Below are 101,026 nucleotides of genomic sequence, written 5' to 3' on the forward strand. Positions count from 1 at the left end.
ATGATAGCTGGAGAGAGATTGATATTGGATTTAAGCTCCTTGATCCAGCCATATCTGAACCTAGTCCTACCTCTGAAATTTGTGTGTATGTGTCAACTTCTTTCTTTCTTTTTTAACAGTGAACACAATAATGGAAAATGAGAGTATAAATGAAGTTAAAGAGCTTTTGGATTATAACGTTATTGGGAAAGTGGGAAAATATGACATTATTGGGAAAGTGGGAAAAAATAATTTGTATTAGGCCCCAAGAAGTCAAAGATGCATGTGTAATCTCTAAGGTAAGCACTAAAAAGTCAAAAAAAAATGTACAACCAATCAAGCTAATAGAAGAGAAAACTTGAATAACAACAATAAAAGATTAATCTAAAGGAAAATGAAAAAGAAAAGTGAAGGAAACATAAAACAGTATGATCAAACAGGAAAATATGTGAGAGTTGGCTGGGCGCAGTTACTCACGCCTGTAATCCCAGCACTTTGGGAGGCTGAGGCAGGTGGATCATGAGGTCAGGGGATCGAGACCATCCTGGCTAACATGGTGAAACCCCATCTCTACTAAAAATACAAAAAAATTAGCCAGGCGTGGTGGCGGCTGCCTGTAGTCCCAGCTACTCAGGAGGCTGAGGCTGGAGAATGGTGTGAACTTGGGAGGCGGAGGTTGCAGTGAGCTGAGATCACGCCACTGCACTCCAGCCTGGGTGACAGAGCGAGACTCCGTCTCAAAAAAAAAAAAAAAAAAAGAAAAAGAAAAAAAGAAAAATATGTGGGAGTTAAAAACCCCAGATATATTGCTAATTAAAAGTAAATGGACTGGTGATGAAAACGTTCTAAAATTGATTGTGGTGATGCTTGCATAACTCGGTGACTATACTAAAAGCCATTGAATTATACACTTTAAATGGGTGAGTTGAGTGGCATATGAATTGTATCTCAATAAAGCTGTTTTAAAAGTTAATGAGGGCCAGGTGTGGTGGCTCACACCTATAAACCCAGGGCTTTGGGAGGTTGAGGTGGGAGGATCACTTGAAGTCAGGAGTTCAAGACCAGCCTGGGCAACATAGTGAGACCCTGTTTCTACACACACACACACACACACACACACACACACACAAAACAACAACAACAACAACAACAACAACTAAAAAATTAGCCAGGGGTGGTGGTGCACACCTGTAGTCCCAGCTACTTGGGAGACTGAGGCAAGAGTATCACTTGATCCTAGGAGTTCGAGGTTACAGTGACCAGTGATGGCACCATTGCACTCCAGCGTGGGCAGCAGAGTAAGACCGTTTCTAAAAAATGAAAAACAAAAGGCCAGATGTGGAGACTTATGCCTGTAATCTCAGCACTTTGGGAGGCCGAAGCGGGAGGATCACTTAATCCTAGCAGTTCAAGAACAGCCTGGGCAACACAGTGAGACCATGTCTCTGCAAAAAAAAAAAAAAAAAAAAAAAATGTAACCAGGCATAGTGACATGTGCCTGTGGTCTCAGCTACTCAGAAGGCTGAAGTGAGAGGATTGCTTGAGCATAGGAGGTCGAGGCTGCAGTGAGCTGTGTTCGCACCACTGTGTCACCCAACATGGATGACAGAAAGAGAATCTGTCTCAAAAAAACAATAAAAATAAAAAATAAAACTAATTTTAAGTGAATGGATTAAATATACCAAACAATCAAAATTATTAGACTGAATAAAGATAAAACCCAACTACATACAGCTTACAGAAGATACACCTTAAATATAAGGTTGAAAGTAAAAGAATGGAGAAAGATATATCCTGCAAGTACTAACCACAAGAAAGCTGACACTGCTGTACTATTTATAATATCAAACAAAACATGACTAGAGATAAAGAATAATATTTTATGATGATAAAAGAATCAATCCACCAGGGAAATACAACACATTTTAAAGCTACATGCACCCATAACAGACATAAAGCAAAAATTAATGGAACTAAAAGGAGAAATAGACAAATCCACAACCATCATAGAAAGTTTAAACAGATGCTTTCTAGTAGATGATAGAACAAGGAAACAAAAAATTATTAAGAAGATAAGGCCAGGCGCGGTGGCTCACGCCTGTAATCCCAGCACTTTGGGAGGCCGAGGTGGGCAGATCACAAGGTCAGGAGATCGAGACCATCCTGGCTAACACGGTGAAACCCCGTCTCTACCAAAAATACCAAAAATTAGCCAGGCGTGGTGGTGGGCGCCTGTAGTCCCAGCTACTCGGGAGGCTGAGGCAGGAGAATGGCGTGAACCCAGGAGGCGGAGCTTGCAGTGAGCCGAGATTGTGCCACTGCACTCCAGGCTGGGCGACAGAGCGAGACTCCATCTCAAAAAAAAAAAAAAAGATATTTAAATAACAAAATTAACCATCTTCTCTCTCTTTCTCCCTCATTTTATATATATTATAAGTATATATAGAGACAGCTATGTGCCACATGACAACATTTTGATCAACAATGAACCACATATATGACAGTGATCCCATGAGGTTATAACGGACCTAGCTGAAAAATTCCTGTTGTCTAGTGACAGCATAGCCATCATAACATCACAGCACAATTACTTTTTAAAAATAAATTTAGTGAGGCCAGGCATGGTGGCTCACGCCTGTAATCCCAACACTTTGGAAGGCTGAGGTGGGCGGATCACCTGAGGTCAGGAGTTCGAGACCAGCCTGACCAATATGATTAAACCCTGTCTCTACTAAAAATACAAGATTAGCCGGACGTGGTAGCACACGCCTATAATCCCAGCTACCTGGGAGGCTGAGGCTGGAGAAACACCTGAACCCAGGAGCCGGAGGTTGCAGTTAGCCGAGATCGCGCCATTGCACTCCAGCCTGGGCAAACTCCATCTCAATAAATAAATAAAATAAAATAAAATAAAATAAATTTAGTGTAGCCTCAATGTATAGTGTTTATAAAGCCTACAGTAGTGTACAGCAATGTCCTTGACCTTCACATTTACCCACCACTCACTCACTGAATCACCCAGAGCAACTTGCAATCCTGCAAACTCCATCCATGGTAAGTGCCATGGATGTTGTATCGTTTTTTATCTTTTAAACTTTTTTTTTTCTGAGATGGAGTTTTGCTCTTGTCACCCAGGCTGGAGTGCAATGGTGCAATCTCGGCTCACCGCGACCTCCGCCTCCTGGGTTTAAGCGATTCCCCTGCCTCAGCCTCCCGAGTAGCTGGGATTATAGGCATGCGCCACCATGCCCAGCTAATTTTGTATTTTTAGTAGAGACGGGGTTTCTCCATGTTGGTCAGGCTGGTCTCGAACTGCCGACCTCAGGTGAGCTGCCCACCTCGGCCTCCCGGAGTGCTGGGATTACAGGCGTGAGCCTCTGCGCCTGGCCTAAACTGTTTTTTTTTTCCTGTACCTTTTCTATGTTTAGATATACAGATACTCACCATTGTGTTACAATTGCCTACAGTATTCAGTACAGTAAAATGCTGTACAGATTTGTAGCCTAGGAGCAATAGTTTATATCCTATAGCCTAGGTATACAGTAGGCTATACCATCTAGGTTTGTGTAAGTATACTCTATAATTTTCACACAATGACAAAATCACCTAATAGCACATGACTGTATATGGAATGAAAGACAGAGAGGGAGGTTTGTTAATTTTGTTACACACACACACAACACACACACACACACACACACACACACACGCACACGTAAACACTCTACCCAACAACAGAATATGCATTATTTTCAAATGCAAATGTAACGTTTACCAAAATTGACTGTATACTAGGTCCTAAAGCGAGTATCAACACATTTCAAAGGATTCAAATTATTCAGAGTATGTTCTCTCACCACAATAAAAGTAAGCCAGAAATCCATAACACAAAGGTGACTAGGAAATTATTGACCGGGCACGTTGGCTCACGCCTGTAATCCCAGCACTTTGGGAGGGCAAGGCAGGCAGATCGCTTGAGCTCAGGAGTTCGAGACCAGCCTGGGCAACATGGCAAAACCCCACCTCTACCCAAAATACAAAAATCAGCTAGATGTGGTGGTGCACATCTGTAGTGCCAGCTACTCGGGAGGCTGAGGTGGGAGGGTCACTTGAGCCCAGGAGGGAGAGGTTGCAGTGAGCAGAAATCACGCCACTGCACTCCAGCCTGAGGGACAGTGTGAGATCCTGTCTCAAAAAAAAAAAAAAAGAAAAGAAAGGAAGGAAGGCAGGAAGGAAGGTAGGAGAGAAGGAAGGAAGGAAGATTCTCAACTATGTGGAAAGTAAGCAACATATTTCTAAATAATGAATGGGTCAGACAGTAAATCACAATGAAAATTTGAGACCATTTTAACTGAATGATTATGAGCATACAACATTTCAAAACTTCCAGAATCAAGCAATGCTTAAAAGGATATTTATAGCCTCAAATGCATACATTAGAAAAGAAGAAAAGCTGAAAACCAGTAATCTAGTCTTCCATCTCAAGAAGCTAGAAAAAGAATGGCAAATAGATACCAAAAAAGAAGAAAGAATGAAATGATAAAAATAAGAAAAATAATTAACTAAAAAATGAACATGCAATCGAAAAAAATCAATAAACACAAAATTGGTTTTCTGAAAACGATAATAAATTTTATATCCCTCTAGAAAGATTAATCAAAGGACCGGGTACGGTGGCTCACGCTTGTAATCCCAGCACTTTGGGAGGCCGAGGTGGGCAGATCACAAGGTCAGGAGATCGAGACCATCCTGGCTAACACGGTGAAACCCCATCTCTACTAAAAATACAAAAAATTAGCCAGGCGTGGTGGCGGGCACCTGTAGTCCCAGCTACTCGGGAGGCTGAGGTAGGAGAATGGCGTGAACCCGGGAGGCGGAGCTTGCAGTGAGCCGAGATTGAACCACTGCACTCCAGACTGGGCTACAGAGCAAGACTCTGCCTCAAAAAAAAAAGATTAATCAAAGAAAAAGAGAGAAAAAACACCAATCACCAATATGAGAATAAAAAAGCTTGCATCACTATAGGTCCTATAAATATGAAAAAATAATATCAGAATATAACGAACAAAATTTAAGGCCAATAAACTTGACAATTTGTATGAAATAATGAATTGCTCAAGAAACACAACTTAAAGCTGGGCACGGTAGTGCACACCTGTAGTCCCAGCTACTCAGGAGGTTGAGGAAGGAGGATTGCTGAGTACAAGAGTTTAAGTCCAACCTGGGCAAGATAGCAAGACCTCATATAAAAAATAAAAAGTGACACAACTTACCACAAGTGACTGCTATAATCTGAATGTGTCCCCCAAAATTCATATGTTGAAACAATTGCCAATGTGATAGTATTAAGAGATGGGGCCTTTAGGATATGATTAACACATGAGGGCAGAGCCCACATTAATGAGATTAATGATTATATAAAAGAGGCTTCAGAGAGCTGTCTAGCCCTTTCATCTCTTCCATCATGTGAGGACACAGCAACAAGATCTTGCCATCTAGGAAGCAGAGAGCAAGCCTTCACCAGACGTCAAATCTGCTCTAACGGGTGATGTCTGTGAAAATAAATACATAAAAATGAAAAATGAAAAAACAAAAAGGAATTAAAAAATCTGCTGGTGCCTTGATCTTGGACTTCCCATCTTCCAGAACTGTGAAAAATAAGTTTCTGTTGTTTATAAATTATCCAGTCTAAGGTATTTTGTTATAGCAGCAGGAATGAACTAAGATATTGACACAAGAAAAAATAGGAAATCTAGTTATCCATTACATAAATTGAACCACCTTATTAAGCACCTTTCCAAAGAAAACCCCAGAACCTGGATGGCTGTACAAATGAATGCTTCCAGAAATCTAAGGAAAAAAAAGAAAGTTAACCTTCACAAACACTTTCAGAAAATAGAAAAAATGAACACATCTAAATTATTTTTGTGAGGCCAAAATGACATTTTCCTCAAAACCTGACAAGGATTATAAGAAAAGGAAATTACAGAAAATTATGAGCATAGATTCAAAATTCCTAAATACAATATTATCAAAGAAACCAAGCGCTACATACAAAGAATAATACATCAGAAACAAGATGAATTCATTCTGGGAAGGTAAAAGTTAACATTTTAAAATGAACAAATATATTTACAATATAAACAGAAAAAGGAACAAATCTTATGACCATCTTGATAGATGCCAAACAAATTTTAAATACAACATTCATTCATGATTAGAAAAAATACTCATAGCAAATTAGTAATAGAAAGGAATGCTTTTAATCTTATAAAGTATATCTACAAAAAATCAACATTAAACATCACTTAAGGATGAATTTTTATTTATTTTTTAATTTTTTTAATTTATATTTTAGGTTTGGGGGTACATGTGAAGGTTTATTACACAGGTAAATGTGTGTCATGGAGGTTTATTGTACATATTATTTAATCACCCAGGTATTAAGCCCAGTACCCAATAGTTATCTTTACTGTTCATCTCCCTCCTCCCGGCCTCCCTCCTCAAGTAGACCCCAGTGTCTGTTGTTTCCTTCTTTGTGTTCATAAGTTCTTATCATTTAGCTCCCACTTTAAGTAAGAACATGCAGTATTTGATTTTTCTGTTTCTGTATTAGTTTGCTAAGGATAATGGCCTCCAGCTCCATCCATGTTCCTGCAAAATACATGATCTCATTCTTTTTTATGGCTGCATAGTATTCCATGGTTTGGATGTACTGCATTTTCTTTAATGATGAATTATTCAAACATTGTTTCCTGAGATCTGGAATGAGAAACTGTTATTACCACTTCTGCTCAACATTAAACTTGGTGTCCTAACCAGTGCAATAAGACAGGAAAAAGCAATAAATAAAGAGTACATGATAGGAAAGAAATAAAACTAGTATTTGTAGACAACATGATTGTACACAAAGAAAATCCAGAATAATCTACAGAAAATCTATTAAAATTAATGAGCAAATTTAGCAAGGCTGCTAGATAGGTTTATCTTTTTTAAAAAGATCAAGTATAGTTCTATATGTCAGCATTAAATAAATATAAAATGAAAAAAAATTTTTTTTGAGATGGAGTCTCACTCTGTCACCCACGCTGGAGTACAGTGGCACAATCTTGGCTCACTGCAACCTCTGCCTCCTGGGTTCAAGCAATTCTCCCTGCCTCAGCCTCCCAAGTAGCTGAGATTACAGGCACCTGCCACCATGCCCAGCTAATTTTTGTATTTTTAGTAGAGATGGGGTTTCGCCGTGTTGGCCAGGCTGGTCTTGAACTCCTGACCTCAGGTGATCCACCCACCTCAGCCTCCCAAAGTGCTGGGATTACAGGCGTGAGCCACCACACCCAGCCGAAATTTGTAAGATATCATTTACAATAGTATCAAAAAATCAAATAATTAGGGGAAAAAATCTAATAGGATATCCAAGGTCAGTAGTTGGAGACCAGCGTGGCCAACATGGTGAAACCATGTCTCTACTAAAAATACAAAAATTATCTGGGCGTAGTGGTGGACGCCTGTAATCCCGGCTACTTGCAAGGCTGAGGCAGGAGAATTGCTTGAACCCGGGAAGCGGAGGTTGCAGTGAGCCGAGATTGTACCACTGCACTCCAGCCTGGGTGACAGAGGGAGATTCCATCTCAAAAAAAAAAAAAAAAAAAAAAAAAACCAAACCAAAACAAGGCACTAACCATAAAAGAAGAGCTGATAAACTGGACTAAATTAAATTTAATACATTATTTTTATTACGGGATACTATTCAGATAATGAAAAGTAAGGCACAGAGTGAGAAACCATATTTGTAAATTAGCTGACAAAGGGCTTACTTCTGTTCAAAATATATATGGAATTTCTGTAAATTGGCTGGGCGCGGTGGCTCATGCCTGTAATTCCAGCACTTTGGCAGCCTGGGGCAGGAAGATTGTTTGAGGCCAGAAGTTCGAGACCAGCCTGGGCAACATACTGAGATCCTATCTCTACAAAAAAATTTGAAAAATTAACTTGGCATGGTGGCGTGCACCTATAGTCCCAGCTACTTGAAAGGCAGTAGGATCCCCTGAGCCCAGTTTGAGGCTGCAGTGAATTATGATCACACCACTGCACTCCAGCCTTGGTGACAGAGTAAGACCCTGTCTCTAAAATAAATAAATAAATATATATATATAAATAAATAAAATTTTAAAAAAAGAATTCCTGCAGATAATTAAGAATAGGGCAATCATGTAGAAAAATGGGCAAACAACCTAAACAGGCATTTCCCTTTTAGCACTGCTTTAGCTACATCCCACAGAGTTTGATATGTTGTCTTTTTATTTTAATTCATTCAAAATAATTTCAAATTTACTTTCAAATTTCCACTTTGATTCATCGATTGTATAGAAATCTGCTGCTGAATTTTTAAGAGCTTGGAGAGTCTTTTGGGTTTGTTCGTATCTTTCTGGAATTGATTTCTACTTTAGTTCTTTATTACAGTCAACGAAAATCTCAATTCTACCAAATGTGTTTTGTTTTTTGACCCAAGATATGGTCTAGCAGGCTTACTTTACAACAAATACTAAAGGAAGTTCTTCAGGCTGAATGTAAGTGACCCCAGATGGTAATTTGAATCTACTTGAAAAAACAAAGAGCGCCAATAAAGGTAATTTTATAAATATGTAATTATAAGAGACAGTATCAATGTATATTTCATCTCATTTCTTCTCTTAATTAATTTAAAAATCATTTTATTAAACAATATGTGTATAATTATATTGTTGTACCTATAACAAAAAAATGGCATATATTTGACAATAAGGGCACAACACAGATGGGTGGGAGCAAGTTGTATTGGAGTAAAAAAATGATGCTAAGTGGTAACTCAAATCCACAGAATCCAGTGGAGAGAACCAGAAATGGTAAATAAGAAAGTAAACTCCATAAATATATACCTGTTTTCTTTTCTCAGCTTCATTAGTAGACATAAAATTGTGTGTGTGTATATATATATATATATTGAGATGGAGTCTCACTCTGTCTCCCAGGGTGTAATGCAGTGGCACCATCTTGACTCACTACAACCTCCATCTCCTGGGTTCAAGCGATTCTCCTACCTCATCCTCCTGAGTAACTGGGATTACAGGCGCCCTGCCACCACACCCAGCTAATTTTTGTATTTTTAGTAAAAACAGGGTTTCGCCATGTTGGCCAGGCTGGTCTCAAACTCCTGACCTCAGGTGATCCACCCGCCTCGGCCTCCCAAAGTGCTGGGATTACAGGCGTGAGCCACCACTCTTGGCCAAAATTACATATTCTAACAACTATAACATTGTATGTTTGGGTTTGGAACACACATACATGTAATATGTATAACAGCAGCAAAAAGGGGGAAGAGAGAATAGAGCTACATAGGAGTAATGCTTATTATATATGTCACTGGAATTAAGCCAGTATAAATGTGAAGTAAATTCTGATTAAGTTGAGATGTACACAAGAAGCCCTAGAGCAACCACTAAAAAAAAAATAAATAAAAATAAAAAACTCAAAAAATACGGTGAAAAAGATCATCAAAGGAATGAAATTGTTAAGCTAGAAAATATTCATGTTGTGCAAAAGAAAGCAGTAAAGAAGGAATACAGGGATGTAAAGGACATGGGATATATAGAAAACAAAATGTGAAATTGCAATGTAAATTCAACTATATCAATAATAAAATTTAGAATAGATGGACTAAACAATCTAATCTAAAGGCAGAGAATGTCAGACTGGACAAAATAAAACAAGATCCAACTATCTGCTGTCTACTGGAGGAGACACACTTTAGATTCAAAGATACAAATAGGTTAAAAGTCAAAGGATGAACAGAGATATATCATGCAAACAGCAACCGTAAGAAAGCTGGAGGGGGTATACTAATGTCAGACGAAAATCATTACTATTGACAAAGAAGGATATTTATATAAATAAAAGAGTTGACCCACCAAAAACATACACCAAGTGTAAACTTATATGCACTTACAACAGAGCCCCAAAATAATACAAGAAGCAAAAACAAGAAGTAAAGGGAGAAATTAAATAAATCAACAATAATAACTGGAGACTTCGGTACCCCCACTTTCAATAATAGATAGTCGGCCTGGCGAGGTGGCTCACTGCTGGTAATCCCAGCATTTTGGGAGGCCGAAGTGGGCGGATCACTTGAGATCAGGATTTCGAGACCAGCCTCGCCAACGTGGTGAAAATCTGTCTCTATTAAAAATACAAAAAGTAGCCAGGTGTTGTGGCACACACCAGTAGTCCCAGATACTCAGGAGGTTGAGGCATGAGAATCGCCTGAACGCGGGAGGCGGAGGTTGCAGTGAGCTGAAATCGTGCCACTGCACTCCAGCCTGGGTGACAGAGCAAGACTCCATCTCAAAAAATAATAATGATAATAATGGATAGAAAAATTAGGCAAAAGATCAAAAGAAAATAAAAGTCTTGGAAAATGCTATAAACCAACTAGAACTAACAGATGTATATGGAGAGAACACACCAAACAACAAAAGCACACGCATTTTTTTCAAGCGCACATGGAACATTTTCCAGGATAGACTATATGTTAGGCAATAAAACAAGCCTTAATACATTTTAAAATATTAAAACCACAAAAAGTATGTTTTCTGATCAATATGCAGTAAAATTAGTAGACTTTAACAACATAAAGAAATTGGGAAGTTCACAAATTTGTGGGAATTAAACCACACATTCCTAAATAATGAACCAAATAAGAAATCACAAAGAAAATTACAAAATACTTTGAGGTAAATGAAAATGTAGATACAACATATTGAAATTTATGGAATGCAGCTAACATATTATTTGTAGCTATAACCACCTACATTAAAAAAGAAGATTCAGATCAATAGCCTAATCTTCCACTGTAAGAAACTAGAAAAGAAGAGTAAACTAAACTCAAAGCAAGTAGAAGAAAATAATAAAGATTAGGATGGAAATGAATGAAATGGAGAATAGAAAAAGAATAGAGAAAGTCAATGAAGCAAAAAATCAGTTATTTGAAAATAGTAAGAATATTGAAAACATTTAGCTAGACTGGCCAAGGGGAAAAAAAAAGAGAGAAAAGTCAATTCACTAAAAACAAGAATGAAAGAGAGGACATTACTACCAACTTTCCAATCTAAAAAGGATTATAAGGGAGTACTATGAACAACTGTATGCCAACAAATTAGATAACTTAGATGAAATGGACAAATTACTAAGAAGACACAAACTGTAACTGATGTAAGAGAAAATCTGAATAGACCTATAATTAGTAAACAGATTAAATTAGCAATTTTAAAAGTATTCACAAAAAAAAAAGGCTGCACTGGGCCAGGTGCAGTGACTCACGCCTGTAATCCCAGCACTTTGGGAGGCCGAGGCAGGCAGATCACCTGAGGTCGGGAGTTTGAGACCAGCCTGACCAACATGGAGAAATCCCATCTCTACTAAAAATACAAAATTAGCCAGGCATGGTGATGCACGCCTGTAATTCCAGCTACTCGGGAGGCTGAGGCAGGAGAATCGCCTGAACCTGGGAGGAGGAGTTGCAGTGAGCCGAGATTGTGCCATTGCACTCCAGCCTGGGCAACAAGAGCGAAACTTGTCTCAAAAAAAAAAAAAAAAAAAAAGGCTGCACTGGTAAATTCTACCAAATACTTAAAGAATGAACAGCAGTCCTTCACAAATTCTTCCAAAAAATAAAAGAGGAGGGAATACTTCCTAACTGATTTTATAAGGCAATATTACTCTGACACCAAAACCAGACAAAGTCATAGCAAGTAAAGGAAACTAAAGACCAAAAATTCCTTATGAAAATAGGAACAAAAATCCTCAACAAAATACTAGGGAAGTAATCCAGCAACATTTAAAAAGGATTATACACCATGACCAAGTGGGATTCATCCCAGGATTACAAGACTGTTTTAATACCCAAAATCAATTAATGTAATGCACCATATCAATAGAATAAAGGACAAAAACCACATGATCATCTCAATAGATGTAGACAAAGTATTTGACAAAATTCACCACCTCAATGATAAAAGAACTAAACAAACTAAGAATTAAAGAAACTTTCTCAACCTCATAAAGGACAACTGTGAAAAACCCATAGCTATTGTAATATGACTCTTAATGGTGAAAGATTGAAAACTTTCCACCTAAGATGAGGAACAAAACATGCTTGTCTCATCTCAACACTTTTATTCAACATTATATTAGAGGTTTTAATGAGAGCTTTGGCAAAGGAGAAAAAGGCATCCGGATTGGAAATGAAGAAGTAAACCTGTCTCTATTTGCAGATAACATAATCTAGTATATAGAAAATCTTGAGGAATACACTACAAATGCTAGAACTTTTAAGTGAGTTCAGTGAGGTTGGGGATACAAGACCAACATACAAAACTCAACAGGATTTCTATATACTAGTCATGAACAAATTGAAAATAAAAATTTTAAAATTATTCAATTTACAATAGCATCAAGAAGAATAAAATACATAGGAGTAAATTTAACAAAAGAAGAGCAGACTTGTACACTGAAAACTACAAAAAAGTACCGAAAGAAATTAAGGCCAGATGCAGTGGTTCACACCTGTAATCCTAGCACTTTGAAAGGTCCAAGTGGGAGGATCACTTGAGCTCAGAAGTTTGAGACCAGCCTGGGCAACATAGTGAGACCTCGTCTTTATAAAAAATTTTAATCCGGGCGTGGTGGCTCACGCCTGTAATCCTTTGGGAGGCCGAAATGGGTGGATCACTTGAGGTCAGGAGTTTGAGATCAGCCTGGCCAACATGGTGAAATCCTGTCTCTACTAAAAATACAAAAATTAGCTGGACATGGTGGCACATGCCTGTAATCCCAGCTACTCAGGAGGCTGAGGCATGAGAATCTCTTGGACCCCAGAGGTGGAGGTTGCTGTGAGCCAAGATCATACCACTGCACTCTAGCCTGGGTGACAGAGCAACACTGTCTCAAAAATAAAAAAAATAATAATTAGCTGAGTGTAGTGGCACATATCTCTTTTACTACATTCCAAAAAAAAAAACAAAAAAGAAATTAAAGACCTAAAAAATGAAAAAGCATACCATCATGGATCAGAAGACTTATTATTGTTAAGATGGCAATACTCCCCAAATTGATCTACAGATTCAATGCCATCTATTATAAAAATCCCAGCTTGCTTTGTTGCAGATTTTGATATGCTGATCCTAAAATTTATCTGTAAATTCAAAGAACCCAGAACAGCCAAAACAATCTTGAAAAAGAACAAAGTTGGAGGATTCACACTTGCTTATTTCAAAACTAACTACACAACTATAGTAATGAAGATAGTGTGGTACTGGCATGAGGCTAAAGATATCAATCAATAGAATAGTACTGAGAGTCCAGAAATAAACTCTCACATTTATGGTCAACTGATTTCAACAAGGGTGCCAAGACAATTCAGCAGGGGAAAGAATGGTGTTTTCAACAAATGGTGCAAGGACAACTAGATATCCACATGCAAAAGAATAAAATTGAATCCCTACCTCCCAGTATATAAAAAAATTAACACAAATTTATCAAAGGCTTAAATGTAAAAGCTAAAATATCCTCTCAAAAGTGTTTGAGCATGGAATATATATATTTTATTAAGCAAAAACATCAGGTTTTTAGACTTTTAGGAATTAGTTCCCAGCTCTTGAAAAATATTCATTCGCTTTATAGTGTCAGGCTGCTTTTGGTAGACCAGCTGTTTGTCAATCAGGTTCTCAGCATCTATAAATTAATCATATAGATTCATTTGTGTCTGGAATGTCCGTCATTTTTAAACACTGCAAACCACATTGGATGCCATCATAAGTTAATCCTCTCTTTCTTAGAGAAAACGGCTTTAAAGTACAGAAATAACTTGTAATTGTGAAATCAAAATTGAATTCCAAATAAGTTAGTGGTTTAGTAAGGAAACTGAGAAAGTTCTATTTAATTTGACTGTCCTTTTCTGGTGACATTTTATTTGGCGTTCTAAAGCTGTCTGATTTCCAAAATTTACATTTGTACTGTCTGCTGAATATGCAAATAGATGAGCAAAGTTTAGTTTGTTTTTAGACAAGATATCAACAATCTTTTTTGTTTTATATTTTCTGCAGTTTCATTTTGATCATCATAGAAATCAAGAAGGTGATTTGAAATTCTATTTTTCAAATCAAAGTACCTAAAAGGTAGGAGAAACAGTGATTTGACAAGTCGCTTGATATACTACTGTACAAAGCATGATATCTGGTAAAATCTGACAAAATCAGAGCTACACTGTATGAGGCAAACACATATCGTACCCAAATTTACCCTTTTGTTCACCCACAGGACATTTAAGTTGCAACCTCTTAAACAGGAAATGTAACTTTATTCAGTTTCATGTATGAATGATACAATGATACATGTTTCTGCATGTGGCATATTTAGGCTAAATCAGCGGCCATCAATTTCGAGTTAACATTAGTGTCTTTGGGGAAGATCAAAAGCTTTTCATTGGTTTATAGTACTTATCTGTCTCACCCTGGACTGTGAGATTCAGTTTCTGTATGTGCTTTCATATCTCTGTCTCTGTCATGCCTAGTCCCAACTTGTTTTCTGCTTATTGCCCAGTATGCTCTGTTTTGGTTGTTTACCTCCCTAATGCAAGTTGTATGTGTCCTTCTATCTATTATTAAAACAACATGGTCAATTAGCCTTATTTTTTGGTAATTTCTAGGTCAAGCTGGGGTTAGTATTGTAATAATTCTCTTTTTATCTGAACACTTAGAACACATGGTTAGCATATTTATAATGTTAAAAATCAAAGTAGCCCTATCTCCATACAAATCACACCAGGTAATCCACAGGCAAAGTCAAAGATACAATGTTAACTGTTCACGACTGCAATGTCCAGAAATTGCACACTTAAGTTGCATCCCTTGGAGCAATGCAACAATGGATAATCCATTATTGTGAACTGCAAATCATGGTTGCCATCATGAGTGGTCAGGGTTAAAAACAGTAACAGGGCCTGGCGCAGTGGCTTATGCCTGTAATCCCAGCACTTTGGGAGGCTGAGGCAGGCGGATCATCTGAGGTCAGGAGGTCGAGACCAGCCTGGTCAACATGGTGAAACCCCATCTCTAGTAAAAATACAAAAATTAGCCAGGCATGGTGGTGCACACCTGTCATCTCAGCTACTCAGGAGGCTGAGGCAGGAGAATCGCTTGAAGCGGGGCGCCAGAGGTTGCAGTGAGCCGAGATCGCACCACTGCACTCCAGCCTGGGCAACAGAGTGAGACTCCATCTGAAAACAACAAAAAACAAAAACAGTGACAGTGACTACGGGTATCTATGCCATATCCACTTGACACTAAAAACAGTGTTGCTTTCAACCCTTATTTTGGGAGACAGGGTATGGGTTTGGTACCTTTGCCCTAAAACTTGAGCAACCATTGCTGAAAAATGAGACTTTTTTGCATCCTGGGGAGGGCTTTCCTGGAATACAGGGTTTTTAGCACTAAAACTGGGATAGTAACAAGGAAATTAGGATGATTGGTCACCCTACTATGCCTTTGGCAGCTTTCCAGAGCACCGAAAGAATTGTTTTTAACATTTTTGTCCAGCTTTATAGTAGTTGCTTTTGGAGCTCTGTTAACTTCCTTAATTCATCATGCTGGAAGTGAATCTCTGACACTATTACGTATTTTACATATTATTTTTAGTGTGTCTCTGACTCATTAAAATGTAAACCTGATGAAAATAGAGATTTTTGTCTGTTCTGTTCACTGCTGTATTCCATGTACTTGATACATAGTAGGCACTAAATAAATATTTTTTGATGACTAAATCAATTAATGACATTTGAAGGAATGTAGAGAATAGACTGAAGGAGAGAATAATCAAACTAGGATAAACTAGTTAGTAAGCTAGTAGAATGGTCCAGATTAGAGATGGTAGAGATGCTGGAGATAATGAAAAATACACTGACTCAAGATTTAGTTAAGAAGCAAAATTGCAAGCTGGGCGCGGTGGCTCAGCCTGTAATCCCAGCACTTTGGGAGGCCAAAGAGGGCAGATTACCTGAGGCCGGGAGTTCAAGACCAACCTGGCCAGCATGACGAAACCCCTCTACTAAAAATACACACACACAAAAATTAGCTAGGCGTGGTGGCAGGCGCCTGTAACTCCAACTACTCGGGAGGCTGAGGCGGGAGAATCACTTGAACTCGGGAGGCAGAGGCTGCAGTAAGCCAAGATAGCACCATTGCACTCCAGCCTGGGTGACAAGAGCGAAACTCCGTCTCAAAAAAAAAAAAAAGAAAAAAGAAAAAGAAAAATTGCCATGATTAATGATGAAGTGGAGATGAATGTGGGGAGTGAAGTAGAGGGCAGTGTCAAAAATAACTCCCTGGTCTTTGGCCTGCAGAACTGGGTGGATAGAGGTGTAGTCACTGAGTTAGGAAACAGTGGGCCAGTACCAGGGAGAAGATCATGAGTTCTCTTTTAGACATATTGAGCTTGAGATGCCTTTGAGATAACTAAGCAATTTCAAATAAGCAGTTGGATATATGATCCTAGCATTTAGGGGAGAAATGTTGGCTAGAGAGATATTGGCTGGAGAGATAAACAAGTGTGTCATCAGTCCCAGTGATAATGAACATGGTAAATAATGTGATGGGTGTGAATGATTACCAAGAAGAGAGAAGAGAGGGCCTAAGATTAAGCTGCAATTGTTACTCTGTATGCACTCAATTTTTACTTGGATTAATGAAATAATTTGATTGTAAACTGGAACCTAAGTTAGGATTTTAAATCACAAATATCTTAAAGATTTTGAAATGCAACAATTAGAAGAGATTTTCAGGTTTTCTCCTATTTTTCTCTTAGGGCTCATTTTTAGAGATAAGGTATGTTTCACAGTAGAGTTTAGTGTCCATTGGTTATTTTGTTTCATTTTTATGTTGGTTATAGGTGGCTATTGAGCGTGATGGTTCTAACTTTTTAGGTATTTATCAAATCCTCTTGTGTGCGCAGCACCGTGCTAGGTGCTATGAAGATGTACATAAGACATATATTTGTGCTTACTCGAGGAATTTTCAAACTATTTGGAGGAAGAATTGTATATTAAACTTGAAAGAGGGCCGGGCACGGTTGCTCACGCCTGGAATCCCAGCACTTTGGGAGGCCAAGGCTGGGGGATCACCTAAGGTCAGGAGTTCAAGACCAGCCTGGCCAACATGGTGAAACCCCATCTCTACTAAAAATACAAAAAATTAGCCGGGCGTGGTGGCAGGTGCCTGTAATCCCAGCTACTTGGGAGGCTGAGGCAGGAGAATGGCTTGAACCTGGGAGGCGGAGGTTGCAGTGAGATGAGATCGCACCATTGCACTCTAGCCTGGGCAACAAGAGCGAAACTCTGTCTCAAAAAATAAAATAAAATAAAAATAAAAATAGAAAATAAACTTGAAAGAGACTTTAAAGATCTTCTGGTCTTCCTTCATACTTTACAGAATATAAAAGCATGTCCCAGAAACAAGAAGTGACTTTCCAAGTTCAAAATGAAGTGATAGAAATCTGATTAGAAGCCAGGGCTCCCGATCTCTAGCCTAACCAAGTGCACTGCTCTTTTTATGAAATCATTTATTCATTCAACAAATATTTCTTGAGTGCCTACTGTGTGAACATACTGCTGCAGGCAGTAGTTTTAAATCATGCTACTTTTTCATCTGCATTCACCTCTGGTGACTAATAGTTGTATTCATAGTGCTGGGGCATTCAGTAAGCAGAGTTGAGTGACAGCTGGGTGTGGCTTACAGCTGGATCATCCACTTTCAATTTATAATCACTTCTTAGTGCCTGAAGGAAGAGGAAATAAGTGGTGGATTAACATATGAAGCAATTAGAGAATAATATATGTTATACGATATATAATTAAGTGCTAAATTGCATGGCATGACTGTAAGTGCAACAGGGAGGAACAGGAGCCAAGGCCCAGAGTATGGACAGCTATCTTAGGACAAAATCTTCCAACAGTAGTAACCATCGGATCTCTCACATGTTCATCTGAGAAAGCTCAGCAAATATTTATTGGGCAGGCACTGTGCTAGGTGCCTAGGGATATACAAAGAATAAGACATGGTCCCTTCTCCCAAAGATCTAGTGGGAGAGACAGACGAAATACTTTTAATTTAAATATAATACAGTAAATGATGAAATAGAAGTCTGGCCAGAGTGCTATGGAAGCAAAGAGGAGGGCAGCTTCACCTAATCGAAGGATAAGGTCAAGGCTTTTTGGACACTGACATGTGAACTGAATCTTCAAGGCCACTATGTCTCAGCTAATCCAAGAAAGTTGCCAAGAGGAGTTCTAGGAAGCAAGAACAGCATGAATAAAAAACAAAGACCTAGGCCGGGCGCAGTGGCTCAAGCCTGTAATCCCAGAACTTTGGGAGGCTGAGGTGGGTGGATTACAAGGTCAGGAGTTCGAGACCAGCCTGATCAACATGGTGAAACCCTGTCTTTACTAAAAAATACAAAAATTATCTGGGCATGGTGGCAGGCACCTGTAATCCCAGCTACTCGGGAGGCTGAGGCAGGAGAATCACTTGAACCTGGGAGGCGGAGGTTGCAGTGAGCCGAGATTGAGTCATTGCACTCCAGCCTGGACATCAGGGCGAGACTCCATCTCAAAACAAACAAACAACAACAACAACAACAACAACAAAAACCCCCGAAAAGAAACAAAGACCTTTTGTCTCCTATTCCCCTTATCAGGAAAACTGGAGACAATTAACTTAGCTATTCCTAAGTGAAATAAGATAAAAACCACTCAGTATCACTGATTATAAACTAGCTCTTGTAGCTAACTTTTATTAAACTCTATGAGCCAGAAATTGTGCTAAGTTTTTCACACAATCCTCATAGAAATCCTTGAGAAAGGTACTCCTAGCATCCTTAGTTTACAGATGAGACAATGAAGACACTGAGAAATTAACCCGAAACCAGGATTTGTGTCCAGGCCATTTGGTTCTTTGCCTCCCTGTCAGGATTATGTCCTATTGTGAATATTAGGTTCCCACAAATCTTATCCATATGGAATTACTCTACCTTTTAGACTTATTATTATAATATTTGAGAGTAGTGTAGATCTGTCTGATCATGTTATTTAACCAACAACCAAAATAGGGCTGTTGGTTAAAGGAACAAAAGTTCTCAAGGTCACTGGAGACCCAGTGGCAAAGCTAGTTATTCCTGTGTGTCCTCACTAAAATATATGCCTAAAAACGATATTAATCAGAATGAAGTCTCTTGGACATTCCAATGTAACTGATGAGACAGCCATGTTATTTTTTTTTCTGTTTTCACTTTGATGGCTGCAGGTCAGCGGTTCTCATATATTTGTGTATATCATGATCTCACCTGGGGAGCTTGTTTTAAATATATAGTTTCTGGGCCCCATTTCACACATATGCCAGAGTTGCTGGGGTAGGAATTGGGCTGCTAAATTACAAACAAATTCGTGAAATGATTTCATTCCATTTCAGTTCCACTTCTCCCCATTCTTCATTAGATTCTCCTTCTCTCTCCAGGGCCTCACTTCAGTAGATATTTACTAAGAGCCTACTATGAACCAGGCACAGAGTTCTATGGGCTGAGGATAGAGCAGTGGACACGACAAAACAAAGCTCCTGCTCCGATAGAGCTTCATTCTAGTCGAGAGACAGATAATAAACACACGAACGAGTAAATAAAAGGCAGTACAGCACAGTGATTAAGAGCTTGTGCTCTGGAGCTAAAACAAATGTAGCCCTGAAACATGGTCCTTCCTCTTCCTGGTTGACTTTGAGCAAGTTACTTAATTGCTCAACACTTTCTTCCTCTGTGAAATGGGACTAATAATATTCCCTGCTTCTCAGTGCTATTGTAAGGATCTAATAAGATCATATACATAAAGTACTGAGTGCAGTGCCTGATACATTGTCTGCAGTCAGGGTTAACTCCTTTTGAAATGACTCATGATTGCACGAGTACTGTGAAGTTTAGTTACTTCTGCAATATTGCCATCAAAGTATTAAATTAAGTTCAGCTTCTGTGTTTATTCGGCACTCAATAAACAATGTTCTAGAGATGTTGCTGTGTCTCTAAAGCATTTCCCCTGCCACAGTTGCTAGTTTCCTGAGCTGTGTCTATACCATACCCAGCCTCAAATTGCTAAACAAGGAAGAGATATCAACAACAAAGTACATCAGAGTCCCCAGCTCCTCAATTAGGTAGCTGAGTAGTTCCATAGGCTGGATAGAATTAAGAATGTTGACAGGGCACAGTGGCTCATGCCTGTAATACCAGCACTTTGGGAGCCCGAGGTGGGTGGATCATCTGAGGTCAGGAGTTCGAGACCACCCTGGCCAACGTGGTAAAACCCCGTCTCTACTAAAAATAAAAAAATTAGCTAGGCATGGTGGTGGGCACCTGTAATCTCAGCTACTCAGGAGGCTGAGACAGGAGAATGGCTTGAACCTGGGAAGCAGAAGTTGCAGTGAGCCGAGATCGTGCCATTGCACTCCAGTCTGGGCAACAAGAGTGAAACTCCGTCTCAAAAAAGAAAAAAAAAAAAAAAAGAATGTTATAAAGCCTCACCAATACAGTAAGTGAAAATTAAAAAATAAACAACAAAAACTAAATAGACGCTGGGAACCAACACACTAGTAGGTAGATCAATCAGATGATATGAGAGTTAAGGGATATATTTCAAAAAACCATCCTTCGTATTTGTTGGGACAAGAACATTCACAATCATCATTATCTCTCTTGTGTCTCATAACAACCTTGCAATTCTCATTTAATTGATGTGTAAATTAAAGCTAAGTGCAGCAAATGAATCACCCAAGTAACCTCTGCTAGTTAGTGGCAGGCCAGTGATTAATACTCAGGACATCTGAATCTTATACAGCATTTCATACAAATAAATAGCTTTTTTTCCCCCACAGAAACATTTAAAATGCTTAGTCCATCCACTTGAAAAATAAAGAATAAAAAATACAAAATGTATTCCATATACAAAATGCAAATACATAATACTTCATTTTCTTTTTGTATTTGTCATGTTTGCAAGTTTACATTTGCATATGTGATTACATGATTTAGGCCCATCTCCTCTACTACACCAAAATGAATCATATCAATTTTTATCTAACACATAGTAGGTGATCAACATGTATTTAATGAATACATGAGTGATCTATTGGTGTTGATTATAGCCAGGAGGCCACATGTCGGTGAATTTAGTTGTTGGTTTAAGCAGGAGCAGAAATGCTAGCGGTATCTTATACGGAAATACTGAAAATGGGCAAAGGAGTCACTTCCTAGTTGCTGAAGAGAATGATTTGCATGTACTGGAGTTGGTGATTTGAAGTCAAGAGCAGGGCTGATCTAAGCAGAGCAGATGCAGTTGCTAAGCATTGGTTTACAGGGTAGTGAAAGTCAAGAGGCTGTCTGAATCTAAAAAAAAAAAAAAAAAAAAAAAAAGGCGGGGGCAGTGACAAAAATTCTGCACGTATAACAAGCTCTCTAGGTAATTCTCACTTCCAAAGTTTAAGAACTACTGGGCCTGGAAGGTCTAAGACTGTATCTGGGGAAGAGTCAGACTTATATTAATATTATAAAGTAAGAAGAAGAGAAACCTATGAAAGAAAAAAAGAGCAGCCAGAGAGCCAGAGTCAGGGCATTGTTGTTATGAGTCAAGGGGGGTGAAAGTTTAAGAACAAGTAGATGGCCAAAAATGTCAAATGTAACAGAGATGTCAAGAATGAAGACAGACCAGCCTAGGCAACATGGCGAAACCCAGTCTCTACAAAAAAAAAAAAGTACAAAACTTAGCTGGGCGTGGTGTTGTGCCCCTTAGTCCCAGCTATTCAGGAGGCTGAGGTGGGAGGATCACCCGAGCCCAGGAGGTCGAAGCTTCAGTGAGCTGTGATTATGCCACTGCATTCCAACCTACAGAGCAAGACTTTGTCTCAATTTAAAAAAAAATGAAGATAGAGAAAAGCTGTTGAATTTGGCAAAAAGATCAACTGTGGCCTTGGAGTATATTTTTTGTAAAGTTGTGATGATAAAATACAGATTTTTCTGGGCCCTGACCTGTCCTTCAAGACTCAACTAAAAACATTGCCTCCCAGTGATGTATTTCTTGGACTGAGTCCACCAATCCCTGTGGTAGATAATTCTATTATAGCAGTTCACCTATTATACTAAAATTCTGCTCACCTGTTTTTCTTCTTGATTAGACTGAGAATTTATTGAAGGCAGAAGCTGTGCCTTTTTTTTTCATCTCTTTCTCCATCCCCAACCAGCTTTATTGAGATCTAATGGACAAATAAGAATTGTACATATTTAATGTATACAATTTGGTGTTTTGATAAGAAGCCATATCTTGTTCCTTTTCAAATCTCCAGGGTCTGGCATAATACCTGGCATACAGAAGATGTCTGTAAATGCCTGCTGAATGAATGATTGGAGAGCAATTGGAGGCAAAGGAGCAACTGCAGTCTGGCAGTGAAAGAAGATGAATCCCATAGTTTGAAGGCAAATGAGAGCAGGGCAGTAGATGCTGCTGGAGCAGGTAATAAGCAGGGAATCAGATCCTCCAGAGCATGGAAAAGATGTAACTAAAAGCACAGCTTTGAAAAGCTTTAGAAAGCAAGAGGGACAGCTCTTTCTCTGAGTCTTGAAGGCAGCATGAGAGGGTAGGTGTATAAGATAGAGTAGCTTAGCTCAGATGGCCCTTTGCTAAATTAAGTCATAAAGTTAATGCCTTTGCTGAGAATGAGGTGGAAAAAGTGAGATCTGGAGCTTGAAGAAAAAAACTGGAAGAGTGTTGGTGAGAGTGTATTGGTGAATCAGTAAGAGATGACTAGATCTCATGCTATATCCCCAGGCATTAAGGGCATGTTATCACAATCCAATTCCTTTCTGTAGGCCTTGAAATAACAGGCTACATCTATCAGCCATGCTAATTGGGGCTGGCTACCAGACTTGGGGCCTGGAAGTAACTGGAGCCGCTGATATCTCCCTCTCCTGAACTCTCTCTGCACTTCCTTTCCACCTTTTAAGGCACTCAGTGCACTTTATCTCCTATTGTAACTATCTTTTTCTTGGTAGACTGTAAACAATTGAAGGCAAGGGCTGTGTCTTAGTTACTGTTGTGTCGTACCTCAGCATAGTGCTTTGTACATAATAGGCAGAAGATGTCTGTACCAGCCATAGTCTGTAATACAGCATTTATCACATCATACTGTGTATGTTTGCTTGCCGTCTCTTCTTTTTGACCATGAGCTCAAGGGCAGGGATTGAGTTGTATTGATCTAGGTCTCCATTGTGTTTGGAACTTAATAGTTTTGCAAGTGTTTATTGAATCAAAGTTTGTTGAAATGAATGCATGGATGAAATAATGAATAAAAGATAGCAAAATGTGGGGATTTGGGGGGAAACTTAAAAAGATGGCATACTGCATAGGCATTGCATTTTGTCAGTTACACAATCATCTGTCTCATCCTGGCATCAGTAAGTGTGTAAAGCTGGTAGAAAATGATGCTGGGGAACCTGTCTTCATATACACCATAAATGTTTGGAATACACATTCTGGATCTTCTTATGCAAATCTTTAGCCACTCCCTTTCACAGCATAGGGCCTTGGGTTAAAGGGCTAAGGGTTCCTTGCAGCTAAATGGCTGATTTGTCCACCCTTATTAGGTATCTATTTGAAGAGTTCAACGTCACACCACCATGGTCACTGTTTGCTTGGGAACATACACTTTAAAGTTGACATTGCAGAGAAAAGTAAAAAGATTGACGAAACAGTATAGAAACAGCATTGGATCAAGACCGTGGAAATCCACCGCCACTACAGGAAAAATGGCTCTTGAAGAGCATCTTTAAATTTTCACTGGTTTAAGGCTTTTTTTTTTGTTAAAGTCTGTGAAGCCCATAGAAAATAACAAAAGCTAACCCTTACATAGGGCATACTATGTGCCTAGGCATTATTCTGTGTGATTTACATATACTATCTCATTTCTCACAACTACCTTTTGAGACGAATACTATTATGATCTCCATTTTGGACAGGATGAAACTGAGGGACTGAGAGGTAATAGAAAGCGATCAAGGTCATAGAGCTAGAAGTGGCGGAGCTGGAGTTCAAACCCAAGCATGGCTCCAATACACCAAAGAGGAAAGCACTCGTCTAGGTGTCTGGTTTACATGTATAGATTATAAAGAAAATCACCCTATCTTTTCTGATTGTGATAATCCCAGCATTTATGGAGAGTCTGTTATATGCCAGGGATGCTAATAACACGCTTTAGTTGCATTATTTCATTTCTTCCTTACCACAAACCCGTGAGGCACTATTTTTATCCCCATTTTAAAGACCAAAAAAAAAAAAAAGGTATAGAGGTTAAAACGATTCGCCCAAGGATTGAAATGCAGGCAGGGTGACTCCACTACAAGCTTCTCAGTCATTCCTGGCAATAAAACGAACGGAGGACCTCAAAGAGATGCCATGAGAGTACAATGAAATAATGGATGTGAAAAGGCCTCGGCGAACAAGTGCAAGGGATAAGGCCTGTCTACGTGAATCACTGTTGTGAACTGGTTACCCAGGGCCCCTGTCCAACGGTTTCCGTCCCAATCCTGCCCCTTCTCCGCCCAGCCCACAGCGATATCTTTGAATCTCTTTCTCTATCTCCTCTGATCCTGCCCCCAAACACTCGGCGGAGCGGCGGAGCGGAGAATAGAAGGTCCGCGCGCGAACAGGAGGCGGGGCCTGCCGCCTTCAGTCGTACAGGGGGTGGTTTCTGCACATGCGCTGTGGCTCTGCGGCTTCAGCTGCCCCCTCTCTGCGGCCAATCAGGGCCCGCGGCGCGCTCGGGACGTATCAACGCTCTGTGGGTCGTGTGCGTGCGAGGGGGGCGACGTAAGGGCGCTCCGCGAGCCCGTCTCTCCTCGAATGAAAGGAAACAACCTCCGGCGACAGAGCCCCGCTCTCAGGCACTGCTGGAGAACCGAGACCGACTTCTTTCTCTTTACCCTCATTGGCGCTTCTCTCCTGCAGTCCGCCTCTGGGCCCTGCCGGTGAGTCCCCACGGAACCCTGGGGCCCCCCATTCTCTCCCCGGCGGGAGAAGACAAGGAGGATGGCGGTGGCCAGGCCGCCGCCCCTGCCCGTTGTTAAAGGGGACTCTTGGTGGGTCTCGCTTTATTGTCAGGGACCCCAGAAGCGCCGCTCATTGTAGGCGCTTGGCGGAGAGGCTGCTGAGAAAGTGCTTTGGAGGTGCAGAAGGAGAGGTTAGGCTTACGCCTAGACTTCGGGGGAGGGGGCGCAACATTTGAGGAGGGAAAAAACTGGGAATTTTTAGTTTTTGCCATTGCTTAGAACATATTTGGGAAGGAGGGAGACTCCCAGTTTGGGAAGAGTAAGAGGAAGAATTGTTAGGATGGCAAGAGAGAGAGCCTTACGGAATGAGGAAAAACTCCGGGGTGGGGGGAATTAGGGGTGAAACTGAGGTATAAGGGGAAGCTTACAACGAAGACTGTGAGAGGGCTAACTCTTGGGGGAGGGGGCATAAAGAAAGTGGTAGGATGATATTTTCCTAGATTCGGGAGGATTGGAAAAGGACGATTAGGGGACCCTGACTTTACGACGGAAAGGAACCTGCTGAAGTGTTTTAGAGGAAGATAGTTTTGTGACTTTAGCGCTTGATTAGAGGGAGATCTTGGGAGTCTAGTGTGTATTGGGGGAATAAATAACGGAGAGGATCCGGTACTTTATGTGTACCGTCTTTCATTATATGGATGAACACCACGGTATTCTTTTCCAATTTCCATTCGTTTTGATATTCTGCGTGGAAGTTAAAAAATCTTTTGTTTTTAGAAAATCTTTTATTTTCATCGCCTTACTACCTTATGTCAGGTCTTATTTATACTGTTCAAATTCTTCCTCTACCCTTGGGTTTGAAACAACTGGAAAATTCCTTTAGTTTCCTTTTGAATAACCGCAAAAAGCAGTGCGAAGCATGTAATAATATCGTGCAACCAAATTCAGGTGCCCTTCCGGTACATCTTATTCGTTTATTTCTGTCCACTGTAACTTTCCTGTTAGAAATACTGCTTCTTTGGGGAATCACGTTTGTTATCTATTTTGATTTGTATATTTCAGCTTGCTTTCGCGTGGAATGTTTTCATCTTCCGGAACTGCAGTTTTTGTTGTTTTGTTTGTTTTTCTGTGAAAATGCCTTTTCAGATACCAGGCATTGATGAGCTCTGGAGTTGGTTCTTGAATGCTCTCTCTGATGTTTCAGGTTATTTCTACCTTGGTGCTTCGCAGCATCTTGGAAAATCAGAAATGCATTGATTGCTTCAGCTTAACTAATCTAGCTTTTATTTTTTTTCCAGGCATTTAAATTATGTATTTCACGCTGTTATTGTTGCCTCTTTATTTCTGCTTTGTAGTATTTTCCATAATGCGATGTTTCTTTTAAAGAAAAGGCTTCATTGTTGCGTGAAAGCATCAAACTTTGATCTCCGCATGGCCTGAAAAACCTTTTAGACTAAAATTAAAATGCCATATAGCTGTGGATCATTATGAACCCCTTAGTATTGGTCCTTGGAATGCCCTTATTCTGCTTAAGTAGAGACCACAAATGTGACAACATTAGATAAAAATCTGTACTTTTATGATAAAGACATTTTTGCTAGGAGTCATTGTTTCCATGATGTTCTCCACTTCATGTTTTACAAGGAGACTAAAAAAATTACCAAGATATGCGCAGATGTATTATTTGAATTTTAGTGGAAAAATCCATTTAGTCATTGCACATTGGGGAAAGTTTTTAATTGGTTTGGTGCACTTTTTTGGTGGCTCTTCTTACTTTACAAATTAAATTTAAGCTGATTACAGAAAAAATACACTAGAATATTTTTTAATGCAAAATAAAGTGTACCTTTTTTCTCTTTTAGATTTTTGGGGTCTTTGATATCTAGAAAAGCAGGTTCTCAAAATTAGGATGAGAAATTAGCCTGTTTATAAATTGGAAGAGGCAGAATTAAATATAGACAGAATTTTGGGGATGCCATTTCGGAATTAATTTTAAGAATACGAAGTGATTTTTTCCATTCTAGAAATTTTCTTTATCTTAAGCCAGCTTTATAGCCAGTGCTAGGATTGTATGGAAATTACACATTAAAGATGTCTGTACGGGATTTGATTTATACTGTGCCATCCTTTCAACTGGCCAGGATGACCGGGAGTAATGCTGAATACATTATTATGGTGATTTCAGAGTGCGTACTATTCATTGCATAGTAGTAAAGAAACTAATTTAGAACTCAAAATATAATAGCAAATTCTGATGCTATTTATGAATTTTGGTATTTTGCATAGTTAATTCTAAAAATTTGGGCAGGTATACTCTTGATAAAGCAACCGAACACAGATACTTGCCTGAGCAAATGCAAACACACTTCCCTTTTGTTTCTTTTGTTTCTCTGTTATGTCCTTTTTTTTCCTTTAATCCTAAAAGTATTTGCTGCCTGTTTTCAATCAGTTTCACGGTTTATAGCCAGTGCTATGAATACAGTACTATGGTAAAGTATCCGTTGTCATTTGGACGACTGAGATATTCAAAATTATAGATAGCATTAAGAGTTTGTTAAACCTATCAAAGCAGAGACTGTCAGGGCCTTTGAAGTTGTGTTAAAAAGAAAATTCTAGACATAAATGGATGAGAAGACATGTTTTCTTTGTGGCTTCAGGTGAAATTTTGATTAAGTATCTGAATTTTGTATTGAAAAGCACTGAATAGTTTGTAGATATTACCTTCCTAGCATACAGCTGCTACTGTTCTTGTTGGTGAACGAATGCTTCTCAGCTGCAATGTAGTGTTAGACAATTTTTTTTCAACATAGTATTATGAAACTGTTCAAATGTATAGACAAATTGAAAGAATTTAGTAAATTAATTTTAAGACAAAAGTTTGAGATTTTTCTTGATTGTGACGTGTGTTGTGGCAACCTGGATCTTGAACTGCTTAGTCCTGTTGATTTGGGAAAACTGTACAAATCAAGTAACTGGTTTTAAATTTCTTCTGAAGAATCCATATTAAGATTGATGATCTAAATCTGAAACCTTTCATGTTAGAGCTTTCCTTCCCTTTTTTTGACTACACTGTACTACCTATAATTAAAATGTGACCAAATTTAAGGCTCATTCAGAAAAAAATTTCTTCCTTTACACAATATTACTAATTTAAGTACGGAAGTTACTACATTTAGAAGACCACTATCAGTTTGTGACTTTAATTGATAAGCAGGCTTGGAGTAAATCTTAGTCATATAATATGGTTGTTTTATAAATAATTGGGTCTTAAAGTCTGCATTTTTAAATAGACTGTCAGAAGCCTAACTTTTTATTTACTTGAAAATGGAATAGAATAGCAAAAATTAATTTATTAAAGACATATTCCTGATTTTTTTAAACTCAGAAATAATTTTTAAAGTGCACCAAAGTCATAGTTAGGTAAATTCGTTTTACTTTTATTGTTTTATCAATATGTGAACTTTAAGAAATTGTTCAATTACAGAATTCTGTTCCCACGGAGTATTCTGAAGTTTCCTTAGTAGCTTTTACCGTGTTCTTAAGAGGTATAATTCTTTATCGCCTTGAAAGGGCACCTAGTTACACATGAAAATATTTTACATTAATTATGCCAGCAGGGGATAATTTAATATTATACATTGTACATTTTTCTCCACACAGAACTAGTGTCAATTATTTCACATATCCTCCAATTTGGAAGCAGTTTGATTTTTCTCAATTACTCTAAACTTCATTTAGCTGTCTGTTATCTATCTATCTGTATTTATTACGGAGGCATCTTAGGTTTTAATGTTAATTTATGTATACTAAATAACCATTTAAAAATGTATATATTAAAACCTATGTCAAACAAACAACTTACATGAGTATGTATAAACTGATTTTAAAACAAAATGAACTTTGTTACCCTTCTTATTCTCTGTAGCATTTCTTGGGGCTTAGAGTGGTTTAATTTGTCTATACTAAATAAACATTTAAAAATGTGTATATTAAAACCTAGGTCAAATTTTTAACAACTTTCATGAATATGTATAAACTGATTTTAAAATAAAATTAACATTGTCGCCCTTCTTATTCTCTGTAGCATTTCTTGAGGCTTAAAGTGGCATTCTAAAGGCAATTTAAAAATCATGTCAAGCTCAGTTGAACAGAAAAAAGGGCCTACAAGACAGCGCAAATGTGGCTTTTGTAAGTCAAATAGAGACAAGGAATGTGGACAGTTACTAATATCTGAAAACCAGAAGGTGGCAGCGCACCATAAGTGCATGGTAAGTATACCGGCAGCAACAGAGACCTTGAAACGATTCATGAGACTCTTAATAACACATGAATGTTCCTGAATACTAAAAAAAAAACAAAAACCAAAAAAAACTCAGTTAAATTTTAAGAAATGGTTTATCACTAATGCTATGCCATTTTTACTAGAAAATTACCATTTAAATTTGACATCTTATTTACTGTTTTACTGTAATTAATTTATATATGAACCTTAATTTTTTTTAAATGTAATTTATAGCTCTTTTCATCTGCTTTGGTATCATCACACTCTGATAATGAAAGTCTTGGTGGATTTTCTATTGAAGATGTCCAAAAGGAAATTAAAAGAGGCACGAAGCTGGTAAGTTGGTATTTCTGCCTCTTGAGAATAAAAATTATTTAAACTCATTAAAGAGGAAATTGCTTATTTTAGAGTGTATTGCATTATTAACTGAGTATAATTTTAAATTGCAGGCTTTTTTTTTTTTTTTCTTTTTTTTTTTCTGAGCCAGCAAAATCCAAGGCCGGGTTTATCTTATTTACCACTCAACAAAAAGGAATGAGTCAATATTTATACTATTCAATTTTTTTTGCTTTTCAAAGAGAATTAAAATCTTTTTGGAGGCTGTTTACTTAGAAAACAAACAGTTTGGTTAATTTGAGTATATATTGTGTTAAAGTCTTCATTCAAGTTTATTTTTCATAATTCTGATATGTTTTTATCTCCATCATAAAGTTATGGTCATTACAAATGAACATGACAGTAGCCTCTCAAAAGGAAAATGTTAGCACTTACTGAACAAAGTATTTTACTGTAGTTCAGCTGTATAACACAACATTTATGACTTTGGATAACTTTCAGTGAATTTCACAGGAGCTTTTCTGAAGCTGCGTTAGAGTAATGTTCCTGTAGTTGTCTTCACTACCAATAACCATATTAGTAAGATATTACATTGCTCTGTTGGAATAGTAATGTCATCTCAGTTGGTACTTATGACACATTATGGTTTACTTTGAAACGATTATTTTTTGTCTTTTTTGTTTCCTTCCTTTTTGTGGAGAATGGGATCTTGCTATATTGCCCAGGCAGGTCTCGAACTCCTGGGCTCAAGCTGTCTTCCCGCCTCTGCCTCCCTGAGAGCTGGGATTACAGGCGTGAGCCACTGTGCCCGGCTACTTTGAAACAATTAATGGGAAGATTTATTTTTATTTTTCTCATTTGAACACTTTATTAAAATTACATCCATAAATGCACCTTTAATAGCTTTGCTATCCAGTTTCATTTTTTAAAAGATGCGTTTTGCCAAACATATAACTGTGTTTGTAGTTACTAAATAACCTCTTATTTCACAAAGACTCTGAGATGGTAGTTTTTGGATGAAATGGTAATGGGAAGAGGGGGGCTATCATTTTGATGATCAGGAATAATATGTTTTGAAAAGTAGTCTTCTATTAATCGTTTTACATAAAAAGCAATATGAAGAAATATGGGCTCAAAAATGACATTTGGGATTTGCTTTAGGATAGTCTCAAATCCTAGTATCAGTGTTAGTACAAATGAGAATTCAGAGGTCAAACCATTTCTGTTGTAGTGAGACCTTAACTGTGAAAATGTTTATCTTCCCCATCCCCAAAACTGTAGATATTAATAGAAAGCTCTGGGGGTTTTTTTTCCTTTTTCTTTTCTTTTCTTTTCTTTTCTTTTTTTTTTTTTTTTTTTTTGAGACAGAGTTTCACTCTCGTTGCCCAGGCTGGAGTGCAGTGGCGCAGTCTCAGCTCACGGTAACCTCTCTCTACTGGGTTCAAGTGATTCTTCTGCCTCAGCCTCCCAAGTAGCTGGGATTACAGGCATGCGCCACCATGTCTGGCGAATTTTGTATTTTTAGTAGAGACGGTGTTTCACCATGTTGGTCAGGCTGGTCTTGAACTCCAGGCCTCAGGTGATTTGCCCAGTTTGGCCTCCCAAAGTGCTGGGATTACAGGTGTGAGCCACCACGCCCAGCCTAGAAAGCCCTGTTTTTCAAATGTGAATTTTATTTGGTGGTTTTAGGTTTCTTCACGTTACTGTGCTGATTTCTGAGAACCATAGCACTATGTTTTCCTAGTCCTTAAAATAAATGCAGATATAAAAAAGAATGATACTTACTTGAAAGTGATTGTGCTGTAAACCTTATTACCCCTTTATTTATTGCTTGACATTATGACTATCCCTGGAAAATATTTCTGTATCCTGACTTGTTAGCATTTTGTCACTTGACACAGCTTGTATAGTCAGAACAAAAGCAGTTTTGGTCCCTAATGTTGAAACATTATTAACAAATGCAATGCCTAGTGTTACACTACGTGAAGCAACAGCATACATCTGTCAATATTGCCAAGTTCAGTGGAGATTTAATTTATTTGGACCTTTTTTTTTTTTTTTTGACAGAGTCTCGCTCTGTCGCCCAGGCTGGAGTGCAGTGGCATGATCTCGGCTCACTGCAAGCTCCACCTCCCAGGTTCACACCATTCTCCTGCCTCAGCCTCCCAAGTAGCTGGGACTACAGGCGCCCACCACTGTGCCCGGCTAATTTTTTTTATTTTTAGTAGAGACGGGGTTTCACCTTGGTCTCAATCTCCTGACCTCGTGATCTACCTGCCTCGGCCTCCCAAAGTTCTGGGATTACAGGTGTGAGCCACCGCGCCCGGCCTTGGACCTATTTGTTAAAGCATCAGAGCTTTGTATGAGTTTTACTATTATAAATTGTTTTGATTAATTTTTAGTGTTATAGTGTAGGGAGATAATTTTTTCCCCAAATGTAGTGTGTTACAAATAACGAAATTTGTTCTCCCTTGATCTAGGGAATGGAACAATACTGGGAATTGAGAACACAAGCTTTAGTAACAGACTTGAGTTTGAATCCCAGCTCTGTCATTTACTAGCTAGGTGATCTTGATTAAGTTATTTACTTCTCCAGGCCATGTTTTCCTCACCTGCAAAAGGGGATAGATAATGACAGTACTTGCCTCCCAGAATTATTGCCAGAATTAAAAGAGGAAGTATATAGGATTTAAGGTGGTGCTGGGCACATGGTTAGGACTTGATAAATAGTAGCCACCACTTATTGTTTTTGTTTGTTTTTGTTTTTGAGATGGAGTCTTGCTCTGTTGCCCAGGCTGGAGTGCAGTGGTGCGATCTCGGCTCACTGCAGCCTCCACTGGGTTCAAGCAATTCTCCTGCCTCAGCCTCCCGAGTAGCTGGGACTACAGGTGTGTGCCACCATGCCTGGCTAATTTTTAATTTTTTTTTTTATTTTTAGTAGAGACAGGGTTTTGCCACATTGGCCAGGCTGGTCTTGAATTCCTCACTTGAGACCATCTGTCCGCCTCGGCCTCCCAAAGTGCGGGGATTCCAGGTGTGAGCACTGAGGAATAGTGGCAGAAGGGAAGAACTTTTGCTCCGTTTCCTTCCCTTAGAATGTCAGTTTAAACAACTTATATAGGGGATAGGAATGTAACGTACGTTTAGGTTTGAAATAATTTTTGAAACTCCTTTTAGCCTTCAGTTTTGCTTCTTTCATTATATCATTTTTACATGATGTGCTATCAGGTAACCAAAATTCTAGATTTAAGTTTGATTCTCTACTATTCCCTGTGTCAATTTGTCTAAGCAATAAAAGGGCTATGAATCAAATAGGAGGGGGGAAAAAAGAGTGAAGAGCTTAATGTAACTAGATAAACTGCATATAAACTAGGTAATCAGCTTCCCTAATTGACATTTTTTTTTTTTTGAGATGGAGTTTCGCTCTTGTTGCCCAGGCTGGAGTGCAATGGCGCGATCTCGGCTCACTGCAACCTCCGCCTCCTAGGTACAAGCGATTTTCCTGTCTCAGCCTCCGAAGTAGCTCAGATTACAGGCATGCGCCACCATGCCCAGCTAATTTTTTTGTATTTAGTAGAGACGGGGTTTCACCATGTTAGGCTGGTCGCGAACTCCTGACCTCAGGTGATCTACCAGCCTCGGCCTCCCAAAGTGCTGGGATTACAGGCGTGCGCCACCATGCCTGGCCCCTAATTGACTTTTTAAGGCATTTTATCCCGTGAGCCTGTTTGCTTTGGCTCCTGTTCATCTGGATTTCTAGGTGAAAAGTAGGTCATGAACACTCATTCAAAATCATCGAAAACTGGAGTACTGAACCCTGAGTGCTTTCAAGACAAATTTCAATCTGTACCTGGTGTTGACTCCAAGGTTGCTCGCTTGCCCCAAAGAAAAGAACAGAGAGATAAGGAGGCTAGGGCTTGAGGTTAAAGTGTACGTATCAACAGCCAGGTGGGTCAGAGTTGAGGATGAGAGGGCTCAGTAGAGCAGGAGGTGTGAGTGTTTGGTTTTTATGTTCTTGCTGCCACAGGCAATTTTCCAAGGTTCATGTCAGCCACAAGGATCAAAGGAGGAAAGCCATTCTGCATGAACATTTTCATCTCCTTTACACGGTCTTTAATTATATAGCACCAAGATGGACCAGGAAAAATTTGCCAGAGTACTAAGGCTTTTATGATTTGCTGCCCTGTTTTTGCAGTTTAGACAGATATATATTTTTCCAGTATGATTTCCAGTTTCTACTGAAGCCATATGGAGATACCACATCTGTACCATCTATTCTTACTTAACTCCAGTCATCTAGCCAAGAAATGCAAATTTCCAAGTAAAATTATGAGTTAGCACTGCTTTTTTGAATTTAAGGAGATACTTGAAAGAAGGATATTTGAAGAATTTACCGTTTCTGGATGAAGCTAGCTGGTGAGATTACTAAGGGTATCTACTACCTACATTGGATAACTATTCTTCTTCTTTTTTTTTTTTTTTTAAGATGGAGTTTCCCTCTTGTTGCCCAGGCTGGAGTGCAGTGACGTGATCTCGGCTCACTGCAACTCCGCCTCCCAGGTTCAAGCAATTCCCCTGCCTCAGCCTCCCCATTGGCTGCGATTATAGGCGCCCACCACCACGCCCAGCTAATTTTTTGTATTTTTAGTAGAGACAGGGTTTCACCACGTTGGCCAGGCTGGTCTCAAACTCCTGACCTCAGGTGATCCGCCTGCCTCTGCAGATAGCTATTATTCTAATTGGTACCGGTGTCAGATTATATCACAGATTACAAGAAGAGAAAGAGTTCAGAAGGCCATTTAGTTCACCTGTCTTACCCCTATGCAAGATTTCCTACAAGCCACTCAAGATAAGATTTTTGGCCTAAGGATTGGCTGACACGTGTAATCCTAGTGCTTTGGGAGGCCGACTGGGAGGATTGCTTGAGGCCAGGAGTTGAAGACCAGCCTGGACAACAAAGTGAGACCCCTATCTCTACAAAAAAATTTAAAAATTTTGAAATGTGTCGTGTTCCTGTAGACCTAGCTACTCAAGAGGCTGAGGTGGGAGGATTGTGTAAGCTTAGGAGTTCGAGGCTGTGGTGAGCTATGATTGTGCCACTGTATCCATCTAGCCTGGGTGATAAAGTGAGGTCCTGTCTCAAAAAAAAAAATTTTTTTTTGCCCTGTTCTTAAATATATCAAGAAATTGTAATTCTACCCAAGTAACCTGAAACAAGACCAGTAATATATAACACTCTTCAGAGTTGAGAAATTCATCCTTCTGTATAAATTAAGTATTTCTCTTAATTTAAAGCCATTTTAGATCTGTCTCCTTCCATTAAATAAATATTTAAGTTTTTTTTTATTATTAAAAAACCCTTCATATACTTGATGACTGTCCTCAGGTCACTCCTAAACGTTCCCTTTTTTCACACTAAATTTTACTCGTGTCTTATGAAATGCTCTGAACAGTTTTCCTGCTTTTTCTAGTAGTAGAAATAGAAATAGCTAACATTTGTTAGACACTTAACATGTGCTAGGGACTATGCTAAGTTTTTTAATTATATGATCCTTTTTAATGCTGATAATCATGTTGTGAGATAGAGAAGTATTCTCATCTTACATGTGAGGAAATTGAGGCTCAGATGAGTTAAGTAACCTGACTGTAGCTAGTAAGTGGCAGAGCTGGGATTTGAATCCAGGGTCAGTTGACTCCCAAGCCAGAACTCCTAATCACCAGGTTACGCTAGACTATCTTTTAAGCTACCCACTCCAAAATCACATTTAAAGAAACATAAGGATTACAGCTTAGCAGTTTTCTAATAAAGATGGAAATAGTACTGAATTTAGGACATAATCAGACTCCTATTAATATGTTCTGTTAAATAGTAATATCTTGTTAATTTTTAGGACAAAAACCCTATACACATCCTATGTAAGAATATTGTGATTATTACCCTCCAGATACTTTTTAGCCTCTGAAAATAAAAAGACCATTTCCACATAGTCTTCACTTTGTTATTTACTCAGTACCACTGGAGTACTTAGCATTTTAAAGAAACAGGGTGTCTTCTGTCTGGGAGGAGTCTTACCTATTGAGATAGTTCAGACTGCTTCCTAGAGCTGGTAAGGTTAAAAAAATGGAATGAGTCTAGGAAATATTAATAGGTTAGCCATACCAGAATAGGTCTTTGAGACCCATTCCAGTTGAGTAAGGTGGGATGATTGCAGGGTCTTCCAACATTAGAGAAGAATTTCAACTCAGATAGGAAGGGATGGGGAAGGGTAAAAGCAGGATTTTTCAGGAGACAGGTGATATACAATAGTCACTGTGGAGAATGAAGTATAATAATGGCAGCATATTTGTCTACTCTACATAGATGTCCTGCAGGCATCTTAAACTCAACCTGTCTTAAACCAGTATTCATCACCACCCCGCCCACCACGCCCACTCCCTGAAACCTGATTCTTCTTCTGAATCCTTTACCATCAACTCTTCCTTCTTCCATATCAGTCACGTCAATTCTATTTGTGGGATATCTCTGCCTTTTCTTTCTTTCTTTCTTTCTTTTTCTTTTTCTTTTTTTTTTTTCTTTTTTTTTTTTTTGAGACGGAGTCTTGCTCTGTCGCCCAGGCTGGAGTACAGTGGCACGATCTCGGCTCACTTCAAGCTCGCCTCCTGGGTTCACACCATTCTCCTGCCTCAGCCTCCCGAGTAGCTGGGACTACAGGCGCCCACCACCACTCCTGGCTAATTTTTTGTATTTTTAGTAGAGACGCGGTTTCACCGTGTTAGCCAGGATGGTCTTGATCTCCTGACCTCATGATCCGCCCGCCTCGGCCTCCCAAAGTGCTGGGATTACAGGCGTGAGCCACTGCGCCCAGCCTGCCTTTTCTTTCTTAATGCTACCCTATGTCCAGTCTTGCTCCTCCCACCCTTCCAACATACTACTGGTAGTTACTTGATCTCTGCTTTTAAAAGCTAATGCCACTCCCTAACTGGAAACCTTTCATGATTTCTTACTGCATACAATATAATGTCCAGAGGCCTCAGCCTGCCATTCAGAAGTCTTGTCTTAACCCACTTTTTCCATCCTTATCTCATTCTCTCTCCTCTAGGTTTTCCAAGCATCCTGTCTCTGTCCCCACTGCGGTGCCTGTACTGATGTTCACCTCTGCTTGCGGCTCTTTTTTCCTCCTAGCTGCCTCTCAAAAGTTCTGTCTGTTTTTGAGATCCAGCTCAAACTTCACACTTCATTTCTGTCATATAGCATAACACAATATGCGTTGTATTTGATACACATGTGCAAGCCTTTTTTCTCCACTGTATTGTTGACTCTGGGAGAGTAAGACTGTATTCTCTTTGCCCAGCCTAGCATGATGTGGGGATAATGCATAGAAAACTCTTAATATGGTGCTTGATGTCTTCTTTGTGCTCAATAGTGTTCTAATAAATAAGTGGGTGCTCATTGTTGGTGGACTTTGAAGATGGAAAGGGCTTCAGCTGGATAATAGTGTGAAGCCTTAATAACAGGCTAGGTATAAATTGAACAGGGAAGTCATGGCGTAGCACAAAATTCCTCTCTTTTGGTTAATTAGTATTTTAGTGTTGTTTACAACTTGAGCAGTTTGAAAAGGGAGGAGAGTAATTTAGAGGGAAAAATGAGGTTGGTTATTTTTTTCCAGAGAGTAGAGAGCTGTGTATGCCTCAAACATGAGAGTTTTCATGTTTCTTCAGCCTTCACTCCCTCAGTATGGTTTTGTGTTTGTTGTTTCCTTAGGTATTATATTTGTCAAGGCCCCATATAGTATAGAGTTTAGAATTCAACTGTTTATCAAATACTTTAGTGCCCACTTTCTACCAGCACAATGCTAGGTACTTTGAATGTAAACATGAATAAATATGGTTTAACCTTAGAAGTATTTAAAGAATGGCACAGGAGAGCTGGGAAAGAGGATCACAATTAATTATGAGAAGTCAGAAGGCTCCATAGAAAACGAGAGTTGAAATGTGTTCCACCAGGAGAGTGATGCTATGGAAGTCAAAGACAAACAATTTCAAGGAGGAAGAAGCGGTCAAAAAATATTAAATAAGTATTAAATGCCAGTGCTATTTATAGTAGATTGTGTGACTTACTTAGCGTTCAGTAGGGGCAAAATGGAATACCCACATTGTATAGAATGCTGCCACTTTGCTTTCTGCAATCACAGAAGCTGAAGATTCTGGATGACTATTGGTGCTACTAAATCGTTAGAGCAGAGGTACCTAACCAACTCTACTAAATCAGAAAAGGGGCAGGGGTGAGGGTTGGGTTGCAGACACAATCTTTTGAAAAAGGTTCCCAGATGATTTTTTTTTTTCTTTTTAGACGGAGTCTCACTCTGTCGCCAGGCTGGAGTGCAGTTGTGTGATCTTGGCTCACTGCAACCTCCGTCTCCCTGGTTCAAGCGATTCTCCTGCCTCAGCCTCCCGAGTAGCTGGGATTACAGGCACATGCCACCACGCCCAGCTAATTTTTGTATTTTTAGTACAGACGGGGTTGGGAGTTTCACCATGTTGGCCAGGATGGTCTCGATCTCCTGACCTTGTGATCCACCCGCCTCGGCCTCCCAAAGTGCTGGGATTACAGGCGTGAGCCACCGTGCCTGGCCTCCCAGGTGATTTTTGATGAACAACCCTGGTTATGGACCATTGCCTTGTGTCAGGGGTTGGCAAACTTTCTGTAAAGGACCAGACAATATTTAAGGTTTTGTAAGCTATGTGGTCTCAGTTGAAATCACAGACAATACACAAAGAAATGAGCATGGCTGTGTTTTAATTAAACTTTTTATTTACAAAAAGTTTTTTTGTAAATAAAACAAAGTTTGTAAATCCCGTGGATTAGGCCCACAGGATGCCTTCTGTAGGGAGGAAAAGAGGTAAATTTTCTTCCTGAAGATTTATTCAGTGGCCTCATTGTCATCTGTGTAGCTAAGCGTACATGCATTGTGAATGTATTCATATAAATGTGATTTTTTTTAAAAGCTCCAGTTATGGCATGCAGATTAATTTTAATGTATGCAGATATTTTACCAGTCATTTATATTAAAATGAACTTTACTTTTGAGGTGATAAAGGAGAATGAATGTAAGGTCAAAGAGAAACTTGGAAGTGTAATAATGATGGAGGAAATTGGGTCTTTGGCTATTACTGAATACATTTTTTTAATGCATAATTTTTTTATTTGCCTCCATTTAATACTTTTTGGTAACTGGGAATACTGTCAATTAATTTCATTATAAAATCCTCATTTATTTTTGCTAATGGAGGAGATCCAAAACCAATAATATAAACAAAATGTATTCTTGGTGTTGGGGGCTGTCTTGGTACTTATTTGAGCATAGGTGTGGACGAGGTGTTCTTCACAGACTAAATATAGCAAGCGGCATAGCAGTTTAGAGTACCCTCAGCTGGAAAAACCCATACACGAGAAAAGCTTGGACACAAAAATCTGAGCTCAGAAAATGTCTGTCTGAATCTTTCAGATACACAAAAAGAAACTTCAGAAACTCCAATAAGATAATTTATATTCCTCATCAATCATGATGCAGAAAGTCAGATAGAGTTGGAGTATGTGATATTCTGAGCAAGGTCAGGAGATGAGGTTAAGGCTTAGTTCATTTCCCTCCAATTTCCAAGACATCTGAAATAATCTATTCAGTAACTACTTAGATTTAGTCTGTTAAATCTAGTAAAAATTTAATGAGTACTTTTCAGTGGCCCTATTTTTTAGAAGCACCTGGAATTTAAGGTCCTAATCTGTTTTTCAAGCAACTTGTCACTTTTCAGTGACTGACAGCTTTCAGATTTCACTGTTTTCTGGCTTTCCATTTAAACCTTAAAAGTAGTGTTTAGTTTGTGTTCTTATGAGACCTCCTTCAAAATGCTGTATTTTTAAAAAATAGTAACTAAAGGATCAAGCAGAAACAGTTATGAGTTCGTATTCCACCCTCCCATGAAGTGGCACTTTTTAAGGAATTTTTAACACATAAATTTAACAAATAAAAACTAAAACAGCAGTTAACCAGATAATTCAGAGCCACTCTGTTGTCTAGTTATTTGGATATGTGAGGTATTACTATAAATAAAGCAATGAAGCTGGAGTTAAGGAGCATTTTTGGGGCATCTCTGAAAACTTGCCCCTAACTGTACTGTCACTTTCTAGTTTTTATTGGAGGTAGTATTACCTGTTATTAAAACAAAAAGCCAAGCACCTGCGTAAAGTAAGCTGCTTTCACTTTGTTTTTGGCTCGTATCTCCTGTGCAAATATCCTCAGTACAGCGTTCCCTACTCCAAGAGCTTTTGGCATTTTTTTTTTCTTTGCCTACAGGCTCAAGAACGTGACCTCTTTTTGTACCCTCCTTTGCCTTGTCTGTGCATTTGTAGCAGTTTTCTGGGAGCAGGTTTCTTCAGAACAGTTAACTGCTTGGCTGTGAGAATGTGTATCTATACACTGATAGTCAGTTACTGACAGACATATTAGATATAGGACGATGAAGCTGGACAAAGCTAAGTTGCAGACAGCCTTTCCATCATCAGTTCCTTATGGCTCTATCTGACCATTAGGTTCCAGCTTTTCCCCCAAGAGCCTTGTAGAAGTTGGCAATCTCATTTTCATTTTACTTCCCTATAGTTACTGAGAAAGTAATATTTTTCCTTTTGCTCTTTAAGACTTCTTTTTGCAAACTGAATTTCTGTCCTGTCCTAGTTAAGTTGACTGAGGAGCAGGTATGCCCCAGCCTCTGGCTCCTACCCGACATTAGCTAAGTCTCAGTCCGTTTAGTTCCTTGTGTCTCCTCTCATGCATGACTTAGTTCCTCTTTCATCAGTGGGTCAGCTCCTTGAGACTCTGCTTATGTTGCACAATTTAACCTTAAGTTAGTGTAGCTTCTAACAATACGATAGAGACGCCATGCAAATATCTGTAATAAGACAGGACCTCTTTTTCCAGTATCCCTAATTTGAAGCTGGTAATTAATTATTAAGGTTTACTAGGTCGACTAGGTAGCAAACTGAATAGGGGAGTAAGAGAAAAATTATTATTAATGAAGAAGTTTTCACCTCTATCTAAATCAAGAACTTGAAATCAGGATACAAGCAGGATAAGCTGAGAATTAACATGTATGCCTATGTTGGAGGCAGGAAATTAGCCCTCAACAGAATATCTGATACATGGGGCAGGCCTTTTTTGCGGGGAGTTGGGGAGAGGTCTTCCATTGTTTTTGAAAAACATGTTTCTGTCAGGTTAACTTTCATTTTCCCACGTTTGAGGGAGCCATGGATACTGTGCAAGCATGATGGTACATGGCAGCTGACAGTCATTCTGCTGAAGGCCCAGTAGGGACTGTGGTAAATTGGAGAGCAAATGTTTTGTGTAAAGGGAGATACTGGAGCCATTATTAGGGTATAACCAACCAGGTGCCTTGTGGTAGAGGGGTCCCCATTTTCCAGTTACTTCACCTTTTTCTAGGGAAGGCCTTTTTGTTTTATTTTTATTTCCTATAACATTTTTTAAGCTGGACTAGCCACCTATCTGGTTTCTCAGCTTCTTTAATTTTTCTTTTTATCTCATCTTAGTTTTCAACCTTGTTTCTAGCGGGGCTAATCTTTTCCCTGAAACATTCTTGCCACGTTCATTCTGTGCTCCTCCAACTGGATTGATCTCCCCAATTTCACCATTCCCAGTCATAGATCAGAATGTTTAAATATTTTTAGAAGTAGCTGAAGATAATTATGTTAAATCTGCAGATATTAGAAACATGAATGAGAAAAAATATGCCATAAGATTAAGATCTTCAATAATAGAGTATGTTTGCGATGACATACTTACTGAACACTACTTTTTAAGTCACAGTGTTACTCTTCAAAAAAAAATTCTGTCTAGAATGAATTGATTGATAAAATTTATGTATTTATAAAGATAATCAGCCATATAATGGAGTAAAATGATAAGAGCCAAAATGAACAGTATATATCTTGAGTCCCATAGGAGTTTAGAGAAAAAGGATTATTTTAGAGGTTGGAATATAGCATCGTAGACTAAGATAATTTTCCCTTTTTGTATTCATAGGTAAGCAAGCAAATGTAAACATTGTATTTTGGCTTTATTATGGATAATTTTTGCTATTTTGTTAGTACCTTGCCAGAAATTTGACTGCTTGTATGTGAATGCTGCATAAAATAGGTCCTGGGAATTCTAATTTAGCAAAATTCCAACTCCTAACCTTGTAAAGAAGTTTCCACTCCGAAAATATTTTTTATTGGTATGTCTTCCTCTTTCTTGTCTTTCTTGAGTGAAACTGACTATAAAAATAAAGTAAGCTTTAAAAAAATTATCTGTCCTGAGTTGCTGTAGTTAACTGGTTATTTGCAAAATGCATGTATTTCACCATAGCAGCTTAAAACCAGTTACTTTGGGCAGATTTAAATTTATAACCAGCCAAAAACTATTTTGGTATATTTTGGGTTTTTGGTTCCCACCTTATTCTCACCAGACTGAGAGACGGGTATTGAAAGCATTTACTAGAGTTTTCCTAATTTGTTTTTTAAATAATATTTTTGCATATAAAAGTACTTTTGCCCATTGTAGAAAAATCAAAATACAGGGCATTATGAAGAAAACCAGCCACCCCGAGATAGCCACTTAGCATTTTGCTGTTTTTACTTGTACCTGTTTTAAAGAATCTATGTTATAAACATAGTTGGATTCATAATTCACATAGTTTTGTATCCTGCCTCATTTTTTTTAACTTAACATTACACATAGATCTTCCTGAGCCATTCCAATTTCTTTGAAAAGAGTGGCTGTAGAACATTCTCTCATGTGTATACTATAATTTATTTAAACATTTTTCTTTTTCTTTTTTTCTTTTTTTTTTCTTTTTTTTTTTTTTTTTTGTGATGGAGTTTCACTCTTTTTGCCCAGGCTGGAGTGCAATGGTACAATCTCAGCTCACCGCAACCTTTACCTCCCAGGTTCAAGTGATTCTCCTGCCTCAGCCTCCCGAGTAGCTGGGATTACAGGCATGTGCCGCCACACCTGGCTAGTTTTGTATTTTTAGTTGAGATGGTGTTTCTCCATGTTGGTCAGGCTGGTCTTGAACTCCTGACCTCAGGTGATGCGCCCGTCTCAGCCTCCCAAAGTGCTGGGATTACAGGCGTGAGCTGCTGTACCCGGACCTAAATATTTTTCAATTGTTGATAGGTGGTTTTACATTTTAGACTGTTCTAAATAATTCTACAATGAATGTGCTTGTGCATTAATTGCTTGAGTGTGATTATTTTTTAGACTAGGTTTATAGAGTAAAATTACTGGCTTAGAGAATACAAATTTTTTAAAAACCTTGTTGAATAAGGCAAATTGCATTCTAGAGAGTATGTACCAATTTCCAACTGTATACAACAGTGCCCATCTTAACTGTATCTTGTCAATGTTGAGCTCAATATAGTATTTTAAATGGCACCTCTCTTTTCAGTTTTGCTCGCTAATTGAATTTAATATATTTTTTTCAAAATGTACCCATCTAAACCTGTTTTGGATGTAAGTTTCAAGATAAACTACTTTCCCTAAAGTTCTTAGTGAAGTGGGATAATGTTTGATGCGTTAAAAAAATAGATTGCAAAATAGTATGTGTAGAATTACGTTTCACTAAGCATTGTAACACTGTGAGGCATCTCTGATTGGTGAGTATGAGTGATTTAAAATTTTTCTTTGTGCTTTTTTTGTTTTCCAGAATTTCTTTAATATAATAGAACTTTGTAATTAAGCTACAGTTCAAATGCTGTACCTTCTTAAGAATTTATAAGCCATCCAAAAGCTTTGCCTTCTTGATAATTTGGCATAGTATTTCTTTTTACAGTAATACTTTGAAGTTTCTGTATTTATTTAAGGAAGAAAGGGGTATTTCTTGTATCAATAATGGGCACTGGCCCTCATGTTTTCTGGGAAACAGCTGTAGTGAGACTGTTTCTGTTTCTGACATATGAATATTTTTTAAATGATAGCCTGAATGAGAGTTTTACTGTTTGACTTGCTTAGAGAAATGTAAGAAATTTTATTGGAATTTATATTAGCCTCTTGGTACACCAATATTGCTTAGAGGCCGAGTAATCCAAAAGTTAGGAATGCTAAGTGTTCTTTATGTTCAAATTAATAAAAAGAGGGATGAGAACACTTTAGAACAAGGTGTCCAGCAACCAAGAAGCAAATGAACAGTTTTTTAGATTTAGCTTGTTGTGAATCTATTTTGGCATGTCATGTACAGTTAAATGGCCTCATTATAAAAGTTCACTTGGTACAGTACATTATGATATGTTAATCAAAACCACTGAAAGTCATTGTTATGTAACTTTTTAAAGATAACTTTTTTCCTAAATGTAGAGCATGAGCTAGTTAATCAATATGAATTATCCGTTAAATTCAAAAGGTAAGGTATAATAAAATACATTGAAAGAATCTGTTCTTTTATTTGTTTGCCTGAATTCGTAGTGCAAGAGGTAAGTGACATAGATTAAATTGAAATACTGTGCATATTTTCACAATATAATCAACTTGACATCACAAAATAGTCTCAGAGCTCAAGGTATTAAAAAAACTACCTAATTCTTTCACCTTGTCTCCTTCCCTCACTTTAAATGGATTTTACCAGGTTCTCAAATAGTAAGTTATGTGAGATATTTTTCCCACAGAGTCTCATTAATTAAGTGGATTTTTTTTTTTTTTTTTAAGACGGAGTCTCGATCTGTTGCCCAGGCTGGAGTGCAGTGGCACGATCTTGGCTCACTGCAGCCTCCACCTCCTGGGTTCAAGCAGTTATGCTTCAGCCTCCCAAGTAGCTGGGATTAGAGGCATGCGCCACCACACCCAGCTAATTTTTTTGTATTTTTAGTAGAGATGGGGTTTCACCATATTGGCCAGGCTGGTCTCAAACTCCTGACCTTGTGATCTGCCTGCCTCTGCCTCCCAAAGTGCTGGGATTACAGGCATGAGCCACCGCACCTAGCAATTAAGTGGAAATTTTAAGGAAAACTTTTTTTTTCTGGTATGAGACATTTTCTCCAGTTACTTGTACCTAGGAAGATCTGGATTACATAAAAAGTCTCTTTTATAATGTTATATACAGCTCACATTCCTGAATTACAGTATTTCAAATTTTCTCTTGACCATAATGAAACAATAGACATTAATAACATTCTGTTAATTTTGTCAGTGTTTAACATGGGAAAAAAATACCCCAGAAGAATTTTATTCGGTTATTCTAAGGAGAGAAAACAAGAAAAGTAGCATTAATTACAAAACTTTTCAATAACCAATTTGTTTTCCTTGACAGAAATTGATATGCCTCTAATCTGATATACAGCCTTAGAAAGTCACATACTAATAATATTATTTTGTCGTTTTGCTGTAGATGTGTTCTTTGTGCCATTGTCCTGGAGCAACAATTGGTTGTGATGTGAAAACATGTCACAGGACATACCACTACCACTGTGCATTGCATGATAAAGCTCAAATACGAGAGAAACCTTCACAAGGAATTTACATGTAATTATTTAACTTCTCTTTAAGTTTTTTTTTTTAACAATAATACTTTCTTTGGGCTTTTGTAAAAATTTTTCCCATTTCAAAGCATTTCATCATCATCATAAAGGGTGTTTTTGATAAGAAATTTAATACTTAGAGAAATAGTACAGGAAGTTTAATAATATATTTTGAATCCAGCTAGTGAATTGGGTGAAGTGTACTGCTCGTTTTCTTAATTTGAAAAGTGAGTTTAATTTAGTTTGCTTACTAATTTTTGATTTCTTCATTTTTTATAGGGTCTATTGCCGAAAACACAAGAAAACTGCACATAACTCCGAAGGTACATCATTTAGCCACGTTTCAGCCACTTTTCAGTTTCAAGAAGAAATTTGAGTACAGATTAGTGAATTATACTATATTAATTTTAACCATAAGACATATCTCAACATTCAGTACATTTAGAAGAATTGAGAAAAGTGTTAGGATAAACTAATGTGCATAGTGAAAAAGATCTGAACTTCTTTTTTTTTTTTTCCTGAAACGAAGTCTTGCTCTGTCGCCCAGGCTGGAGTGCAGTGGTGTGATCACAGCTTACTGCAACCTCTGCCTTTCAGGTTCGAGCAATTCTCCTGCCTCAGCCTCCTGAGTAGCTGGGATTACAGACGTGCACTGCAATGCCCAGCTAATTTTTGTATTTTTAATAGAGACGGGGTTTCACTGTGTTGGCCAGGCTGGTCTTGAACTCTTGACCTCGTGATCCACCTGCCTCAGCCTCCCAAAGTGCTGGGATTACAGGCGTGAGCCATCGTGCCCGACCAAGATCTGAACTTTTAAGAAAACTTTTATCCCAAAGTCCTTGTAAAGTATATGCTGAAAATCTATCTTTAGTAAGAAATTATGCTGGTGGCTGCGTGTTTCATTTCTTTGTGTTTTTTTTTTTTTTTGTGAGACAGAGTCTCGCTGTGTTGCCCAGGCTGGAGTGCAGTGGCGCGATCTTGGCTCACTGCAAGCTCTGCCTCCCGGGTTCACATCATTCTCTGCCTCAGCCTCCCGAGTAGCTGGGACTACAGGTGCCCGCCACCACGCCTGGCTAATTTTTTGTATTTTTAGTAGAGATGGGGTTTCACCGTGTTAGCCAGGATGGTCTTGATCTCTTGACCTCGTGATCCGCCTGCCTTGGCCTCCCAAAGTGCTGGGATTACAGGCGTGAGCCACTGCGCCCGGCCTCGTTTCTTTTCTGTTTTCTTTTTCTTTTTCTTTTTCTTTTTTTGAGACGGAATCTCGCTCTGTTGCCCAGAGTGCAGTGGTGCAATCTCGGCTCACTGCAACCTCTGCCTCCTGGGTTCAAGCGATTCTCCTGCCTCGGCCTCCTGAGTAGCTGGGATTACAAGCACCCGCCACTACGCTTGGTTAATTTTTGTATTTTTAGTAGAGATGGGATTTCACCATGTTGGCCAGGCTGGTCTGGAACTCCTGACCTCAGGTGATCCACTCACCTCGGCCTCCCAAAGTGCTGGGATTATAGGCATGAGCCACTGTGCTCGGCTAGCTGCGTGTTTCTTTAAGGATGATAAATGGGATCCTTGATACTGTTATATTATAAATGATGTGAGCTTGGTAATAGTAATACATTTTGTGATCACCAGGCTTTCTGTTATATTTTTATTCACATCTGTAGTACTTTAAAAAATGCCAATGTGTTAATAAGTAACCAAATTTAAAATACAAACTTTAAAAATTACTTAATAGTTTGTTTCTACTTAAATTTATATAAAACCAGGTTAGTCATGTTTATATATAGTTAGCCAAGTTGAACTTGGTCTGTAAAAAGTATGGGAAAACTCTGATACTGAGTTCTGACTTGTTTCAAACCTTTTCAAAGAGATGGTTTTGATACTTTTACTAGCAATATAAAATGGCTTAGATGTAATCTGCGATTTTTCTATCCCTTCATTTAGATTAGAGATCTTTAAAATTTTTGTTCGCTTTTGAGAATATGTTGCTTAGAATTATAATGGTTTGAGCACTGTTGTTTTAGGAAGCTGTTTCTTTTATGAAGATTTACCTAATTATTGGTATTCGCATGTTAAAATTGGTGGCCCTTTTTGATCTCTAGATCTTGGCTTTTATAATACAAAACAATATTGTTTCCACTTCTGGACTCGAGATTAGTCCAGATACTTTAAAGTGTTGGTTAAAAATACAGTTGTTAGCAAAATCTAGTCTTTAAGGTAAACATGCTGGATAAATAATAATTTTTTTTGAGGTGATAAAATATGACGGAAAAAACCTTAGTAGTGCTTTTCTTCTGTTTTCTCCTCACTGAATTCTAGAATTGAATTGGAAAATCCTTTGTGAAAGATTGAGTACGCTTTTCCACCTTTCATTATTTCAGATTTTAACAGTGCATTTATTTCATTCTCTTTAAGACTGTAGTGGCCCTATATGGTTTTTTTCTTAATCTATTTTTAATTTTTGTGAGTACAGAGTAGGTGTGTATTTATGGGGTACATGAGATATTTTGATACAGGCACACAATGTGAAATAAGCACATCATGGAGAATGGGGTATCCATCCCTATTTCAAACAATCCAAGTTAAGCTGAGGATTGAGACTATGTTATGCTGTATGTTAAGCTGAGGATTGAGACTCATGATCTGATGAATACAAGTATGAGCACACTGAGACAGGATATTTGAGATAATTAAGAAGGATGATTAATATATACTGATTATGTAGATAGCTCCCATTTTATTCCCTGGATTTCTGAAGCTGACAGTACCATCTAGTGGTAGGGAGAAGTCACTGCAAACTATATAAAGTAGAATAATTTTGGCCATGTTTTAGCACTGTGACACTTAATAGAGATCTAAATTCATACTTTTCAACACAACTTTTCTTTTAATGTAACTGGCAGCATTATTATAACTTCAGATTTGTGCTACAATTAATTTGAATTTGGGATTCGATGTGTACGTCTATAGAACAATGGGCGGGGGGACTTGTATCGTTTTTATATATGGTGTGTTTATACTCATTGTGGACCTTGAAAGAATAATTTTATAATTTAAAGTATTAAAGCTTTATATTTATTGATTTCTGGCTTTTATCACATTGATCTAGCTCAAATTTAGTTGATTTTGAGTGCTTTGTCAGAAACAGAACTTCCAATTATTCCATTGTTCTAATGGGAAACATATGTTCTCCTTTACGATCATGGTTTATGATGGGAGGTTATAGGATTGTATTTCAGGGACTGTCTTTTAAGAATTGTACTGCACTAAAAAAAAAAAAAAAGAATTGTACTGCACTAGTCTCCAGAACAAAGATGAATTAATATCTATGGTAATGTCTTGGTCATTTGCCATCTGTGGCTCAATACTTACTTTGCTAATACTTAATATGATAAATGCTATTAATATATAATTCATTCTGCCATGTTAGCTTTATATAAAATGAGCTGTTTTGAAATATTAAATTTGAGAATAATTGCATAATATAGCAATTCAATTTTCCCATCACAAATAAAATATTATTGAATATTAAATACCTAAAACCTATGTCATCAGTTTTGCTTCAGGAAAAAATGGACTGTGAATTTGAAAAGCAATTTTAAAAATCTATATGGAGTTTATAACTATCATTATGTCACTAGGTTATTAGAATGCCCATCCCAGGAACTGTATGTATTTACCTGTTAGTGGTGATGGGCTTAGATAAGTTGCCTATAAAATGATTCGAAACATATAAGAAAGCATTTCTGGGCTGGCGTGGTGGCTCACTCCTGTAATCCCAGCACTTTGGGAGGCCAAGGCTGGTGGATCACCTGAGGTCAGGAGTTGGAGACCAGCCTGGCCAACATGGTGAAACCCCGTCTCTACTAAAAATACAAAAATTAGCTGGGTATGGTGGCACACATCTGTAATCCCAGCTACTCAGGAGGCTGAAGCGGGAGAATTGCTTGAACCCAGGAGGCGGAGGTTGCAGTGAACTGAGATTACGCCATTTGCACTCCAGCCTGGGTGACAGAGCAAGACTTGGTCTCCAAAATAAAAAGAAAGCATTTCTGATAAAAAAAAAATCTCCCCTATCAATGGTGACAGTTAACTGAGGACAGAGTCCTTCCAGAATTATATACAAGCTGGTAAATATATTTCAGCTACTATTTGCCAGGCCTGTTAGGTAATTGGGGATATAGGGATAAATTAGATGGGTCTCTGCCCCAAAGAGCTTGAAGTCTAATATGAGAGATGTACATTAAATAAATAGTTGCACAATTAATAGGTTACAATTGTAATAAATGCCATGAATGAGAAATTAGAGTGCCATGAGCAAATGTTTGGGGGGACCTATGAGGAAATTTCATTTAAATTAAGTCTTAAAAGACTAAAGAGGATTGGAGGCACATTCTATGCAGAAGGAACAGGACCTTTGAAGACTTAGACAGGAAGGAACTTGATGCTTCCAAGGAATTGATAGAAAGCTATGTAAGTAAAAGATAGATAGAGGCAGGCATGGTGGTTCATGCCTGTAATCCCAGCATTTTGGGAGGCTCCAGTGAGGAGATGGCTTGAGGCCAGGAGTTTAAGACCAGCCTGGACAACATAGCAAGACCCTCTCTCTATAAAAAATTTAAAAATTAGCTGAGTATGGTGTGCACCTGTAGTCCCAGCTACTCGGGAGGCTGAGGCAGGAGGATTACTTGAGCCCAGAATTTCAAGGCTGCAGGGAGCTACAATCATGCCACTGCACTCCAGCCTAGGCAACAGAGTGAGACCCTGTCTCTTATTCAAACAAACAAAAATGATAGGTACAGTGGCATATGAGGTTGGGAGAAGAATACATGGGCCACAATGGTAGGGATTTTGAATATTATCCTAAGAACAGCAAGAGGTAATTGAGGGTTTTAAGCAAAGAGAATGGCTTGTTGCAGGAATCCTGGTTAGTAGTGATAGAAGGCTTGGACTAGAGTTGTAACTACGGAGATGAGCAGAAGTAGACAAATTTGAGAGGGTGTTTGAAGATAGAATTGATGGGACTTAGTAGGTGCATCCAATATAGGGATAAGGGGAAAGAGATATTGGAGATGACTCCAAGGTTTCTGGCGTATGCAAATGGGTGACGGAGGGTGCCACTTGCTTAGATAACAGGAGAGGTAAAGTAAGCTTATGGGGAAAGTTGATGAGTTAAGTTTGAAAGATCAAGTTTGAGGTACCTATGAGCTAGCTAAGTGGGGATATCAGAGAAGCAGATGGATTGATTATATGGTTCTTGTTCTCAGAATAGAGATCTTGGCTAGAGATAGAAATTTGCCAAGTGTGAGTATAGATAATTGCATCCTTGTGAGTGGAGGAAAAATCCCCTAAGGAGAGCGTTCAGAAGAGGAAAGGGCCTAGGACTGAGCCTTGAGGAACTTTAACAATTAAAGGCTTGGTATAGAAGGATGGGCCTGCAAAGGGAGAGAAAAAGAATGGCTAGAGAGGTAAGAGGAAAGTCAGATTAGTGTTACATCCTGGAAACCAAAGGAAGGAAGAGAGTAGTTCCTGAAGGAACCAAATGGTCAACTTCATGGGCTGTTGAAAAAGTATCCATTGGATTCAGTGACAACGGAGCCATGGATGACCTTAGAAAATAGATTGGGTAGAGTAATAGGGGCAAAAGCCGTATTGATATGCACCTCGATAAATGGGAAGTGAGAAATTGGAGATTTGTGACATGGCATGTTACATACATGTCAAAATCCATAGAATGTACCACACTAAGAGTACCCTAATGTAAACTGTGGACTTCGGGTGATAATGATATGCCTATATTTGTTCATCCATTGTAACAAATGTACCACTCTGGTGTAGGATGTTAATAGTAACACGGGTAAGCCTCCTAATACGTTTGCTTGTAAAGGGGCAGGGAATAGTTAGAAGGAAGTTAAAGGGTGGCTTTTTTCCCTTAATTAATAGACTTTATTTTTAGAACAGTTTTAGGTTTATAGCAAAATTGAGCACAAAGTACAGAGTTCCTGTGTATCTCCTGTTCCCCAACCCCTAACATACACACACACACACACACACAGCCTATCCACTATTAACATCCCACACCAGAGTGGTACGCTTATTACAATGGATGAAGCAATATTGGCACATCATTATCACCCAAAGTCCATAGTTTAAATTAGTGCACTCTTGGTGTGGTACATGCTATGGGTTTTGACATGTGTATAATGACACATACCTACCATTACAGTATCATACAGAATCATTTCACTGCCCTGAAAATCCCCTGTGCTCCACCTTTTCCCTCCCAAACCTCTGGCAACCACTGATACTGATACCACTGATACTTTTACTGTCTCCATAGCTTTGCCTTTTCCAGAATGTCATAGTTGGAATCATACAGTGTATAGCTTTTTTCAGATTGGCCTCTTTCACTTAATTGCCTTTTATTTTTATTTATTATTTTGAGACAGGGTCTCACTCTATCACGCAGGCTGAAATCCAGTGGCTCAATCACGGCTTACTGCAGCCTCAACCTCCCAGGCTCAAGTGATCCTCCCACCTCAGCCTCCTGAGTAGCTAGAACCACAGGCATGTGCCACCACACCCGGCTAATTTTTTTTACATTTTTTATTTGTAGAAACGGGGTCTTGCCACATTGCCCAGGCTGGTCTCGAACTCCTGGGTTCAAGTAGTCCTCCACCTCAGCCTCTCAAAGTACTGGGATTACAAGCGTTGAGCCACCCTCCCAGCCTTTGCTTTTTTTTTTTTTAGGAGGAGAATTAATTGATACATAGACCCTTAAGAGAAGGGATGCTATGGGCAGGAAGAGATTGAAGGTAAAGGAAAAAGGATTCAGCACCCAAGCAAAACAATTGGCCTGTGATAGAAGGGCATTTCCACTGTAATAAGAGGGAACGAAGAGGATAAGTGGCTCCTTTCTGGTCTGCCTTCTCTGTGAAGGAGAATGTAGCAAAAGGTGTGAGGGTTGGAAGCTGAAGGAAAGAGAACCGTTTGAAAGAATAGCTCTGAAGACTGGGAGAGGAAGTTTGCCTGGAGAAATGTAAGGTTTCCAGAATAGGTTGAGGGCCCTGTTGAGGTTAGTACCCATGAGTTTATGTAGTGGTTCCCAACAGTCAAGTGATGTGACTTTTCCACCAGTAATTCAGGATCCTGTATGTGCATAGAGAAAGTGGCTAGTTGGGTAAATAAAAATTGGGATCTTGCCAAGTGAGTTTAACGAAGTAAAGGGATATGGGAGTTTAGGATATTTGCAAGAGAGCAGTTTGAGCAAGATAGGGAGGGAAGTGACAGCAGGAGAACAAGAAACAAGAAGGTATCAGTGGACTGGAGGTCCTAATAGGGTTGAAGAACAATGAGAATGAAAGTACTTAGGAAAACAAGCATTTGTGGTCCCAGAGTGTGACATAGGGATGTCAGAAATAGAACCATTTAATGTGATTATAAGGTTTTTGAGTGTGGTAAATTGGAGAGAGTAATGCCCAACTTACCAGTACACCAACGCTCCTCCTAGTATTCTAAAGCCCTGTCTGTCCCTTTTCTGATTGTCTTCTCTTCTTAACCACTGTTTTCCTCATCTTACATCTTCCTAGTTTATGCTCCATCTTCCTCCTCCTAAGTTCTCACATCATTTAACAGTGTGAAGTAGAAAGGGTATCTGGACAGAAAGTCTGAAACTGCCACCCACTAGGTCTTAACTTGGTTAACTTATTCACAAGGCAAAGTGTCCTCATGTATCAAATGAGACTAATATATATATAATTTTTGTTTAGGGGGAGTGGGGGAGGACATAATTAAGTGACAGATATGTGACAAACATTAAAATACAGTGGTGACATCATGGCTGCATCTTACTCTTAAACCTTTCAGGAAAAAATGTGTATGGATATTGAGAGAGAATGAATGATAAAGCAAGTGTGGTAAAATATTATTTTTAGAATCTGGGTGAAGGGTATACAGGAATTTTTATGACAACTTTTTCTATAAGTCTGAAATTACTTAAAAAGATAAAGTGGTGATAAGTGTTAGAATTACAGTGACCACAAAATCCCATGCTTTCTGAGATGGTGTAAAGGAATCTTTTGTGCCTAACCTTGGAGGCTATAGTCTGTATTTTATTCAAGGACCTGGTGGATTCCCTAATGAACAGTTCTGAAACTTTATATTAGAAATTGCTTGTCAAATGATATAACTCAGTTTATGTTTCAGGAAATAGGGTCACCATAATTATATTAAAAGTATCTTAAAAATGTTATAATTTATGTAGATTTGAAGCCTTTACCTGCTTTAATATTCATTTATTGGTTGTTTTTGTTTGTTTGTTTGTTTGTTTGTTTTTTTGGTTGAGACAGAGTCTCATTCTGTTGCCCGGGCTGGAGTGCAGTGGCACGATCTCAGCTCACTGCAACCTCTGCCTCCCTGGTTCAAGTGATTTTCCTGCCTCAGCCTCCCGAGTAGCTGGGATTACAGGCAAGCGCCACCACGCCCAGCTAATTTTTGTGTTTTTAGTAGAGACAGCATTTCACCATGTTGGCCAAGATGGTCTCCATCTCCTGACCTCGTGATCCGCCCACCTTGGCCTCCCAAAGTGCTGGGATTACAGGCGTGAGCCACCGCACCTGGCCACAGTTTGCATTACTTTTATTAAATGGAAATATAGGGAGATTCTGATGTTGGTATTAAGCTCTTTAAAAACCTTTAAGTTGAGTAGCATTGAATAGACTTATGAAGTACTGGGAAGGCAGTATTATACACTGGTTAAGAGTATGGGCTTTGAAATAAGGTCTGTATTTGAATCTTAGCTCTGCCACATCCTAGGCACATGATCTGGGGCAAATTATTTGATCGCTCTCAGAGGAGAGCCTTAGATATTGCATCTGTAAAATTTGGGGGATTTTTTTAAAAACCTACCTCATAGGATTATTCTAAGGATTAAATGAAAAATAATGCGTGTACAACTCTAAACAATGGCTCAGTACAGGCATACCTTATTTTATTGCACTTCAGTTTATTGTGCTTCACAGATAACTGCATTTTTTACAAATTGAAGGTTTGTGGCAACCTTGCATTGAGCAAGTCTTTCAGCATCATTTTTTCCGACAGGATATGCTCACTTTGTTTCTGTCACATTTTGGTAATTCTCACAATATTTCAAACCTTTTCATTTTTTTATCCGTTATGGTGATCTGTGATCAATGATCTTTGATATTACTATTGCAGATTGTTTAGGGACATCATGAACCGTGCCCATGTAAGACAGTGAACTTAATTGATAAATGTGGTGTGTGTTCTGGCTGCTTCCCCAACCAGCCATTCTCCATCTCTCTCCCTCTTTTTGGGCTTCCCTATTCTCTAAGACATAACAGTATTGAAATTAGACCAATTAATAACCCTCTAATGGCCTCTTAAGTGTTTAAGTAAAAGGAAGAGTTGTACCTTTCTCACTTTAAATCCAAAGCTGAAATTATTAAGCTTAGTGAGGAAGGCATGTCGAAAGCTGAGACAGGCCAAAAGCTAGGCCTCTTGTACCAAACAGCCAAGTTGTGAATGCAAAAGAAAAGTTCTTGGAGGAAGTTAAAAGTGCTATTCCAGGGAACACACAAATGATAAGAAAGTGAAACAGCCCTATTGCTGATATGGGGAAAGTTTTAGTAGTCTGGATAGAAGATCAAACCAGCCACAACATTCCCTTAAGCCAAAGCCTAATCCAGAGCAAGCCTCTAATTCTTCAATTCTATGAAGGCTGAGAGAGGTGAGGAATCTACAGAAGAAAAGTTTGAAGCTAGCAGAGGTTGGTTCATTAGATTTAAGGAAAGAAGTCTCCATAACAATAAAGGTGCAAGGTGAAAGCAGCAAGTGCTGATGTAGAAACTATACTGAGTTATACAGAGGATCTAGCTAAGATCATTGATGAAGTTGCCTACACAAAACAACAGATTTTTAATATCAATGAAACAGCCTTGTATTGGAAGAAGATGCCATTTAGGACATTCATAGCTAGAGAGATGTCAATGCCTGGCCTCAAAGCTTCAAAAGACAGTCTGAGTCTTGTTAGGGGCTAGTGCAGCTGGTGACTTTAAAACCAATCCTCATTTACCATTTTAAAAATCCTAGGGCCCTTAAGAATTACAATAAATCTACTCTGTTTATGCTCTATAAATGAATGATAGCACATCTGTTTATAGCATGGTTTACTGAATATTTTAAGCCCACTCTTGACACCTACTGCTCAGAGAAAAAGATTCCTTTCAAAATATTACTGCTTATTGACAATGCATCTGGTCACCCAAGAGCTCTGATGGAGATCTAGAAGGAGATGAATGTTGTCTTCATGCATGCTAGTACAGCATTCATTCCGCAGTTCGTAGAGCCCATGGATCAAGGAGTACTTTGGACTTTCAAGTCTTATTATTTAAGAAATACATTTCATGAGGCTGTAGCTGCCATACATAGTGATTTCTGTGATGAATCTGGGCAAGGTAATTAAAAACCTTCTGGAACGGATTCATAATTCTGGATGCCATTGAGAACATCTGTGATTCAAGGGCAGAGGTCAACATATCGATGTTAACGGGAATTTGGAAGAAGTTTATTCCAACCCTCACGGATTACTTTGAGAGGTTCAAGACTTCGGTGGAGGAAGTCACTGCAGATGTGGTAGAAATAGCAAGAGAACTAGAATTAGAAGTGGAGCCTGAAGATGGGACTGGATTGCTGCAATCTCATGATCAAACTTTAACAGATGAGGAGTTGCTTCTTATGGATGAACAAAGAAAGTAGTTTCTTGAGATAGAGTGTACTTCTGGTGAAGATGCTGTGAACATTGTTGAAACGACAACAAAGGATTTAGAATATTCCGTAAACATGGTTGATAAAGCAGTGGCAGGGTTTGAGAGGATTCATTCTAATTTTGAAAGAAGTTTTCCTGTGGGTAAAATGCTATCAAACAGCATCTCATTCTATAGAGAAATCTTTCACAAAAGAAAGAGTCCATCAATGCGGCAAACTTCAGTGTTGTCTTAATTTAAGAAATTGTCATGCCACCCCATCCTTCAGCCATCCACCACCTTGATCAGTTAGCAGCCAACAGCATCAAGGCAAGACCCTTCACCAGTGAAAAGATTACAGCTTACTGGAAAGCCCAGATGATTGTTAGCATTTTTTAGCAATAAAGTATTTTTAATGAAGGTACATACCCTTTTTTTATACATAATGCTATTATACACTTAGTAGACTACAATATAGTGTAAACATAACTTTTAAATGCACTGGGAAATGAAAAGATTCATGTGATTTGCTTTATTGCGATAACTTGCTTTACTGTGGTAGTCCGGAACCAAACCCACGATATCTTGAAGATGTCTGTAAATACTGTGTTCTATATCATTATTATTCCTTTAAACTTCCACCTGCTTTTATCACCATTTTTTCATGTGCACTTCCTTAGATGACAATGGAATTTAAATTCTTTGTACTTTAACTTGGAAAATTTTAGTAGTGTATTCATATTGTGGTCTTCGCACCATGTAAAACTGACTCCATATTCTTTTTTTGTTTGTTTGTCTCGTTCTGTCGCCCAGACTGGAGTGCAGTGGTGCGATCTCGGCTCACTGCAGCCTCCACCTCCCGGGTTCAAGCGATCCTCCCACCTCAGCCAAGTAGCTGGGATTACAGGTGCCTGCCACCACGCCCAGATAATTTTTGTGTTTTTAGTAGAGACAGGGATTTGCCACGTTGGCCAGGCTGGTCTCGAACTCCTGACCTCAGGTGATCTACCCACCTCAGCCTCTGAAAGTACTGGGATTACAGGCGTGAGCCACCGCGCCCGGCCGACTCCATATTCTTTCTGATTCACCCATGTGCAGAGTACTGTGTTAGGCATTGTGTATGCTCATCTGTGATTTAGCACACTGTACAAGCTTTCATTATAGGAAATTTCAAACTTAGGCAAAAGTAGAAATAACAGCATAATGTTTCATCTTTACTCCCCACTCACTTTCTTCATTTGGATTATTTCGAAGTAATCCCAGACATCAGATTTCATTTTAGCACACTTTGGTAATAATATATTTTGGGTGTATGTTACAAATTTGTATATTCATGTGTATGTATATATGCATGTTTGTATGTGCATGTGTATGTATATATATATATATCAAGTATATCAAGTAAATGATTTATATATATAAATGATTTATATATATATATAAATCATTTACTTGATACCTTTCCTGAAAAAGCAGGAAGCTGAGTTCACAAATGACTCCGCACATACAGAGTAAATGCACATCACATTTACACTGGAAAAGGCAGGGCGAATATCCTCCAGTTTTCCTTTTGCAGCAACCATGAAGATTCAAAGCAGAGGTGGTGATGCTTGCCTCAATCTTAATGCCTGTCCTCTTTCTTTCTTTCTTTTTTTTTTTTAACTCTGACAAACATTTATTGAGTACCTACAAGGTGTGAGCACCTTGGAGAATTAAAGTCCCCATGTGGACAAAGAGCTTACAGTCTACACAAGATATGCCAAGAGTATTAACTAACAATTAAATAGAATTTTATAGTTTACAAAGCATTTTTCACAAGTAATTTCTTAAAGCAGCCTTGTAAGAAAGGTATTAACATTAGTCCCATTTGACACATGAAGACACTTGTGAATGGTAAGTAACTTAACCAAGTTAAGACCTAGTAAGTGGCAATTTCAGATGTTCTGTCCAGATATCCTTTCTACTTCACACTGTTAACTGATGTGAGAACTTAGGAGGAGGAAGGTGGAGCATAAACCAGGAAGTTGTAAGATGAGGAAAACATTGGTTACTAAGAGAAGAGAATCAGGAAAGGGACAGACAGGGCTTTACAATACTAGGAAGAGAGTTGGTGTCCTGGTACGTTGGGCATTCCCCTCCCCATAGAGGCCATACCAGCGGAGAACAGAAGGGTAATAGAAAGGGGCCTGGCCATTCTAACATGACACAGACATCTGCAAGCTGTGCTGATAAGAGGCTGGGAATGTTTGGTGGCTCGGGAAGGAGGACAACCCTATTTTGTCGCCTGCCTTATCAGCCTGGATTTTTAGAAATTGCAGCTGTGAATATAAGTGTAAAGTTTTACTTTTTATCGTATTTATTTTGAATAGATACATGAACATTGTACAAAAATCAGGCTTTCCTGTCACCCGTGCCCTTGTATCTGTTTCTGAATTCTTTTGCTAAAAGCAAACACTACTATCTGTGAGTTTCTTGTGTATCCTTCCAGACCAATTATGTGCATACATAAGCATAACTGTTCTTTTTCTAACATCCAGGAGCATATGGAAATGTGTATTTCCATGACAATGAATATTACTATTTTAAGAGCATACTTGTAGTTATTCACTGACATATATATTTGTCCCAGCTCTGCCATTCTCTAGCTTTGTGACCTTGGGCAAAATTACTTAACCTTTCTAAACTTCCTTATCTGTAAAACAGGGTGGTGGTGGGTGGAGGGGGTGTTGGGAAGATGACCGTTACAACTTTGTGGAATGATTGTGAGGCTCAAATGAGATAATGCATATAAACCACATAGCATATCTGATATAGTGAAAACTTAAAAGCTCAAATGTTAGCTCTTACTATTCTATTTCCAACTTATACACACATATTTACAAATGAAAGCTGTTAAGATACTGTACAAGTGAGCAAAGATAAATGGAGAAAGTGTTCATCACATTTGTAACAGCAAAAACACTGAAAACTTACAAGTCATAACCATAGGGGGCTGGTTAAATACGATGGATTACTATTAGCTCTTATATGGAAGGAGGTAAATTCCTATATACTGACATGGAAAGTTGTCAAGCTATATTAAGTGGAAAAAGCAAGATGCAGAATAGTGTGCTTAGAATGCCATTTGTGTGTATATCATTTTAAAAAACGTGCATATGCAGAGAAAATAATAGCATTTATTGAAAGCATCTTATGTGCCAGGCACTGTTTTAAGTATTTTACATGCACTAATTCATGTAATTCATTTAAGAACCCCCTGACGTAGGTTTCAGGTCCAAAGATACACAGTATGTGGAAGATCCAAGATTCAAACTGAGGCTCTTATACACTGAGGTTGAGAAAAGAAGCAGTTAACAGTGCTTTTCTGGGTGGGAGGTCAGGAGGTCAGGGAGGGAGGCAGGTTAGGGAGACTGAGGAGCCAACCAGGAGCACAGAGCAGGTGGAAGTAGAAGGTGAAAGGAAGATTTTCACTTTTTTTAAATTTTTATTTTGAGACTCGCTCTGTCTCCCAGGCTGGAGTGCTGTGGCGTGATCTCGGCTCACTGTAACCTCCACCTCCCGGGTTCAAGTGATTCTCCTGCCTCACCCTCCCGAGTAGCTGGGATTGCAGGCATGTACCACCACACCCGGCTAATTTTTGTATTTTTAGTAGAGACGGGGTTTCACCATGTTGGTCAGGCTGGTCTTGAACTCCTGACCTCAAACAATCCACCCGCCTTGGCCTCCCAAAGTGCTGGGATTACAGGCGTGAGCCACTGTGTCCAGGCCTAAGGATTTATCTATTAATAAAATTGGTTATATCTGCTTTTTCATCATTACAAATAATACTGCAACAATTTCCCTTGTACATAATATACTTATGTACTTATACGAGTGACTCTGTAAGATAAAAGTCTTAGAAATGGGGTTGCCAAGTCAAAGGGTCTATGCATTTAACACAGGGAATGAGTACTGTCACGTGGCTTCTGAAACTGTTTACCCAGTTTACGTTCCCACCAACAGTGTCTAATTCCCATACCTGTGCTAGGTATTATGTCTTTAATTTTTGTCTGATTATTTCATTTAATTTTAATTTCCATTATCACTGGTGAGGTCGGGCCTCTGTTCATGTTTTTTTGTCATTTATACTTCTTTTGTGAATTGCCTTTTCCTTTGCTTTGTGCATTTTTCTCTTGGGGTTTGTCTTTTTAAAATTGATATACAGGTGTTCTCTATAATGTAGATATTCTGCCACTATATGCAAATGATCTTCCAATTTATTTATTTATTTATTTTGAAACAGAGTTTCACTCTTGTCACCAGGTTGGAGTGCAGAGGTGCGATCCTGGCTCACTGCAACCTCCACCTCCCAAGTTCAAGCGATTTTCCTGCCTCAGCCTCCCTAGTAACTGGGATTACAGGCGCCCTGCCACCATGCCCGGCTAATTTTTGTATTTTTGGTAGAGACGGGGTTTTGCCATGTTGGCCAGCCTGGCCTCGAACTCCTGACTTCAGGTGATCTGCCCGCCTCGGCCTCCCAAAGTGCTGGGATTACAGGCCTGAGCTACCGCACCGGGCCCAATTTATTTCTTTTAACTTAGTTTATGGTGCCTTTAGCTGTACAAAAGTTACTAATTTTTAGTCAAATCTCCCAGTCTTTTCCTTTAGGGCTTCTTATATGTCCTGATCCAAGATTATTTTTTAAAATTCTCCGCTATTTTCTCCTATTATATTCATAGTTTACTTTACAATTAGATTTTTAATACATCTCCTAACTTTTTCATGTAGTATGAGGTATCCATTTTTAAAAAATGGATATCCAGTTGTGCCATTATGTCTTTTCCACTCATCTGAAATGCCACCATTATCATATTTTCAATTTTCATGTGCACGTGGGTCTGTTTTCAAACTTGGAGATTCTCTTCCACTGATATATGTCTATTCTTGTGCCAGTGGTTTAACTGCTATTGCTTTATAGTATATTTTGATATCTTCTTTTCAAAAGGATACTCTTGTGTATTCTTTTTTTCATCTTGTGTATTCTCGTCCATTTTCCAGAAAACCACAGAATCAACTTTAAGTTTCATTTCATTAAGTCAGATTAGTGAGAGCTGATTTTCTGTGTATCATGTTCATTCAGAAACATAGTCTATCTCTCCATTTAGGGGCACTTGTTTTATATTTTCTTTCTAACACATATTTTGTTGGGTTTATTGTACCTTTTTTTTTTTTAACTTCAGATTCAGGGGGGTGCACGTGCAGGTTTGTTACCTGAGTATACGATATGATACTGAGGTTGGAGTATGAATGATGCCATTACCCAGGTACTGGGCATAATACCCAATAGTTAGTTTTTCAACCCTTGCCCTTCTCCCTCTCTCCTCCCTCTAGTAGTCCCCAGTTTCTATTACTGCCATCTCCATGTTCATGAGAACCCAGTGTTTAGCTCCCACTTATAAGTGAGAGCATGTTGTATTTGGTTTTCTGTTCCTGCCATATCCTTATTGCCACAAAGGACATGATTTCATTCTTTTTTATGGCTACAGGATATTCCATGTAGCAGGGTATTCCACACCAAACCACATTTTCTTTATCCAGTCCACCGTTGACGCACACCTAGGTTGATTCCTTGTCTTTGCTATAATGAATAGTGCTGCAGTGAACATAACAGTGCATGTGTCTTTTTGGTGGAACGATTTGTTTCCTTTTGAATATATACCCAGTAATGGTATTGCTGGGTCAAATAGTAGTTCCGTTTTATGTTGTTTGAGAAATTTCCAAACTGCTTTCCACAGTGGCTGAGCTAATTTACATTCCCACCAACAGTGTATAAACATTCCCTTTTCTCCACAGCCTCACTAGCATCTATTGTTTTTTGACTCTTTAATAATAGCCATTCTGACTGATGTGAGATGGTATCTCATTGTGGTTTTTATTTTAGCTTTTAATAAGTATTTAAAGTCTGCTGTTTTGATAGGTGAAAATGATATATCACTTAATTTGCACTTTGATGCTGGAGAAGTTAAATATTTTTAAACTATACTTATTAACTACTTATATTCTGAGAATTATCTGATTATATCCTTGATCTATTTTTCCATTTGGGTCTTAATCTTGCATGAGCTTATCATATCATAATGATACTAATTCTTTGTCAGAGGTACAGCAGAAGCAGATATTTTTCCAGTTTATTTTATTTTGTTTTATTTTATTTTATTTTATTTTTGAGACAGAGTCTTGCTCTGTCACCCAGGCTGGAGTACAGTGGCATGATCTCGGCTCACTGCAACCTCTGCCTCCCGAGTTCAAGTGATTCTCCTGCCTCAGCCTCCCTAGTAGCTGGGTTAACAGGCACGCGACACCATACCCAGCTAATTTTTTTTGAAGTTTTAGTAGAGACAGGTTTTCATCTTGTTGGCCAGGCTGGTCTTGAACTTGTGACCTCAAGTGATCCAACTGCCTCAGCCACTGCGCCCGGCCTTTTTCCAGTTTATTGTTTGCCTTTTAACTTACCACGTTTTTTTTTTTTTTTTTTTTTTTTTTTTTTTTTTTTTTTGAGATGGAGTCTTGCTCTGTCGCCCAGGCTGGAGTGCAGTGGCGCGATCTGGGCTTACTGCAAGCTCCGCCTCCTGGGTTCACACCATTCTCCTGCCTCAGCCTCCCGAGTAGCTGGGATTACAGGCATGCGCCACCACGCCCAGCTAGTTTTGTATTTTTAGTAGAGATGGGGTTTTTCCATGTTAGTCAGGTTGGTCTCGAATTCCCGACCTCAGGTGATCTGCCCATGTTGGCCTCCCAAAGTACTGGGATTACAGGTGTGAGCCACCACACCCAGCTCAAATTTACCACTTTTTAATTTATACTTTTCAGTTTGAAAGTCTAATATAGTTAAATATATGAATCTTTCGTGACTTTTACTATTGATGTTAAAGTTGTTAAAAATTTTTGTGGAATGATTTCATATTTAGAACAAATATGCCATGTGGGAAACTAATCATGTTGGCTTGATAATGGAATCAGTTCTTAAGTAATTTTTATAGATGTTTAATAAATAACATTATTAAATGTTATAGATGTTTAATAATGTTATTTATTAAACATCTTATTTGTTTATTGTTATTTATTAAACAACTATTAAATGTTATTTAATAGTGTTATGTATGGTGTTAGTGATGCTTATTTTCATAATAGATAACTGAATATATTATGTGTATACATACGTATAAAACAATGTTTTATATATACATACACATAGATGTCTTAGAATGATTGAAACAGTTATGATTTTTCATTTTGAGAATTTTTAATATTTGGCAAGTGCAAGTAATTCTTTTTTGAGATGGAATCTTGCTCTGTCACCCAGGCTGGAGTGCAGTGGCACAATCTCGGCTCTCTGCAACCTCCGCCTCCCGGGTTCAAGCAATTCTTCTGCCTCAGCCTCCCGATTAGCTGGGACTACAGGTGTGCGCCACAACACCCGGCTAATTTTTTGTATTTTTAGTAGAGATGGGGTTTCACCATATTGGCCAGACTGGTCTCGAACTCCTGACCTCATGATCTGTTCACCTCGGCCTCCCAAAGTGCTGGGATCACAGGCGTGAGCCACCACGCCCAGCCAAGTGCAAGTAATTCTAACAGCTTTTAGTGAAATTCCATGTCTTAAAAATTGTCAGTTTGAATATTTAAATTAAGTAGTATATTCTGACATGAAGTTTGCTATCGTGTTAAGGAGAGACAACATCTTTAATTGACTTCTCTGTCTTCACAGGAAGTTATTCACGTGAATTTATTTTGTTGCCTATAAAACACTATGCAATAACTTTTACCTTTTCCCTTTAACTCCCTCAAGTCCCACCAGAGCTATGTGAAGTTGCACTCATGTAAATTGTTATTAACTGTTTTGCAAACAACCTAATACTTGTAGTTCCCTTAATTTATATATATATTCAAGTATACCAACTGAATTGCCCTTTTCTTGTAATAAATGTGCTTTCATTTCTAATAAACAACCTTCAAAGTAGTAGGAAAGATATTAACATCTGAGCATAGGACTTGATATGCTTTCTCATTGAGAAATTAGTCTCTAGAATTATAATCAATAACATGGTAAAGGAAAAAATGGCAAAAATATTAGAGCTGTGCCTAAAACTTTCCATAGTTTGAGCCTATGGCAAGTGAACATTTGGTTTTTATTACCCTTTTAAACACTAAATATTAATACATTATCTTATACAGAGGCCTTCAATAAATAAAATATTTATAGTAAACTACTGATGAAACACCTTTCATTATGGTAGAAATTCTTTTCAGATTACTGAGAAATGCAGTTCTCAAATTTCTGCGTAAGTTTTGCTTAATTCATTAAAGCATATGCAACTAACTTGCAACATACTTTTTTTACTGCTTGTATTAGAAATTCTTTTTGTACTTAATATTTGTTTAATTACTTGATCCATTAGTTCAATTGTAAATGACTTCCTTGTTGAATTTGTTCATTCAGTTTTCATGATCGTTTGAAGAGTAATCTAGACCAGTGTTATCCAATAAAACTTTCCTGTGACAGTGGCAACAGTCCTGTATATGTGCTGTCTAATACAGTTGCAACTAGCCACATGTAGCCAATAAGCTCTTGCAGTGCGGTCAGTGTGACTAAGAAACTGAAGTTTTAATTTTATTTAATTATAACTGACTTAAATTTTTTAAAGCCACATGTTGCTAGTGGCTACTACATTGAATAGCACAGATATATCTACTTTATTTTCATTTAGTTTTCCAAGTTACAGTAAGTGTATTTTCTAGGTAAGTGTTCTAATTTTACAAACTCTTTGAAACCTATGGTAAAAAAAAATAATAATGCAAAAGCAAACTCTAAAAATTAATTTACTAAACTATTTGTATTTGATTTTTATTGCATTTATCTGAAACATTGGGTGGCTTTATTGAACATACCACAGACCATTTCTCCTCATTTCTGGAGACAGTTTCATTCTAAGGAGAAACATATGTCCTAAAGACCCATGAACTAATACTTATTTTGAGATTGGTCCATAAAAAGTTTTTGTTCATTTTTAAGCAGCTGATTTAGAAGAAAGTTTTAATGAACATGAACTGGAGCCCTCATCACCTAAAAGTAAAAAGAAAAGTCGCAAAGGAAGGCCAAGAAAAACTAATTTTAAAGGGCTGTCAGAAGATACCAGGTCCACATCCTCCCATGGAACAGATGAAATGGAAAGTAGTTCCTATGTAAGTAAAAAAAACTGTTGGATTCTTACTTTTGTTGCACCATGAATATTTCATTTAAACTATCTATAGGTAAAGTTCATCATTTGAAATGTTAAGTAAGCTTGAAATACCGATAGCATATTTTCATGATTTTTTTTAAGTTCGTTTTTTCTTTTACATTTGCAGAGAGATAGGTCTCCACACAGAAGCAGCCCTAGTGACACCAGGCCTAAATGTGGATTTTGCCATGTAGGGGAGGAAGAAAATGAAGCACGAGGAAAACTGCATATATTTAATGCCAAGAAGGCAGCTGCCCATTATAAGTGCATGGTAAGCATGGTTCTTTTAAGCCCAATTTTGTTTTTTTGTTGTTTGTTTTTCTTTGTTTCCCCTGTGATCTAAAGCCCAAATGATTTTTTTTTTTAAATCATTTAGCTAGTAACCAAAAAATTTCCCCCCACCAGCATTAGTATTTTAGAGTTATAAACAGTATATCTTATAATCCCAAATCTTAAGTTTAGATTTTGTTAAATTATAGCCTTTATGTTTTAGTAGGATTTGAAGTAATTCTGATTATAGTTACTGTAGTTAGGATAATCTGTAATTAATTATTTCATAACTATAAAAATTTTGTCTTTATAAGCATGTCATGAAATATATTTTAGACTTTCACTATAACCTAATAATTATCTCTGTTGTACTTAACACTCTATATTACAATTATTCATTTATGAACTTATCTTCCCTAACAGACTCTTAAATTCCTTGAAGATAAGAATAAGTTTTTATCTTGACATCCTTAGGTCCATGCCTGACTTACAGTACACATAAATATCTTTGACTTAGATTGTATTGAATGACTCATCCCATTGATAAGGTTTTTAAAATTACATTATTTATGTCAGAGATTCTTAACCAGAGTGCATGTCAGATTTACCTGGTGAGCTTTTTCCAAAATATGTGCATCTAGGCACCCTGTGGAATAGATCTCGTATATGTCTAGTTTGAAAAAAAAAAATCCGCGAGTGATTCTAATCTGCATCTATGGTTGAAATTTGCCAATTTAAACTATTTTTTAAAACTTTGTGGAAATGTAAAATAGTTGAGAATAGAGTGACATTGTTGAAATTTTCATTGCTTAAAGCAGGCTATTTAATCTTGGCTCCACACTGGCAGTCCTCATTTTATTTCAATGTCCATAATTTTGGTTATATTTTAATCAGACATGTAAATATATTAAAAATATTTGAGCAGATACTTGATTATTAAGGAAAGATTATCTTTCTTCGGAAATTAAATATAACACACTTGTTATCACATTTAATGTTTCTCTCATAAGGATTCTGAATGTTAATGTTCCTGCATTTTTCTTCTCTAGTTGTTTTCTTCTGGCACAGTCCAGCTCACAACAACATCAAGAGCAGAATTTGGAGACTTTGATATTAAAACTGTACTTCAGGAGATTAAACGAGGAAAAAGAATGGTCTGTAGTTTTTATATTTGTTATGCAACATTACACTTGATTTGCTGCTTTAAATTTAGAGTACATCCCAAATTTATCCAGTCATCAGAAAATTTAAAGTAGTTCGTATGTTAAAGCAAAGTATATATTTGACTTATTTGTAATATAATAAAGGATGCTGATGTTACTGAAACTTATTTCTCTATGTAACTTCATTACTTTAAGAGAATTATACTGAGAAGATTTATATACATTTCAAGGCATTTGCAAGCCGTTTAATAAAATAAATGAAGATATGAATGTGACAAACTTCATTAAGTTTAAAATGTTACATTGTGTAAGCTTGCTTAAAGGAAATTTTTTTCAGGGCTTTCTGTTTAAAGTACACATACACAGGGCTGCCTCTTAAAATGTTTGTCATAGCTTTAAGGTTTTTTAAATAAAATAATATAAAATACGCCTTAGTCTCATGTTGTTAAACATACTGAATTACCAACAAGTAGCTCTAAGAAATGTTGGCATCTTTATTGATCGCTTACTCCTTTAACACTTATGAATGCTATGTCGGTTATTTCTAGAAATTAATTTTTAAATTTTTTTGTTGGGAAAATTTTCAAACATACCGCAATTGGAAAGCCTAGTAACATGTATCTATCCATCATCTTGCTTCATCAGTTACCTAAATTTGTGGCGCTTGTTTCATATAGGCCTTTTATTCTTGTTGCTTGAAGTATTTTAAAGCAGACCTCAGACTTCATATCACCATACCTCCATGTAGTTGAGTATGTATCTCTTAATAATTGGACATTTTCTTACCTAACCACAATGTCATTATACCTTACAATTTTTTTGTTTATTTTTTATTTTTTTATTTTTTTGAGACAGAGTCTCACTCTGTCGCCCAGGCTGGGGTGCAGTGGCGCAATCTCGGCTCACTGTAACCTCTGCCTCCCGGGTTCAAGTGATTCCCGTGCCTCAGTTTCCAAAGTAGCTGGGATTACAGACATGCAGCAACACGCCTGGATAATTTTTGTATTTTTAGTAGAGACAGGGTTTCATTATGTTGGCCAGGCTTGTCATGAACTCCTGACCTCATGTGATCCACCCACCTCGGCTTCCCAAAGTGCTGGGATTACAGGCGTGAGCACCCGGCTAAAAATGAAACTTTCGTAACAGAGCCTGTAGTACTGAAAAAAGGAAAAACCACTTCATCATATTATTCAGAGCAGTGTTGTATAATACAGCTAAAGTCCAAACAGGTGACTAAGATAACAATTCAATTATCTTGCCAACTTATTGTTTACCTCTGTACCATTGAGGATTGGGGTAAACACTAAGCTAGCATTTCCCCCAAGTGTGCTCCAAAGGAAGTTAGTCCATCAAGATGTTCCCCCACCCCTCCAGAGATAAAAGGGCATCTAGATTTCAATAAACTTGAAAACTGTTTACTCTGTGCCCCCTCCCTTGGAGAAAAGGCTGTGAGAAGTCCTGCAATAAAGTGATCTGCTTAACCTATCCTTTTTCAAACTTATTTGACTTGAAACCCCCTTTTCAACAGGTACCTTTTAATCTCCGAACATTCTTCAGGCAAGGTTTATCTAGGCCAAACTGAGAAGTCTTGAAAAGATTTCAGCCCCTTTAGTCTCCCTCTGTACTTTTGTCTACTGGTAGCGATTCCTCTGTGGGAGGATTGCTTTTCTGGTTTCTTATTCTTTCCCCTAATCATAATAGGAAAGGATCTGATCTTAGGGAAGAAAAGAAGCCAACCACTAAGATATACAACATCATTCTTTTTGTGTATTTGGCAGCATTGAGGAGAATCTTATCTACATTTAGATGTCAGACCTGGGATGGTCAGTAGTTTTTCTAATAAGCCGGCAGTTTATAAATGTTAAATAAGGGAAACATCAGGGGATGACAATATTAGAGGGCTTATCAAAGTATGGTTTAAGTTGCAGCATTATTTCAGTTATATGCTATGTGATAATTTCAGTGTACTCTTTTTCAATAGAAAATAGCTGCTGTTTTCTTGAAATACTGCTTACGATTATTTCTCTTTCCTTATACAGAAATGTACACTTTGCAGTCAGCCTGGTGCTACTATTGGATGTGAAATAAAAGCCTGTGTTAAGACTTACCATTACCACTGTGGAGTACAAGACAAAGCTAAATACATTGAAAATATGTCACGAGGAATTTACAAGTAAGAAAACAACAGTTGTCTATTTCCCTAAAGATGTTAGTAACCGTCCTTAAATAGATGACATTAGTTTACTCAATCTCTGTTCTTAAGTGGTGTTTAGTTAAGTATAGAATACTGAGCACATTATGTAAGGAATGAGTACTACAATTGGCATTTTCCTCTGACTACATATCCCTGGATTAGCATTCATCCATCCAATATTAGTTAGGCTTCCTATGTGCCAGCCATTGTGCTTGAAGCTGGGCATATGCCAGTGATCAAAACTACATACACTGGGCCGGGTGCGGTGGCTCACATCTGTAATCCCAGCACTTTGGGAGGCCGAGGCGGGTGAATCACCTGAGGTCAGAAGTTCGAGACCAGCCTGACCAACATGGTGAAACCCCGTCTCTACTAAAATACAAAAATTACCCAGGCGTGGTGGCAGGCACCTGTAATCCCAGCTACTCGGGAGGCTGAGGCAGGAGAATCGCTTGAACCCAGGAGGCAGAGGTTGCAGTGAGCCAAGATTGTGCCATTGAACTCCAGCCTGAGCAACAAGAGTGAAATTCCATCTCAAACAAACAAAAAAAAACCACTACATATACTCTCCTCATGAAGCTTACAGTCTATTGGGAGAGACCTATTATTTAAGTGGCCAAATATGCAATTACAACATAGCAGCGTAAGTGTTCTAAAGAAGTTACAAAGTGTTATGAGAGCGTATAAGAAGGAAGAGCTAACCTAGTCTGTAGTGGGGAGTATTTAAGAATGTTCTGAAGGAAATAGTGCTCAGCTTTAAGCTGAGATGTTAAGGACAAAAGTGAGCCTTGGTGGGGGGAGGTATTCTGGGCAGAGAGAAGAGCATATGCAAGAGCCCCGGGTGAGACAGAAGCAGAGGTGGACATGGGGAGATGTGTTAGGAGGCTAGTGCTGGTGGTCCAGGTGAGAATTATTGGTAGCTTAGAATAGGTTATGGTAGACAGAAGGCAAAAGATTCTCTTGAGAAGATGGTGAAAAAGTAAAGTATGAAGATTTGGGATTGGGGGTCACCCTCTTTTTTATGGGTCTTCCACTTACCTGTGCTGCCTTGGGCTAGGTGGTGTTAATGTATATCTGTAATGGTTCCATGTGTTTAATCGACTGGAGTATAAGTTGGTAGGGACTCTTGAAGTTTTGATTTGCCATCCAGAGTTGTAAAGCACTTCCTTACTCTCACATGCCTAGAATGCAATAAACCAATGACTTCCGGGTCTAGTATTCTGTGTAAAAGACAATGTACACAAGCAGTCACCAAGTCATTTGGGTGCCTACATAAGGCGCTATGCTGTATAATAAAATTTGCCAAATTCTGTTTAATAATAAAGGCACAAATGTTTTCAAGTGAGTTCTATAAAGCCTTTAAGGAACAAATAATCCCAATGTTATTTAAGAGGTCCAGCACATAGCAAGAGATGGAAAACTTATTGATTCATTCTGTAAAGCTTACATAACTGTGGTACCAAACCTAACAAAGATACGTTAAAAGAAAAACAAACAAACTGTAGACCAATCTCCCTTTTTTTTTTTTTTTTTGCTTTGAGACAGGATCTGACTCTGTTGTCCAGGCTGGAGTGCAGTAGTGTGATCATGACTCACTGCAGCCTTGACCTTCTGCCTTCACGTGATCCTCCCAACTCAGCCTCCCGAGTAGCTGGGACTATAGGCACATGCCATCATGCCCAGCTAATTTTTTTTGTTTTGTTTTTTGAGGAGGAGGAGGGGTTTTGTTATGTTGCCCAGACTGGTCTCAAACTCCTGGGCTCAAGCCTTCTCCCTGCCTCAGTCTTCTAAAGTGCTAGGATTACAGGCATGAGCCATGCCCAGCCGCTATCTCACTTTTATAAATATAAAAATTCTAAATAAAATATTAGTAAATCAAATCCAGCTCTGTATTCTAAGAATTGAAAGACTGTTCAGGCTGGGCACAGTGGCTCACACTTATAATCTCAACACTTTGGGAGGCTTAGGTGGGAGGATTGCTTGAGGCCAGGAGTTCCAGATCAGTGTGGGCAACAAAGCGAGACTCTCATCTCTATATAATTTTAAAAATAGAAAGAAAAAAGACTGTTCAAAATTAGGAAATATATTAATATAATTTATTAGAATTAGTAGAGTAAATAATCTTATCACCTTCCTTATAGATGGTGAAAAGACATTTGATAACATTCAACATCAATTTCTGAATTTTAAAGTAACAAGTGTTCTTGGTAAGCTAGGAATCTTAATAGGTGTTTATGAGAAAAACAACAGCAAATAACTTATTTATTATTAAAGTGAAGGAGCAATGGTTCTTAACCAGGAGTGAGCCTCAGAATCACTGTGGGGTGGATAAGGCCCTCTTTTAAAATGTTCATGTCTAAGCCCTACCTGTAGAGATTTAAATTTAGTAGGTCTGGGTTGGGGCCCAAACCATGCACTTTTCTGACTCCCCAGGTGATTCTTATGTTCCCCTCTAATTGAGAACCATTAGACTATACTTTAATTCAGATTAGGAAGAAGACAAGGATGCCAACTACTAGCATGACTTTTAACATTCTTCTAGAGGGTTAAGCTGATGCAAGACAAAAAGAAAGAGGCCCAGTGCATTGACTCACGTCTATAATCCCACACTTGGGAGGCCAAAGCAAGAGGATTGCTTGAGGCCAGGAATTCGAGACCAACCTGGGCAACATAGTGAGACCCCATCTCTACACAACATTTAAAAATTAGCCAGGCAAAGTGGCACACGCCTGTAGCCCCAGCTATACAGGAGGCCCAGACTGGAGGATTGCCTGAGCCCTGGAGGTAGAGACCAGCCTGGGCAACATAGTGAGACCCTGTCTCAATTTAAAAATAAAAGAAGGCCGGGCGCAGTGGCTCACGCCTGTAATCTCAACACTTTGGGAGGCCGAGGCTGGCAGATCACGAGGTCAGGAGTTTGAGACCAGCTTCGAGATCGCCCCACTGCACTCCAGCCTGGGCGACAGAGCGAAACTCTGTCTCAAAAAAAAAAAAAAAAAGAAATAAATAAATAAAAGTGTATAATAAAATGATCAATATTTGTTATTCATATCATTGTCTACCAAGAAAATTCAAAGGAATCAACTTTGAATTTATTAAAATTAGTAAGAGCTCAGTAAGATTGCTGAATATGAGATGACTTTTAAAAAACAATTCCAGTAATAACTAGTTAGAAAATGTAAAGGAAAACCACCTGCCATACCCTGCCAAACACACATACACTAAAGATGAATTTTTTCCATTTAAAAAAAACACACACAAAGCTTTGTTTTGGGGTGTGGTTGGGGAGACAGGGTCTCACTCTGTCACCCAGGCTGGAGTGCAGCGGCATGATCACGGCTCACTGCAGCCTCGACCTCCTGGGCTCAGGTGATCTTCCCACTTCAGCTTCCCAAGTAGCTGGGACTACAGGCACACGTGACCATGCCTGGCTAATTTTTGCTTTTTTTTGTAGAGACAAGATTTCACCTTGTTGTCCAGGCTGGTCTCAAACTCCTGGACACAAGTGATCCACCCACCTGAGCCTCCCAAAGTGCTGGGATTACAGCTGTGAGCCACCATGCCTGGCCAAAAATTACATTTTACAAAGGACTGAAATGAGTGGTGAAATATATTATGTTCCTTGATAGAAAACTCAGCATCAAAAGACACCTATTCTCACCAAATGTATAAATTTAGTATAATTTTGATCAAATCCAAATTTTTTGGCAGTTTTATTTAGAAGGCTAAATGTGATATAATTTTCACTTTTAATGGTTGTGTTTACCTTATATAACAGAAAAAAAAATAGCAGCTTAACAGGATAGAGGGTTGCTTTCTCACCTAAAAGACATGCAGAGGAAAGCAATACAGATGTGGTAGGCAATTTTTCAGTGTCATCAAAGACCCACATCACCATCCTTCTGCTCACCCCTCCTTAAGGTCTCCTTCCACATATGTGTGTGTATGTTTTTGTGTATGCAGAAAAATCTCTAGAAACATATTCAACAAGCTTAATGGTTATATTACTTCTCGTTAGTTGCATAAGGATGGAGGAGAAGAGGCAAGTTTATATTCTCCATGATAGGATTCTGTGGTGTTTGAATATCTTCATGAGAAGTATATTATTATTAAAGTAGCCCTTAACATTTTAAAATAACAGGCTGATTTTAAATATCCAAAATCAGATTGTATGGAGAATTATTGTATTTAAAAATGTAACTTTTAGATGATTTTATTATAATAGTTTTAAATGGAAAACATTTAAATATTTCCATTTTCATTTTGGAAGAAAAATGGAAATATAGATGAGAAAAAATACTTAATGTCAACTTTAACTCTACCATGCAGAGGTAATAATTTTAAATCTTTTGGAATGTTTTCTCTTAGACGTTTATGTGATTATGTGTGTGTATTTATAAAAACAAGATTTTCTGCTGCTCTGTCTATGGGGTAGCCATTCTTTTATTCGTTTGCTTTCTTTAAAAAAAAAAAAAGATTTTCTTATCTATGCTGTTTTATAATCTCTTTTCCACTTACTAGATCAGAGACATTTTTGTGTGACATTAAACAATTTTACATCTTGTTTTTTGTTTGTTTGTTTGTTTTTGAGACAGTCTCACTCTGTTGCCTAGGCTGGAGTGCAATGGTGCGATCACAACCCATTGCAGCCTCAACCTCCCAGGCTCATGTGATCCTCTCACCTCAGCCTCCCAAGTAGCTGGGACCTCAGGGGCACCCCATTATACCCGGCTAATTTTTTTTGTGCAGACGAGATTTCACCATGTTGCCCAGTCTGGTCTCAAATTCCTGGGCTCAAGCGATCCACCCGCCCCAGCCTCCCAAAATGCTGGGATTACAGCATGAGCCATTGTGCCCAGCCTACATCCATTTTAATGATTGCATAATATTCCATCATATAGGTATATCAGTTTATTCTGTTGGTTCCTTTTTCAGACATCTAGGTTGTTTTTGCTTTTTAGCTATTAGACAACCATATTTCAGTGACAAAACAAAAATATTTGTACTTGGATCCGTAATGATTTGAATTGCTCTTTTTCTTTTCTCCCATTGAGATGTGTTTCTGCAATCCATTTGTAATGTGGATTCCAGATAGACACAACTGAGTTCAAATGAGAGCCCATAGGTGGGTAGTTTGGGGAGAGAAGAAGGGACAAATAAGAGGAAATGCAGGGAGGAATATTTCTGAATGAAGTGGCTTCCCTGTCTCCTAACTATGGCTTTTCTTCCTTACCAGCCCTTTCTGGGTCCTGACTGTATTCCTATTCGAAAGACTAGGGAGGGATAGATAATAATTTTTATTTATATTTATCCTGTTTTATTGTCTTTATTGTATTTTTAACTATTTCAATATGGATTTTTTTAAAATGTCAGCCTCCCACCATAAAAAATGGAGTTCTGTGACAGCAGGGACCTTGTTTGACCAGTTGACACCTGTAACCTTAGCACCTAGACTAGTGAAGGCCATATAAGGGCCTATGGGAAATATTCTGCAAGTAAAAAATAATCCCATAAAATAATTAAAAGTTGCTCCAACAACAAAGCACTTGTCCTGTTAGAGGGAACTTCCTATTAAAAAGACGATTTTCAAATGTAAGCAAAAACAGAATAGTATAACAAGTCCTCATATCAGCAGTTAGCAAGTTATTGCCACACTTGCTTTATCTATTGTTTATTTTCCTAAAGTATATTGTTTATTTTCCTGAAGTATATATATTAAAGCAAAATCCCAGATGTCTTGTCATTATATAATTATTATTCCATTATCACACTTTGTAAAATTAACAATTATTTCTTAGCATCATCTTATACCCAATCCATTTTCACATTTGCCCAGTTGTATAAAAAAAATCTCATTTTAGACTTAATTTGTTGAAATGTGGATACATGCAAGGTCCATCCATTGCATTTGATATGTCTCTTAAGTCTAAATACGGACATACTTGTCCCCTTACTTATTGAAGAGCCTCGATAAATTGTCCTAAGTCCCACATTCTAGATTTGTCTCTTTGCCATTTCATGATGCCATTTAACTTGTGTGTCTATCCCTCTCTCCCATTTCTTGTAAACTAGAGGTTGGTTCAGAAGTTTAATTAGATTCAGGTTATATTTTATGGGAAGATTCTTCGTAGGTGCCATTGTGTAGGAATCTCACTCTTGATATTTAAACTCATGATTTAAAAATTTAAAAAGAGGTAGTTCCCAATGTGTAGTATTTGAAGTGTACAAATTCTCCCTAGCTTTTTGAAAGTTATTGAAAATGTTTTAAGACTAAAAAGAGAAATAATGAACAAAACTAGATTAAAGTCAGTTGTTATTGTTCTCCACTGTGTCCTGAACCCCACCCCTGCCTTTTATTCTACTCAAATATTAGACCTAGTTTAGATAATCTATTTGTAACATGTGAATTCCTAGATGATTTTTTTCATCTATTGCTGACCACAAGAGGGCATCCAGTGAACATGTTCTAAGCATTCTTCCATTGTCGTCTTATGTATAATAGACATAAAACTGAGGAATCGCCTTACACTCATAGGTGGGAATTGAACAATGAGAACACTTGGACACAGGGTGGGGAACATCACATACCAGGGCCGGTCGTGGGATGGGGGGACGGGGGAGGGATAGCATTAGGAGATATACCTAATATAAATGATGAGTTAACGGGTGCAGCACACCAACATGGCACATGTATACATATGTAACAGACCTGCACGTTGTGCACATGTACCCTAGAACTTAAAAGTATAATAAAAAAAAAGAAAAAAAAAACAGCTCAAATCAGCCTGCCCTTGTTTGATTGTCCAAATCACCTATATTACGATTTTTATTTAAAACCTAATGAATTTTAAATATACAATCTGTATACCCAAATAAAAGGTTAGAACCAAGCATGATATCAAATTAGCACTCCAGAGATAACTTTCCAGATTTAAAGGGGAAAACCTCCCTTTACAATGGAGATAGCTGGTCATCACCACTACTTTAACCAAATGATCAAACATAGTGTCACCCAGTAGCAGGACATTTTGAAATTGGATGCCTCCTGAAATATGCAGGATTACCTACAGAGTGTCTTGACTGAAAAAGAAAAGCTGAACCTGAAGCTAACCAAGCCTTTAGACCTTATTCCCAGTGTATAGGAAATACAGGGCGAGAGAGAACCAAATAAAACAGTACCACAATTAGACAAGTCCAGAATTTGCTACAGTTGACAGACTGTCTGGTCTAATCTCATCCTAAAAAGTCAGTGTTGTGTAAAAACAAGAAGTTGGAAGGACCAGTCTAGATTAAAAGAGACATAGCCAAATGCAGTGCCGGAAAACTGTTGGATGGCTCATGTAGGTATTCCAGTGAAGGCTAGGATGCTAATAATGAAAAACCATTTGAAGAGTTTGAGTAAAATTGTTTCATCAAATGTGAGCAGAAGGCAGCAGTATAGATAGAATATATATTTCCTGAAATGTGATTTTAAATTAAATATATGAAACAAATTTATAGAATTTGATTGTTTCATCAATATACCTGAAGGTTGGTATTTTTAAGTTGGCCAAAACTTTGCTTTTAATCTCATTGGGCAAAATGAGGAATTGCCTTATGATAACTGTCATCCTAAACCAGGATTTTGTTTCAGATGAACTTGTATTATCTCAATAATAGTGTGTTTTCCTATCTGTTAGATAAAAATGGGTCTGTAACTAATTGGGGAGTATTTTTTAAAGTGTGGATGAGGAAACCCATGTTTTAAATGGGCACTAGCCTCATCCACTAATGTTGGCAGGAATGTTCATCAGCAGTGACAAAGCATTTTGAGATTTTTGTCTTTCATCATTGTAGACTATACTGTAAAAATCATAGTGGAAATGATGAGAGAGATGAAGAAGATGAGGAACGAGAGAGTAAAAGCCGAGGAAAAGTAGAAATTGATCAGCAACAACTAACTCAGCAGCAACTTAATGGAAACTAGGTATGAAAGTTAATTATATGGGATCTGTTGTCAGGATACAATACACACTGATATATACATGTTGAAGTAATGGTATGCAGTAAGATTTTTTTTAATCCTATTATGTTTAGTTAAGAGCATGTTACTAAAATGCTGAGGATTTTGTAGGCTTGCATAGTAGTTGTTTTTTAACTAGCTGATTTTGTAACCATAAAAACAAGCTATCTGCTTTATCAATAAGTGTAGTTGTAATGTCAAATCAATAAGATATTCACACTCCTCAATAACATTATATTGATTGTGTTCCCCTCAAGCATCGTATTTTACATTTTTTTATCATCTTTTAAACAGGTTCATGGGACAGAGTTAGAAAACTGGGAATGAATAAGACATCCATAACTACTATTCTTTTTTCACTGTTTTCTAAAATCAAAAAGGGTTTGTAACTTTTTACTGCCCAACTCTTAGATCCTTCATTGAACTGCCTAAAAATGTCTTGTTTGTTTTATGAGCCCTCACTAGAAGGCTGAGTTTGACATGTTGGTATTACGTAGCTATAGTTTGCAGTTTCTGGGAAGCAATTGAAACACTATTAACCCTGTGTATAGTGTCAACAGTTAAAGCAGACGAAACGAAGTAAGCTATATTTCTGGACTGAACAAAGCTCTGCTGTTTAGAGCATTTAAGTTTGTTTAGTGGATCCATACTCAAAGGAAAGCATAAGCAAATTTTCCTTTACAATGCAAACATGCCACTGGTGGCAGCACATGGTAATTTGTGGATTTTTTTTTTCATACTCAAGTAGTGGAGGCTAGAAATGAAGAGAACCTTCTTTTTCTCTTGACTTTGACAGCACATGCTAAAAATCTCTTCCAAGAAGTATGCTAAAGCTTTTCATTTGGTTCCTGTTAAAGTTGTTATCACTGACCAGCATGGACTCAGGCAACTGGTAATGATAAGCTATGAGCTCCAGTGCTTTTGCCAAAATTCTCTTGACAGCACACCTCCTCTCTTTCCATGTTATACAAAGGACTTCTGGCAAAATGATTGAGTCCTTCAAGTTTAAACTAACATTTGGCAACAGCAAATTAAACGTTTTTAAGATGTAAAGAAAGGGTTACCGCTTGCTAAGGACTTCAGACACCATGTCCGAAACCTGTTCCTCTCAAGTGCCCTGTTGTGTGGAACACTTCACATATTGGCGCAAAGTACGTAAGGAGGTCTCATGTGCTGTAGGAGTAAAAAAGTCTTTGCATAAAACAGTATTTATTTTTACTTTTGTGACCACTATTTTAGAAACTTTATTTAATATTTTAATGTTTTCAGTCATTGCTTTGGTTATCTATAAAATAGGCTTTTGTGCCCTACTTTTCTTCTTGTAGGGCTTGGTGGTGTTTTATCGATTGTCAGAATTGTTTTTGAAAGCCTAAGAACCCAGCTTTTTAGAAAGGATTTTCACACTGGCATTTCTAGGTAGTGATATTTTCTTCCACTTACCTGCTGAAGCACATTTATGCATTTCTTTATGGCAAAACCAAATAACTTTAGTTGTGGTCTGCCTGATACTACCATAGCACCTCAGTACCAAGGGGAGGGATTTTGACTAGTTGAATTATTAAGCCACCACAATAAAGCAGATTTTTAAATAAGAAATAATAATGTTAACTTGACTGTACATTGAGATATTCTGCAGCTGATAGAGCAGCATTTAAAAAATGTAACAGGTGGAAAATTACACTGTGCTTAATGACTGATTTTTTTTTAAACTGCGAGTCCCTTAAGATCACGTTTGTCAAGTGTGTATTCACACATTTACTTAAATCAAGGGACTCAATGCTTGCTTTTATTTTAACCATCTTTTACTATTTTTAGAAGGAAACTAGCTTTAGTAGTGGGTTGCCCTATATGTTTTCTCTTTTTGCTCTTAATATGCCATTGGGTTTTTGTGTGTACGTGATTTTCAAAATTCATGACTTGAAGTGCAAGGACAGATCTAGATGTTTGTTTACCAAGCTATGTGACTTCTCCCAAAGGATCTGTACTTTCTTTCCTTACAACAGCTTGAAAATCATTATTTTAAAATCCTTAAATCACTGTGTCTAGATCATTTTTTACATTGTGTGCCATAGACTTACCCATGGGACAACAGAGCTCCTTCATTTTTGGACAACTACTGTAATCATTTTTTTTTTTTTAGGAAAAATGGAAGGTGCCGGGGGGTAATCATGGCCAGTCAATAATTATATAAAGTAGTTCAAATACTATAGCTGTCAGTTGATAAATTCGTTATGTAGTAAAATGTATGACTTTGTATGGGTTTCTTCAGCCCTTTTTCTGCCACTAGCAACCAGAATAGCACTTTACCTTTTGGTTGGCTAGATAAGTGGCTGACTACCTGTTTTTCTCACTGTGGTGTGATTGGCTAAACAATCTTGCATTAAAAATTCAAATGTAAATTGAATTCACATGAAAAATCATGTTTGGTTGTAAACCTCCAATGTTTTGATTCTCTAATCATGTTTTCGTCACATGCTGAGTAAAAGTGCCTTACAATGTAAAAATTGTACAGTACTTATGTTCCCAAGTAGCATCATCATCTTCTGGGTAGTAATTACATTGTGGTATTAATATTTAGAAAAATGGACCTCAGCAGTGTATTTACTGTACATCTCTTAAGTCCTTAACTGTAGTTTTAATAAGCATGACATTATTTGATAAGTATATAACATTTACATCATTTCAAAAAATACTGCCGTTACTGTCTTTTATGCATATTTTAGCCTGAAATTTTGAAGCGTCTTTTTTCTTTCTTTTTTCTTTTTTTGTTTTGTTTTTTGTTATTGATATTAAACAGTGTAATCTTTGCAAGCGTATATTGAAGATTATTCTGGAGCATTTATTGCCTTACCAGAAATGTTAGTAGGAAATGTTCTTTAGAGTAGAAAGATAGACTTGAGTTTCTATACTTTTAAGAAGAGCTCTTTGTTCCTGGGGGAGGGGGGCAGGGGGTGAATTTTACTTTCATCTCAAGTTATTAAAAACCCACAACTGAAGTAAATTTTATTTCAAGAATCAGCAGTTTTAGAATTTCAGATAGTACTTGCTCAGAAGTACATGCTACTCAAGATATTAAGAGATAACAAGATCTGTAGATCTGCTATTGAATCAGAATCTGTGTACTTGAACAAATGTGTGAATCTCAAATATCTCAAAGCAAAAGAAAAAGTGTTCTAGAGTGTTGTTGCTTTTTTTAAAAAAAGCGCTGAAGTTAGACCAAGGTATACAGTTTTGTTCTAACAGACATTTAGGTTAATTGTAAAGATAAGGAATGCATTATGGGTCAAAAATCAAACATTCCTCTCATGTTATGTATATTTTGTTCCTGTTATATTGGCTTTATTTTCAAAATTGTAGTTTGTAGTATTAGTTTCCTTTTATTGGTATTCTTGCATATACTATTCATTCAATAAATGACTTATGACTTTCATATTTGTTTGTCTTTTTTGTGAAAGTGTATACTGAAGCTTATTTGATAACAGCAATAGTATTGTGTTCCTTTTAGTCTTGCTTTATTTCAGAGTAAAATGCCTTAATAACTTTTCATTAAACAAGTATGGGAAGAAAAAAAGTGTGAATTTGAATTCAGTTCAAAGTTTCACAATATAAAAGTTTTATCATGGAGAGAAACTGCAATCTTGTAAGTACAATCGAACTGCATTACATCTTGGTTTTTTTATTACATGGTTCAGATGCCCATCGTTTAAATCAGATCCTCTGAAACCTAGTTAGAAGGTTATTTTGAAAATAAACCAAAACTCCTAGTACTATTTATCAGATTGGTAATATGGGTGCAGGATTAATATCCTTGTCATAAAGGGATTTTACCTTATATCTTTAAATGTACTCCCATTACCATGGACAGTGTGCTTCTAGTACAGTGCTCATATATTGAGGTTTGTCACATCCAGGGCAGAAATCAAGTTGTAATTAGTAGGATATGCTGATTCCATACACACAATTCCTAACCTGCAGAGTGGGGGAAAAAATCAAGTAACATGTTCTAATTAACTCAGGAACATAGGATAGTGTACTTCACTGCAAATGTTAGCTAGTAGTGCCTGGCACATATGTGCCTGTGTGTGTTTAAAATCCATTATTAAGTCTCATTTTAATTGCCACCAATTTTTAAAGTCTCATTTTAATTGCCATAAAAATATGGAGATGGGGAGTTATGTGCTATTCTTTAGCTAATTGAAACTATTTAAGCTGGGTTTTGTTTTTGTTTTTGTTTTTTTTTCCAGCTTCAGTCACCAGCAATTGCTAAGGTTACTCCAAAGGATGGACCTGGTAGAATTTCTTAGGAAAATTCTATGGCCAGCAGATGGCTAGTTTATCTTTTTAAGAGAAAAACCCAATCCCTTTTACATTTACATATTAGACTAAGTCCTCAGTTGTGTAGGCAAAATGGTGCTTTATACATCAACCAATGTTACATAATACTGCCTTGTTCAGATAGTGAGGTAACTGAATATTAATGATGTAAAGCAAAAATGTATTTGTGATTTTTATTCAGAAGATGAAAACTATAAAATAACCAATTACTGTACAAGTTAATGGTGGCATTTGGAAAGTGTTACACGATAGCAGACATGCTCTACATACGGTCAGTGTACTGAAGTCAGTCAACCAGACCTGCATCCTTGTCAAAAGACAGCAGATCCGTAAACATCCAAATTATACCTTTGCCTATACCTCTCAGTGGCTGTAAGTGGGTTTTTATGCTGGTTGTGGGGCAGTGGTGGGGAGATAGGGAAAATAAAATGTAGCTGGGCAAAGAGCTAGCTAGCTCTACTGTGTGAACGATAATATTCCAATGAAAACAAGAGTACTGTTTGAGAGGGTAGCCTTTTAAATGGAACCTGAGAAACCAGATATTGAAGACAGTATTAGGAATTGGGAGACAGAAACTATGCTTTTATATGAGACTGGATTTAGAGTTGTTGTTGAGTTTCTATAAAGTAATTGGTACAGAAGGGTAAGTTGTTTCTGAGTGTTTTAAAAATCAGACCTGTTTACAGATTTTGTATTAAAGTAATATATGGTCATAAAAAGGAATGAATTACTGATACATATGCCAGTGTGTATGAGCCTTGAAAACATTATGCTAAGAAGCCAGGCACAGAGGTCACATATTGTATGATTCCATTTATACGAATTGTTCAGAGAGGCAAATCCATAGAAATGGAATACAGATTAATGGTTCCCAGGGACTGCAAACATGGGGGAATGAGAAATGACTTTTATTGGTTATACTGTTTCTTTTTGGGGGTGGTGAAATGTCTGGAATTAGGTACTGGTTGATGGTTGCACGACTTTGTGAATATACTAAAAATCATAAATTATACCCTTTAAAAGAGTGGATTTATTTATTTATTTATTTATTTATTTATTTATTTATTTTTGAGATGGAGTTTCGCTCTTGTTGCCCAGGCTGGAGTGCAATGGCCCGATCTCCGCTCACCACAACCTCCGCCTCCCGGGTTCAAGCGATTCTCCTACCTCAGCCTCCCAGGTAGCTGGGATTACAGGCAGCTGGGATTACGTGCCCGGCGAATTTTCTTTTTTTTTTAGTAGAGACGGGGGTTTCTCCATGTTGGTCAGGCTGGTCTCGAACTCCCGACCTCAGGTGATCCACCTGCCTCGGCCTCCCAAAGTGGTGGGATTACAGTCGTGAGCCACCACATCCGGCAAGAGTGGATTTTATATTAATTTTATCTCAATTTTTAAAGTGCTATGTAGCCATTTTACAAAATTAAAATACAAAGGTATATAAAGCAAAATGTGAAAACCCCCCCTTCTGTACAAGTCTACTCCCTAGAAGTATTTGATACATATTCTTCTAAATGCTTCTGTACATATATAACATAAACACTTTTTTTACATAAACAGAATCATGCATAACATAAATAGAATCATGCATAAAAAATAGAATATTTTTACCATAAATAGAATCATACATACAGTTCTGCACCTCGTCTTTTTTACTTGAACAACATTACAAGGTGTCAGTACCTCTAGATTTCTCAATTTTTTTTTTAAATAGCTCCATGGTATTTCAGTGTATGGATGAACTGAAATTGTTCTCTCCAGCCTTACATATATCCTTTATGCAAGTAATTTCTTAGGATAAACTTCCAGAAGTAGAACTGCTAAGTCAAGGGTATGTACATTTAAAGTTTTGATAAAAATTGCCAGCCGTCCATTTTTGGCTCACATCTGTAATCCCAGCACTTTGGGAGGCTGAGGCAGGAGGATTGCCCAGGAGTTCAAGACCAGCCTGGGCAACATAGTGAGAACCCCATCTCTACAAAAAAAAAAAAAAAAAAAACCAGAAAAAATAGCCACACGTGGTGGCATGCGCTTGTAGTCCCAGCTGTTCAGGAGGCTGAGGTGGGAGGATCGCTTAAGCCTGGGAAGTCACAGTTGCAGTGAGCCGTGTTGGCTCCACGGCATTCCAGCCTGGGCAACAGAGCAAGACTCTATCTCAAAAAAAAAAAAATTACCCATCCATTCCAGGGATTAAGCTTGCCCACTTCTCCATTCCAGAAGAGTGCTTTTAAGTGTGGTGCCTTTAGGAAAAAACACACACACTCCAGAAAATTCTATGGGGTTTGATTGTATTGTAAAACCCATATAGACTATATCTGAAAGTGACATATGAATCATCATTGAGAAATGGGGCACTACATTTCATTTGTGAAAAGGCTAAATTGAAAGGTTTATTTCGTATGTATTAACAGCAGTAGCTGGTGAATCACTTCCCTTCCTGCTTTCTGAAAAGTAACAGATTGCTCATCACTGTCTGTTGTTTCCAGATGGACCTGCCCGGTGTCCAGAGTCATATGTAGCTCAGTTCAGGACACCTGAAGGGGCTGTGTACTGTTTTGTTGAAGAACTCCTATGACCTTTATCTGTCATATGATGGTTCTTATTCCCAAAATTATGACTGTGCCTAACAAATGGTCAGTTACATGAAACAAGATGAAATCATCTGAAGTTTTCACTTCAAGTAGTTGTTTTGTCCTTTTATGAATAAAATCTAAGCCTAATCAGAAAAATTGTCAAGATACTTTCAGCTCATTTGCCAAAAATGAGCTATTATTTTTGTCATTTAGCAATTTCAAGCAACAGTCACCTGCATGTCTGAAAATAAATTGGTAAAAATAACATGGGTACTGAATTATGCTGGTCAGTCAGCATGGAAGTTTTAAAATAAAGAATAAATTGAATGTAGTGAAGGATGAATTAATGCTACATGAAAATTAGTTTTAAAATTCTCAAAATCACATTTGGCGCTAATTAGTATTTATAACATTAGCCAAGCAACAATTTTATTGAAAAAGGTTTGTAACTTAGAACTGTAGCAGTCATGGAGACTGCTGTTATTTTTATTTCAGAGGCTAGCCAGACAATTTAACACAAAGGCTTATTTTCAAACGTTCCTGATCCTTAAGCCCAATAGGCTTATGTTCTATATTTAGTATTGATTTAGTATTACCAGGAAGCAATAATTATTTGGACCCTGTTCTCATATGTTCCTGGTTAGAGAGCAAGCACAAAAGATAAGCAGTTTCTGAAAGTTCCAGATCAAAGAGCTGGTATTTTGGCATTATCCTTAAATACAACATTCTTTCCGGACGTCCCTTAGAAGAATTGTTATTAAGCGCTTCAACCTATTCCATGTGCCCAAACAGCTTAGGGCAGCTAGCCAGTGTGCTGGGGATGCAGGGGGGGAAAAAAAGCATTAAAGAAAACGTATGTTGCTTAGCAAAGAGGCAGGGTAGGAGAGAAAAACTTTAGGCAGCTTTTACTGTGGTCTTTGGAGCATTTAATAACTGGGGACACACCATTGCATGGAACTTGGAAATGCACCCTACAGTTTATAGGCCACTTCCTAGAAAGATTGATGCAAAACTTCAGTCACAACTTTATTCTTTTTTTCCTTTGATGCCTTCCGGGAAACTCTCTTTCCTTAGTTCCCGTATCTGTACCACCCCTTCAAGACCACTCCTTTTCTGACTCTTCTCCCTACCCCTAACATAAGTGTCACCTGGTTCTGGTCTTTGCCATCTTGGATTATTCTTCCCTATCACCACGATCTGCTTACAGTTGCCACCTGTGTGTTCCACATGATTATCTTCCACTCACTGCAGCTTCAGGCTAAGTCTCAACACTTCTTCTGGACATGTCTACCCAATCTGGTGGCTACCCAAATGTGAGTCCCAAACTAAGTTGTCCTGAGCTGAATTTTATCTATTTGTTAATGACACCATCAGTCAGTAGGGTTACAATTGGTCTACTTGGATTTCCACATCCACTTGCTAAGTTCCACAAAATCTACCACTCTGCCTTTTGGATCCATCCTCTCCATTCTTATTGCTGATAAGCTAGTGTGGTTTCTACTTTTTTTTTTTTTTTTTTTTTTTTGAGACGGCGTCTCACTCTTGTTGCCGAGGCTGCAGTGCAATGGTGCCATCTCAGCTCACTGCAACCTCCACCTCCCAGGTTCAAGCCATTCTCCTCCCTCAGCCTCCCGAGTAGCTGAGATTACAGGCGTGCACCACCACGCCCAGCTAATTTTTTATTTTTAGTCGAGGCAGGATTTCACCATGTTGGCCAGGCTGGTCTCAAACTCCTGACCTCAGGTGATCCACCCGCCTCGGCCTCCCAAAGTGCTGGGATTACAGACGTGAGCCACCGCACCCAGCCGTCCATTAATTACTTCTTGATACTACTGACCTCAGCTTCCCCACTTCTCTCATTTTACCTCCCCATGCCTAGAATTCACCCCACTCTTATATCTGGGGAAGATGACCTGCTAAAGAAAACCACAACAATGCAGACTGATGCCACCGCAGACATTTGGCATTTGGTCTCAGGTTCTCCACATCAGTCTTCTGTCCTTTTTACCTAGTTGTCTTTCCCATTATAGTACCTAGAAACTATTACAAACATAAGCGTGCAGACTCTAGATTTTGGTGGCCCGGATTCAAATTCCATGGAAGCTTGCTTAATTTATTAAGCCTCTCTCCACTTCCATGATCTCATCTTTAAAATGCAGATAGAGGCAAGGCACGGTGGCTCACACATGTAATCGTAGTAATAACTGATTTGGGCAAGAGTCATCAATGGGTGCTAAAAGTAGTGGGTGAAGGCTCGATGAGGAATAGGATACTTACCCCCAAACTAAGCCACAAATTGTTAATTACAAAGTGAAAAGTAGTAATTTTACAATGGCAAGACACCACTGTAAATGGATAATGAAAGAACATCAACAATAATGGGAAAAAAATGATGCTATTTACCTCCTGCTATGCTGCTCTGAGAACAAATATAATTTCTGTGGTAGTCCTCCAAAAATGCATAACCTGAGTCTGTTCGTGGGGAAGCATCAGACAAACCCAAATTGAGGGACATTCTACAAAACAACTGGCCTATATGCGTCAAAAATGCCAATGTCATGAAAGGCAAAGTCTGGGGAACTCTTCCTGATTCAGGAGACAATTTAATGTGTGATCCTGGACTGTGAAAAAAGTAACTATAAAGGATGGTATTGAAACAGTTGTCAAGATTGGAGTACAGTAGTAACATCAAGGCTAAATTTTCTGGTTGTTCTCTGGTGTGTAAAAGAATGTCTTTGTTAGAAAATACACACTGAAATACTCACAGGTCAAGGAGAACAATAGCTCCAATTTACAAACGGTTCTGAAAATATATATATACAGACACATACCGGTAGAGAGACAGAGCGAGAAGGCAAATGATAAAGCAAGTGGGACAAGATTTTTTAAAACTGGTGAATCTGAGCAAAGGGTATTCAGGAATTCTTTGTACTATTGTTGCAACATTTCTGTAAGTTTGACCTTACATCAAAATTTAAAGTTTAAAAAGGAAATAAGAGAAGGCATAAACAATATTAAAAATAAAACAGAACATTACTATAGATGTAGTAGAGATTTTAAAGATCATGAGGAAAACACTAGAAATAAGAGTGTATCTTTTAGATATACATACTGAAATACTTATTGTAAAGTGGTGGGATAGCTGAGATTTCCTTAAATAATTCAGGGGGCCAGGTGCGGTGGCTCACGCCTGTAATCCCAGCACTTTGGGAGGCTGAGGTGGGCGGATCACTTGAGGTCAGGAGTTTGAGACTAGCCAGGGCAACGTGGTGAAACCCTGTCTCTACTAAAAATACAAAAATTAGCCAGGCGTGGTGGTGAGTGCCTGTTATCCCAGCTACTCGGGAGGCGGAGGCAGAGGCAGGAGAATTGCTTGAACCAGGGAGGCGGACGCTGCAACACTGCACTCCAACCTGGGCGACAGAGCTCAAAATAATAAATAAATAACTCTAAATAAATAAAATGCAGATAGAAATCATATTTCACTCATAGACTTGTGAGGATTAACGGAGTGAGCATAGACCCAAGACTCTCCCATCCCCCAATACATTGGCCTTTGTACCTGTGTTCCCAAGTCTAGCTTTTCTCCTCTTATATAATTCCCATTTCTCTCCTCATATAATTTTCTTGAAAGTCAAGTTACCACTTGATATCTCCATTTCTCTATTTTTATTATTTGTTCATCAACCCACTGCACTCACTTCTGTCTCCCCACCTTCACTTCTCTCAACTACACAAAAACTGCCCCAGCAAAGTTTACCAATGACTGTTGCGAAAACCAATAGGTGTTTTTCCAGTTCTTTTTTTTTTTTTTTTTTTTTTTTTTGAGACAGGGTTTTGCTTTGTCACCCAGGCTGGAGTGCAGTGTACAATCACAGCTCACTGCAGTCTTAACTTCCTGGGCTCAAGCAATCCTCCTGATTCAGCCTCCCAAGTAGCTAGGACTACAGGCATGTACCACCACGCCTAGCCCTTTTTTTTTTCAAGACAGAGTCTCGCTCTTGTCGTCCAGGCTGGAGTGTAATGGTGTGATCTTGGCTCACTGCAACCTCTACGTCCTGGGTTCAAGTGATTCTCCTGCCTCAGCCTCCTGAGTAGCTGGGATTACAGGCGCGTGCCACCACACCTGGCTAATTTTTGTATTTTTAGTAGAGGCGAGGTTTCACCATATTGGCCAGGCTAGTCTTGAACCCCTGACCTTGTGATCCTCCCACCTCAGCCTCCCAAAGTGCTGAGATTACAGGCGTGAACCACCGCGCCCAGCCTGCTTTTTTTTTTTTTTTTAAATTTTTGTAGAGATGAGGTTCTGGTATGTTGCCCCGACTGGTCTCAAACTCTTGAGCTCAAGCAATCCTCTCACCTCAGCCTCCCAAAGTGCTGGGTTTACAGGCATGAGCTACTGCGCCCAGCCAGTTATCTTACATCTTGACTCTACTTGATGTCGCTGACAATCCAAGTGCTGTCGTTTGGTCCTCTGCTAATCTGCTCTTGCAGATGACCCAAGAATAGAAGTAACACATTTAATAATAAAACCAACGTTGCAAAGTTCACTGGCTGGGACCCTCCCTGAACTATCTACCCACCCGCTTCCCTGCTCGCAGAAATTTAATAGGACTCTACATAAATTCTGCTATTTCCTTGGCAAAGGTAAAATGTCTAGATGAAGGGTGGGGTGAACTATACAGGGAGGTGAAAGGGTAGAAGAGAATTGAGAAAAGTGGGAGGTTGGGGCCAGTAATATCCAGGGGTAATGGAGGTGATTAACCAATTTGCTTATGAAAAATGCCACATGGCAGAGACAACTCAAAGCTCGAGGTGCATTGGGAAACCAAAATGCATTTGTGTACATATGTAGACATATGTAATTCTTGTCTAGTCAAGAAAAGAACCGTTGAAACACATACCTTCTTATGAAACTGTGAAAATCACCAGATGAAAGGTTGTGAGACCAAAATATGGAGAATTTTAGTCAAGATTCCAAGCCCCATATCCAGATGGAGTCAGGCAGCAGACAGCTGAAAAATGGTGCTGCCATTCTTCTCCAGGAGCCCTTTCTGCCACATCCCTCAATGACATCTGCCTTCTACTGCAACATTTCTAGGTACAGAGAGTTCAGCCCATTTCACAATTCTTCAATTCTGCTGTTCAAAAAATCGCCTGCTTATGCCTGTCATCCCAGCACTTTGGGAGGCTGAGGCAGGAGGATCATTTGAGCCCAGGAATTTGAGACCAACATGGGCAACATAGTGAGGCCTCATCTCTACAAAAAATTTAAAAATTAGCCTGGGCAACATGGCAAAACCATGTCTCTACAAGAAATACAAAAATTAGCAAGGCATGGTGGCATGCACCTGCGGCCCCAGCTACTCGGGAGGCTGAGGTGGGAGGATTGTTTAAGCCCAGGAGTGAGGCTGCAGTAAGCTGAGACCATGCCACTGCATTCCAGCCTGGAAAACAAAGTGAGACCCTATCTCAAAAAAAGAAAAAATTAGTCGAGAATGGCAGCACGTGCCTGTAGTCTCATCTACTGGGGAGGCTGAGGCGGGACAATCGCTTAAGCCCAGGAGGTCAAGGCTGCAATAAGCCATGATCACGCCACTGCACTCCAGCCTGGACAACAGAGCAAGACCCTGTCTCAAAAAAAAAATCAACTTCTTGCAACTTCCACCTGTTGATTCTCCTAGCCCTGCCTTTCAGGAGGCTACACAGGAGCAATGTGAGGTGGAGAAAAATAAGGGTTTTATGGTCTGAAAGACCTGGGTTTGAAAACTAGATTGGCCACTCATAACTGATAACTCTAAGCAAGGTACCATTCCCCTTCTCTCAGCCTCAGCCACCACCCCGTCTGTCAAAATGGGGGTGATATCCCTTAAACCACTGCATTGTCTTAAGGAATATAGAAGATAAAGTGATTGTAAGTGAAATTAGCTGGTTCGTAATAGTAAGTCGTTTTTATTCTTTTTTTAACGGAAAAGTAATTTGTATTCCCTTTTCCACACCGTGATCCTTCACATATAAAATCAAGAAGCTAGCCTCATTTTAAGTGTATTTTTTTTTACTATTAACAGGTGAATTGATGTTTATTACACATAAATTATACAGATAAGTAAAAATAAAAAATTTAAATATCCCGTAATTCTAGTACCCGTAGGCCACAATTGTATGTTTTGTAAAATCTTTCAGACATTTCTACAAAAAATAGGTTCATACCTATTAAGTTATAATCTTTTTTCACTTAAAAATTGGAAGTATCTTACCAGGTCAGTATACTCTGTCATTCTTATTGGCTGCATAATAGTCCATTTTGTGGATGTATCATAGTTTACTTAACCATTTCCCTATCATTGGACAGTTGTTTCCAGGTTTTATGGTTGCCATTTTGTTGTTGCAAATAGTGCTGATCTAATCACCAAGAAATAGCCGAGACTCCCAGATTGAAAGATGTTCCACAGAACGACTGGCCTGTACTCCTCAACAAAAAAAAAAAAAAAAAAAAAAAAAAAAAGTCCTGAGAAACAAAGGCTGAGGAACTGTTCCAGACTAAAGGTGACTAAAGACACATGACAACTAAAAGTAATGCTTCATCCTGAATTGGATGCCAATTCGGGATTGGGGGAACCCTTGCTCTGAAGGACATTTTGGGGACTATTGGCTAAATGTAAATATGAATTGAATATTACATAATATTGTGTCAATGTTAGTTTCCTGATTCTAATCATTGTACTGTAGTTATATAAGAGAATATCCTTATTCTTAGAAAATGCATACTGAAGTATTTAGGAGTAATGAAGTGTCATGTCTACAATTTAACTGGTTCAGGAAAAAAATGTGTGTGTATATACGAAAAGATAAAGCAAATGGGGCAAAATGTCACAAGTTGGTGAACCTTCGTGAAGGATATACAGGAATTATTTGTGCTTTTCTTGCAACTTTTCTATAATTTTCTTTTTAAAATTTTATTTTATTGATTGATTGATTGATTGAGACAGTGTCTTGCACTGTCACCCAGCCTGGAGTGCAGTGGCATGATTGTGGCTCACTACAGCCTCAACTACCTGGGCTCAAGCCATCCTTCCACCTCAGCCTCCCGAGTAGCTGGAACCACAGGCACGCACCACCACACCCCGCTAATTTTTGTATTATTTGTAGAGATGGGGTTTTACCATGTTGCCAAGGCTGGTCTCGAACTCCTGAGCTCAAGCAATCCTCCTCCCTCAGCCTCCAGAAGTGCTCAGATTACAGGCATGAGCCACCACGCCCAGCACCTTTTCTATAATTTTTCAATTTTGCTTAAAAGTTAAACACACCAGCAGAAACAGCAGCTCTTTCCAAGGGAGTCTGAAGAAGTTCAAAACTAGGGTCAGCAAACTCAAGGAACAGGAATAAGCCTTGAGGAGGTCATCAGGATATTTAACTAAAGAGCCATCTGAAGGAAAGAGTACAAACTATTTGGTTCAGATGAGCTAGAGGGAACATTCTTCTTCCCCAGTACTCAGAATGATTCTCAACCTTTTCCACTGAAGTGCACTCAAAATAGAGGAAATTGACCTTCTGCACTGTTTTCACCCTTAACTTGTGACTGTTTTGTTTTGTTTGTATCTCCTGTCCTCATCTATCTTAGATTCCTTTTTCATTTTGCTGAAGTAACACTTCTTTTTTTCTTATAGGACACATGGGTAATAAACATCTAAAAATAAACAATGCTGAGATGAACATTCTTGTACATAGAGCTTTCTGCCCTTGTCTGATTTTTCCCTTAAGATAAATTTCTAGAACAGAAATTCCCAAGTCAAAGAGTTTTTGTTGTTGTTGTTGTTTTGAGATGGAGTCTCACTCTGTCACCCAGGCTGGAGTGCAGTGTCATGATCTCGGCTCACTGCAGCCTCCGCCTCCTGGGTCGAAGCGATTCTCCTGCCTCAGCCTCCTGAGTAGTTGGGACTACAGGCATGCACCACCAAGCCCGGCTAATTTTTGTATTTTTAGTAGAGACGGGGTTTCACCATGTTGGTCAGGCTGGTCTCGAACTCCTGACTTCAAATGATCCACCCGCCTCAGCCTCCCAAAGTGCTGGGATTACAGGCCTGAGCCACTGCAGCTGGCCACCAAAGTTTTATACATATTTTTTAAAGTCCATTGATTCATATCACTAAATGCCCTGCAGAAAGTTTTTACCATGAACACATTACCCAGCTTCAACAATTATGAACTAATTTCCCATCTGGTTTCATATATATTCCTCCCAATTCCCTGTCCCCACACACCATGGTTTATTTTGAAGCAAATTCCAAAGACATCATTTCATCCTCATATATATCATTATATGTCTCTAAGATGCATACTTTTAAAAAATGCAATCACAATACTATTATTGAACACCCCTTCCCCACCAATTTTTAACAATCATCTCTGGTTGTCTTCAAACATCCGGTGTTTAAATTTCTCCAATGGTGAATGCTATTAAGTGTTTGCCATTGTTATGGAAATCTCTGCAGATGGTGGGAGGAGCAAATGCATGTTCTTGGAGTTTTCTTTGAAATCGAGGTGAAAATTCACATTATATTTACTATCTACATATTATTTGTCATATATATTACAATTTATATATGTAAAGATATGTATGAATATAGGCATATACTACAGGCAATTCTGGTAGACTGTATCAAATCAAATGCTCATTATTCTAGTTTTATACTAATTTAAACTTCCCAAAGACACTTAAGAATATTAGGAGATGCAATCAAAATAACAGATAAAAGACAATTGCTAAATAATTATTAGAAAAAGGTGTCAGGAGGCCGGGTGGAGTGGCTCATGGCTGTAATCCCAGCACTTTGGGAGGCCAAGGCAGGTGGATCACTTGAGGTCAGGAGTTCGTGACCAGCCTGGCCACCATGGTGAAACCCCATCTCTACTAAAAATACAAAAATTAGCCAGGCATGGTGGCGCATGCCTGTAGTCCCAGCTACTCAGGAGGCTGAGGCAGGAGAATCGCTTGAACCCAGGAGGCGGAGGTTGCAGTGAGCTGAGGTTGTGCTACTGCACTCCAGCCTGGGCAACAGAGTGAGACTCCATCTCCAAAAAAGAAAAAGAAAAAGATGTCAGGTATTAAGTCTTTAAAAGTCCACCCACAAAGTGGAAGTAGAAACATTTCTATATCATGTAGTTTTTATAGTTTTATCTAGATTCACCTATTAAAATAAGCTATTTTAAAAGGCTTTTTAAATTCCCTTTTTTTTTTTTTTTTTGAGATGGAGTCTTGCTCTGTTGCCCATGCTAGAGTGCAGTGGCGTGATCTTGGCTTATTGAAACCTCTGCCTCCCAGATTCAAGTGATTCTTCTGCCTCAGCCTCCCAAGTAGCTGGGATAACAGGTGCCCACCACCATGCCTGGCAAATTTTTGTATTTCTAGTGGAGACGGGGTTTCACCATGGTGGCCAGGCTGGTGTCGAACTCCTGACCTCAAATGATCCACCAGCCTCGGCCTTCCAAAGTGCTGAGATTACAGGCATGAGCCACTGAGCCCAGCCAAGGCTTTTAAAATTTCTAACAAATGGGCCAGGCGCTGTGGCTTACGCCTGTAATCCCAGCACTTTGGGAGGCCAAGGTGGGCAGATCAACTGAGGTCAGGAGTTCGAGACCAGCCTGGCCAACATGGTGAAACCCCGTCTCTACTAAAAATACAAAAATTAGCTGGCCATGGTGGTGCACACTTGTAATCCCAGCTACTTGAGAGGCTGAGGCAGGAGAATCACTTGAACCCAGGACGCATAGGTTGCAGCAAGCCGAATTTGCGCCACTGCACTCCAGCCTGGGTGACAAGAGTGAAACTCCATCTCAAAATAAATAAATAAATAAATTTCTAACAAATGGTGGAAAATAGGCGTAGTCTTAATTATACAGTACACATAGTCTTTATTAGCATTATATTCATGCAGATATTATTCCTTTAAACTGGTTTCTTATATTATGAAGGTATTTCCAAATATATCCATGGTGACTTATGTTCAGTAGTATCCATTTGATGTAGCCTGTGGACCTGGGTGTAGTAGATGCTATTGGTGCCCTGCCCGGCTCTCTTCACCAGCTAGCACCCCATCCCACATCTGTTTCAAGTGCAGCTTACTTCTGCGACCTCTGATTATCTGCCCTTGCCTGATGGGAACCTAGGAAGCTATACTCCCCTTATAGCCAATGAATGATTCTGGGATACAAAATCCCTGGCCCCTGCCTCAAGCAGGACTACTGCAAATGTTTCCCGCTGTGGACGCCAAGGCTAAACTGTATCTAAGACCATGTCCTTTCTCAGTTCTCTACCGTTCCCTATCCCACTTCGCGTCCTCCCTCATAAGTTTTCTTTAAGTGCACCCCTTCCAAAAATCAGATAACCGAAATATCATACCAACCAAGGAAGGAATTGTGCTTTTAGTTTAGAAGTTTAAGTTTTGGTTGGAGGTGTACTGGTAATGAACTTTTGAGAGAATGTGTTCGTCCCAATGGCATTGTTACAGACTATAAAACTGAGCGTTAGAAATTGAGAAAGAACAGCCTGGGTAACGTGGTGAAACTCTGTCTCTACAAAAATTAGAAAAATTAGCTGGGCATAGTGGTGCACACCTGTAGTCCCAGCTACTTGGGGGGCTGAGGTGGGAGGATTGCTTGAGCCCAGGAGGTAGAGACTGCAGTGAACCATGATTGTACAGCTGCACTCCAGCCTGGGTGACAGAATGAGACCCTCTCAAAACAACAACAACAACAACAAAGAAGCGGAGCAAGAAAGAAAGGGGCTTTGTCTATGCCTGTCAGAAAATAGAACACAAAAACCAATTCCCAGGCAACCACAACTAGATTTCTGTTACTGATTTACTCAGCCCTACTTCGTCTTCCAATTTTAGTAGCAGTCTACCTTCATGAAGCCATCTGCCTCTAGGCTAAAATAGTTCTGGAAATCCTGAGTCTTAGGTGCACTGGAGCAGTCTGTCAGTTTTATGCACCTGGTAGCAGTATCAGCTTACACTGAGAAGCCTGTTTCTAGTATAGTCCTTCCTCCTGAGGTTCTGAGACTATTCTTTGTCATTCTTTCCAGAAGACTGACTCTCTGGCCCAGGGCTGCTGCACAGGATTTTCCACAATGATGAAAATGCTCTATGTCTGCACTGTCCGATGCAGTAACCACTAGCTATAAGTGGCTATTGAACATTTGAAATGTGGCCAGTAGGATTGAGGAACCAAATGTAACATTTTAATTTTAATTAATTTAAACCTAGATTTAAATAGCCATGTGTGTGGCTAGTGGCTGCTATATTGGGCAGCACAGCTCTAATTTTCTAGCAAGGACATTTAGGCCATTGTGAAGGGAAAGCAGAGACCGCCTACTGAAAGGCCAGATTGTTCTGGCTTCTTGCTTATAGTAACCAAAAGTATCCAAATGGAAGCAATGAATGGGCCTACCTGTAACTATTTAGTCTGTGATAACCATGGGGGCAAGAACACGGGAACAGAGAAGGCCTAGTGAAATCTTCAGGGTGTTAGAATCTGTCCTGTACAGAGTGTACTATGATTAGTAGCAAACAATAGAAGTATTTTAAACTTAGCAATCACATGTTTACAAGTTGATTTGTTAAGTTACTTTGTTAGCCCTGACATGTGAACGTGAGTTTGTCCTACCCTGCTTGAAAAGATATAATTTCATTATAATATTTTACCTACACAAAATTAACCTAAAGAAAGTTGAACCTTTTTTTAAATTTGATGGCTTTCCCTATATTGTGAGCCTGAAATATAAAAGTTTACTATAGAGTTCATAAAGAAAATGAAGCGGCCAGGTGAGGTGGCTCACACCTGTAATCCTAACAATTTGGGAGGCCAAGGCAGGAGGATTGCTTGAGTCCAGGAGCTTGAGACCAGCCTGGGCAACAAAGCAAGACCCTGTCTCTACAAAAAAAAAATCTTTTAAAAAGTACCTGGGTGTGGTAGGGCATGCCTTTAGTCCTAGCTACCCAGAAGGCTGAGGTGGGAGGATCACCTGAGCCCAGGAGGTGGAGGCTGCAGTGAGCCATGATCACGCGACTGCATCCCAGCCTGGGTGACACAGCAAGACCCTGTCTCTCTCTCTCTGTCTCTCTCTATCTATCTATATATATATGCGGACCTATCATACCTATTTATTTACTTATTTATTTTGAGATGGAGTCTCACTCTGTCACTCAGGCTGGAGTGCAGTGGCACAATCTCAGTTCACTGCAACCTCCGCCTCCTGGGTTCAAGCAATTATTCTGCCTTAGTCCGCCAAGTAGCTGCGATTACAGGCGCGTGCGACCATGCCCAGCTAATTTTTGTATTTTTAGTAGAGACGGGGTTTCACCGTGTTAGCCAGGCTGGTCTCAAACTCCTGCCCTCAAGTGATCTGCCCACCTCGCCCTCCCAAAGTGCTGGGATTACAGGCGTGAGCCACTGACCTGGCCCCTAATTATTTCTAATACATGTCCTACCCCCATTTTTGCTTGTGATGCCATTGTGGGTCACAGGATGAGGAAGCAAGCAGCCGTCTAGGAGAATGCAAAAGATGGTTTGGGTGTAAGATACTGTAATAGGAAAAAACAAAAAAACAAAAAAACCTGTTTTCCTACTCTCTACTCTTACTCAGCACAGAACACATCTGTGACAAGATGTGTTGGGGTTTTCCCCACACACCAAGCTATTCTCCAGCAAACACCAGATAGATGCCCTATAATTCAGTTCAGTTCAATTCTAACACTACCTGGAGATAGCATCAGATGCCACAAGGTAAGGGCTCAGTCCCACAAGACTGCCCCCACCCCACTTCAGACGCCAATTGCAAGTCCCAGGTTGTGACCTTTACTTCTGACCAACCAGCTGTAAACTGGGGGTTCCCATTCAATTAATTTGCTAGGACAGCTTACAGAACTCAGGGAAGCATTACTTAACATTTACCAGGATATTTCAAAGGATACAAATGAACAGCCAGATGGAAGAGTGTCAGGGCAAGGTGTCGGGGAAGGGCATGGAAGCCCCATGCCTTCAACTGGTGCTATCCTCCAGTACCTCCACGTGTTCAGCAACCCAGAAGCTTATCAAATCTTTCAGTTTTTGTAGAGCTTGATCTCTAGCCCACCCCTCTGCACCTGCCAGGGGTGGGGCTGAAAATTCCAACCCTCTAATCACTTGGTCTTTCAGGTGACCAGCCTCATCCTGAGATTATCTAGGAGCTCTATCCAAAGTCATCTTTTAGCCTAAACTCAGGTATGATCAAAAGGGGCTCATGAGGCCAGGCACAGTGGCTCAAGCCTGTAATCTCAGCACTTTGGGAGGCCAAGGCTGGCAGATCACCTGAGGTCAGGAGTTCGAGACCAGCCTGGACAACATGATGAAACCCTGTCTCCACTAGAAATACAAAAATTAGCCCAGCATGCTGGCGCACGCCTGTAGTCCCATAGTTGGGAGGCTGAGGCAGGAGAATCGCATGAGTCCAGGAAGCGGAGGTTGCAGTGAGCCAAGATCGCACCACTGCACTCCAGCCTGGGTGACAGAGGGAGACTGTCTCAAAAAAGGGGTGCGGGGAGGGGGCGGGGCTCATGAATAACAAAAGTCATTCCTATCACTAGGAAATCCTAAGGGTTTTGGGTACTCTGTCAGGAACCAGGGACAAAGACCAAATATATTTATCATACTACAGATACCTTGTCAGTTTTATTCTGAATTTGGGGCCTGATCCTGAAAAAGAGCAACATTCTAAAGAGATGTCTGGTCAGAATACAGATACCTGAAAACTCCAAGTAGCCACAGCCTTATCTATATTAATAACCAAAGTGACGATGCTTTCTGAAAACCACAAGAGAAGGTAACATAACCTTAAGGATTTTAGCTCCTCTAGAAGTTAGGAACCCTTACTATTGTTTTGTTTGCTGATTTTTGTATAGTTTTCTATAGCAGAAGCATTCAAATGCAGCATGTAAACATGAAAACTAGCAGATATATATTTTTATTTTTATTTTTATTTTTTATTTTTTAAGGTTTTAGATTTTTCTTTTTCCCTAGACTTCTCAGCAGAATGCAGACCTTTTAAAGAGTACACGTTTAAGTTAGGGGAGGTAAAACCTCTTTGCTTTCTATGTGGAAAGTGAATTCTGTTGGGGGTGGGTGGTGTGCCCCTGTAGTCCAAGCTACTTAGAAGGCTGAGGTGGGAGGATGGCTTGAGCCAAGGAGTTTGAGACCAGCATGGGCAACACAGCGAGGCCCTGCCTCCAAAGGAAAAAAAAAAAAAAGACAGTAATTGATTGCCTGATTGACGGAGTCCCACTCTGTCACCGAGGCTGGAGTGCAGTGGCGTAGTCATAGCTCACTGCAGCCTCGACATCCTGGACTCAAGCGATTTTCCTGACTCAGCCTACCAAGTAACTGGGACTATAGGCGTGCACCACCATGCTCCACTAATTTAAAAAAAAATTGTTTTGTAAAGACAGGGTCTCTCTATGTTGCCCAGGCTGGTCTGGAACTCCTGACCTCAAGCAATCTTCTGTCCTCAGCCTCCCAAAGTCCAAAAAGGATTACAAGCGCGAGCCACTGCACCTGACCAGGAATTTTTAAAATTGATACATAATAGAGGTACATATTTTCAGGATACATGTCATAATTTCTTTTTTCTTTTTGAGATAGGATCTCACTCTGTTGCCCAGGCTGGAGTACAGTGGCAGGATCATAGCTCACTGCAGCCTCAGCCTCTTGAGTTCAGGTGATCTTTATGCCTGAGCCACCCAAGCAGCTAGGACCACAGGTGCCCACCACCACGCCTGGCTAATTTGTTATTTTCTGCAGAGATGATGTCTTGCTATGTTTCCCAGGCTGGTCTCAAACTCCTGGGCTCAAGCAATCCTCCCACCTCAGCCTTCCAAAGTGCTGGGATTACAGGTGTGAGCCACTGTGCCTGGCCTTCATGTGATAATTTAATATATTCATATAATTTGTTTTCTTTGGAGTGTTTTTTTTGTTTGTTTTTTGTTTGTTTGTTTTGTTTTGTTTGATGGAGTTTTCGCTCTTGTTGCCCAGGCTGGAGTGCAATGGCGCAATCTCGGCTCTCTGCAACCTCTGCCTCCCAGGTTCAAGCGATTCTCGTGCCTCAGCTTCCCGAGTAGCTGGGATTACAGGTGCCCGCCACCACGCCCAGCTAATTTTTTGTATTTTGAGACGGGGTTTCACCATGTTCGCCAAGCTGGTCTCGAACTCCTGACCTCAGGTGATCCACCCGCCTCAGCCTCCCAAAGTGCTGGGATTACAGGCATGAGCCACGGTGCCCAGCCCATTCATATAATTTGTAAAGATCAAATCAGTGTAATTGGTATATCCACCACCTTAGAAAGTAAATTCTTTATTGTCTTACATTGAGAAAAAACTGTGTATTCAATGCAGTCTCAATATTTTTATTGATGAGCTACTAGTTTTCTTCATTGTACATATGTTTCTCTTTTTCTAAATGAATTTAATATACCTCAATATATACATATTTAAATATACGAATTTCAACATACATATACTAAATAATGATAGGGTGCATTATTTAAGCTTTAAACCTTAGTTTTAAAATACAGTTACTCTTAAAAAGCTTATTATAAGACACTGTTAATTTTTACATCATAGCTGGGCGCGGTGGCTGAGGCAGGTGGATCACGAGGTCAGGAGATGGAGACCATCCTGGCTAACACGGTGAAACCCCGTCTCTACTAAAAATACAAAAAACGATTAGCCGGGCGTGGTGGCGGGCGCCTGTAGTCCCAGCTACTCAGGAGGCTGAGGCAGGAGAATGGCGTGAACCCGGGAGGCGGAGCTTGCAGTGAGCCGAGATCGCGCCACTGCACTCCAGACTGGGCGACTGAGCAAGACTCCATCTCAAAAAAAAATTTTTTTTTACATCATAATTTAAATGTTATAACTACTGCCCAGAGCTTGGTTTCTAATAATACCATTTTCCAATATAAGAAACCAGAGCTCCTGGTGCAGCATCTGCTCTGGCCCCTGGTCCCCTCACTCCCCACCCACCCAGGCCCCTTCCTCCGGAGCTCACCTGGGGCCTCCATCCCAGAAGCTCAGGGCTTATTTTTCTGATTAAAGAAAATAAAAAGTGCCGTGCCACCATTTTTTATAATAGCATCAGCGTTTATAATTTAAACAAAAACAACAACAACAACAACAACAAAAACAGAAAAAAAAAAAAAAACAGAGCTCTTTGTAAAAATGGCTGACTCCAAGGCTAAGGCAGGAAAAGTAAAAGATGAGACTGGAATATCTTGTGGTGCCAGAAATTAAGTAAGTGCTCAAAGAGTGATGAGGACATATTGAAAAGACACAGGAGCCAACATGGAGGGACGCCCAGTAGCCAAATCTTGGACAACCTGGGCAACAAAGTATTAAGTACTACTAATGGATCATTCCCTATAGGATAAAATCAGAATCCCTGAGTTCATGATGATGTAAATAATTTCATTTAAAAAAATGAGGCCTGTTGGCCGGGCGCGGTGGCTCACGCGTGTAATCCCAGCACTTTGGGAGGCCGAGGCGGGTGGATCACGAGGTAAGGAGATCGAGACCATCCTGGCTAACATGGTGAAACCCTGTCTCTACTAAAACTAAAAAAAAAAAAAAAAAAAAGAGGCCTGTAATACCAGCACTTTGGGAGGCCGAGGCGGGGCAGATCACGAGGTCAGGAGTTCGAGACCAGCCTGGCCAACATGGTGAGACCCTATCTCTGCTAAAAATATAAAAATTAGCCAGGCATGGTGGTGCGTGCCTGTAATCGCAGCTACTCGGGAGGCTGAGGCAGAAGAATTGCTTGAACCCAGGAGGCAGAGATTGCAGTGAGCCGAGATTGCACCACTGCACTCGAGCCTGGACAACAAGAACGAGACTCCATCTCAAAAATGAATAAATAAATAAATACACGGGGAGAAGGGAATTTGCTTCATTGCAGTAACATTCCATCTAATAAATGAAGAAAGAATGATGATAATGGAAAAATCAACATTCAACACTTCGGTAATAGTTATTTCAGGCAAGAATCATCAATGGAAATGTTAAGTATGTGAGTTGATGGATTTGTTAGACTGGTTTAATCATTCCACAACATATACCAAAACATCACATTGCACCCCAT

General features: G+C 38.8%; 1 protein-coding gene across 5 annotated transcripts; it reads left to right on the plus strand.

The window, feature by feature from the left end:
• Positions 1 to 24,075: 24,075 nt before the first annotated feature.
• PHF6 (PHD finger protein 6) lies at positions 24,076 to 80,390 on the plus strand. Of its 5 annotated transcripts, none has more exons than XM_055106223.2 (11): positions 24,094 to 25,325; positions 29,219 to 29,402; positions 29,651 to 29,752; positions 45,182 to 45,315; positions 45,591 to 45,634; positions 65,127 to 65,293; positions 65,459 to 65,602; positions 66,651 to 66,755; positions 68,804 to 68,937; positions 76,795 to 76,924; positions 77,255 to 80,390. In XM_055106223.2, the coding sequence occupies exons 2-10, from the start codon at positions 29,265 to 29,267 to the stop codon at positions 76,922 to 76,924; spliced, it is 1,098 nt and encodes a 365-aa protein (XP_054962198.1). In that variant the 5' UTR covers positions 24,094 to 25,325; positions 29,219 to 29,264; the 3' UTR covers positions 77,255 to 80,390. The 5 variants fall into 5 exon arrangements, with proteins under 5 accessions (XP_008965426.1, XP_054962198.1, XP_008965425.1 ...); XM_008967177.5 differs by having other exon boundaries at positions 24,094 to 25,113; positions 65,124 to 65,293; XM_003814506.5 differs by having other exon boundaries at positions 24,100 to 25,113.
• Positions 80,391 to 101,026: the final 20,636 nt, after the last annotated feature.

Source organism: Pan paniscus, chromosome X (genome assembly GCF_029289425.2).
Source record: "Pan paniscus chromosome X, NHGRI_mPanPan1-v2.0_pri, whole genome shotgun sequence".
NCBI classification, from domain to species: domain Eukaryota; kingdom Metazoa; phylum Chordata; class Mammalia; order Primates; family Hominidae; genus Pan; species Pan paniscus.

Excerpts from the sequence above, each read along its gene's own strand:
- PHF6 (XM_008967177.5), top strand. The coding sequence starts at position 29,265 with ATGTCAAGCTCAGTTGAACAGAAAAAAGGGCCTACAAGACAGCGCAAA. Across the intron at positions 29,403-29,650 it reads CAGCGCACCATAAGTGCATG|CTCTTTTCATCTGCTTTGGT; the intron begins GTAAGTATACCG and ends TGTAATTTATAG. Across the intron at positions 29,753-45,181 it reads TTAAAAGAGGCACGAAGCTG|ATGTGTTCTTTGTGCCATTG; the intron begins GTAAGTTGGTAT and ends GTTTTGCTGTAG.